Source organism: Lutra lutra, chromosome 12 (genome assembly GCF_902655055.1).
Source record: "Lutra lutra chromosome 12, mLutLut1.2, whole genome shotgun sequence".
NCBI classification, from domain to species: Eukaryota; Metazoa; Chordata; class Mammalia; order Carnivora; family Mustelidae; genus Lutra; species Lutra lutra.
Genome location: NC_062289.1, coordinates 65,419,634 through 65,563,262, shown reverse-complemented (window position 1 = coordinate 65,563,262; position 143,629 = coordinate 65,419,634). Strand labels below are relative to the sequence as shown.

General features: G+C 41.7%; 1 protein-coding gene and 1 non-coding gene across 2 annotated transcripts; one reads left to right on the top strand and one right to left on the bottom strand.

Annotated features, from left to right (window-relative positions):
* Positions 1-31,375: 31,375 nt before the first annotated feature.
* LOC125082776 (small nucleolar RNA SNORA5) lies at positions 31,376-31,522 on the bottom strand. The gene has a single exon (XR_007122093.1). It is a non-coding gene; the product is annotated as a small nucleolar RNA SNORA5 (small nucleolar RNA).
* A 1,780-nt stretch (positions 31,523-33,302) lies between these two features.
* MAPK1 (mitogen-activated protein kinase 1) lies at positions 33,303-141,750 on the top strand. Its single transcript, XM_047696367.1, has 9 exons — positions 33,303-33,639; positions 94,621-94,803; positions 96,673-96,862; positions 108,410-108,526; positions 115,378-115,492; positions 115,773-115,904; positions 128,744-128,853; positions 131,426-131,551; positions 137,820-141,750. The coding sequence occupies exons 1-8, from the start codon at positions 33,521-33,523 to the stop codon at positions 131,540-131,542; spliced, it is 1,083 nt and encodes a 360-aa protein (XP_047552323.1). The 5' UTR covers positions 33,303-33,520; the 3' UTR covers positions 131,543-131,551; positions 137,820-141,750.
* The last annotated feature ends 1,879 nt before the right edge of the window (positions 141,751-143,629 follow it).

Below are 143,629 nucleotides of genomic sequence, written 5' to 3'. Positions count from 1 at the left end.
CAGCCCATCCTGATGGCAGCTGCGGGCTGGGGATATCAGCCAGGCTGTCTGCCAGCAGGGAGACAAACCTGTACCCAGAGGCCAAGTCTGGCACAGAGAACTGTCTGCCCCCAAGAAGGGTGAGAGCAGGGTGGTCAGAACTGGGTCTTATGCCCTGGGGGAGAGGGGGTAGGGGGTGCACTCAGCCTGGAGAAGCAAGCCCAACAGTGAGCAGAGCCAGAAAGACTAAGCCAGCTGGGAGGGCTGATGACCACGTTGGCCCCAGAGTTCCCCTCAGAGGGTCCCAGAACACCTAGCTACCTCCTTCTGGTCATGTGTGGCGCTCCCATTCTGGTCAGACTGGCCTGGGGCAGAACAAGGTTCTGAACCAGTCAAGGACAGGGTCTCCGTGAGGTCCGCACACAAAGCCGCATTTCATCTGGGGTCTGCTTCTGGGGACCCGGGCCAGTGGAGCCCCAGACATCTGCGTGCCCAAGGCCAAGCCATGGCACAACCTCCTCAGAGCGGCCCTGGGATTTCTCTGACCCGGTAGAGGGGCCTGGGCAGGTGCCAGCTCTGGCCACAGCACAGGGGGCCTCAGCAGCCACGCTGCCCATTGCAGGCAGGCCCTCGGTCATTATGGCCGCGCCGTGGGAGACCACCGCCCCTTCCTCCTGGCCCTCCTCCTCCCTCTTTTTCTCCCCCTTCCTGAAATTATAGAAGTAATAGGATGACATAACAAAACTTGGAAAAAAAAGAGAAGAGGAAGAACAAAATTTGATTTTGGGTGGAGAACAGAATAACCAAGGTAAGCAAACAGCTCGAGAATCAATGTCCTCAATACAACACAGAATAATTACAGCCCCCCCCCACCAAACTCAACAGAATCTGGCCAACAGTATCAAAGCTCCATGTGTGCCTTTGAGGGCCTACCTCTCTGCATCATTTTTATAAACTTTTTTTTAAGATTTTATCTTTTTATTTATTTTTTTTAAGATTTTATTTATTTATTTGACAGAGATCACAAGTAGGCAGAGAGATAGGTAGAGAGAGAGGGGGAAGCAGGCTCCCCGCTGAGCAGAGAGCCCAATGTGGGGCTCGATCCCAGGACCCTGAGATCATGACCTGAGCCAAAGGCAGAGGCTTTAACCCACTGAGCCACCAGGCGCCCCAAGGTTTTATCTTTTTTTTTAAAGATTCATTTACTTACTAGAGAGAGAGAGAGAGAGAGAGAGAGAGAGAGAGCACATAAGCAGAGGGAGGAGCAAAGGGAGAGAATCTCAGGCAGACTTCCTGCGAGCATGGAGCCTCATTCAGGACCTGATCTTACAATCCTGAGACCCCTACCTGAGCTGGCCACCTAACCGACCAAGCCACCCAGGCACCCCAAGATTTTATTTTGAAGTAATCTCTACACCCAACGTGGGGCTCAAACTCACAACCTTGAGCTCAAGAGTCCCACGTGCTGCTGACAGAGGCAGCCGGGCACCCATCATGACACATTCTTTTTTCTTTTGTATGAAAATGGGACTCTGCTGTATGTGTTCTTCCCATTTTTGGCACTCAGCATTCTGTTCTCCCATTCGTCCGTACTGTGTGGGTCTCCGGCCTTTTGCAGAAACAGAGCTGCTCTGAACATCCTCGATGGGTCTCCCAGTACTCGCATGCGAGAGTTTCTCTAGGGCCCATACCCAGGAGTGAAATCACCGGGCAGGACTGGCTGCTGAACTTGCAGGGCTGGGCTCAAATCAAACGTGTACCCCTTGACAAATTATTAGGAATTTCGGTGCATCAGCAGCAGAACATTAAGCCATGTGTGGGCCCACGGGACCGCTCGGTTCCATCAGACTTTTTCATTCTTGTCAGTGGAACATGAAACAGCATCTCCGTGTGGTTTCAGATTGCGTTTCCTTGGTTACCTAAGAGGGCGGGCAACTTACACGTGTATTGACTGTTGGGTGACTCTCTTTTTAAGGAACAGGGGACAGGGTTGTTGCCTTATTCTGCTCTTGCCCCTAAATGACCGTGTGGGTTTAGGCAGGTCACTTCCCTCCTGGGGACTTATTTTTCTCATGTGAGCCTAGAGATAGGCTGCTTTGCAGTTCTGCCCTTAGATTCAAACCTCTTAGGGCAGCAACCATGTTCTCTTCATCCTTGTGTCTTCAGCTCAAGGCCTGGCCCCGGGATGGTGCTGCTGAATGTCACATCTACAGAATGAAGGCCGTAATTCACCAGGTCTGTCTCTAAGTGTCAGCAACAGCAAAGGCAGACTGGTGGGGTTGTTTCCCCTGGAAGCAGGTGGGGCGGCAGGCCGAGGGGCAGAAGGCAGAGATCTGGTTCAAAGGCCACCTCTGCCAAATTTCTGCAGCCAGGCGACATCACCTCTCTGAGCCCCTGCTTTCTCATTTGTAAACGGGGGTGGGGGGGGTGGGGGTGATGACAGCCCCCTCCGAGGGTTACAGCGAGGAATAATTTAGAGGTGGAGTGGTGGTTACTCTTTTCACCCTGCCTCTGGAATTCTAGGATGCATCCCCCAGACAAGACCTTGAGGGGTCGCTCTTCTCTCTGGGCATCAGATCTTTCCTCTGTCAGTGAGGGGAATGGGCCACCATTGATTCCCCACTGGTGGGCCACTAGTGGGCATAGGTTCCAAGTTGAAAAGTAAAGCCAGCCAAGCTAGAGCTGTATTTCAGTGTTGACCTTCTGAGACCTGTGTGTGATATGCTTAGGGGAAGGTCAAGATAAATTGCTGGAAACTTCGGGGGCCTGTCTCCTCCTTCTCCTCCCCCACTCACGGGTGCCCTAACACAGGTGCTGTTGGTGAAGTGCTTGGGATGGCTTCTTCCTTCCACTGAGCAGCTGAGCCATCCCTGGAAAGCAAAGTACACCCCCACCCACACTGAGCGACCGCTAGTGACGAGAAATTGGTCTCCAGCTACTCCTAGAGAATGTTCTGGAAAGTCTCCTGGACACTTCTGACTCAACATATCCCAAACGCATCACACTCCCCGCAAGCTCCACCTCATTTCAGGGATTGGCATCTGCAGCCTCCACCCGGTGCCCACAGGAGAACCCAGGGACCACCTCCATCTGCCTCCCCTGACCCTGTGGTACCTCTGAGTCCTCTCAGGGAAGGCCGTGTAATCTAGTCTCCACAAGGTGACACCTTGTGAGAGCAAGCGAGGGCCCCATTAGTGACTGAACTGGGACAAGAGGCAAACACTCCGATGTCTGAGTGCATAGCTGTATATCACAGGAGGCAAGGACAATGAGTAACATAACTACTGGGGCTGTTACTGTAGCCAGTGATGGAACACAGCCTAGATCTCCACCAGCTAGAGTTGCTCCTAGGGCGGACTCTTACTCAGCCTTTGAAATGCTGTTCCCGAATTGTAGAAGGCTTACATAAGAAAATAGGAAATTTAAATAATCAGAAAAATATAAAAATTAGGAGAAAAACTCAAAGAAAAATGATGTTAAATGACAAAAGCAAAAGCATATGAAAGCATGGGCTAATTATATATGTAAATGTACCAATATACAAAGAAATGTATGTATCCTGTACACATGTAGAAAAGGTTCAAAGGAGGGGCCCCTGGCTGGCTCAGTCAGTAGAACATGTCACTCTTGTCTTGGGGTTGTGAGTTGAATTCAAGCCCCGCGTAAGGTGTAGAGCTTACCTACCAAAGGAAGGGGCCCTGGGTGGCTCAGTCGGTTAAGCATCTGCCTTCTGCTCAGGCCTTGATCCCACGCCCGTGCTTCTCCCGCTTCCTATGCCTCCCGCTCGCCTTGTGCTCCCCTTCTCTCTCTCTCTTTGTCAAATGAATAAATAAAATTTTAAAAGGAAAGAAAGGAAGGAAGGCCTAAAAGAATGACCACAACTGGAATCACAATTATCTCTGGGTGGTAGGATGTCTATTTTGGTTTTGCATTACTATTTTTGTATTTTCCAAAAATTTGGGAAGTACATTTTACTCTTAAGATCAGAAGGGGGAGAAAAAAGCTTTAATGTTATTTCAGGACACCCAAACAATTTATTCCTTCCCAAGTGCTTGCTTGCTGAGTCCTCTCAGACTTCACAGTGCAGAATCTGGGGACAGAGGCCCCTTCTCCTGGGTGAACACCTTGATAAAAAGTAAAAAGGGGGCGCCTGGGTGGCTCAGTGGGTTAAAGCCTCTGCCTTCGGCTCAGGTCATGGTCCCAGGATCCTGGGATCGAGCTCCGCATCGGGCTCTCTGCTTAGCGGGAAGCCTGCCTCCTCCTCCTCTCTCTCTCTCTCTCTCTCTGCCTACTTGTGATCTCTGTCTGTCAAATAAATAAATAAAATCTTAAAAAAAAAAAAAAAAAAGGCCCTGGGGTGCCTGGGTGGCTCAGTTAGTTAAGTGTCTGCCCCCTGTTCAGGTCATCCCGGGGTCCTGCCATTGAGCACCAGCCGGGCTCCCTGCTCAGTGGGGAGTCTACTTCTCCCTCTGCCTGTTGCTCCTCCTGCTTGTGTGTTCTCCCTTTCTCTCTGTCAAATACATAAATAAAATAATTTTAAAAAAATGTACAAAGGCTCAGGCCAGACTTTGGGTGCCCCCCACCTTGCCCGGGCGGGGCCAGTGTGCTCGGGAGCATCCAGAAAGCTAATAGGGAAGGCCTCCCAGGGAGGGAGGTTCCAGCAGTAGGGCTGTGGAAGGAGCTCTAAGGTGGCCACAGGGCCCGCGGTCATCAACATTCAGTGGGCCCGCAGCCAAGGGTACCGTGGTGGTTAGACTGTGGTCTGGGCGGAGAGATGACCCCTGGGCCAGGAGAGCGGAAGGGAAGCTGAGTGAGCCCTTGAGGAGGTCGGGAGAGAGTTAGCACTTCTGAGCGTGCCCCGGGTGGGCGTGAGAGGCCCTACCGACCTCATTCATCGTAACTGCGGCCCTGAAGGTCTTTGTGATCTCTGGGGAGAGGCTAGGGGCAGCAGGAAGGCAGCCAACACAAGGTCATGGCCAATATGCTGCAGAACTCAGGCAGCCTTCCCCCAGAGAGTCGGAACAGAACTTCCCCACTTCTGGTCATCACCTGCTGTGGTAGGGACTGCCAGATAGCTGTGGGGGTGGTGATGGCGGTGGTGGTGGTGGTGGTGTGTGTGTGTGTGTGTGTGTGTGTGTGTGTGTCCGCGTGCACGTTTGCGCACCTGCGTGTGTTAGAGACAGATCCTGCGCTGCGCGGCTGTCCATGTGGCTGAGTCAGAATAGAATAAATGTGTTAGAATTCTGTGTGTGCTGGCACTTAGTCTCTAGCAGCTTTACCGAAAGCTCACGTCTCCCCAGCTGACCGGTTGATTTCTTTAGAAGGTTAATACAGAGTTAGGGGGTGAAGGACGCTGGGCGGGGGGGCTGTTCCCGCTGTGTGGCTGGAGCAAGGGTGAGGTATGTGCAGACGTCGGGGCGGACCAGGGGCCTCCAGGGCTGCACCCCAGGGTTTGTTCTCTATTCATCAGCGGTAACAAGCCCTTGATTGTCTCTCGGGGTGGGGGCGGGGCAGTAATTGCATTCACATTTTAGCGAGGCCTCGGTGGTGGGCGGAACTGCTGGAGGTGGTGTGTGTGAGCGCTTGGCAAACGGTTCCAGAGACCATGCTGTGCCGGCCCCATGGGCAACCGTCCTGCACATGCAAATAGGCTAATCTGAGTCTGATAAAGGGACTATTTACTCAAGTGTGGGAAAGGTGAAGGGAAACCACAAAGGACTGGCCAGTGGGGGGAGCGAGCGAGAGCAGGAGCTGTCTCCCCACCCCAAACCCCGCTCCAAACCCCGCCCCGAGCCTGGAGGGAAGCGAGGAGGCTCTGGGTGGAGAGCGCCCCCTGCAGGAGCTGTGAGGTCGTGGCCGGCCAGGTGCAGCCCGGCGGAGAAGCGAGGTAGTTAAAGCGCCCAGAACTCACTCTCCTTCCCCTTCCGAATCCTTGCCCGCCTCCCCTGAGCAAATCCGGGCTGAAAACCCGCCTGCCGATGCTGAACAGGGTTCCGAGGGGGACAGTGATTATGAAGGGCGTCCGGCACCAGTGAAAGTTACCCTTAAATACAGTCAGTAGGTCAAAGGATAAATTACTGTACATTCTTTTAATGGATTCCAATGTGTCTGTTTAAATGATTGTGGCAGATGTGTTATGCTCAGACCCAGAAAACAAGCAATGAAAATATATCAAACTATCTTATGAATATTTAAAATTATATAAATATCCATGAGTGTGCTCTTGGAAGCACGGGAAAGAAGTCTGGTTATCTCTTGGAGCTGGGGGGCAGGGCTTACACTTTCAGGCTTTGCTTTACTGCGTTGCATTATTTGAATTCTTAAAGATGAGCATGAAATGTTTTTGTAATTAAAAAAAAAAATCGTGGGGCGCCTGGGTGGCTCAGTCCTTGAGCGTCTGCCTTTGGCTTACATGATGGTGCCGGGGTCCTGAGATGGAGACCCGCATCGGGCTCCCTGCTGGGCGGGAAGCCTGCTTCTCCCTCTCCCACTCCCCCTGCTTGTGTTCCCTCTCTTGCTGTCTCTCTGCCAAAAAAAAAAAAAATTTTTTTTTTAATCGTGAAATGGAAAGAAAGATGCTCTCTCGGGAGCAAGAAGAAGTGAAGGGGCTGAAGAGGAGGGTGAGGCAGAGAGAACAGAGGGCTCCTAGCCACAGAGAGGCCAGGCGGGCGGGGGTCAGCATGGACTAAAGCAGGGGAAGTAGGAGGGCCAGTTTGCAAAGTGCTTGCAACCCTCCTCCACTCCCTCTCCTCCCTCCCTCTGCCTTCCTTTCCCTTGGAGATGGCAACGTGGCTGGAAGCCAAGGAGGCAGCTGGAATGGTTGGAAAATCAGTTACACACAGGGGACTGAGCAAATGTATTGAGGATAAAGGGAGCCAGGCTTTTCTCACTGTTGGAGGAGAATTACAAATGTGGAAGGGGGGCAGGCCTGAGGAATTGGAGCTGCCAGAGTGAACTGTATGTGTGTGTAGGCATTGTATGTATGTGTACATATACACATATAACATGTATTGTATAATTACATAACCGCATGTATTATATTATATATTATATTATACAAATATATTTGTATATGTGTATGTATGTATATGTATATGTATATGTGTGTTTGTAGAGGTGTGTGTGTATACATACACATATGTTTGTGTGTGTGCCCTTTTCCCCAGCACAGCCCACTGAGAGGGCCTAGAAGCCTTGCCATCCCATTAGCAACAAGTAAATCAGGCACCCAGACCCTCGTTTCTAAACATCATCCTTCACCAAAAGGAATTAGGTCTTCTTGAAGGAAAGGCTGATTCCATGGTCAGTGGGACACCTCAAAGATAAGAAACCATTTAAAGAATTATAGGGATGGAGCATTGGGTGGCTTAGCCTGTTAAGCACCCAATCCTTTTTTTTTTTTTTCTTTAAGATTTGATTTATTCATTTGTCAGAGAGAGAGAAAGAGAGAGAGAGCACAAGCAAGGGGAATGAGAGAGCTCCTGCTGAGCAGGGAGCTCGATGTGGGGCTCAATCCCAGGACCCTGGGATCACCTCCCAAGCCAAAGGCAGATACAGAAGGACCGAGTCACCCAGGCATCCCCCAACTCTCAGCTCAGGTCTTGATCTCAGGGTTGTGAGTTCAAACCCCACGCTGGACTCCATGCTAGGTATGGAGCCTACTTAAAAAAAATAAATAAATAAAAATAACAGAATAATAGTGACATGCTAAAAGGAAATAAAGGAGCTCCCACCGACCATGGTCAGGGACAATTAGAGCATCAAAATGAAAATGATAACCAACTACAACCCACTGAATAATCTAAGAATCCATGAGTCATACTGACTGAGGAGAAGGGAAAGCTCTTCCTAACAGTACAAAGCCAACCAATAAAAGTAGAGGGGGTGACGGAAATCAAGAAACCATCATAGTGGTAGATTGATTGAGGCTGGAGAATTCATGGATGCTCTAAGGCTGGTAAGTGAAGGTTTGACAAGGAGCAGAATACTACAAAATACAGAGTATATTTTTCAAAAACAAAATTGGTTTCAACAAAATCTCCCCACCCCACGTGCTCTTTCGGCACACCCTTATCAGGAGGTGAATAGTTTCCCTCTCTTTGACTCTGAGCAGAGCATAGAGAGTCACTGCTAATCCAAAGAACATGGCAGGAGTGACGCTGAATTCTAAGGCCAGACGAAGAGAACCCTGCAACTTCTGCCCTCATCTCCTGGAACATTCTTTCTGGTGTTCTTGTGAACTTTCAGAACTCCCTGCTTATGCTGTAAAAAGCCCAAGTCACAGGGAGAAACCACATGTTGGTGACAAGAATCCCCACTGAGCTGGTCTGTGAGCCACCCCAGCCCAGGTACCATCTTGGAAGTGGACCCTCCAGCCACCAGCCATTTAAGACACTTCCGGCAGTTTAAGTCATTTCTGCTGAGGCCCCAGATCATGGAGGAGCAGAGACAAGGCTGACCTACGGTGCCTTGTCTGAATTTCCGATCCACAGAATCCAGAAGCACAATAAAATGGTTTTTGTAAAGGCACTAAATTTGAAGGTGGTTTATTAGGCAAATAGAGACAACTGGAGAATTGGCAAAACCTCGGGTATCTACCCACCAAATACTTATCCAGCACAAAGGAGAAAATGCTAACTTTCTGGAGGAAAAGCGCAGCAGACAGCAATTTGACAATGGAACCAAGGTTCCTATGACCAACTGAAGTTCCCATGATGATCAAGTCATCTTGATATGCTGAGAATAACACAGTATCAATCACTTCAGCAGCACTCTGACACGTCCTGGGTCTAGTCTGGAGGAAACATTGAACAGACCTATATTGAGACACTGCCAATTTAGCCATGATATTTTTAGAGACCCACAAAAATATTTTAGGCTTTTTTTAAAAAGATTTTTTAAATTTAGTTATTTAATTGACAGAGAGAGACAGCGAGAGAGAGAGCACAAGCAGGGGGAGTGAAGGAGGGATAAGCAGGCTCTCTGCTGAGCAGGGAGCCTGATGTGGGGCTTGATCCCAGGACCCTGGGATCATGACCTGAGCTGAGGGCAGCTGCTTAACGACTGAGCCGCCCAGGCGCCCCAGAAATATTTGTCTTAATTTATTTTGAAATCAGAAGAAATGAATGTTAATGTAATAAATGTAGCCTAGATTATAGTCATTTTTGTACCAACGCGGTATAAAATGTATTTTATTTTTCTTCTAAAGAGGAAGGAGCCCACAAATGCAAAAATGCCTAGGACCTACCACAGTCATCATGCATCCCTGCTTTGAGAATATCCTACAAAATGAAATGTTCCAGGTGAGATGGAATCAGCACACTCCACCCTGTCTCTCCCACTGAATGTAGATATAAAACCCGCAGAGAAAAAGTAAATCATAATGGGCGCATTGGGGAAGAATGCCAGAATTCGAAGTGTTACTGGACCAGTAGTGAATTTCCTCCTTTTCCCAAACCTCAAGTATCCCCAAGTCTAGATTCAACACAGTCTGAAATCTGGAAATGCACGTAGCATGAATGGAGAGCTCCAGAAACTAGCAGAATGGGAAAGGGCACTCTAAACATGGAGAGAGATATGGGAAGATGGGAAGATACCATTTTTTCCTTTTTGTCTTTTTTTCTGGTCTTTCTTTTCTCACCCTAGGCAATTTTGAGTTGATGGTGGCAGCAGCAGGGGCCTTCGGGAGCCTAAATTCTGAGCAAGGAAAATCTCCACCTTTGATCAAAGGGGCTATGATTCCCAAGAGAGTGAGCTTTAATCTCTCTCTCTCTCTCTCTCTCTTTCTCTCCACCCCTTCCACCACTTGGCTCTAGATATGAGTCCAGTCATGGGAAAATGTGGCAAAATGGGGGAAATAGAGCCGTACCTTTCTGGCCAAGGGGACCACAAAAGGGAACCAACCCCGAGGAACTGGAAAGGACTGGGAAGATTGCAAAGTGGTTTATTTTCTGTGTGGGTCTGACTCTAAACAGCACACCATAGATTTTGAAAACTAAACTAGGACAGACACCACCTGGGTCCCAAACTGGCCACTGGATGGCACATCGGGAGGACGGAGCTGAATAACCCTGCGAAGGCTTTGTAGATGGAACTGATACCAAATCACAACCCACAGAAAACGGGAAAAAACTTGCAGCCTGAACTCCACCAAGTCAACTGCCTTTTTAAACAAGAATAACAACATTCTCACAGGATTTAGACAGAACACAGAGTCCCATGACATAATATTCAGTGTCCAGGATACAATCCAACGATTTTGTAACAGTGAACACGTATTACTCAGCCTAAAGAGAGCCAGGAAGATCTCAATTTGCCTGGCAAGAGGCAATCAATAGTTGTCAACGCTGACATAGCATAGATGTCAGAAATGTCTGACAAAGACGTTAAAGCGGCTCTCGTGTCTATCTGTATGCCAGTATGTGTTGGTGTCGTTTTAATTACTGTAGCTTCATAGTAAGTTTTAAAATCAGGATGCATGAGTTCTACGATTATTATTTTTTTTTCTTTTTCAAGACTGTTTTGAGTAGTTGGAGTCCTTGGAATCCCATGTGAATTTTAGGAGGGATTTATCTATTTCTGCAAAAGATATCATTGGAATTTTGGTAGGGATTGCATTGAGTCTGTATCTCATTTTGGGTAGCATTGCCATCTAAACAATATTGTCTTTCAATCCACAAACATGGGATGTCTTTATGTTTATTTGTGTCTTCTTTATTTTCAGCAATACTTCATAATTTTCAGCATACGAACGTTTGGTCTCCTTACTTAAGTTTTTCCTAGGTATTTCGTACTTTTTGATGCTATTATAGGTGGAATTGTTTCCTTAATTTTCTTTTTGAATCATTCATTGTTAGTGTATAAATATGCAATTATGTTTGTGTGTTGATTTTGTCTCCTGCGACTTTACTCAATTTGCTTATTGGTTTAACAGTATTTTGTATGATCTGAAGGGTCTTGTACTTACAAGATCATGCGATGTGCAAACAGAAATAATTTTATTTCTTCCTTTTCAATTTCGATGCCTTTTTCTTTTTCTTGCCTAATTCCTCTGACCAGGGCTTCCAATAGTATGTTGAGTAGAAGTGTTGAAAGCTCACATCTTTATATTGTTTTGATTTTAGAGAAAAAGCTTTTAATCTTTCACCACAAGTATGAAGTTAGCCGTGAATTATTGTGTGACTTTTATTATGTTGAGGTAGTTTCTTCTATTCCTGATTTGTTGAGTATTTTTTTAAAAGATTTATTTATTGGGGTGCCTGGGTGGCTCAGTCAGTTAAGCATCTGCCTTCAGCTTGGGTCATGATCCCAGGGTCCTGAGGTTGAACCCTGCATTGGGTTCCTTGTTCTACAGGGAGCCTGCTTCTCTCTCTTCCTCTGCCTCTTCCCCCTACTTGTACTCTCTTTTTCTCTCTCAAATAAATGTCTTTATTTATTATATTTAAATATGTATTTATTACATTATTATAAATAAATTACATTATTACAAATAAATTTATTTATTTGAGAAAGAAAGAGAGAGGAGACAGTGCACGGGAAGGGGAAGAGGGAGAACGAGAGAAGACTCTGCTAAGTGTGGAGCCTGGCACGGGGCTTGATCCCATGACCCCAAGATCATAACCTAAGTCTAAATCAAGAGTTGGATGCTTAACCAACTAAGCTATCCAAGTGTCCCCTTTGTTGAGTATTTTTATCATGAGGAGTATCAGATGATTATGTAGTTTTTCCTTTCAGTATATTAATGTGATATATTGATTGATTTTCTTGTGTTGAACCACCCTTTCATTTCAGGGATATTCTCCTTCAATCATGGTTAATAACGCTCTTGGATTTTATGTACTAATATTTTGCTGGTGATTTTTCCCTGTATATTCATAAGGGATTTTGGTCTGTGATTTTCTTTTTTGTGATACCTTTATTTGGCTTTGGTATCAGAGTAATACTGGCTTCATAGAATGAAATAGGAATGTACTCCCTCTTCAATATTTGGGAAGAGTTTGGGAAGGATTGGTGTTAACTCTTTTTTAAATGGTTGGTAGAGTCAGCCCTGTCAGGACCCCTCTCACTCTTGAGAATGTTTTCTGTATCTTCACCTGGTAAATTCTTATCACTTTACTCACCAAAAAAAAAAAAAAAAAAAAGTTTGGTAGAATTCATTGGCAAAGCCATCTGGTTCAGAGGTTTTGCTTATTGGTACATTTGGTTTTTTGTTTTGTTTTTTATTTTTCAAGTTTTCAAAAGATTTTACTTATTTATTTGTCAGAGAAAAAGAGAGAGAGAGAGAGAGAGTGTGTACAAGCAGGTGGAGGGAGGAGGCAGAGGGAGATGGAGAAGCAGACTTCCTGCTGAACAGGGAGCCTGATTCCCGCCTTGATCCCAGGACACTGGGATCATGACCCAAGCCTAAGGCAACCACTCAACCGACTGAGCCACCCAAGCATGCCTGTTTCTGTTTTTTAATTTTAAGTAGGCTTCTTGCCTAACATAGGGCTTGAACTCATGACCCTAAGATTAAGAGTCACATGCTTGGGGCGCCTGGGTGGCTCAGTGGGTTACAGCCTCTGCCTTCGGCTCAGGTCATGATCCCAGGGTCCTGGGATCGAGCCCCACATCGGGCTCTCTGCTCAGCAGGGAGCCTGCTTCCTCCTCTCTCTCTCTGCCTGCTTCTCTGCCTACTTGTGATCTCTGTCTGTCAAATAAATAAATAAATAAAATCTTAAAAAAAAAAAAAGAGTCACATGCTCTACCAGCTGAGCCAGTCAGCTGTCCCTATTTACTGGTAGGTTTTGATTTCTGATTCAATCTCTTTACTTGTCACAGGTTTGTTGATATCTGCTATTTCCTCTTGAGTAGATGTAGGTTATTTGTGCATTTCAAGGAATTTGTCCATTTCTTCCAGGTTACCTAATTTGTTAACATACAGTTATTCATAGTATTCTCTTAATATTCTTTTTCTTTCCTTAAAGTCTGTAGTAATTTCCCTAGTTTCATTTCTTTCTTTCCTTTCTTTTTTTTTTCTTTTTTTGAGAGAGAGAAAGAAAGAGAACACTGCTCTTTCCTTGCACATGAGCAGTGTGAGGGGCAGATGGGGAGGGGGAGGGAGAGACTCTCAACCAGACTCTAAGCTCAGCATGGAGCCCAGTGTGGGGCTCGATCTCACAATCCTGAGATCATGACCGGAACCAAAACCAGTAGCTGGATGTGTAACCAACTGAGCCACGCAGGCACCCCCCCTTCCCAGCTTTACCTGTGATTTTATTTGTGTCTACTGTCTTTTTTTTTCTCCTTTGTCAGTCTAGCTAAAGATTTGGCAATTTTATTGATTTTTCTCTTCAAAGAACAAGCATTTGGTTCCACTGATTTCTTTATTGTTATTCTACTCTCTATATCATTAATCCTCATTCTAATTGCTATTATTTATACTCTTCTCCTAGTTTGTTCTTCCTTTATAATTATTTTATTTTGTTTTATTTTATTTATTTGACAGAGAGACAATGAGAGCAGGAATACAAAGCAGGGGGAGTGGGAGAGGGAGAAGCAAGCTTCCTACCAAGCAGGGAGTTGGATGCAGGGCTCAACCCCAGGACCCTGGGATCATGACCTGAGCTGAAGGCAGATGCTTAATAACTGAGCCACCCAGACACCCCTCTTCCTCTGTAATTCTTAAAGGTAGCCAGTTGATCTGAGATCCTTCTTCTTTTTTAATGTAAGCACTTATAGCTATAAATTTCCCTCAGGGGGCTTCTGGGTGGAATGTGGAGCCTGATGCAGGGCTCCAACCCATGCATGACTCATGAGATCAGGACCTGAGTGAAACGAAGAGATGGCCACTCAACCAACTGGGCCAACCAAGTGTCCCTTAAAAATAAAATCTTAAAAAAAGAGAGAGAGAGAGAGAGTTTTTGGTTTTTCTTTTTGGGGGTTTTTTGGTGGCCAAACACACAATCTATGCAGGAGAATGTTCCATGAACACTTGAGAATAATATGTGTTCTGCTGTTGTGTGGCATTCTATTTATATCAGGTCTAATTGGTTTACAGTGCTGTTCAAGTTCTCTATTTCTTTATTGTTCTTCAGTCTGATTGTTCTATACATTTTTTTAAAAGATTTATTTATTTATTTATTTATTTATTTATTTGACAGACAGAGATCACAAGTAGGCAGAGAGGCAGGCAGAGAGGGGGGGTGAAGCAGGCTCCCTGCTGAGCAGAGAGCCCAATGGGGGGCTCGATCCCAGGACCCTGAGATCATGACCTGAGCCGAAGGCAGAGGCTTAACCCACTGAGTCACCCAGGTGCCCCAAAATTCTGTCAATTTTTGCTTCATATATTTTGTAACTCCTTAGTACATATATACTTTATTTTTTTTATTTTAAAGATTTTTATTTATTTATTTGACAGACAGAGATCACAAGTGGGCAGAGAGGCAAGCAGAAAGATGAGGAAGCAGGCTCCCTGCTGAGCAGAGAGCCCGATGTGGGACTCAATCCCAGGACCCCAAGATCATAACCTGAGCCAAAGGCAGAGGCTTAACTCACTGAGCCACCCAGGCACCCCCATATATATTTTTTTAAGGAAAGATTTTATTTATTTGGTGGGAGGGGAGGGAGAAGGAGAGAGAAACCCAAGCTGACTCCATGCTGAGTCAAGAGCTTGACACGGGGCTGGATCTCATGACCCTGAGATCAGACCTGAGTCGAAACCAAGAGTCAGATGCTCAACCCTGCACCACCCAGGCATCCCTAAGTGCATATATATTTATTATAAATGTTATATATTCTTGATTTGTTTAACCTCTTATGAATATATAATGTATTTCCTTGTCTCTCATAAACTTTTGATTGAAAGTTTGTTTTGTGTGGTAATAATACAGTCACCCCAGGACTTTTATTTACTACTTTCATGGAGTACCCTTTCCCATCCTTTTACTTTCAATCTCTTTGTCTCTTTATATCTAATGTGGATGTCTTGGAGACATCATAAAAACACATCTTTTTAAAAAAGATTTATTTGTTTATTTGAGAGAGAGAGCAGGAGGTGGGGCGGTAGGGAGAGAGAATCTCAAGCGGGCCCCCCAACTGAGCATGGAACCCAACACTGAGCTCGATTTCATAACCCTGAGATCATGATGTGAGCCAAAATCAGGAATCAGATGCTCAACCGCCACTCAGGTACCCCAACAAGTGCCATTTTTTTAATCTACTCTGCCACTCTCTTTTATAAGAATAGTTTAATACATTTACATTTAATGTGGTTACTAGAAAACAAAGACTTATTTTTTTGTTTATCAATTTTAGACAGTATTTCTTATTCTGACATTGAGGAATTAGCTTTCTTGTGCCACTTTAACCCTCATTTTTTCTCCCCTTATTCTCACATTATAGTTTTCTGTAGTTTATCACTGAAGCAACAGTTTGCATTTACATTATTGACCAAATAAACATTTTTCACTCAAGCTATAAACTACCTGCAGTTTATAATTGTTTCTCTTTTTTAAAATATTTCCTTTTCTGAGTACCTGGAGCTATTTTCTTCCAAACGTTCTAAACACATAGCAATAATCCTTCTAAATGTTTATTGCATAATTGATCAGTTCCCTCTTTTCCCTGCAGACCTCTATCCCACAGAACTCTGTCCTTGTGCTCCAGTTTGGACTGGTTCCTCACTAAGCCTGGCACACAAATGTCCTGGAATTTCCTTTTGCTAGTCAAGAAAGATTTATTTTTTGTCATTTAACTATTTGTTTTCTGTGTGTTATATATCTGGATTGATAGATATAGTCATATATATATGTACAATGCATATATAGATATATTATTTCTCAATTCCCCCATTACCATCACTTAAAAAAAATTTAGTTGATTTTTTTTAAGTGTGTCATTTAAATTCCCTTCTTTTTTCCTTTTCTATATATTTTAAGTTATTTTCTTAGTGATTATCCTGGGAATTATGATTAACATCTTAAACTTATCATAATTATAGAACTTACAATTATGATTAAATAACAATTAAAAGCAATTATAAGATAAGATTATAAGATAGCAATTATAAGATAGCCTGGGTGGCTCAGTCAGTTAAGTATCCAGCTCTTGATTTCAGCTGAGGTCATGATCTCAGGATCATGAGATTGAGTCTCACGTCAGGCTCTGTGCCAGGTGTGGGGCCTGCTTGAGATTCTCTCTCCCAGGCACCTGGGTGGCTCTGTTGAGCGGCTGCCTTTGGCTCAGGTCAGGATCCTGGAGTCCCAGGATTGAGTCCCACATTGGGCTTCCAGCTCCACGGGAAGTCTGCTTCTCCCTCTGACTTTCTTCCCTCTCATGTTCTCTCTCTCAAATAAATAAATAAAAATCTTAAAAAAAAAAAAAAGATTATCTCTCCCTCTACCACTCCCTTCCCTTTCCTCTCCTCCTCTCTAAAAAAATTAATAAAAAACAAATATATGATAAAATAATTTGAATTATACCAACTTATTTTCCTTTTTTTTTTTAAGATTTTATTTATTTATTTGACAGACAGAGATCACAAGTAGGCAGAGAGGCAGGCAGAGAGAGACGGGGAAGCAGGCTCCCAGCTGGGCAGAGAGCATGATGCAGGGCTCGATCCCAGGACCCTGAGATCATGACCTGAGCAGAAGGCAAAGGCTTAACCCACTGAGCCACCCAGGCGCCCCTTATTTTCCTTTTTTAAGGATTTTATTTATTGGGCACCTGGGTGGCTCAGTCGTTAAGTGTCTGTCTTCAGCTCAGGACATGATCCCACAACCTGGGATTGAACCCCACATTGGCTCCCTGTTCAGTGGGAAGTCTGCTTCTCCCTCTCCTCCTCCCCCTGTTTATGTTCCCTCTCTTGCTTTCTCTCTCTTTCAGATAAATAAGTAAAATCTTAAAAAAATATATTTTATTTATTTATTTGAGAGAGATACAGAGTGAGAGAGAGATCATAAGCAGGGGGAAGGGTAGAGGGAGAAGCAGAATCTGCACTGAGCAGGAAGCCTGATGTGGGACATGATCCCAGTGGGATCATGACCTGAGCTGAAGGTAGTGCTTAACCAGCTGAGCCACCCAGGCACCCCCCCCAACTTATTTTCAATAGTATATTAATTATATTACATTTTCAACTCTCCTCTTGTATATTTTTGCACAGATTACTCTTTATACATTGTAGGTCCCTTAACATAAATTAATAGTTATTGCTTTATGCATTTACCTTTTATTTTTTTAAAGATTTTATTCATTTAAAACAAATTTTAAGATTAAAAACCTGTTTGAGAGAAAGAGGGTTTAACAGACTGAGTTGCCCAGGTGCCCCTATGCATTTACCTTTACATATATAAGAAAAAGAGGTAAGTTATAAATCAAACCAAGAGCACAATAATATTAGCTTTCTACTTGCTTTTGAAATTACCTTTACTGGTGTTTTTTAATTTTTTCTGATATCTTCAAGTAACTATCTTTTTTTTTTTTTTTCATTTCAGCCTGAAGTACTCCCTTTACCATTTCTTTAAAAATATATATATATTTATTTATTTGAGAAAGCATGAGCAGGAGGGCCTGAGGGAGAGGGAGAGAAAATTTCAAGCAGACTCCACACTGAGGGAGGAACCCCACCCAGGGCTCAATCCCAGAACTGTGAGATCATGACCTCAGCCAAAACCAAGAGTCATATGCCTAACTGTCTAAATCACATAGGTGCCCATACTGTTTCTTATAAGGTAGGTCTACGCTAATGAATTCCCTCATCCGTTGTTTATCTGGAAATATCTCCATTTCTCCTTCATTCTTTAAAGGTAATTTTGCTGGATATAGAATTCTTAGCTGACAGTATTTTTCTTTCAAGGCTTTAAATTTGTCATCCCACTGCCTTCCTGCCTGCATGATTTCTGAAGAGAAATGAGCTATTAATCCTATTGAGAATCTTTTGTACATAATGCGTCACTTCTCTCTTGCTGCTCAAAAAAAAAATTTTTTTTTTCCATCTTTGAGTTTCCACTGCTTGAATATAATGTGTCTCAATGTGAAACTCTGAGTTTACTCTGCTTAGAATTCATGGAGTTTCTTGGATGTATATATTCATATCTTTCATCAGATTTGGGAAGTTTTCAGTAATTATTTCTCAAATATTTTTTCTTCCCCTTTCTCTCTTTCTTTTCCTTCTTGAATTCCTATAATGCATATGTTGGTATGCTTGATGGTATTCCACAAGTCTCTATGCCTGTTATTTTTCTTCATTTCTCTTTTCTTTTCTTTTTTCTTCATTCTTTTTTCTTACTGTTCCTCAGTCTAGATACTTTCAAATGTCCCATCCTCATGTTCAATGATTCTTTCTTCTGCCTCCTCAAATCTGTTCTTGAATCATTGTACTTTATAGTTTCAGAATTCCTATTTGGAAACTTTTTTTAGTAATTTATTTAGTTATTTGGCAGATAGAATCACAAGTAGGCAGAGAGGCAGTCAGAGAGAGAGAGAGAGAGAGAGAGAGAGAGAGAGAGAGAGAGGAGGAAGCAGGCTCCCTGCTGAGCAGAGAGCCTGATATGGCTCCATCCCAGGACCTGGGATCATGACCCGAGCCAAAGGCAGAGGCTTTAACCCACTGAGCCACCCAGGCGCCCCAATTTATTTATTTTTAAGATTTTATTTATTGGGGCACCTGGCTGGCTCAGTCATTAAGCGTCTGCCTTTGGCTCAAGTCATGACCCCAGAGTCTTGGGATCAAACCCCGCATCTGGCTCCCTGCTCAGCGAGAAGTCTGCTTCTCCCTCTCCCACTCGCACTGCTTGTGTTCCCTCTCTCACTGTGTCTCTCTCTGTCAAATAAATAAATGAAATCTTTAAAAATTAAAATAAAAAAAAGATTTTATTTATTTATTAGAGAGAAAGAGAGAATGAGCAGTGGGGAGGGACCAAAGGAGAGGGAGAAGCAGAGTCATCACTGAGCAGGGAGCTCAACATGGGGCTTGATCCCAGGACCCTGAGATCATAACCTGAGCCAAAGGCAGATGCTTAAATGACTGAGCCACCCAGGGGCCCATAATTTCTTTTCTTTTAAGTTTATTTATTTATTTTATTAATCTCTACACCCAATGTGGGGCTCAAACTCACAACCCCAAAATCAAGAGTTCCATGTCTTTCAACTGAGCCAGTCAGGGATCCCTTTTATAATTTCTATCTCTTTATTGTTATTGCCATTTTGTTCAGACATCATTTTCCTGATTTCTTTTTGTCCTTTTTCATGATTCCCTTCAGCTCATTGAGCATATTTGAGACAGGTGATTTAAAATCTTTGACTTATAATTCCAATGTCTGGACTTCCTTGGGAACAATTTCTGTCAAATTATTTTTTTCCTGTGAATAAGCTATTTACCTATTTCTTTGTATGTTTTGTAATTTTTTATACAGAACTGGACATTCTGAGTACTGTTTTGTGGTAATTCTGGAGATCTAATTCTCTCACTCTTTAGGGATTGTTGGTTTTGTTTGTTGATGGCTGGACTTTTCCAAGCTATTTTTGCAGTGTGAATTCCTTGTTGTGGTGTCCAGTGAAGTTTCTCTTTTTCATTGTTTCTAAGGTCTGCTAATGAGCTGATGAAATTTACTTAAATGTCTGGCTCCCAAGAGTGGAGAAATAAATAGGTCCTATCTCTGCAAATACTATGGAGTTGGGAAGCTGCTTCAGCCTCTGGGGTTTGAAACAATGGACAACCTCTTGCTGGCCTCTTAACAATCAAAAGCAGCAATTAGTAATCAGACCTCACAATCTTGATTTTTGGAAGACAAGGTTGTTGTTGATCACCTTGGGTCCAAAAGGCTGCGCCAAGAATGCAGGCTACAGTTCCTGCAGCTGCCTGCTGCAGGATGAGGGATAGGGATGGCATCTGCTACCATAGGAAAAAACTGAAATTAACTGAAATTTACCAGACTCCTTACCAACCCCTCCCCTTGCTACTGCAAGTGTTCTATTAGACTCCAGAGCTCGGAAATAGTTGCTTCAGGCAGTTTTACCACTTCAGTGGTTTCTGTAAATAGATGGAGTCCTGAAAATCCCTACTCTGCTCTCTTCTCTGATGTCATCCTTCCACAATTGATTTTTACAAAACTGCAAAGGCATTTTAATGGCAAAAGGACAGTCCTTTCAACAAATGGTATTGCAAAAACTGAACCTCCATTGCAAAAATTAAAATTAAAATTAAAATAAGAGAGAGCCTCAATCTAAGCCTCACACGTTATGCCAAAATCAACTCAAAATGGATCATAGCTTTAAGTGTAAAATGTAAACTTATAAAACTTACAGAATAAAACATAAAATATATTACTATATACCTATTAGAATAGCCAAAATAAAAAATATTGACAATACCATGTACTGGCAAGGATATAAAGTTACTAGCACTCTTTTATGTTACTGGTGGGAATGTAAAATGTAGTGGAAAACAATTTGGTGGTTTCTTATAAACCCAAATATACACTCACCATAAGACCCATCAATTCCACTCTTGGGTATTTTCTCTAAGGAAATGAAAACTTCCATTCAAAAACTGATACACAAATGTTTATAGCAGCTCTATTCATAATCACCCAAAACTAGACAAGAAAAATGTCCTTCAGCTGGTGAGCAAATAAATACACTGGTACATCTATACAGTGGGATGGAATACTAGCCAGCTACAAAAATGAACAAACTCTTGAGACACGTAACAACTTAGATGAATTTCAAAGTCATCATGCTGAATAAAGAAGATCATTGGAAAAGGTTGCATATTTTATGATTCCATTTATATGGCATTCTCTCTCTTTTTTAAAATTCTTTTTTGTTTGTTAATAGTTTTCATTTATTTATTTGAGAGGGAGAGGTAGCAAGAGAGAGAGCATGAGCAGGGGGGAGAGTGAGAAGCAGGTTCCCTGTTGAGCAGGGAGCCCTGACATGGGGCTCAATCCCAAGACCCTGGGATTGTGACCTGAGCCAAAGGTAGACACCTAACTGATCGAGCCATGCAGGTGCCCCCCCCTCTTTTTTTTTTTTTAACAGGAAAGAGAGAGAAAGTGTGTATGAGCAGTGGTGAAGAGGGGCAGAGGGAAAGGGAGGGAGAAAATCTTAGGCAGGCTCCACACCCAGCATGGAGCTCAATGCGGGACGTGATCTCACAACCTTGAGATCATGACCTGAGTTGAAATTAAGAGTCAGAAGCTTAACCATCTGAATCACCTGGGCACCCCATTTGGCATTCTCAAAAAGATGAAACAGTATGGATGCCCAGTGGCTCAGGCCTCTGCCTTCAGCTTGAGTCATGATTTCGGGGTCCTGAGATTGAGCCCCACATGGGGCTGCCTGCTCAGTAGGGACTCTGCTTCTCCCTCTCCCTCTGCTGCTCCTCCACTTGTGCTCTCTTGCTCGCTCACTCTCTCAAATAAATAAAATCTTTTAAAAAATATAAAGGGGTAGTTGAATGGTTCAGTCAGTTAAACCTCTGCCTTCAGCTTGGTCATGATCTTAGGGCCCTGGGATCAAGCCCTGCATCAGCCCCCCTGCTCGGTGGGAAATCTGTTTCTTCTTCCCTTCCCAGGTTGCTCTCTCTGTCTCTCTCTCAAATAAGTTAATAAAATCTTAAAAAAAAAAGATGAAACTGTAATGGAGGAAAATACATCAGTGGGTTGGAAGGGTAAAGGATGGGGAGTTTGACTATAGTGCAAGGGAATTTTGGGGGGGCTAACTGAAGTGTTCTATAGCTTTATGGGGGTCATAGATACATAAATCTATACATGTATTAAAATCCATAAAGCTGTAAAATTTTATTTTTATTTTTATTTTTTAAAGATTTTGTTTCTAAGTAATTTCTACACCCAACATGGGGCTTGAACCCACAACCCCAAGATTAGGCTCTACCAACTGAGCCAGTCAGGCACTCCAGAGCTGTACATTTTATTTATTTTTTTAAAAGATTTTATTTATTTATTTGAGAAAGAGAGAGCAGGAGTGGGGTGGGGTGGTATGCAGAGGGAGAGGGAGAAGCAGACTCCCCTCTGAGCAGAGAGCCCGATGCGGGTCTTGATCCCAGGAACCTGAGCGGAAGGCAGAGGCTAAACTGACTGAGCCACCCAGGCATCCCAGAGCTGTACATTTTAAAAGTTAATTTTACTGTGTGTCAACTTAAAAGATTAAAAAAATTAAAAAATAGTTTACTAAACATACAAACAAAGCAAAAACACATGGTCATGAATGACGGGGAAAGACCAAGAACTGTTATATCCTGAAAACTAAAAAGTCAAAACAACTAAGTGCAACTTATGATTCTGGATTGAGTCATAAACTGGAAAAATAAGAGGCATTGTGCAGCTGTCGGTGAAATTTGAAGAGAATCAGGATTGGATGCCAGTGTTGCCTTGGTGTTGAGTTCCTGATTTGGGTGAGAATACTGTGGTTACATAGGAACCTTCTTGTTTGGGAAATACACTCAGATGTATTTAGGGATGATGAAGGCAACAACTCTTTAACTTTCCCTCAAATCGTTCATGAAATAATTATAATAATTATGTATATTAATATATTATATATGTTATATATTTTTATACATTATATATAAATTATATATCTTTATATATTATATTGCATATATGTTATCTATTATATACTAATATATATTAATGTATGTTTATTAAGATATACTATATTATTATATGCATAAATTATATATATGTATATATGGAGAGAGGAGGAAAGAAAGGAGATATGGAAGTTCTTATACTATTCTTGTAACTATTAAGTTTTATGTTATTTCAAAATAAATTATAAAAATCAAATACTAGTGGTGCCTGGGTGGCTCAGTGGGTTAAAACCTCTGCCTTTGGCTCGGGTCATGATCTCAGGGTCCTGGGATCCAGTCCCACATCGGGCTCTCTGCTCAGTGGGGACCCTGCTTCCCTTCCTCTCTCTCTGCCTGCCTCTCTGCATACTTGTAATCTCTGTCTGTCAAATAAATAAATAAAATCTTTAAAAAAAAATCAAATACTGTTGAGATGAAGCTCCCATGCAGAAAAATTCCAAATAATTCTTGCAGCTACATGACCTGCAAGGAGAAGGAACATAACTCCCCATTCCTTAAGTGTGAGCTGTGCATCACGACTTCCTTCCAAAGTGTACTGTCTGGAAAGGGAGAAAAAAGAGCAACTTTACCCGGGAGAAATCTGACAAACACTAACTCAGCCAGGTGATCAAGGTCAACATCAATAGTGATGTCATGCTGGTAACATGTAGCCTTGATATTATGTAATGAAAATGGCACTTTAGCTCTTGTGGTCTTTCTCCCCAAAATGCACATATGAGAAAACCATTAGGCAAATCTCAGTTGAGGGAAAGTCTAAATAATACTCAAATAGTACTCAAAACTGTCAGGGTCATCAAAAGCGTGGAAAGTGGGGCACCTGGGTGGCTCAGTGGGTTAAGCCTCTTCTTCGGCTCTGGTCATGATCCCAGGGTCCTGAGATCGAGCCCCACATCAGGCTCTCTGCTCGCCAGGGAGCCTGCTTCCCCCTCATTCTCTGCCTGCCTCTCTGCCTACTTGCGATCTCTCTCTCTCTGTCAAATAAATAAGTAAAATCTTTAAATAAAAAAACATCGTGGAAAGTCAAGGGACTGTCACAACCACACAAAGAATAAATATAATGTGGGATTCTGGAACAGAAAAAAGGACCTCAGGTAAAACACTATGGACATTTTAATACACTATGGACTTTAATTAACAACAGTGTATCAATACTGGTTCATTAATTGTACCAAATGTACACACTAATAAAAGGTGTTAATGACAGGAGAAACTCAGTGTGGGATAATAGGAACTTTGTACTATCTTTGCAAGTTTTCTGTAAATCTACAAAATGATGTTTACTTAAAAAAAAAAAAAAAACAAGCACTATTTAGACAGTCCAGTGAGGAGGATTTGGGTATGAATTAGATGCTGGGGTTGGTAAGTAGTGAGGTTGAAGAAGGTGTTTACTTTTTGGCTTGGGGAACTGAGAAAGCAGAGGGGCCCTTGGGTGAGCTGGAAACAGAGTGGGCAGGTGGGAAGTTCAAGGAGAGATTTGTAATGAGGGCCTGTGTGCTTGAATGCGGAACTTATATGTGTGATTTGGACTAGATAGGGAGACTTGGGTGAAGATGATGGCTACTCTGGGATAAGTACATGCTGTAAGAGGAGTGGGATAACCCTTTTGGTGGCTTGTCCATTCCCTCTTTCTTTCTGAGTACCCTGATTTGATTGGAGTATCTACCCTTCTCCATGAAGCTTGGTGAGGGTCACCCTCTTCTAGTTTTCAAGGGTAAACCTCAATTGGCTTAAGGCACTCATGGTAGTCTCCTTATTCCTAAAGATTTATTTATTTATTTTAGAGCAAGGGAAGCAGAGAGAGAGAGAGAGTCCCAAGCAGACTCTCCGCAGAGCACAGAGCCACAGGTAGGGTGTGATCTCATGACCCTGAGATCACGATCTGAGCCAAAACAAGAGCTGGATGCTTAAGCCACTGCACCACCCAGGCACCCCATCCTTCTTCAGGATGATTAGAGCGGGTAGGCATATAACCCCTTCTGTCAATGAGGCATGAGCAGAACCCAGCCGGGTGGCTCTGTGGTTTCCTCTCTTCTAAGGAGACTCCCAAAGACACAAACCCTTTCCTGCCTTTGGATAGTCTAACACCATGGGCAGGCTGGACATGCTACAGCCATCTTCTTGTTTGCCCGAGGATGATGCCAACACTCAGAATTGGGTAGAGGCTAGAAAAGGGCAGAGAGGAGGAGTGAGAACCTTACCTGTGGGATTCCTGTTAGATGAGAAAGTCCTTACTGTTTATCACTATTTGGTTTGGCAGGGCGGGGTCCAGAGGGAGGCAATGGAGGCACCTGTGGGATGCAACATTGAAGGAGGAACCCTCTATCGGAGGCTGCAGCCGTATTTGCCTGATACCGGGAGTGATTGTCTCCTTAAATAGTGCATCTTTGGAGCCTCGAAAACCTCATCCTAATCCTGGCTCTGTGTGATTCAAAGTTTTCTGAACCTACAGCTGAAAGCTTCTATCTGGCAACCAGAGGACACCGAAATTTAAGGAATGGACAGATAAAGAGGAACCCACAAAAGGGGATGAGAAATAGCTGCTCTGTGTGGACCAGAGTGATGTTACATAATCATGGTGCCAGTGGCCAGCCCAGCCTTCAGCCTAATATTAAAGAAATTGCCCTCCAAGCTTGCAGTAGTAGCCATCTCATTTTCACGATTTTCTTTTCTTTCTAAGATTTTATTTATTTGTGTGACAGAGAGAGACACAGTGAGAGAGGGAACACAAGCAGGGGGAGTAGGAGAAAGAGAAGCAGGCTTCCGGCTGAGCAGAGAGCCAGATGCAGGGCTCGATCCCAGGACCCTGGGATCATGACCTGAGCCGAAGGCAGAGGCTTTAACCCACTGAGCCACTCAGGCGCCCTCGATGTTTTGGTTTTTAAAATCTTCATTCTGTGGTGAAACACTGTCTTCAGTGATTTAAAAAAAATTGAGGGGACCCCTGGGTGGCTCAGTTGGTTAAACGTCTGCCTTCAGCTCAGGTCATGATCTCAGGGTCCTGGAATCAAGTCCTGCATCGGGCTCCCTGCTCAGTGGAGAGTCTACTTCTCCCTCTCCCTCTGCCCTTCTGCTCTGCTTGTGCTCTCTCTCTCTCTCTCGCTCTATCTCAAATAAATAAAATCTTTTAAAAAAATAAAAATTTAAAAATTTAAAAAAAAGTTTAAAGATTTTATTTATTTATTTATTTATTTTAGAGAGAGGGGGAGCCCATGAATGGGGAAAGGGGCAGAGGGAGAAGCAGACTCCCTGCTGAGCAGGGAGCCCAATTTGGGACTTGATCCCAGGACCCTGAGATTATGACCTGAGTCTAAATCAGACGCTTAACTGACTGAACCATCCAGGTGGCCTAAACCTTTTTTATTATTTTTTGATTCAATTATAATTAACATACAGTGTTGTATTAGTTTCAGGTGTACAATATAATGAGTCAACAACTCTGTACATTTCTCAGTGCTCATCAACATAAGTGTACTGTTGGGCGCCTAGGTGGCTCAGTCGGTTAAGCGACTGCCTTTGGCTCAAGTCATGGTCCCAGCATCCTGGGATTGAGCCCCACATGGGGCTCCCTGCTCAGTGGGAAGTCTACTTCTCCCTCTCCCACTTCCCCTGTTTGTGTTCCCTCTCTCGCTGTGTCTCTCTTTGTCAAATAAATAAATAAAATCTTTTTTTTTTAAAGCCTTTTTTTTTCTGGTCTTTTTTTCTTTGTTCATTCATTTGTTTTGGTTCTTAAACTCCATATATAAATGAAATCATATGGTATTTTTCTTTCTCTGACTGACTTATTTCACTTTTAGCTTTACACTTTCTAGGTCCATCTATGTCGTTGTAAATGACAAGATTTCATTCTTTTTTATGGCTGAAGTAATATTCCATTGAATATATACCACATCTTTGTACATTCATCTATGGAAGACACTTGGGTTCCACTCTTGGCTATTGGAAATAATGCTGCAATAAACTTAGGAGTACATGTATCTTTTCAAATTAGTGTTTCCATTTTCTTTGGGTAAATCCTCAGTAGTGGAATTACTGGATCACAGGATAATCCTCTTTTTAATTTTTTTAAAAGATTTTATTTTTAAGTAATCTCTACACCCAACATGGGGTTTGAACCTACAGCCCCGAGATCAAAAGTCACATGCTCTACCAACTGAGCCAGTCCAGGCACCCCTCTTTTTATTTTTTTTTGCAAAAACTTTATACTTAGACTATTTTCCACAATAGGTGCACCAATTTGCATTCCCACCACAGTGCGAAAGATTCTTTTTCTCTGCATCCTTGCCAACACTTGTTGTTTCTTGTGTTTTTTATTTTAGTCATTCTGACAGGTGTAAGGTAATTATCTCATTGTAGGTTTGATTTGAATTCCCCAGATGATGAGTGACGTTGAGCATCTTTTCATGTATCTGTTGGCCATCTATATGTCTTCTTTGGAAAAATGTCTATTCAGGTCCTCTGACCATTTTTAAATAAGATTATTTATTTTTTTGGAGTTGAGTTGTATAAATTCTTTTTATATTTTGGATATTAACCCATTATTGAATATATCGTTTGTAAATATCTCCTCCCATTCAGTAGGTTGCCTTTTGGATGTTATTGATGGTTTCCTTTGCTGTGCAAAAGCTTTTTATTTTGGTGTTGTTCCAATAGTTTAATTTTGCTTTTCTTTCCCTTGCTCTTGATGTCATTTTTTATGATTCCTTGCTATTTCTTTTCCATTTACAATGTGACAAAAGTGTCTGGTACACTTCTTGGTAAAGGCTCTTGATTTTTGCTGCACGAATTATACCTTCCTTTTTATCTGTTATAATAATTTATAAAGTAGACATAGAACTTCTTACAGTGAAAAAATATATGGAAATTACACTATTTTTAAAATAACTTTTATCTTCAGTATATGTAAAACAAAGATTTAATAATTTGCCTTTTCTTTTTTCTTTTTTAAGATTTTATTTATTTATTTGACAGACAGAGACCATAGTAGGCAGAGAGGCAGGCAGAGAGAGAGGGGGAAGCAGACTCCCCAGCAGATAGCCCGATGCGGGGCTCGATCCCAAGACCCTGAGATCATAACCTGAACCGAAGGCAGAGGCTTAACCCACTGAGCCACCCAGACGCCCCTATAACTTGCTTTTTCTACCTTCTTTCTTCTTTTCTGGTTTTCATTGCATTAATCTGAGGTTAAAAATCCAATTTTTAGGGACGCCTGGGTGGCTCAGTTGGTTGGACGACTGCCTTCGGCTCAGGTCGTGATCCTGGAGTCCCGGGATCGAGTCCCGCATCGGGCTCCCAGCTCCATGGGGAGTCTGCTTCTCCCTCTGACCTTCTCCTCGCTCATGCTCTCTTTCACTGTCTCTCTCTCAAATAAATAAATAAAATCTTTTTTAAAAAAATCCAATTTTTACAAAATCCTCTTACTCAGTTTTTTCTTTTGCATTTTGTTTGTTACCATAGCAACAAAAATGATTTCAACTCATCAGCATCAAACAGTCTCTACTGAGCGTTGTTTTTATTCAGTTATCGCTCTATCTTTAGCTAGTTTCAAGGCTTATTGCCAGTTCTTTCCTCTCGTTTCATCATTCATGAGTTTCTGATTCATGTCTCAGTGGCTTATTATACAATTCTGAACAATTTTTGCAGAAAAGTGAGTTAATTGGGTAGTGTATTAGTCAGAAACTCTTGTGGTTTCAAGTGACAGAGACCTACTTTAAACTGACTACAGTAAAAAAAAAAAAAAAAGAATATATTGGCTTATGAACCTGTCAAGTCCAGATTGGGTTGACTATGGCCTCAAAATGTGTCATCAGGAAATTGTCTCCATTTCTGGGCTCTGCTTTCTCAATCTTGCCTTCATCCTCAGAGGGCATTTTTCACATTGTGTCATGTTTCACTCCAACTCATACTCACTGCCCTAGAACCCCAGCAGAAAGGGAGCACTTTTTTTCCAACTGTTTCTGTAAAAATCTGAGCCAAGTGTCATTGGCCTGGATTAGGTCACATGCCCATCCTTTGAACCAATGTCCGTGGCTCTTACTGGGGAGCCCTGGGTCACATCCTCACACTTGATTTGGGGATGAGGCCAACCCTCCAAACCTTCTAAACCTCCTATGAGTATAGGTGGGATGGTTCACCAAAGAAAAATTGGGTTGTTGCTTCCAGAAGGAAGAATTGATGCTGGGCAGGCAAACATAACAGACATCCATTTTTTTCTAATATTCTATAGTTCTATGAACTGTTACCACTCTAGAGAGACTACACAGAAGACATCCAAGTGGTCAGCTGCCCATCTAAGCAGGGTTTTGTTTTTTATGTTTTTTTTTTTTTTAAGATTTTATTTGTTTATTTGACAGAGAGAGAGCACAAGCAGGGGAAAGAGCAGAGAGAGAGGGAGAAGCAGGCTCCCCACTAAGCAGGAAGTCCGATGCAGTGTTCAATCCCAGGACCCTGAGATCATGACCTGAGCTGAAAACAGATACTTAACTGGCTGAACCACCCTTTTTGTGCTTAGATAGTGATTTCATACGGTCTCACAGTGTTCCAGAACCTACTTCTCAGCTTTGTGCTTCCACATGTTGGTTGCTGTCAGTGTAGCTAGATGGTTGGTCCCTCTGGGCCTGACTCATGCTAACCTAACTCAGCAGAGACTGGTGTCTATCTAATTCCCATCTTGGAATAAATAGTGATTGCCAAAGGACCTGAACAGGGTTGTCCTCTAGTTAGTAAACTTTCCCTATTGAAAACCACAGGTGAAGCCAAACTGTAATCATAAAGTTATTCAGTGCTCATGGAACCAGGCAAGAGAAGTTCTCTGGAGAAAATTAGTGGTTAGATGGATCGTAGCATGATAGTGTGGTGGCTTTAAAACGTCCACAAATATGCTGAAAGACTGAAGAGAGAACATGTTACAGGAAGAGATAGGTATGTGGTAAGAAAGAAAGACAAGAGAGAACTGTCCAATCTGGCCAAAACATGGAAGGTAGGGAGGGAAAATTAAGCAGAGTTGGGGTGGAGGGGTGGTCGGCAAAGGCCTCACTCTCAGTGCAATGGAAGCCTCTGATTTGCTTTAAGAAGGAAAGAGACATGGTCAAATTTGTTATGGAAAGATCGATCTGGGTACAAAGAGAGGCATTTGGAGATGGGAAACACTGAAAGCAGAAAGACTAAGGTTATGGTGGTACTCTAGGTGAGAGTTGATGCAGCAGACTTAGCAGAATGGCAGCAGGGATGACGTGGGAGTGCCTAAACAGTGCTTTTCGAAAAGTCTGTAACCATGTGTGATGCTTGGAGTTAACTAGACTTATGGTGATCATTTCACAATATTTACGCATATTGAATTATTACGTTATACATCTGAAACTAATGTGATCTTGTATGTCAATTATACCTCAAAAAAAAAATAGTGCTTTTTGAAGTTTATTATGCACACAGACTACCTGGGGATCTTGTTAAAGTGCAGATCCTGACTCAGTATTTCTGGGCTAGGGCCTGAGATGCCACATTCCCAACAAACTCCCACGTAATGCTGGTGCTATAGGTCCAGATACCATACTTTGAGTAGCCAGGATTTCAGAAATATTATTATTAATTTTATTATTAATTTTATTTTTAAAGATTTTATTCTGAGCCAGCCCCAGAATTTCAGAGATATTTAAGAAACAGAATTTACAGGAGTTTGTGACTGGTTGATTGGGCGGGGTAGGGGGGAGTTGGCAATGAGGGAAAATGAGTTGTTCAGGATCATACTCAAATTTCCAGTTTGAGTATCTGGGTGGTGATGCTATCCACAGATACAAGATGAGGAACAGGTTTGGGTGGGGTAGATAATAATAAAAGATAACATTTATTGAGTACTTGCTATGTTCCAGGTTGTTTACATATGTTGTCTTACTCTGTACAAAAAACTTATGAAGTAGGTACTATTGTGATCTTCATTTTAAGAGTGAGGAAACTGAGGTCCAGGTCATACAAGTAGTTAAGTGGAACAGCCAAGATCGAACCACTCTGGCACTGAGTACAGACGTCCTTCAGCTAACCATGGGCAGGTTGGATATGTGGAGTTGAAACACCTGTGGAGATGTCACATAAAGCTGTTCAGGTAAACAAGCTCGCCTGGAGTTCAGGCATGAGATTCTGCACAGTGGTTGAAGACCTGGGAGTAATTTAGGATTGGAGAGAATGAAACCATCCGAGGAAGGTTACAATCTACCACTTCAGAGTGGTGTTTTGTTTATTTATTTGACAGAGAGAGACACAGTAAGAGAAGGAAAACAAGCAGGGGGAGTGGGAGAGGGAGAAGCAGGCTTCCCGTGGAGCCGGAAGCCGGATGTGGGGCTCGATTCCAGGACCCCGAGATCATGATGTGAGCCAAAGGCAGACACTTAATGACTGAGCCACCCAGGCACTCCAAGTGCTGTCAGTCTTGTTCCATTTTCCTTTTGCATTTGATTATTGCAAAGGAAGAATCTGAAAAAAAAAAAAAATTAAAAAAAAAATTTTTATTTATTGGATAATGTTAGTGTTTGTTCTCTATCCCTGAAATTAAAGAAAATTTCCAGATTAGGTCTTGAAGTTGGTTTCTGCTCATTAATTTTTCTAGATCTCAGTGAATTTACTCATATTTCTACCTGCAGTCAGATCTTTTCAGTCCTAAGGAAAATTTTATTGTAATTTAAATTACTGCCTGTAATTGATTTACTCTGTCTTCTTTTGAAGAAGCCTATAGCTTGAGTCTTCATGACATTCTCCTACTCATTTTTTTCTCAAAGAATTCCAGCGCTTTGAGTATTTTTTTTTCCCCCCGGGGGGCCCTGTCTGCAGCCAGACTTATCCCCACGTCCCAGTGCGGAAGGTCTGGGGACCATGGGCTGCATGGCCTGCTGTAGCAGACTTTGAGTATTTCTTATGTTTGTCTTCTATATTGCTGATTTGCTCTTCTGTGTTGTCAAATCTGCTTTTTACTGCATTAACTATTGGATTTTACTATGGTTACTGTGGTTTAAATTTCATAGTACTCTCCATTTATCTTGGCCTGTTCTTTAAAAGATGCAATGTACTCTTTTTTTTAAAGATTTTGTTTATTTGACAGAGAGAGATCACAAGTAGGCAGAGAGGCAGGCAGAGAGAGAGGGGGAAGTAGGCTCCCTGCTGAGCAGAGAGCCCGGTGTGGGGCTGTATCCCAGGACTCTGGGATCATGACCTGAGCCCAAGGTAGAGGCTTTAACCCACTGAGCCACCCAGGCGCCCCAAGATGCAATGTACTCTTATAATCAAGAATAAAAATAAGGTGTATCTAAAACTGGGTTGTGCTTAGTGGACTAAATATACTTCAAAGGAGTAATTTTTGGCTCTAGCACTTTATTTCTCATCTTACATACCACTACCTTTTTCCTACCAGGTTTTTAAATAATTTGCCTGTTCACCTTTGAGATTGACTAACTGAATTTTGCTGACCTCTAGAAGTCCCGAGTTGAGGGCTTTCAAGATCACAGTGTTGGACAATTGAGATGCAGGATCTTACATCCTTAGTTCCCCTCCAAATATAGCCTGGGAAATGCTCAGAAGCAGTGGCTGTTTCATTTCTGTCTCATTGTCTTAGACATTCTTGGTATTCACGGGCTTTAGGATTGATCTTTATTTTTCAACCTCTGGTGTTTGTGAGTACTTCAGGGCCCCGGTGTGTTTGTCTCATTTTCTCTAGATCTTAATATTTTGGTTTTGGTGTTTACACCTTTGCATTCTTGTTTTGGCATGTCCTAAGATTCTACCCATCTGTACCAATCTGGGTCTCAGGCTCTGAATCTCTCTTCCTCCACTACCCTCTTACCCCTTACTCTGCTTTATATTTTTCACAATACTTATCACAACTTGAGCATGTATTATTTTTTTTTACCCCTCTTCCCTCTTTTCTTTCTTACTACTTATCTCCTCACTCTAGAATGTGGATGCCCAGGAACAACTTAGATACTCAGCAAACACTGATTGAACAAAGTGTCTGGTTAGTGGATCCTGAGTCTCTCGCTTTAGTTTCAACTTTTTTGTTTTACACTTTCTCAGTATGCAAATATCCTTCGCGGTCTCGGTCATGTCTGTCTTTCTGTTTCTGTCCTTGTTTCGAGGCCTCTAAGTTTGTGTGGGGGCCACCGAGTCGCGGAGGCTTGCCCCACGCCTGCGGCCGGCGTGTGGCTCGTCGGCGCTGTCCCACGTCGTTGCCTGACTCAATCAGTACCCGGCTCCAGGGTTTTCCCTGCCCCTACAGCCTCTCAGGCTCAGTGGTACACCTCTCGCTGCTGCCTATGCCTCGGTGTCTTTCTTTTTTTTTTTTTTTTTAAGATTTTATTTATTTATTTGACAGAAAGAGAGACAGAGCACAAGTAGAGCAGCAGGCAAAGAGAGAAGGAGAAGCAGGCTCCCCGCCAAGCAGAAAGCCCGATGCGGGGCTCGACCCTGAGATCATGACCCAAGCGGAAGGCAGAAGCTTAACCCACTGAGCCACCCAGGCGCCCCCCTCGGTGTCCTTTAGCGTCTAGAGAGCCTCCTCCCGCGCCAACTCCCCCACGAACGCACGTGACCAAGCAGGGCGGTGACTCTGTCTCCGCCGCAGTGCTCCGCCCCGACCTCGCCGCTTCCGCCGGCCCGCGCAGCCCCACCCCAGACAGTGGGGAGCCAATCCGCCTCCACGCTTATTGGCTCCTCCCCGGCGCCCTCCACGGCGCGCGCCCCTCCCTCCGCCCGCTGGCCCGCCCGTCAGTCAGTCAGGCAGGCAGTCGGTCCGAGTGGCGGTGTCCTCTCGTGCTCTTCTAAGCGGTTCCGCCCTTGCTCCTTCCCGGTCGGCGTCAGCAGCTGCACCCGCAGCGGCGCGGTCCCTCCGGGAGGCGCGGCGTGGGCCGAGCGGCGGCCGCAGAGCGTCGAGCCCTTCGCGGCGGAGGCGGCGGCGGCGGCCCGGCAGCCAACATGGCGGCGGCGGCGGCGGCGGGCGCGGGCCCGGAGATGGTCCGCGGGCAGGTGTTCGATGTGGGGCCGCGCTACACCAACCTCTCGTACATCGGCGAGGGCGCCTACGGCATGGTGTGGTGAGTGTCCGCGCCTTCCCGCAGGCCGGGCCACGCCCGCCCACCCGACCGCCCGGGGACACAGCGGACGCAGCCGCGGCCTCGTCCGCGCCCCGGCCTCCCGGGCCGCCTCGACCCCAACCCTTGGTTTCACCGCGGTGGGTGCGCTGGGGGCCTGGGGCGGAGTCCGGGGGCCGGTCGAGGTTGGGGTGTTGCTCGCGGGCGTTACGCGGACCGGCCTTCGCTTGCCGCAGGGAGGGGCATTAGGGGGCGGAGGCCAGTACCCGCGTACCCCCAGATACAGGCGTAGCGCAGTTTTTACAGCCAGGATCTCCGGGAAGGGAACGGAAGGGGTCCCCGTTCCCCCATCCTCCGGTTTGCTAGCATCGTGGCTTTCTTCTTGACATCCGATTGTAGAGTCGGGAATTCCTTCACAAGCTTGTCGGTGGTGGTGTTGGCCACGGTCTTAAAAGCGCTTCTCCTCGGCATGTGTGCAGAACGCAGAAAATAATAACCTTCCTCCCCTCGCCTGTATTCCGCGAACGGCTTTCATTAAATATCTTCAGTAGTGCTAACGGTGTTTTCCTGCGCAGGCTTTCTATAAAAAGCGTTAGTAGCATCACTGTTGGTTGTGAACTCTTTTAATCTTGAAGTTTTAAAATGGATTTTAATACCCATATATATCATTTGCGCTTCAGAAAGGATAAGCCCGCACCGCTCTCTTGATTTATTAAAGAGTCGATTGGAATTGGACCTAATTTCACTCTTTTTTTCTTTACCCGGAGTGAGCTCTCTTACCAGCGTCAGTGTATTCAGACGTTTTAGCCCAATAGTTGTGGACTTTCCCTGTTAATGTTTTAGTGATCAGTAATTATGCAGCCTTAATAGAGTTCTTGCAGAATTACACGCACCCTCCCTTATCTTGATCCATATTCCTCAGAAACGTTCGTGGTTCTGTTTATTAGAATTAACTGTATTGTTTTGTGCTGGTGAGGACTTAATAAGTGTAGACTCCCTTACACCTATTTTTCTTGTGTGTCTTGCGTTGAGTGAAGGAGGCAAACTAATATTTATTGAACACTTGGTGGTAGGTACCGTACTGGATATATTATCTCATTTTATTTGAACAGCCACCTCGAAGGAGGAAAGGTCTTGATATCCCTCTTTCAGGGGAGAATGTATTTCCAGGTGAAGCAAATTCTTCAGGTCATACAACTAAGAAGCCAGACTTGAGATTGTAGACCGAGATCCTGTCTCAAGTGCTGCAGCTCTGTTATGTCCCGCTGTCTTTAAATAGTGTTATTAATAGCTTTAGAGTTGGGCATATTTTACTGTTGTAAGCAAGTCTGTTTTAGAAATGTATTCAAATTTGAATGATTGTGATTGTAGAAATGCCATAAAGGGCATGTTTTAACAAGTATCTTAGACTAATTAAATTTTAAAAAGCTAATTGAATCTTGACTATTTTCATTCTCTTGAGGAGCAAAATGCTTCACATATGCAACTGTGAAAATTAATGTGAACTCGGAGGTTTAGGAGCCAAAAGAGGAATTAAATTAGGTCAGGTCTAAAAGATATAAGGCCCTAGAAAGTACTGCCCATAGCATCACTTCTCTGTCATACATCTGATTGCTATTGCACCTGCCGGTAAGTATGCCAGTACCGGTGTCATGAGGTTCAGAGTTGTCCATAACGGCGTTCAGCTCTTTTAAAAAATTTAACATCTTGGGGCGCCTGGGTGGCTCAGTGGGTTAAGCCGCTGCCTTTGGCTCAGGTCATGATCCCAGGTCCTGGGTTCCAGCCCCACATCGGGCTTTCTGCTCGGCGGGGAGCCTGCTTCCTCCTCTCTCTCTGCCTGCCTCTCTGCCTACTTGTGATTTCTCTCTGTCAAATAAATAAATAAATAAATCTTTAAAAAAAATAAAAATAAAAATTTAACATCTAAAATATAGACTGAAAAAAATCTTCAGATTTAGGATACTTTATTTATTTAATATTTTATTTATTTATTTAACAGAGAGAGAGAGAGTGAGAGAGATACCACAAGTAGGCAGTGGGGGGGAGGAAGCAGGCTCCCTGCTGAGCAGAGAGCCCTATGCAGAGCTCAGTCCCAGGACCCTGAGATCAAGACCTGAGCTGAAGGCAGAGGCTTAACCTACTGAGCCACCCAGGCACCCCTAGGATACTTTAATTGAAAGGTTTTTTTCTTTCTTTTCCCTCTGAAGAGATTCTTACTAGTCTGAAGATAATTTAGATAGGGTAACTATTTCTATCATTGCTGTAGACATTTGACCTTCCAAGTTTCAATCGCGGGAGACGCTGAGTACTTTCACAGTAATTTTCTTTTCCTAAGTTCCAAATACCAGTATAATTGGAAGTAGAATCCTTGGTCCAGATTATTGCTTTTAATCCTCATCGTAGTAAGAATGTAATCTATGTTGCACATTATTAGCATTTAATAAATGTTGATTAAGAATGCTGGGTTTTTGGAGGGCTTCTTAAATGAAATGTTAATGTTTAAATAGTGATATATTTTTAAATGTAATGCTTCCAGACAGATTTGAAGATTTTCAAGAATTGAGAATTTTGCCTTTTTTTGTGCAGAGCCCTTTCTTAATCATTATATGGAGGGTATAAAGATGAAGAGTGGAGTTTGAGTTGCATCTTTTAAGAGTGGTTATGATTTTGATGGATAATAGGCTCAAATGATAGATTGAGCTGTGGAATCTAATCCTGGAAAAGTAGGTAGAAAATTGTGGAGGACTGTAAAGGCAAAACTGAGTTTGCTTCTATATTTGTGCAATGAAGAAGTATCCATTATTTTTATTTTATTTTATTTTATTTTTAAAGTTTTTATTCATTTACCTGACAGATCACAAGTAGGCAGAGGCAGGCAGAGAGAGAGAGGAAGCAGGCTCCCCGCTGAGCAGAGAGCCCGACCCGGGGCCGGATCCCAGGACCCCAAGACCACGACCCGAGCTGAAGGCAGAGGCTTAACCCACCGAGCCACCCAGGCGCCCTGAAGTATCCATTATTTTGAAAACAGGCAGTCATATGGTTAATTCTGAGATTTTTGGAGGGTAGAGCAACATTGGTGGAATTGATGGAGAAAAAACTGTGATATTACAATTAAGCTGTTGTAACTGTCTAGAGGTGAAGTGATATAGTGGTATTGGAAGGCAACAGATGGAGGTGCTGAGAGACCTTATTAAGATAGAATCCATTGGGTGGGGGTTCCTAAGCAGCTCAGCTAGTTAAGTGTCCAACTCTTGATTTCAGCTCAGGTCTTCATCTCAGTGATGTGAGTTCATGCCCAGAATGGAGCCTACTTTAAAGAAAAGGAAAAAGAAAAAAAGAATTCATGGAGTGCCAGGATAGCTCAGTCAGTGGAGCATGTGACTCTATCTGAGGGTTGTTAAGTTTGAGCTCATGTTGGGTATAGAGATTACTTAAAAATCAAATCTTTAAAAAAAAAATCCATATGAGCTCTTTATCAGAAGAATGGTAGAAAGACTGAATTACGGCAAGTATGGGAAGAAGCAAAGGATGATGAGGTCTAGGAGGGCAAGAGTCTTAATGAGGTGGGATTTGGATTTAAGAGGGATTTCACAGACAAGGATTTTTGAGTTTGGATATGGGTATATTTGTTAATTCCAAGGCTTCTAGTTTGGGAGCCTGGGAGGATGGTGTTGCTGTTATCAGAGAAGAAATACTGTAGACAAAGAAGATTTATTAAGGAAAAATAATGAGTTGAGACTTACTAAGTTGTGATGACTGTAGGCCTTTAGGCTATATCCAGAAGGCATCTTGAAATTTAGAAGAGGGAATCTGGAGATGAAAATTTATGAAAGGGGTAGTCTTTTTTTTTTTTTTTAAGATTTTATTTATTTATTTGACAGGCAGAGATCACAAGTAGGCAGAGAGGCAGGAAGAGGGGGTGGGAAACAGGCTCCCCCTGAGCAGAGAGCCTGATGCGCGGGGCTCAATCCCAGGACCCTGAGATCATGACCAGAGCCAAAGGCAGAGCCTTAACCCACTGAGTCACCCAGGCGCCCCGAAAGTGGTACTCTTGGGTGGATGAGCACAGATTATTATCTGAGGTGATTGATGAGGTGAAATTGCAAGCAGGTGTGTATATTCATCTTTTTAGTAAACAATCCATACATTCAGTAGATTTTCAAAGGGGTCCATTGTCCCAGACAGGTTAAGAACTACTGAGGTAGAATGGAAGACCATAGAGGTAAACCATACAAAATTTTAAAAAGATTTATTTATTTATTTTAGAGGGAGGGGGAGAGAGTGAGTGTGAGCATGCGCAAAGGTGGGGGGCAGAGAGAGAGGAAGGGAGAGTCTTAAGCAGACTCCTTGATGAGTGTGAGTCTGACTCCCATTTCAATTTCACCACCCTGAGATCAGGACCTGAGCTGAAACCAAGAGTGGGATGCTTAATGGACTTTGCCATCCACATGCCCTCTTGACAAATACATGTATTTTTTTTTTTTAAGATTTTATTTATTTATTTGACAGAGAGAGATCACAAGTAGACAGAGAGGCAGGCAGACAGAGAGAGGGAAGCAGGCTTCTCGCTGAGCAGAGAGCCCGATGCGGGACTCGATCCCAGGACCCTGAGATCATGACCCGAGCCGAAGGCAGCGGCCTATCCCACTGAGCCACCCAGGCGCCCCGACAAATACATGTATTTTTAAGATTTTATTTATTTGAGAGAGCACAATCGGGAGGAACAGAGGGAGAAGCAGACTCTCCATTGAGCAGGGAGCCCAATGTGGGACCTGAACCCGGAACTCTGGGATCGTGACCTGAGCTGAAGGCGGATGCTTAACCAATTGAGCCACACAGGCACTCCCCCTTGAGAAATATTTTTAAGAGGTAGGCAAAGGAATGAGAGCCTGAGGACTGGTGAGACATGTTAGAATCAGGAAAAAAAAAATGTATGAGAGGAGAAACTGAAGTTGTGTATGCTTGATCATTTATTAACTAAGATAAGTAAATTTTTAGTAACTTGAGTTTGAAACACTTTCTGAATATGATTGGAGAGGTCATAGGGTTATCTCCATAGAGATACTAATTGAAGTAGAGATACTTTGAGAGTGGATAAGATTGGAGGAAAAATGTGAGAACTGAGCCAAAGGAATGCCTGACTTTAGGTGTCAACAGAGGGCAAGTTACAGAAGAGGATAGAGGAAGTGTGACTAAAGAGACCAGACAGTCAGGAGTGTAGATCATTAAAGAAGCCAAGAAGATTGTGGTCAGAAGGGATTAACATATATATAACATGTATAACATGTATTAAGGACAAACAATGCAATTTGAAGACAAATTATTGGATTTCTGATTTTCAGCTCTCCTAAAAAAGAAAAAAAAGATTGTTCCAAGCAAAATTTCAGTGTGATCACCTTCTGAATGGTGCAATATCCTGTCTTACTAAGAGTTTTTGATTGTGGCAGACTAGTAGAACTACCATTTAGTCAACACTTCGCTTTATATGCATCAGTTAATCCTCATAAGCACACTGCAAACATGGTTACTTTGTACAAAAGTGAGGAAACTTGAGACAGAGAGATTGACTTGTCCAAGGACACACAGCTAGTAAGTGATAATGCATCCCAGTCTGTCTGGTTCCTAAATGATACTCAACCAAAGATCAAAGCTGAGAAAGTATATTCTTTCAGTAATAGGAAATAGCTATTGTCTGCTTTTGCTTGTATCCCCTTTTAGCCATGTATTTTTTTTATTTTTTAAAGATTTTAAAAATTTATTTTAGAAACAACCTGAATGGGTGTGGGCGTGAGTGGGAGGGGCAGAGGGAGAGAGAATCCCAAGCAGACTCCATGCTGACCTGTAACCCAATGTGGGGCTCAATCTCAGGACCCCAAGATCATGATAGCCAAAATCAAGAATCAGATGCTCAACTGTCTATGCTACCCAAGCACCCCAGTTTTTAGTCATTTATTTATTTGTTAAAAGATTTTATCTATTTGAGAGAGAGGGAGCACAGTAAGGGGAGTGGGTGAGGGAGAAGTTGACTCCCTTCTGAGGAGGGAGCCTGCTACAGGGCTTCATCCCAGGGCCCTGGGATCATGACCTAAGCCAAAGGCAGATACTCACCAACTGAGCCACCCAGGCTCCCTCTTTACAGCCTTTTAAAAAACATGGGGCGTCTGGGTGGCTCAGTGGGTTAAGCCTCTGCCTTCGGCTCAGGTAGTGATCTCAGGGTCTTGGGATCAAGCCCTGCATCTGGCTCTCTGCTTAGCGGGGTGCCTCTTTTCCCCCTCCCACTCTCCCTGCTTCTCTACTTGTGATCTCTGTCAAGTAAATAAAATCTTTTAAAAAATAAAAATAAAAAATAAAAAACTTTCCATGCAAGCTCATTCACTCAGAAAATATTTACTGTGCACCTATTATGTGCCAGGATTCACATGGTCCCTGCCTTTTAGTATCCTTTAGTCCAAATGGTTGGATGGAATTGGGCAATAATAAAGAGAATATACCAGTCCATTCAGAAAGAATGTGTGTAGTGCTATGAGAAAAAGAAGGCCTGAGTGATGTGGGGCTGTCTTTGTATGGCTTTATAGACTTTTGACCTGGGTGTTGAAGTATGAATAGGAATTCGCCTTGAGATATGCATTCTAGGTAGAGGAAAATGTACATGCAAAGCAACATGCCAGGCCAGGGAAACCATAAGTTTTTTGGGATGGCAGGAGTGTAGTGTGTCTTTTTAGGAGAAAGCTGTTGACAGCTGTGATGGACAGGGCCAAATCCTGAAGGACATTGTTTACTGAGGAATTTAGACTTGATTTTGTAAGTGAGAGAGTTATTAAAGGATGGCCTTGTCTCTGCCAGTTCCTCATCAAATTTTGTGAATTATGTTCCCCTCTTTGTGTCTTTTATGCTTTCTACCTGCTGTGCTTACTTTCTCTTCCTTCTGCTTATCTTGGGCTACTCAGTGTGTGTGACTTATATCCCTTTTCCAGGGGCATTTTGAAATGTACGTAGGTTTTGTTTTTTGGTTGTTAGATTGATTGGGGAGTGTTATAGGCCTTCCACATGTATATGGTGGAGGCAGGCATGCTAAACCATCTGCAGTGCATGGTACAGTCCCTGTACTGGAGCATTGTCCTGTCAAGATAGTAGTAAACCCCTCCAGTCCATCCTTCCAAAACATTGGGCCCTGTATAACTCCCGTGTTCCTCTAAGGCTCATCTTCTTCATAAACTTACCCTTATTACTCTTGGCTGTAGCACTCCTCCTTTCCTGAGACTCTGTTGGGTATTTGTACCACCTGTTTGAAAGGCAAGACCAGCAGTAGTATATATCATCTGTAGAAGCTCAAGACTTACAAGTATATCTGGATTCAGATTCTTAGTTTTGCCTGTTAATTTTAAGATTTTATTTATTTGACAGAGAGAGATCACAAGGAGGCAGAGAGGCAGGCAGAGAGAGAGGGGGAAGCAGGCTCCCTGCTGAGCAGAGAGCCTGATGCAGAGCTCATCCTAGGACCCTGGGATCATGACCTGAGCCGAAGGCAGAGGCTTAACCCACTGAGCCACCCAGGCACCCCTGCCTGTTAACTTTTAACAATGAAGTGTCTTGTACGCATCTGGGAACTCAGTGATCTGAGCAGGCCATTTTACATGAGCAACTGAAAATTCAATGTTTCTGAACACTTACGAGTACAAGTAACTAAGTGAAATGAATTTTGGTATTAATAACAACCCTATTGATGTGTACAATTCTGGTAGTTAGCTATGACTGATAACCCATTTCCATGAATTGCAGGTTTTCACTTCTCAAGTATTATATGAAAAGTTTTATGAAAAGCATCCGCATTTTCTTAGAAACCATATATAATTTATTCTCTACCTATTTCACGTTAAGATACCTGCTAGTTAAAAAAGAACTGATTCCCCAACAAACATCCAGAGCTGTTTCACCTTGTATCCAGTCCACTCTACCCACCCACCTAACCCTGAGATGCTCTTTCTCCCCTTGGTTTCTCTTTCACTACTTGGGGCTCCCTCACATTGGAAAGCCAGCAGAATAGATATTCTCCAAGGTCCTTTTTGGATTCTCAGTCTTCAGACAGTCTCTGTGTTCTGAATCCATGGCCAGTAGGAGTTGGTTAATAGGGTGTGGGGTATACCATGGTCAATTAAGTGACATTGGTTGCATGCCTACCTTGTTTTAGGTACTATGATTCCAGGTTAATTTTCATTCTCATCTTTGAGGTAATTTGCTTATTTATTTATTTATTATCATTATTATTATTATTATTATTATTATTGCTTTATAGATAAGGAAACCAGGTCTCAGGTAATTTGTCCAAGGTTCACAACCAATAAATATATAGCAGAACTGAGATTTAGTTAGACCCCAAACCTGTGAGTGAGTGAGTGATATTTTTTTTTTTTTAAAGATTTTATTTATTTATTTGACAGACAGAGATCACAAGTAAGCAGAGAGGCAGGCAGAGAGAGAGAGGAGGAAGCAGGCTCCCCGCGGAGCAGAGAGCCCGATGTGGGGCTCGATCCCAGGACCCTGGGATCATGACCTGAGCTGAAGGCAGAGGCTTTAACCCACTGAGCCACCCAGGTGCCCCGAGTGAGTGATATTTATTGATTAAAAAAATATTTATTTATTTGGCTTTACTCTGTTACACCAAGCTACCTGGAAAAATGCTTCCTACAGCCTGGATTCTTGAATGCATTGGCACCAAAGTATAAAATGATAATTGTCATAGATGACTTGGGCCTGTAGGGAGGTAGAAGAGGGAAAAACTGGATACCTGGAAAGGATGAGAGAGGTAAGGTTAAACTTACCTTTAAAAAAAAAAAAAAAAAGATTTTATTTATTTGACAGAGAGAGACCACGAGAGACGGAACATAAGCACAGGGAGTGGGAGAGGGAGAAGCAGGCTTCCCGCAGAGCAGGGAGCCCCATGCGGGGCTCAATCCCACACCCTGGGATTATGACCTGAGCCGAAGGCAGAGGCTTAATGACTGAGGCACCCAGGCACCCCAGGTTAAACCTACTTTTTATCAGGAGGGTAGTGTTGATTTCTTCTCATCTTTTCTACTTCCTTCCACAATTTCTACATTTCCATTTACTTAATAGTGTGTATCTGACCTATGTGCCCAGTAGTAGGATCACAGTGGTGAACAGAAAGGGTGGTTTCACTCTGTGGTGTTGACTGAGTTTGATGAGCTGCACAGTGCTACTGGAGAGCTTAAAAGGAGAGCTAGGATGATTTTGAGTAGTCCTGGAATATATCCTGACAGAAGTGGTATTTAAGTTGGGATCTGAAGAATGACTTGGAGCTAACTAACTGAAAGGTGGTATAAGGTGCTGGAGTGTTTCATGTACTACCTTGTAGAAAATGATTGTGGAAATTGAGTTTGTGATTAAGATTCAGGGATCTTTCCCATGGTAATGCCGGGATGGGAAGTGCAGTTACAACTTCAGGATACAGTTGTAACCGGGAACTAGAAAATAGACCAAGTCCCCTACCTCCCTCTGTCTTGATATTTCCAAAATCTTCTTGCACTCTGCATCTCTGCATGGCTGGGAATTTTTTCTTTTTTCTTTTACCACATCCACATGCATTTGGCAGAAGAGAGCTTATCCTAGCTTCCTCAAGTCATGTGTCTTTAGTACATTGACTACCAGAGGCTGAGAGCACTCTGAATCCAATTCCTGGGAGAGAGAATTTGATCCAGCTTGGGATAGTGTCCATCTCTGGTCCAGTCAGCTGGTGGAGTCATTTGAAAAGGCTGAACTTCTCCAAGGGATGAGGGATGAGGTGGCAGTAGTCAGAAGATGTCTCCTATTGACTGCTGACTTGCCAGGTTCAAATTCTTGGTGCTGATTCCCCTGCTCTTCTCCAGGCTGGGATTTTTCCTTGCCTTTTGGAGCCTGTGGGGAAGGAAGAGAGGAGAGGAGAGGGAGAAGTAGTTGAGATGGAAGAGCTTTGGGTTGCTTTTAGGGTTCTTTTGTTTTTCTGTCTCTGGTATAATGGGGGTGGCAGCTAAACTGGGTAGTATCTTTCAGCTTTATTTGGTATTTGATACATATGTAGCATGTGTAAGTTATGTAACCTAACAGTAAACACTTAAAGAACCTACAACTCTGTGAGTAACTTTTTTTTTTTTTTAAAGATTTTATTTATTTATTTGAGAGAGCCCGCACAAGTTGGGGCAGGGGCAGAGGGAGAGGAAGAAGCAGTCTGCCCACTGAGCAGGGAGCCCAATGTTAGGGGTGGGAGGAAGCTCAATACCAGGACCCTGAGATCATGACTTGAGCTGAAGGCAGAGGCTTAACCCACTGAGCCACTAAGTGCCCCTCCCTCAGTGACTTCTTCTTCTTCTTCTTTTTTTAAATTTATTTATTTGATAGAGAGATTACAAGTAGGCAGAGAGGGGGAGCAGGCTCCCCATCGAGCAGAGAGCCCAATGAGGGGCCGATACCAGGACCCTGAGACCGTGATCCAAGCCAAACACAGAGGCCCAACCCCCTGAGCCACCCAGGTGCCCCTACCCTCAGTGACTTCTTGACCAGATTGTCTCGGCCACAGCCTTCACTTCAAGGTTTAACTTCTTTCTGGAAGCCTGTACAGTGGAGTGGATAAGGGTATGTTTTTTCACCATTTATATATCATATATATATATGCAGCTATGACAGATTATCCAGACTGAGCCTTATTTTCCTCATCTGTAGAAAGGGAGTAGTGGTGTACACCTCAGTGTTGTGAGGATTAAATGAGGAATGTAGGTGAAAGTGCTGAGTGCTCAGTATCTGGTTAATGCTCTAATCATTATTCCCTTGAAGTGAATGGGCCTGACAAGACCTGGGTCCTCTCTCACCTCAGTCTCTTGGAATATCCTTTTCTTTTAAAAAAAGAAAAATATTTATTTGAGAGTGAGTGAGTGCATGAGCGGGGAAGGAGTGGGAGGCAGTGGGGGGTGGTCGTGGTGGTATGAATCTCAAGTCGACTTCACACCAAGCTCATGGAGCCCAACTCTGGGCTGGATTTCATGACCCTGAGATCATGGCCTGAGCTGAAAGCAAGAGTTGGATGCTCAATCCACTGAGCTAGCCAGGCATCCCATGGACAAACCTATTTTTTAAGTGGGTTATTCTTTCAGTTGTTATTAAATGAAAATAAAGCATCTCTGAGCAGTTTTGTTTTTTTTTTTTTTTTAATATATTTTTAAAGATTTGATTTATTTATTTGACAGAGAGAGACACAGGGAGAGAGGGAACACAGCTGAGGAGTGGGAGAGGGAGAAGCAGGCTTCCCACTGAGCAGGGAGCCCGAGGTGGGGCTCGATCTCAGGACCCGAGGATCATGACCTGAGCTGAAGGCAGACGCTTAATGACTGAGCCACCCAGGCGCCCCCTCTGAGCAGTTTTTATACTAAGCAGATCATATTTGTTTCCTTTTTCCTCACATGTCCCCTAAAATAATTTTTGAGAATTTGAAGCCATATCAGAATAGTCCTCCCTTATGTAAGAATCTGTTGTTAAGAAATAAAACTGTGGTTAACAACTAAAAAGTTGTAGGATATCCTAACCAAGAAAATTAATAGTTTCTTTCTCAGCCAGTCGGTGTCCTCTACACAAACTCCAAACTCTTTTAGCTCTAATTTTGCAACTTTATTTCAATTACTAGCTTTAATGGGTTTGTTATCCCAAGGGTAGGTACTCCCAGAGCCTTTTACCCTGGGTGTTGAAGAGATGGCCAGGTATGAGTCTGATGCAGATTCTGAGAATTCCCTTTAAGGCTAACTTGAGGGGTCAAACAGATAGACAGAATATGAGGGTTGATGGGGCATCTGGGTGGCTCAGTTGGTTAAGCCACTGCCTTTGGCTCAGGTCATGATCCTGAAGTCACAGCAGGGAGTCTGCTTCTCCCTCAGACCTTCTCTCTCATGTTCTCTCTCTCTTTCTCTCATTCTCTCACATAAATAAATAAAATCTTAAAAAAAAATATGAGGGTTGTAGCTTCTACTAATTATCAAGGTCTCAGTTTTTGCAGTTTGGACCTTAATCTGGCTTAACAAACTCTTTTAAAATGCTGATATCCCACTTCCAGCATGTAGCCTTGTTCATCCTTTTAAATGAGACTGATTTTTAAAAAATTGACCAAACCGCAAGCGAAAGGAAGCTGTATCTAGCCTTCATTCTACCTTTTAAAATAGCTAATCAATACACTATAAAATTCATAAAATTTTAAGTATTCTGTAATCATTTTTGGTATACTTACAAAGTTGTGCAACCATCACCACAATCCAGCTTTAGAACATTTCCATCATTCCAAAAAGTTCCTCCTTGTCATTTGCAGTCAGTTCCCACCCCCACTCCCACCCCCAGGCAGCTCCTGATCTGCTTTCTGTTTTTCCTCTCCTTGAACTTTCATGAAAATGGAATCATGCAAGATACATTTTTTTGTATCTGGTGTTTTCTTCATTTTCATTCAGTGGTTTTGAGAGTCATCCGTGTCATTGCCAGGATCTGTAGTTTCTTGGATTTTTTTATTAAATAGCAATTACCTGATAGATATACCAGATTATGGACATGTGGAAGCTTTTGGGTTTTGTCTATTATGAATAATGCTGTTACACATTCATCTGTAAGTTTTCGTGTGGATATTTGATTATATTTCTCTTGGTTACTTGGGAGTTGCTGGGTTATAGAACAAGTGATAATGTGTGTGTGTGTTTGGGGGAGAGGATGGTAAAATGATTTTATTTTAAACCATAACAAGACTACAAATTAATTCATTGAACAAATATGAATACCCTATGTACGGGCCACTATTCTGGGTACTGAGAATGGTGTGGTAAACAGAACTTAGTCCCTGACCATGAGGAGTTTACTCTTCAGTGGAGAAGGTAGACCAGCATTTCACTTACTAGTATGTGCTGTGAAGAAAACTTCTATAAAATAGGTTAAGAGTATAGAGTGGAGGGGCACCTGGGTAGCTCAGTTGTTAAGCATCTGCCTTTAGCTCAGGTCATGATCCTAGGGTCCTGGGATCGAGCCCCACATGGCACTCCCGGCTCCATGGGAAGCCTGCTTCTCCCTCTGCCACTCCCCCTGCTTGTGTTTCCTCTCTCCCTGTGTCTGTCTCTGTCAAATAAATAAATAAAATCTTAAAATAAAAGAGTGTAGAGTGGAAAGAGGACGGCATTTTTTTTTTCTGTAAACATTTTCAATGCTACACACTTAAAATTTTTTTTTTACATTTAACAATTTTTTTAAACAGTCTGAAATGTTTAGAAATATTGTAAGGACAGTACAAAGAAGGTATTTGCCTGCACCACTTGAGAGTAAATTGCTGATACAGTGCCCTGTCTCACCGGAACACTTCAATGTGTATTTTTACCAAACAGGGAATGTCTCCTACATAACCATAATATAACCATCACTATCAGGAAATTAACACTGACACATTATTACTTCCTACTCTTTAGACAGTGTTCAGCAATCTCATTTCATTTAGTTGTCCTGTCTCTGGTCTCCTAGCTGGAGCAGTTCCTTAGACTTCCTTTGGCTCTAATACCTTGACTCTTCTGAAAATTGTTGTATTTTTACTTTTGAAGAAACTTTCAGACTATTTTCCGAAGTAGATAAACCATTTTACATTTCTATCAGCAGTGTGTGAGGCATTCTAGTTCTTCACAGCCTTATCAAAATTTGGTTTAGTCAGTCTTTTTTTTTTTTTTTAAGATTTTATTTATTTATTTGACAGAGAGATCACAAGTAGACGGAGAGGAAGGCAGAGAGAGAGAGAGAGAGAGAGAGGGGGAAGCAGGCTTCTTGCTGAGCAGAGAGCCCGATGTGGGACTCGATCCCAGGACCCCGAGATCATGACCTGAGCCGAAGGCAGCGGCTTAACCCACTGAGCCACCCAGGCGCCCTTAGTCAGTCTTTTTGATTATATCCTTATCGATTGAGTTTTATAAGTGGTATTGCATTATAATTTTACTTTGCATTTTCCTCATGACTAATGATGATTTTTTTCTGTGCATATTAACCAATTGTATATCTTAATTGATGAAGTGTCTGGTCCTAACTTCTGCCCGTTTAAAAAAAAATTCTTGTCTTTCATTTGGTTTTGATATAGATAGTTTTGCTCTCTCCATGTTTTCCTTTAATAAGCTAAAAATTTGAAGCATAATCCAAATCTAATCTTGAGGCAGCACCAGAAAAACCTTGATCTCTTGCTCAGATAAAATCTTTTAAAAAAAAAATTTTTTTTTTTTTTTTTTTTTAATTTTAAGTGATCTCTACATTCAGTGTGGGGCTCAAATTTATAACTCTGAGATCAAAAGTCACATGCTCCACTCCCTGAGCCAGTCAGGTGCCCGATTACAAGTAATTCTGAAAAAGAGAAAACTTAGTACAATCTTATTTATGGAAGAAAAAGTTTTTTAACTGTACAGCTGAAGAAAATAAAGCAAAACCAATGTATTTCCCAATTAATATCTAAATTTCCACTAAATACAGGTCAGGCTTGCAAAGTGGGGAGCAAAACCTACAGAATTTACTGTGGTCACGAGGTTTTATCTTGAGTTAGAGTTGAGGATACTGCTATTTATTGCTTCAAAAGAAATGTGAAAATGTTTAGTTTGGGGCTTAATTAAAATGTTCCTTCCCTTTTCAATCAGGCAATGCAGACTTATCTTCAAATAAAACTTTATTTCCTCCATTAAATCATCTTTGTTTCTGTTCCATAGTTGAAGATTTTTTTTTAAGACCAATGTAATCCTTTCCCATAAGTCAATTTTTGCAAGACCATATAGACATATAAAAATGCTTCATACGATGTTTCACATCAGCAAAAAACCAGTTGACAGCAACACTGGATTAATCTAGGACTGTTGCCAGGAACAATTGTTCACTTTTTGGGGATACCCATCCCCAAATTTGGGGATACCTGTCCCATATTTTGCTAATGTTTTCAAGCATCCTTTTAGGACAACTCATTCTTTACCATCCATGTGATGATAAAAATGATATTCTTTAGAAGTGTTGTAAATTCTTTCCTGAGTCCAGGAGGAGCTGGAAAGAAAGGACATTTGTGATTCTTTGTCCATTCTGATGTAACTGCTCAGAAGAGCCGTTTATTTCCTGTCACCAAGAAAGTGTAAGACAGAATGGTTATAAGAAGTTTATAGAAACTTCAAGAATGTTTCTGGTTACCCCAGCAGGCAGAATGTAGTTTCCAAGAACTGGTAAATGTCTGTGTAGCAATCTAGAATTTAATGCTAATCTGTACAAATGTAAATTGGATGATATTTTGGCTTCTCATGGTTTCTGACTTAAACAGGAAAGTCTCTCATGCTTCCCTACTAAGTAAGCTGCTGGCATTGGGCCGAGGTATATTTTATTTATGGAAGGAAGTATCCATCACTTCCTATTTTTGTTTTTTAACATAAATGGGTGAATTTTGTCAAATGTAAACTTTTCTGCCTCCGTGAAGATGATCATGTGATTTTTCTTCTCTTTAGCATTATATCCACGTTAATGGATTTCCTTAATATTGAACCTCCTTTATATTCTTATAATAAATCCTGCTTGGTTAGGCTGTATTCCTTCTTTCTTTCTTTCTTTCTTTCTTTCTTTCTTTCTTTCTTTCTTTCTTTCTTTCCTTCTTTCTTTCTTTCTTTCTTATTTATTTATTTGACAGAGAGAGAGAGAGAGATCATAAGTAGGCCGACAGGCAGGCAGAGAGAGAGGGGGAAACAGGCTCCCTGCCGAGCAGAGAGCCCGATGCGGGTGCTCGATGCGGGTGCTCGATCCCAGGACCCTGAGATCATGACCTGAGTCAAAGGCAGACGCTTAACAGACTGAGCCACCCAGGTGTGCCCATTACTTAGATTTCTTTCATCTTGAAAGCAGTGGTGATAGTAGCATCTGTGGAGTTGTTCTGATAAAAGGAAAGCACTAATCAAATGGGGGAGGGGCTATTTTAGTGTAGTTTTCCTTATTAGGTTTTCTTTTTTTTTTTAAAAGATTTTATTTATTTATTTGACAGAGATCACAAGTAGTGAGAGAGGCAGGCAGAGAGAGAGAGGAAGAGATGCAGGCTCCCCACTGAGCAGAGAGCCCGATGTGGGGCTCTATCCCAGGACCCTGAGACCATGACCTGAGCCGAAGGCAGAGGCTTAACCCACTGAGCGACCCAGGCGCCCCAAGGTTTTCTTTTTCAAGGTTTTTCTGTTTCTTTTTTCCTGAGTGTTGAATTTCCACATGCTTTTTTACTGTATCTACAGAAACTTTCATGTAGATTTTTTCTCCTCTCATCTGTTATAAATTTCAGATTGCATTAATAGGTTTTTTAAATGCTGAGCCAGTTTTTTGTTTCTGGGATTAAACCCAGGTTGGTCACAAGGTGTTATCTTTATTATATATTGCTGCATTTGGTTTGCTAAGAAATGATTAGAGTTTCCTCAATTGTGTTCATGAATGAAATTGGCCTGTTGTTTTTCCTTTCTCATGCTTTCATGTTCATGTCTAGCTTGAGTATCAAAATTAGATTATCCTGGGGCACCTGGGTGGCTCAGTAGGTTAAGTATCCCACTCTTGATTTCAGCTCCGGTCATGGTCTTGGAGTTGTGGGATTAGGCCACATCTGGCTTCCCCACTGAGTGAGAGTCTGCTGGAGATTCTTTCTGTTACCCGCACCCCATTCACATTCCCTCTCCAATCCTAAAAAAAAAAAAAAGAAAGAAAAGAAAAGGAAAAAGAAAAAAAGACCACCCTTACGAAATCAGGAAGTGTTTCTTCTTTTATCCCATTATTTTTACTTCTGTAAAATTGAAATGATTGATTCACATAAGTTTGGTAGAATTTGCCTATAAAGAAGTCTGGACTTGAGTGGTTTATTGTTTTGCTTTTATTTTGTTTCTGGTGGGAACATGTTAAAGTACTGATTCAGAGTTCTTAAAAAAATGGTTATATAACTTTACATTTTCTATTTCTTCTTGATAATTCATATTTTTCTAGGAATTTGTTTCTGTATTTATTGGAGTATTGTATTTTCTTACCTCTTAATTTTATTTTGAGGTATTCAAACATATATACTGTTTAAAGAATAATATTTAAGTACATGTAATCATGCAAATCATAAACTAGAACATCGTTAGTACCTTGGAAATGCCTCTTGAAATCCCCTTCTGGAGTCAACCACTAACCTCGATTTTGTGATAATTGTTCTTTTCAGCCTCCACCCCCTTTTTATTTTTTACTTTTATTGAAGTATAACATATTCAGAAAAGTGCACATAAGATTACAGCTTAATAAATTTTCTCAAACTAAACACACTCATGTAAATAACCAGTGTCCAGATCAACAGAACCTCAGCAACTCAGAAGCTTCCCTTGAACTCCCTTCCCATCATTCTCCATAGATACATAGGTGACTCTGTCGTGATATATAGTATAGATTTATTCTGTTTTGTACTTTACTTGGATAGAAGCATATAACATGTTTTTTTAAAATCTGGCTTCTTTTATTCAGCATCATGCTTTTGCAGTTGTGAATAATTCATTCTCATTGTAGTGTTAGTATTCTGTGGTGTGACTATACCACAGTTCTTCATCCTGTTAATATTCATTTGGATTCTTCCTCGTTTTGTTTTGTTTTGTTTTAAGATTTTATTTATTTATTTGACAGATCACAAGTAGGCAGAGAGGCAGACAGAGAGAGGAGGAAGCAGGCTCCTGGCTAAGCAGAAAGCCCGATGCGGGGCTCGATCCCAGGACCCTGGGATCATGACCTGAGCCGAAGGCAGAGGCTTTAACCCACTGAGCCACCCAGGCGCCCCTCTTCCTCGTTTTTGATCATTATTAGTAGGCTACCATAAACATGGTAGTGCAGTGTGGTTTGGTGAGCATGTATACACATTTCTGTTGGGCATATACCTAGGAGCAAAGTGGCTATACCCAGGGTATGCATAGATTCAGTGGGAGTCTGCTGTGGCTACTGCCATACAGTTTTCTAAAGATGTTAAGTCATATTCACACCCACTAGCAGTGTATTAGAGTTTAGACTGCTCTATATCCTCAAAAGCATTTGATATTTTCTAAAACTAAGGTTTTAAAAGCCATGCTGGTAGGTGTGAAATGGTATGCACTGTGAGGTCTGTTTGCCATTTCCTGACCTTTTTAGCTCTTCAGATTACTTTTTGGTTGTTAGCCTTTTGACCATCTTCTTGTGAAGTCTTCGGGTTTTTTGCAGATTTTTATATTGATATTTCTGGATTTTTGTTGTTTTTTGTTTCGTTTTGTTTTATTTTTGAAGATTCTATTATTTCAGAGAGTATGTGTGCACACAAGATGGGGAGGGAGAGAGAATCTCCAGCAGATTCCATGCTGAGTGCAGAGCTGAACATGGAGCTCCATCTCAGGACTCTGAGATCGTGACCAGAGCTGAAACCAAAAGTCGGACACCTAATTGACAGATTTGTGTCTTTAGTATGTAATAGGAGTTCTTAATAGTCCTGGACATGAGTCTTTTTAGATTTATGAATTACATATACCTTCTCCAAGAGTTGCCTTTTCATGTTCTTGATGGAGTCTTACTGATTCTGTTTCACAGATTCAATTTCTTTTTTTTCTTTTTTAAAGATTTTATTTATTTATTTGACAGACTGAGAGAGATCACAAGTAGGCAGAGAGGCAGGCAGAGAGAGAGAGGAGGAAGCAGCCTCTCCGCTGACCAGAGAGCCCAATGCGGGGCTCGATCCCAGGATCCTGGGATCACGACCCGAGCCGAAGGCAGAGGCCTTAACCCACTGAGCCACCCAGGCGCACCCCTCACAGATTCAATTTCTTTAGTGAACTTCATCATCTTGTCATATATTTTCTGCTGGCTAGGTTGGCAGTGTTAGAAGAGGGGCTATTTGTGGGAAGAAGGCTCCAACGAGGGAAAAAGGAACAGACTTTGACAGTTGTACCTTCATTATCTCTGGTGCAGTTTTGCAGGATGGTATGGGAACAGATGTCACTGTAAAACCATGCCAAACTGAGTATATGTAAGAGATTTTTTTTGCCAAGTACCATTAGCTTCTGAGTCAAGTAGAAGGTAAGGTCAGTCATCTGTTATGAGTGCATTGTATGAAGGGTCAGAGGCTTGGAAAGGGGGAAGAAAATTAGAGACAGCTGTTTTGTGTTTGAAAGTCAGCTAGACATGAATCAAGGGACCGGCTCTACTTCTTGAGAGACGACTTTGTTCCCTGATGCATCCCCAGCACCTAGTACTCACATTGCACATAGCAGGTGCTCAGCAAATATTCCTGGAATCAGCCAGATAGAACAGTGTCAGTGATGGTACATTGAGGCTGGCTAGCTCTGTGCTGTTCATAGTTTCCACCTTCTCACATTTCCATTCTTTTCCCTATATTATTTGAAAATTCCCTCAATTTGAATTCAGTGAAGAAATAAGTTCCTTACTAAATTATAAGCCTCTTTAAGAGCAGCAGGGAACATGTTTCATTTATCAATTTAGAAACTTCACTTAAAATCTTGGCTTTGGCGTTAATAGCTGGGTGACTTAGAGCATGTCATTTAACTTCTCAGAGTCTCATTTCACTTTTCAGTGAAGCAGGGATCATGTCTTTTGAGTGTTGAAATGACTACATCAATTAACTCACTATTTAATCCTGAGAGCAATTTTTCTTGCATCCCAATATGAGATTAGAGAGTAAAGCATTGAAATGAAAACTGGGAGGTACAGGTTGGACATCTGTATAAGTAGGTAACTTGTAAGGTTGGTTTGGGGGTTTTAAAATTATTTTTTAGTGGTAAAATGCACATGACATAAAATTTACCATTTTAGCCATTTTTGAATGCATAATTAGTAAAAGTATATTCATGTTAATGTACAAATCTATAGCACTTTTTCACCTTGCAAAACTGAAACTCTGCCCATTAAACAACTGCATTCTCTCCTTCTCTCACCCCTGGCAACCACCATTCTACTTTCTATTTCTATGAATTTTACCTCATAAGTGAGCATAATGTCAAGTTTCTTCCATGTTGTTGCAAATGGCAGGATTTCCTTCTTTGTTACCCATTTATCCACTCAGGCACAATTGAATTGCTTCCACCTTTTGGCTGTTGTGAATAATGCTACTTTTAACATAGATGTACAGATATCTCTGTAAGACCCTGCTTTCACTTCCTTTGGCTATGTAGTCAGAAATGGACTTGCCAGATGGTATCATAGTTCTAGGTTTACTTTTTTGAGGAACCATCATACTGTTTTTCAAAGCAGTTGCACCATTTTACAGTGCCACACAAAGGTTCTCATTTCTCCACATTTTCACCATCACTTATTTTCTGTGTTTTTTGGTTTTGTTCTGTTTTGTTTTCTTTTTTGTTTTGATAGTAGCCATTCTAATAGGTGGGAGGTGGAGAGCTTGTTTTTTTGTTGTTTTTTTTTTTTTTAAGATTTTATTTATTTATTTGACAGAGAGAAATCACAAGTAGGCAGAGAGGCAGACAGAGAGAGAGGAGGAAGCAGGCTCCCCGCTGAGCAGAGAGCCCGATGTGGGGCTCGAACCCAGGACCTGGGATCATGACCTGAGCTGAAGGCAGCGGCTTAACCCACTGAGCCACCCAGGTGCCCTGGAGAGCTTGTTTTGATGGGTCTTGTGCCATGTATGTTTGATGTGCTTCCAGTCAGCAGTGGCTATTTGGCAGTTAAAATGGGAGTGACTCTCTTAATAAATGGTGTTAAGCACTTGCTGGGATAAAAATATGAGTCAGGCACAACCCTTATCTCGGAGAAGCCTTCAGCAAATAAAGTAGGCCGCTTACAATTTAGATGTCTGCTTGTGTATATGTGTATGTGTTTTCCCTAGTGTGCCCTTTTTTCCTAGATAATTATAAAAGTACTTCTCAAAGTAAGGGTCAAATAGTATCACCATGGTTAGTGAATTAATGATGTTAAACATTGAAAGTTAAGCAATATTTTATTTTTATTCCTTAGGTTTTCAATTAAATTTTGAAAAACCTTATGATAATAAATTTTCCAATTCAGATTATACTTCGTAAGTATTCTGAAACTCATAATCTTAGAATTTCCATTTTCCTCAGCCTCGTGATGGAGTCTTCAGGGCTTACAGCCTTCCTGAGGATGGAAAGATGGGCTTGCCCTCAAGTTCTTTATGATCACTTAATGGGGCAGAGGGAGAGGGTAGTACCCAGAGGATAGTAGTATGTATTGAGAGGGTAGGGGAAAGCCAAGCTTGCCTTATCTTTGGGGGTGGAGCGTGAGGATACAGGTAGAGATGGAGAGGTACTACTTTCTTCCCTAGGAATCTCAGTTTTCTGCATAGAAAGCATTCATCTCCTTGTTGCTGTAGTGAGTATGAACTTGATTTTTGTGTGTGTGTGTGTGTGTGTGGCTTAATGTATAGGATGAGACTGTCAAATTCCTTTGTGATAGTCAGGTTTTTTATGAGAATCCTGTAGCTGAAGAAAAACATTAATTATGGGTTCAGTTATTATTCCTAATAACAGTAATAAATGATATTTTATCTGCTCGGAGATTTTTTTTGATGATGTTTTATTGAAATATACAGTTAGCCAAGTGCTATACGTATCTTAATTGTTCCACCCAATAAGTTTTTGCAAACTAAATACACCTAGGTAATCAGTACTCAGATCTAGAAACAACGTAATTGGCATTATAGAAGCCTGCCTATGTTCCCCTGCACCCCTTACCCACCAGAGTAACTATTTTCCTGACTTCTAACATGCAGATTAGTTGTCTGGTTTTGTATTTTGCGTAAATTGGCCCTACAGTTTGTTTCCTTTTGTGTCTTTTTTTTTTTTTTAATTCGGCATTGTGAGAACCATCCATATTGTGTATGTCTGTATTTCAAAGTTATTTTACTTTAAAAAGGCATACTACTGATAGTGTAGGAAAAAACTTTCCTCATTTTTCTGTCGTTGATCCTGTGGCTTTGCAGTGCTGTTAATATTCCATATCTGGAGGGAAGAAGTTCTTGAGTACTCTTCATATTCTTTCATTTCTTTTCCAGACCACATGGTGTCTATAAAGTTTTCCGTTATCTTGTTTTCCTCATTCCATTGCTCTGTTGCTAATCTAATGCTATGTGATAAATGCCGTACAACTTAGTGACTTAAAACAACAATAAAAATTTGTTATCTCATACTTTCTGTGGATCAGGAATTGAGGAGTGGGCCTAGCTGGACAGTTCTGGCTCAAGGACTCATGATGTTGCAGCCAAGATCTCAGTTGGGGCTACAGACATCTGAAGAGTTGTCTGAGGCTAGGGGATCTGCTTCTCACTCACAGGGCTGGCAGTTGTTAGTGGTAGGTGGGTTGGAGGCTTCTCCAACTAGGCTGTTTGAGTATAGTCACCACATTGTGGTTGGCCAGGTTCTCCCAGAGAGAAAGAATACCTTTATGACCTAGCCTGGAAAGACATACCATCACTTTGACCCCCCAACCCCTACCCCTTCTTTTGTTGTTAGAAGCAAGTTACTGAGTTTGGCCTATATTCCTTTGGAGGTTAGGACAGTCATCTGCTGTAAGACTCATGTAATTGAATTGTAACTAATACAGCAGCTATTTTTGCCTTTTTAAACCTCTCTTAAATAGAATAGAGATTTCAAAGATTGTTGGAATTATAACGTCTACTACCTTGAGTGGACACCATATTGTTTGTTGTAGCAAAGCCATGTTAAAAAGTAAGCCTATATTGGGCGCCTGGGTGGCTCAGTGGGTTAAGCCGCTGCCTTCGGCTCAGGTCATGATCTCAGGGTCCTGGGATCAAGTCCCGCATCGGGTTCTCTGCTCGGCAGAGATCCTGCTTCCCTCTCTCTCTCTCTCTGCCTGCCTCTCCATCTACTTCTGATCTCTCTCTGTCAAATAAATAAATAAAATCTTTAAAAAAAAAAAAAAGTAAGCCTATATTAAAAAGTAAGCCTGGGTGGCTCAGTTTTTAAGCGTCTGCCTTTAGTCAGGTCATGATCCCAGAGTTCTGGGATTGAGCCCCATGTCAGGCTTCCTGCTCAGTGGGGAGCCTGCCTCTCCCTTTCCTGCTCCACATGCTCGTGTTCCTTCTTATGCTGTCTCTCTGTCAGATGAATAAATAAAATCTTAAAAAAAAAAAAAAGTAAGCCTATTGTAGGGATGCCTGGGAAGCTCAGTCTGTTAAGCTCCGAGTCTTGATCTCAGGGTTGTGAGTTCCAGCCCCACGTTGGGCATGAAGGCTACTTAAAAAACAACAACAATAACAACAACAAAACACCAAAAAAACAAAAGAAAACACACATACAAATAGAAAAAAGAATGTTTCTACAGTGCAGTGGTGGGTAATGTTTTATTTACATTTTATATTTGTAAATCAACACTATGAAGTAAGTAAATATAAGCAGGAAGGTAATGTTAAGTGTTTCTGTCTTCTGTAACCATTTGAGTGCTACGTTTATTCTCCATAAATTTCACTTGTTCTTAAAAATGTGCTAATAATTCTTAGCATTTTGAATCTTTAATAAGTGGGTCTGTACATCTAAATTTTTAAAAATATATATGCATGCTGGCTAGATCTACAAGGCTCAGCAGAGCCATGAAGTGACACAACTCAAGTAACTATCAGAAGTATCAGAAGTACAGTCTTGATGGGCTTAGTTGAAATACTGACGATCTTCAGAGAGCTGCCTGGTAGCCCGCTGTGCTCTTCCTCTGACAGACCTGCCTTGCCCTTTGCGCAAATGCATTCTTGGGATGCCTAGGTGGCTCAGTGGGTTAAGCATTTGCCTTTGGCTCAGATCAGGATCCCAGACTCCTAGGATCCAGTCCTGCATCTGGCTTCTTGCTCAGTGGGGAGCCTACTTCTCCCTCTGCCTGTTGCTCCCCCTGCTTGTGTGCTCACTCCCTCTCTCTGTCACAAATAAATAAAATCTTTGAAGTGCATTCTCTTTGCCCTTTTCTATCTCATCATCTCTGAATATGGTCTGAATCCCTCACACTTGGAACTACTGAGTTCTTGTTTCAGCAAAGCCATGAGGGGAGGGGCTCTTAATTGCTGGAATTGGTTCTATAGGTTGAAAGTCCACCTACAGACCAGAAGCCTCCTACAGGTCCACTGTCCTAATTCACAGTTTAAAGTCTCAGGCCTTTTTGGATTCTTTTGTAACTCCTTCAGGGTAAAACCTTGAATTATCATGAGGCTATGTATAGCCTTTATTTTTCCCATTCAGTAGGAATACTAGTATTCAAATACTAGTGTTGGATTGCTGGATATGGCACCAGACCTTGCCAGGGGTGTTGTATGCTACATCTGTATGCATTCTGTTGCCTTTGTAAAACCTGTAAGGTACTGAATTCTGAAACACCTCTGATTCCAAGGGCTTTAGCTAAGAACTGATGAATGTGCTCTTCTGAACTTTGTACAATTTGTAACGTCCAAATAAACAATATGATTTGAGAATTGTGTCAGCTTATTATAGAAAATCTGGAAATACAGAAAGGCACATATACCCCCAGAAATTACACCCGTAGTGCTAGTAACTAAGGATATCTGCTGTCAACATTTTGGCACATTTTTCCTAATAAAATTGGGATTACTTACAGTTGACTTTTTTTTTTTTTTAAAGATTTCATTTATTTATTTGACAGAGATTACAAGCAGGCAGAGAGGCAGGCCGAGAGAGAGGAAGGGAAGCAGGCTCCCCGCAGAGCAGAGAGCCCAATGCGAGTCTCGATCCCAGGACTCTGGGATCATGATCTGAGCTGAAGGCAGAGGCTTTAACCCACTGAGCCACCCAGGCGCCCCTACAGTTGGCTTTTGAATAGCATGGGGTTCAGGGTACCAGCCTCTCACAGATTCAAATCTGCATATAATTTTTGACTCCTTCCCAAACTTCTCAACCAGATACCTTGCCAATAACATAAGCAGGTAACACATATTTTTTTTTTTTTAAAGATTTTATTTATTTATTTGACAGACAGATCACAAGTAGGCAGAGAGGCAGGCAGAGACTGAGAAAGGAGGAAGCAGGCTCCCCGCTGAGCAGAGAGCCCGATATGGGGCTCGATCCCAGGACCCTGGGATCATGACCTGAGCCGAAGGCAGAGGCTTTAACCCACTGAGCCACCCAGGCGCCCCGGTAACACATATTTTGTATGTTATATATGCTGAATTTTTACAGTAAGCTGGAGAAAAAATGTACTGTACTGTACTACATACCAAAAAAAAAAAAAAAAAGCCACATGTGAATGGACTCATGCGATTCAGACCCATGTTGTTAAAGGTCAGTTGTATATAGTTTGGTGTTCTGATTCTTTGATCCAACATGATGTATTTTCCAAGCCCCTGAACATTTCTTTGAAAACAGTCAAAATTTTAAAACCATATCATTCATGTATTACAAAGCAATGTATTTAAATACTAAAATAAAAAAGGCTTAATTTAAAAAAAATAGTTTTAGATATATAGAAAAATTATATAAATATATAAATATTATAAATATAAATATATAGAAATATATTATATATAAATATAAAATATAATATATAAATATATATAAATATTATAAATATATAAATATATAGATAAGGTAGTACAGAATTTTCCCATAAAATCCATAACACCCAGTTCTCCCTTTTATTAACATTTCACATTTGTTGTCACAATTAAAGAATCAGTATTGATACACTAGCTAAAGTCCCTGCTTGATTCATTTTCCCTGAGTTTTTTACCTAAGATTCTTTTTGTTTCGGGATCCCATCAGGGCATACCACATTATATTTAGTTGTCATGTCTTCATAGGCTTCTGTGGGTTGTAACAGTTTCTGTTTGTTTTTGATGACCATGATTGTTGGGGGGAGTACTGGTCAGATATTTTGGGATTTATCCAACGTTTTTGTTGCAATTAGATTGGGGTTTTGGGAGGAAGACCACAAAAATAAAGTGCCGTGTTACTATGTTATATTGGCTGTCAACATGACAACACTGTTGACACTGACCTTGTTCCACTGAGGTATTGTTTGTCAGGTGTCCCTATCATAAAATTATTTTTCCTTTTTCATAATGTACTCCTTGGGAGCAAGTTGTTTCGTCTACCCCTTAAGGAGTGGGAAGTGTGAGAGTGTTTACATAAATTATTTAGGATTCTGCTTAGGAAGTTTGTCTGTTCCCATGTATATCAGTATAACTCATGGCTATTAATTTTACATTTTGGGTTATAATCTAATGCTGCTTTATTTTTTTCTCAAATTGTTGGCAGTTTTGGCCATTGGGAGCTCTTTCACTTGGTTCCTATGTCCCTTTGACTTACTCCTTCCTTCCTTCCTTCCTTCCTTCCTTCCTTCCTTCCTTCCTTCTTTCCTTCCTTCTTCTTCCTTCCTTTTCCTCCTTCCCTCCCTCTCTTTCTTCCCTTTTTCCTTTCCTCCCATTCCAAGATGCTCCAGGCTCACCTAGTATATTTCCTGCCTCAGGGACTTAACTTCAAAAAATAAAACAAACCGCACTTTTTGAAATAAAATCTGTGGGGTGCCTTGATGGTTCAGTCAGATGAGCATCTGACTTTTGATTTTGGCTCAGGTCATGTTCTTGAGGTCCTGACATTAAGCGTCAAGTCCTGTCCTGTTGTACTTCTCCCCACTCAGCGCAGAGTCTGCTTGGGATTTTTTTCCCCTCTACCCTGTCCCTGTGCGTGCCCGTGCACTCTCAAATAAATAAATCTTTAAAAAAAGAAAGAAAGAAAGAAAGAAATGTAATTTGCATACTGTTATAATACAACATTTAAAATGTATGGTTTGGGGAGCATCTGGGTGGCGCAGTGATCTCAGGGTCGTGAGACTGAGCCTGATTGAGGCCCCCCCCCATTGGGCTCTGTGTTCAGCTTGGAGTCTGCTTAAGAATCTCTCCCTGCCCCCTGCTCGCTCACACTCTCTCTAAAAATAATTAAGTCTTTAAAAATAAAGTGTATAATTTGATTTTTTTAGTATATTCACAGATACGTGCAATCATCATGAGAATCAATTTTAGAATGTCTTCATCATCTCAGAAAGAAACTCTGTACCCTTTAGTTGTCACCTCTCTACTGTTTCCCCCTTGTCCTAGCCCTAGGCAACTCATTCTGTGCTTTCTGTCTCTATAGATTTGCATATTCTACACATTTCATGTAAATAGCCTTATATAATATGTGTTTTTTTGGTGACTGGCTTCTTTAATTTCTCATGTTTTTAAGGCTCATCCATGTTGTATTTATCAGTACTTCATTACATTTCAGGTTGGATATAATATTGCCATGAACATTTGTGTGTAAGTTTTTGTAGACCTATTTTTCATTAGCTAGGTTCATATGGTAGCTTGATGTTTAACCATTTGAAGAATTGCCAGACCGTTTTCCAAAGTGGCTGCACCATTTTGCATTCCCACCACCAGTGTGTAGGAGTTGTATAGGGTTCCAGTTTCTTTTTCACTAACACTTGGTATTTTCCTTTTTTTTTTCTTTTTTCATAGCTGTCCTGTTGGGTGTGAAGTGGTATCCCATTGTGGTTTTGTTTTGCATTTGTCTAATGACTAATGATGTTAAACATCTTTTCATGTGTTTATTGGCCATTCATATTTTGGGGGGAGTGAAGAATGTCTCTTTATTTAGATTCTTTGCCCATTTTAATTTTATTAAGTTATTTGTATATTTTTAAAAAATACTTTATTTATTTGATAGGGAGAGAGAGCGCACACAATTAGGCAGAGCGGCAGGCAGAGGGAGAGGGAGAAGCAGGCTCCCAGCCATGCAGAGGGGCCCGATGACGGGCTTGATCCCAGGACCTTGGGATCATGACCTGTGCTGAAAGCAGATGCTTAACTGACTAAGCCACCCAGGCACCCCTCCTTTGCCCATTTTTAAATTGGAATATTTGTCTTTTTATTATTGAGTTGTAAGAGTTACTTATATATTCTTTATAGATTCTTTATTATACAAATATTCTCTCCCATTCTATGAATTGCCTTTTTACATTTATTTATTTATTTGTTTGTTTATTTATTTATTTATTTTCAGGTAAAGTCTACCCCCAACATGGAGCTCAGACTTAACAATCCCAAGATCAAGAGTCACATGCTCTGTTTACTGAGCCAGCCAGGCCTTCCTACCTTTTAACTTTGATAGTGTCCTTTGAAGCACAAAGGCTTTAATTTTTTTTTTTTAAGTTTTTAAAAACACAAGTAGGCAGAGTGGTGGGGGAAGAGCCATCTCTCTGGTGAGCAGAGAGCTGGATATATATGGGCCTTGATCCCAGGACCCTGAGATCATGACCTGAGCCGAAGGCAGAGGCTTAACCCACTGAGCCACCTAGGCGCCCCAAGGCTTTAATTTGACCCAATCAGATTTTTCTGTTTTTTTTTTTTTCTTTTGTTGCTTGTGCTTTTGGTGTCATTTAAGAATTTATTGCCAAGTCTAGGGTCATGAAGATTTACTCCTGCAATGGTCTGAATTTTTGTGTCCCTCTTTTAACCCCCAATCCAAATTTATTTGGTGAAGTCCCAATGCCAGCTGTAATGGTATTTGGAGTTGGGGCCTTTGAGAGGTGGTTAGTTCATGAGGGTGGAGCCCTGAATTCTCATGAGTAGGATTAGTGCTCTTACAAAGCAGACCCCGCAGAGCTCCCTAGTTCCTTCCACCATGTGAGAATACAATGAAGATTCTACAAACCAGGAAGAGGTCCCTCATCCTAATCTCAAACTTTGAGCTTCCAGAACTTTCTGTTTGTAGGCTACCTAGTCTGTGATACTTTGTTTTAGCAGCCCAACTAGACCAAGGCAGGCAACCCCTGCTTTATTTTAAGAGTTTTGTAACTTTAGCTTTTAGACTTAGATCTTTAATTTATTTTGATATTTTTGTTTTCTGGTTTTTTTTTCCCTCATGATTTATTTTTATTTTTTATTATTTTTAAATTTTTTTTAAAAGATTTTATTTGTCAGAGAGCGAGAGAGCAAGCACAAGCAGGGAGAGTGGCAGACAGAAGGAGAGGGAGAAGGAGGCTCCCTGCTGAGCAAGGAGCCCCATATGGGACTCAGTCCCAAGTCATGACGTGAGCCGAAGACATATGCTTAACTGACTGAGCCACCTATATATCCCTGGGATTTTCTGTATACAAGATTGTGTCATCTACAAATGGAGATAATTGTATTTTTTTTCCTGCTGTGGTTCCTTTTTCTTTTTTCTTGCCTAATTGCCTTGACTAGAACCTCGAGTATAATGTTGAAGAGAGGTGGTGAGGCCAGACTTAGACATCCTTGTCCCTTCCTTTTTTCCTTTTCCTTCCATCCATCTGTCCTCCTTTTCACTTAAGTAATCTCTATACCCTCAGATCAAGAATTGTATGCTTTTCCAACTCAGCCGGCCAGGCACCCCTGACATTCTTGTTCAGGAACAAGACCTTAGAAACCTAAGTGACTAGGGATTTGTACATATTTCTTTTTTATTTAAGACAATTATTTTTAAATTATATTCTTTTTCTGAAGTTGTGTTAGCCAGTTTTATGGTGAAAAAAATTTTAATTTACAAAACAAATCTTTTGCTGTAAAACTTTTTTTTTCTTTTTTAAAGATTTTGTTTATTCATTTGACAGAGAGAGAGACAGCAAGAGAGGGAACACAACCAGGGGAGTGGAAGAAGCAGGCTTCCCAAAGAGCAGGGAGCCCGATGCCCAGGCTTGATCCCAGGACCCCGGATCACCACCTGAGCTGAAGGCAGACGCTTAATGACTGAGCCACCTAGGTGCCCCTGCTGTAAAACTCTTATTGAAAATACCAGTTTTGGGGGGCACCTGGGTGGCTCAGTCATTAAGCGTCTGCCTTTGGCTCAGGTCATGATTCCAGGGTCCTGGGATCGAGCCTGGGCATCGGGCTCCCTGCTCAGTGGATAGTCTGCTTCTGCCTCTCCCTTGCCTACTTGTTCTCTCTATCTTTCTGTCAAATAAATAAATAAAATCTTAAAAAAAAGAAAGAAAGAAAGAAAGAAAATATCAGTTTTTGTTATTCTATCCAGTGCTTTTTCATTGGTTAATTTAGTCTTGAACTTTCCTTCACTCTGTCCAAGAATCTGAAAGATGGAGAAAGAGAACTTTTTGTTCTTGCTATACCCAGATTCTTTCAGGAATGGTCTCCTTCCTCTGCTTTCTGATACTTTGGGTTTGCTACTTGTCCACACTGCAGTCAGACTTCACACCCAGCACTTCACTCAGAACTGATGCTGTGTACATTAAGAAATGTGCAGTATTTTTCAGTTTTGATCCTTCTAGATTTGGTGGCTTTTTCCCAAAGGTCACCTTCATCACCACATCACCTTGTCAAGATTTTTATTTTTCTGGAGATGTGATGTTATAAATCATTTCCTTTTTATTTTTTATTTTTAAAGATTTATTTACTTATTTGACAGAGAGGAGGAAAGGGAACATAAGCATGGGGAGTGGGAGAAGGAGAAGCAGGCTTTCCGCCAAGCAGGGAGCCTGATGTGGGGCTCGATCTCAGGACTCTGGGATCATGACCTGAGCCAAAGGCAAACACTTAATGACTGAGCCACGCAGGTGCCCTTCCTTTTTATTTTTTAAAAGATTTTGTTTATTTGACAGAGAGCGAGAGAGCACAAGTAGGTAGAGCAGCAGGCAGAGGAAGAGAGCGAAGCAGGCTCCCTGCTGAGCAGAGAGCCTGATGTGGGATTCAATCCCAGGACCCTGGGATCCTGGCCTGAACGGAAGACAGGCGCTTAACCAAATGAGCCAGCCACCCAGGCGCCCCTGACAATGGAATTTAAAAAAAAAAAAAAAAAAAAAAGACCATGCTTTTGTGGGGTGGGAAGAAGTATCTAATGTCAGAACATTTTCATCACCCCAAAAAGAAACCCTGTAACCATTAGTGGTCACTCCTTTTCTCCCCTAACAGCAACCCCTGTTTTCTTAATAGTACATAGCCTGCCCTGCTGCTGTGGAGCTCTTTGAGTTTACTATGTAACCTTTTGCACTCTTGCTTCTTTATCTTTTCTACATGCATTATACTTTTTGTTACTTGTCAGGATTTACTTTTCAGAGTCATTAGTTACTATTTGTCAGTGACTCCATAAAATCTACTTGGAGAATAATCATTACACTTTTAATTTTCTTTAGTTGGGCAGAGGTATGTTGTCTTTTCATTCTCTTTTTACATTCTCAGATCTGTATTTTTTTCTTCCTGTTTAAACTTTGTTATTTTCAATACCCTTTTTTTAGCTTCTTTCTTTTAGGGTTAACCCTGATTAGTGGGCACACTGTGTTCTTTCATTCTTGCCAATGATGTCCTTCGTTTTTTTTGTGGGTTTTGTTCAAATTAGAAAAATATTTGATTATATTCTTCGTGATTCTAAATAGTTAATCTTTGCTTTGTCTGTGGGCCTCTATTATTGCACGTTAATTCTTTTTTTAGTGATTTCCAGCTCTGATTTCATTTGCTTTGTCTTCTATTTAGTTGCCTGGTTTCTGTCATTATTTTATAAATTGTCATCTTATAATTTATATTCTACTTGGCTCATTCCTTTTTTCCCCCCTTAATCCCATTCTGCCATTTGCTGCCTTCAGAGGTGTTTTAAATTCTTTTGTAATATGTCATGGTTCTGCAGTATATATTGTGATCTGTTTTTATTTAGCAGTCCCCCTTATGTTTAACGCTTTAAATGTTGTTCGAGAACCCCATTCTCTCTTTATTCTTCTCCATTCTTGTAGACTTGCCTTGGCCAAGCCTGTTGCTTTTCTCCTAGGCCTTTATGGTCTGTACTTTGTTACCACTCCCAGCGCCTGTGTTGCCCTTTAAAATATGCTTGCTGTGTTCCTTCATTTGAGTCTTGTCTTTGTTCTTTGTTTGTAACATGTTTGTTTATTTTGTTGGGTTTTGAAGGAGGCATTCTGTACCATTTCTCACTTAGCGCTTCCCAAAGTTCTGTTGTATAAGGCTTTCTGAGCACATTCTTGAGGAATAGAAAGAACATAGAATTCAGGTTAAAAACCAAGTATTGATCCTCACCCTCTCATTGGGTATCTTTGACTCAGTCACTTAGACTCATCATATGATAGGACTTTAACTCTTTTAAAGTTTTGTATTGTCGTGTTCTTAAAAATGTGTATTTTAATGTGTAATGGAAATAAAAGGAGAATTAAAATATGCAGAGTTTACAATGGTCAACAGAAAATTGATATTATTAGTGATTTAATTTTTTAATTAACATATAATGTATTATTTGGTTCAGGAGTACAGGTCTCTGAATCACCAGTCTTACACAATTAATGGTTATTTTTAAATGGTAATAAAGTAATAACAGATTGTTGGGGCTGGGACTCATAAAAATTGTCTTCTAGGTGGCAGTGGTATTGTCTGCATATGTACTGAATTTATGAAGTGAGTTCACAGATACTTACTCTTCCAGATAACCCTATACAGTATGTGAGAGATAAGTAGTGGTTATATTTTGCAAGGGAAGATACTGAGGTTCAGCACGGTTAAGAGACTTGGCCAATGTTACAAGCGTGGAGTTGTGAAAGTTTAAGATCTAGAATTCAGATTTCAGGACTTCCAACACCAGCCTTTGTAACTTGACCCAAAATAAAACCTGAGTAGTTTTAAGGTTATTTCTTCAAATACATGCAGCTCTGTCATGTCAGTATGTTTTCTGGAGTGTGTAAAGGCAGGAATTTCATCTATTGTCCTAGATCAGTTATTTTGCATATGCTGTGGGTCAGTATTGGGCGTTATCTGTGGGCCGCCTCTCTCTCTGGCAGTATTTCCCTGCCTTGATCTTTGATTGTGTTTGGGCACAGATACATTTATGGCTCAAAGGTGAAAGTGAGGAGATAATATGGAGAGAAGAGAAACTGATTTCAAAAATAAGATTTCCACAGTAACTTGAGCAATGAAGAATTTGAGTAATTTCACAAAATTCATAATTCTGCTGACCAGTATCCTACAGAATTCTTGTAGGTCTCTGAAGTCCTCAGGGGACCCTGTGTGTACACTCTTGGATTATTGAAACAAAAAACTGAGGCCAGGACCTGAGGGATGGAGGACTAGATTGAGGAATTAGGAAGTCATCAGGAATCAAGGCAGCGCTCTTGTCATTACCTCTGGAGCAGCAGGCCCTTTCTCTGTGGTTCTGTCTGCTTCATACTCCTCTCTGCAGAATGAAATGTGAGCATGAGTGACTCATCCCAGCATTCTCCACCCTCCAAACATATATTTTCGCAGAAGAGAAGCTAGTTGATCCAACTCAGCCTTTGGATGGTTTCTCCGTATGCCGGGTGTTACTTCGTCACCATGGCAACGGGGCAAATCTACACAGGTGAGGGGAATGTGAGCTGGCTGGATACCCTAAAGGGGGTCTCACAGAAGGTCACTTTGGACAAAGAATTCCAGGCTTCACTTCGCAGATTTCTGTTCAATCAGTAGGTGTGAAATAGAAACGGGATGTCCACATTTCTAAAAGTTCCCTGGGTGACTCTGATGCCTACTTAGGTTTGGAAATCACTTTACTCCAATACATGTAAATAAATCAGTATGTATTTGCATAAGGAAATAATGGAAGGATAAACAGAAAACTCAAAAAGAAGTTTATGGCTTAGGGGTAGATAAAGACAGGGATGGGAACAAACAATTAGAAAACAAAACCGAGGGCACTTGGGTGGCTCAGGAGGTTAAATCTCTGACTCCTGATTTCAACTCAGGTCATGATCTCAGGGTCATGAGATTGAGCTGTGAGTTGGGCTCTACACTCAGTGGGGAGTCTGCTGGAGATTCTCTCTCCCCTCCACCCATACCCCTGCTTGTGCACTGTTTCTCTCTTTCTCTTTTTCTTTTTCTCTCTCTAATAAAAAAAAAAAATCTTAAAAAAAAAATCCAAAAACCCCTTGTTTAAGAAAAAAAATTGAAGATACTGAGGACCAGAAGGTGACCAGTTTTCCCATCTGTGAAGTAATGCCAGTTTTTGGTACTTATTACTTGAATTTCATTTTTCCTCATGAGCATAATCCCATAGAAGTTAATTCTGGTAGGTTGGAGAAGATAAGGATAGTGTAATGAGCACTGGGTGTTATATTACGTGATGAATCACTAAATTCTACTTCTGAAACCAATACGTTAACTATATGTTAACTAACTTGAATTTAAATTTAAAAAATGGATCTCTTATGGGCATATGGAGGAAGGAGGAGCTAAAGAATATGAAATTATGAGTTTATGTGACTCAGTAAGAATTTTGTTCCTGATAATGGCAATAACAGTCTCTAAATTTCAAAGTCTAGATGGCTTTATATATTTTGTGTTTACTGTGCTTCTCTGCCATTATCATGGAGAACTAACATATATGCAATATATAACATTTAAATGCTGTTGCTATTGAATAGTTCATGATATGTCAATGTTATGATGTACTGATGCTTACAGATAAGACCTGAAGATGATTAAAGGAACTGTCAGTGATCCAGAAATACCTAAGTTGTTTTTGCGTGAGTGTACATGAAATTATAGTTTGTGGTTAATCCCTGATGTGCTCAAAGAACTGAGATATTTACTCTTGGAGAAGAGATTTCATGTATATATCAATTTTTTTTAAAGGATTTTATTTATTTGATGCAGAGAGATAGAGAGCACAAGCAAGGGGAGCTCTTCAAGAGAGGGAGAAGGAGGCTTCCACTGAGCGGGGAGTCCAGTGGGGGATCCAGTCCCAGGACCCTGGGATCAGGACCTGAGCCAAAGGCAGACGCCCAACCGACTGAGCCACCCAGGCGCCCCATATATGTCAGAGATGTTACAGTCATCTTCATCTATCTCATGACCAGAACCAGTGACTGCTTGTATCTATACAACACCAGCTATTTCAATATAAAGTGAAAATCTAAAAAAATAAAAGAGAGAGAAAGGGATAGTCAAAGAACCTGTGTTCTCTTGCCTTTTCTGTTCAGTAGGGAGATCTCTCTCACAGTAACCTAAAACCCAGGCGAAGTGGACTCAGAAGAAGGTTGGAGCAATAATTCTAAACCTTAGTTACACATTACAATGATTCAGGGTCCTTAAAAAAAAAATCCCAGTGTGCAGAACTGTATCCTAGACCAAGTCAGTCAATTTCTGAGTGTGAGACCAGACATTAAAGAAGAAAGTTCCATGTGTAATTCCAGTGTGCAGCCAAGGTTGAGAACCACTGGGCCAGTGCAACAGGAAACTTGCCATCATCATGGCTCTGCCCATTTCCACTTTTATTTCTTTTCTCTTTGTAATATATGAATCAAAAACATTTATGGAGCATTTATTTTGTGCCAGGAATTATTCAGTCCTTTATTTAATTTATTCTTCCATATTATGTCTCACTGTTAGCTCTTTTTCTCACCAGTTAGTAACTTTGTTCCTTTCAAGTCTAGTTTCCTGTTATTTTCACATTCTTCCTTCTTCTTCTGCTTGTTCTTTTTAAAATCTTTGTTACACAAACACACACACACACACACACGATTTTAACATAAGTATGTAATTTTTTAGACTTTATTTTGATGTAATAGATGTCTGTTGCTAATAATAGAAAAAGTGGCAAAAATAGTCCTCAGAGTTTCCATGCACTCACCTTTTTCTAATGTAACATCTTCTATATCTATAGTACAAAACCAGGAAAATAAAACTGGTACAGTGCTGTTAGTAACTAGACAGAAATCTTACTCAGATTTTCCCATATTCCCAGTAATGTCATTTTTTTCCTTCTAGGATCCCATGTTGTATTTAATTGTTGTCTTTCCTTAAGTCTCCTCCATGCCATTTAGTCTGTCCCTGTCTTTCACGACCATGACACTTTTTTTTTTTAAGATTTTATTTATTTATCTGACAAACAGAGATCACAAGTAGGCAGAGAGGTAGGCAGAGAGAGAGAGAGAGAGAGAGAGGAGGAAGCAGGCTCCCCGCTGAGCAGAGAGCCCGATGCGGGGCTCGATCCTAGGACCCTGAGATCATGACCGGAGCCAAAGGCAGAGGCTTTAACCCACTGAGCCACCCAGGCGCCTCATGACCATGACACTTTTAAAGAGTACTAGATTGTTATTTTGTAGACTGCCCCTCAGTTTATTTTTGATGTTTTCTCATGAGGGGAATGAGATTATACAGTTTTGACAAGAATGGGATAAAAGTGATGTTTTTTCCTTCTCAATGTATCAAGTTTGGGAGTTCATGATGTTGATATGTGTTATTACTGGAGATGTTAACTTTAAGAGTTTGGTTAATATGGTGTCCAGCTATTTCTCCCTTCATAATCAGTACATGTTTTTTTATCAGATTTTCACTCACCAAGTGAAGTATTCACCGATGGATCTTGTCCAAAGAAATTATTATTTTTTTTTTTATTTAAGATTTTTTAAAAGTAATCTCTTCCCCCAGCATAGGGCTTGAACTCAGTGACCCTGAGATCAAGAGTTACACGCTCTACCAGCTGAACCAGCCAGCCACCCCCTAAAAAATTATTGTGCTATTTGCCTAATGATGATCTCTCTGCCTCCTTCATTCCTTCTAAATGTATTAATTGGAATGCTTCTGTAGAAGGAGCTGTCTCTTCTGTTTATTTGTTCAGTTATTTCAGTATGAACTCATGGATGTTTGTTTTATCCTGTGGGTTATAATCCTGTACTGTCATTATTTTGTTTTTGAAATTGTTGCAGCTTTGACCTTTGCTCCTTCAGATTAATTTCTAGCTTCTTTCAACCATCCCCTCCCTTTTTTGGGTTCCTCTTAGGTACAAAGTTTGATCATTGCTACTGGGGGTGGTGTCATTTTTAGGTCTTCTCAGCAAACAGCTAGGAAAACAGATGTGTATATATACCAGACCACATTTACACACACAGCTGTATTTCTGTATCTGTCTGTGTATATGTTAAAAACTATGAGTTCATACTGATATCTCTTCATTCTAATCCAACACTGTGTGTTTTATCTTAGCCTTCCCTCTTACTTGTCAGTCTTTTCCCAACTGGCTCATTATTTTCCATTTCTTTAGTTTTTAAAAAAAGAAAAAAGATTTTATTTATTTATTTGATAGAGAGCACAAGCAGACGGAGGGAGAAGCAGGCTCCCCATTGAGTAAGGAGCCTGATGCACGGGACTGGATCCCCAGACCCTAGGATCATGACCTGAGCCGAAGGCAGACACTTTAATAGACCAACCAGTTCCATTCTCTCTATATAAAGTAATTTCAGAATTGCTAACCCATATCCTGTGAGAAATGAATTTACAAACTAGATTATAGCATTTGCACTTCCTTCTGACTTTTGCTTTAGAGTATCCAGTCAAAATACTGTTTTCTTTTTTTAAAGATTTCATTTATTTATTTGAGAGAGAGCACAAGTAGGGGAAGAGGGAGAAGCAGACTCCCTCCTGAGCAGGGAGCCCAACGTGGGCTCAATCCCAGGACTCTGATGTCATGACCCTGAGCCACAGGCAGACATTTAACTGGCTGAGCCACCCAGGTACCCCCAAAATGCTGTTTGGATTCCAAAGTTACTTGGGCTAGTTGGTTTCTTCCTCATGATCTTCAATGTGATTATATTATTCATTTGTAAAATAGTTAGACTCCCTTGTTACTGGTTGTGTTCCATTTGGGGTTCTTCCTGCATCCTGGTTTTAACTGTTTGCTTGATTTTTTTTTTTTTTTTGAGTTTATGATACATTGCTGTGATTCTGAGAGAGCTATACACAAAGGTATGCTCAAGAGAGGGAAGTATCTTACTCCTTCCTCGTCTGTATCACCCTGCTCCCATTCTCTGCTTTGTCTCTTTCCCACTCACCCCCCTATAAGTAGCCTGTCTCTGGTTTCTGGTTTATCCTTATATTTCTTATACAGATAAGCAGATATATGTATATTTCCTTATAATCCATCTCCTTTTATGTGAAGAATAACATAAATTGCTTTTGTACTTTTTTAAAAACTTTGTATCTTGGAAACCATTTATCATCGGTTCTTAGAAATCTTATTTTTACAGCTGCATAGTATTCCATGGTACAGATGTACCATAATTTATTCAGCCTCCCTCCAGTATATATGGGTATTTAGGTTATTTCCAGTATTTTGAGATTACAAGTAATGCTTCCACAAATAACCTTGAACATATATATTTGCGTACTGTTGGAAGTTATCTCCAGGGTAGACTCCTAGGAGTGGGATTTCTGAATCAAAAGATAGGTGTAGATACATAATTTTGTGGGTATTGTCATATTCCTCTCCAGAAGTTTATACAGTTGCATTCCCATCAGCAGTATGTGAGAGTTAATTGCATACATTTTGTGACTTGACATGCATGTGAGAGATTATCAAATTTTGCCCAGGGTATCACCTTCCTTGTCTGCTGCTTCTATCATGATGGGTTTTGGGGAAAAAACAAAAAACAAAAACAGTTAACTGCAGAAACTTTTTTTTTTTTTAAGATTTTATTTATTTATTCTATAGACAGATCACAAATAGGTAGAGAGGCAGGCAGAGAGAGAGGAGGAAGCAGGCTCCCCACTGAGCAGAGAGCCCGATGCTCCATCCCAGGACCCTGGGATCATGACCCAAGCCGAAGGCAGAGGCGTTAACCCACTGAGCCACCCAGGCGCCCCCTGCAGAAACTTTTTTTTTTTTTTTTTTTTTTTTTTTTTTGCAGAAACTTTTTTAATGGAAAAAAGTAAATTAGTTTCCCAGAGCTGACTGGAGATTTTCTTACTGGCATTTAAGTTAAAATTGTATGTTATATTTTTCTACTTTACCTACTGTAGTATCTGTTATATAACACCTCACCACCTGCTTAGTTGTGCAGGCAGCTCTTTTCAGTTTAGATAATAATACTGTATACTTCAAGCTTAAACATTTTCCCCATCTTAGTTGGTTTTTTTCCCCCATCTTAGTCATTTTCCACATGTCTGAGGCAGGTGTTTGATATTTCTGACAGTGACAGTTCATAAGAGACTTGCATTTCTCAACTCTGAAAATTAATAAAGGGAAACCTTGCTAAAGTGGAGTTGATAGGCTAGAGCCAGACCCTACCACTGGATGTCAGTTACAGGAAGAATTGTCAATTACAGATCCCAACAGAAGATTATAGACAGTAAAGAATGTTTAGAGGCCCCAGCAGGGAAGATACCTCCCATCTCCTATAAAAAATTGACTACCTCTGCAATTCAGCCATTGAGAAACCATCCTCACCCTGAACTTTTGCTTTTCTCCAGTGGACTTTTGTTCAAAACAACGCCTTCCAACTTCCTGCTCCTTAATAAAGTTTCTTTCCTTTGTCTGACTTGCCTGTGGTCTTACTATAATTTGTATTCCCAAATTATAATTCTCTGCTATTCCTGAATAAACCCATTTTTGATGGTAAATTCACTCACCATTTTATTTTATTTTATTTTATTTAAAGATTTTATTTATTTATTTGGCAGAGATCACAAGTAGGCAGAGAAGCAGGCAGAGAGAGAGGAGGAAGCAGGCTCCCCGCCAAGCAGAGAGCCCGATGCGGGGCTCGATCCCAGGACCCCAGGATCATGACCTGAGCTGAAGGCAGAGGCTTTAACCCACTGAGCCACCCAGGCGCCCCACTCACCATTTTATTTTTAAGGGTAACAATTCCTTTCTGTTTTAATGATGGGGACAGTCTTCTGAGCTTCTTTTTCTTTGACTTGACTCATCAGGGTACAGCTTACAAAGGTATACAAGGGTTGCCCTCATGAAGTAGCTCATCCTCTTATAGACCGTAGCTCTGTTGTGCCTTCTTTCTCCTGTGCCCCTTGGCTTGAGATCTCTGTGGTTTTCCCACTATATTAGTCTGGTCTGGCATTGGTCTGGATTCTGTCTGCTGACCTCTCTGACCAGATTCTCAACTTCTTATGATCTTTCCATTCTCATTTTATAAGAACCCACCTGTTTATTTGCCTGATCTTGCACAGGGTTTTCAACATGATTTTTTTTGCTTGTCTCCATTCAGGCCCCCTTCTCACTCCCCTTTTGTCTGGGTTTACCTTTCTGTCTTCTGCCTTCAAGTCTCTTCTCCCACCCCCACACATTATTTTCAAAATATATTTGTTATTTTGGGGAGAAGGATTTTGGCTCATCCCAAAGAAACCTAAATAGCCATACCCATCAGAACAGGTAGGCCACTTTGGGAAGTGACATTTCCCAAACATTTTCTGTATCATAATCATGATCATTATTTTTCTTGTCTTCATTGTCTGCCTTTTTTTCAGTTGACCTTTCAAAATCTGGCTCAGTTGTGGGCTTAATTTTGGTTCATCACCACCAAGAGGACATGGCTAGTGGAGGACTATTGGTCCTTATTTGGTGTAGCGGCTGAGAACATGGAAGGTCAGCTCACCTGGCTTTGAGTCCCAGTTCTGTTACTGTTGGTTAAGTAATTACAGATAACTTACTTGACTTTTCCCATCTGCCTCAGTTTCATCATCCGTAAAATAGGGGTTACTTCATAGGGTTGTGGTAAAGACAATACGTAAGGAATTTTTTGAAGCTCTTAGCACTGGGCCAAGTGCTCGGGACTATGGTCATTATGAGTAATGAGGTCCTTTTTCATTTTCTTAGTCTCCTTCTTCAAGTCCAGAGGCACATGGAGCTGCCTGTGCTACCATTGAATGCTCATCATTGGAAGAGACTTAATGCTCTTGGTTTTTGTTGATGACTTCTAGCTGTTATCATAGCTCAGTACTAGCCAGCTTGACGTGAATGATTACAAAATTCTTGGCCATGAGGGTGGGAGAGAATAACTGAGGAAGGAAATATAAGGCAATAATCAAAGAGTCGTTGGCCCATCTACTTCATCAAGGTTTCTCTTTGTCATGACAAGTTCAGAGCACAGTGGAATTACAAAGAACACTTTTTTTTTTTTTTTTTAAGTTCATCAGAGGGCTTGAACTCAGAATCCTGAGACAGACAAAACCTGAGTCAAGATCAAGAGCTTGACCCTTACTGACTGAGCCACCCAGGCACCCTGAAGATCACTTCTGAATAGCACTGCTTTGGATTAGAGTATCTGTTGCAAAGAATACTAACTGTGATTTTGTGTTACCCTAACATGTTTCACCTTCAACAACATTTCTTGGTTTGGATTTTTAGGATGATGATAGTCATGGTACCAAATCCTGTTATGGTATAGTATAGTACCATATATACGAATAATAGTATAGACTGATTTTTCCTATTCATGAGGGAGAGAGGTTAGTTTTTTGTACTCTTTCAGTAATTTGTATACTTTTTTAATTTAAGATTTATTTATTAGAGATAGAATTCTCATACTCCCTGCCAAGCGTAGAGTCCAACATGGGGCCCAATCCCAAGACCCTGAGATCATGACCTGAGCTGAAACAAGAGTCGGACACTTAATCAACTGAGCCACCCAGGCGCCCCAATAATTTGTATACTTCAGTCCGCCAAAAATTTGAGGAATCTTTATAGAATATAATTCACTACAAATCTCCCATCTTTTTATGTACATCTATGCATACATGTGTATATACATCTACATTATTAGGTGTGGGGGTTTTTTCCCTCCTATTCTCTTGTATGCATATTAATTTTTTTCCACTTGCTATGTTTAGAAGAAGCCTGAACACAGAATAATAGAATCTTCTCTCTTTTTTAACTTGGCCAGCACTGTCAGAGCAGACATGTAGGCATAGCCAAGTTAGGACTAAAACTCAGACCTCCTGATTTGAAGTCTGGTGTTTGTTTCTAATGTTATTTCTTTTTTAGGATTCATTTAATAAACATAATGAATAATATAATAAAGTAATAAGAATGACTCTACCTTTTTCTTTTTCTTTTTTCTTTTCCTTCCTTCTTTCCTTTCTTTCTTTCTTTTTTTTGGAAAGCCTGTTATCCTTTGAGGTTTTGCATCTGCTGTTTCTACAGTCTTTGCAACCCTTGGCTTTTCCTCATTTTTGATCCAAACAAATGGTTGTTCAGAGATACATATTAGGTAATTTAGTGATGTCTCAGGAAGGGATAGAGCCAGAATTGATCATCTTTGACTCTTGGCTTCTGTTTTATTATTGAAGAGATTAAAATATACATATGTAAACAGCCAAACTTTTTTAAGCTCTGGGCTATCCAGAGCACCTTTTCTTGAGAGGTGGCATGTGTGTTAATAACATCAGATCTTAAGCTGTGATACTATATAAAAGCACTGATTTTTTTTTTTTTAAGGGGTAAAGGGGGAGGGAGTGGGGAAGACAGAGAGAATCTTTTTTTTTTTTTAAGATCTTTAATTTAATTTTATTTATTTATTTGATAGAGATCACAAGTAGGCAGAGAGGCAGGCAGAAAGAGAGGGGAAAGCAGGATCCTGAGATCATGACCTGAGCCGAAGGCAGAGGCTTAACCCACTGAGCCACCCAGGCACCCTAGAAAAAGAGAATCTTAAGCAGGCTCCACACCCAGTATGGAGCCTGACTCGGGGCTTGATTTCACAACCCTGAGATTACGACCTGGGCTGAAGTCAAGAGTCAGACACTTAACTGACTGAGCTACCCCACAGCATCCCTGGAGCCTTAAAATGATGATGGTTTTATAGCTGAAATGACTTTAGACTAGCTGGGTTTTGCTCACCTAATGGTTTGCACCCTCTTAAAAAAATCTTTATACTGGCTATCTTGGTTAGTAAATTAGGAGAGAATCAAGCTGAGGTAAGGAATACATTTTCTTTTAAAGCAGTCATTTGTATTATCTATCTTCTTATTTTTGGAACATTAATTTGGATCAGTCTAACTACTTAGCATCTGAAGACAAATTAATTTTTATCTGTGAAACGAAATGAAATACTGTAGTTTTGTTCAGATAATTAAAGTTCACCAAAATAGGTAGCTTGGAGAACAGCTTAATAGCTTTCCTAAAAATAATCCATTCACAGCTGATAGGTAGCATTTTAGTTGCTTAACAACGTGTACAGTATGTGGTGCTTGTGCGTGGTAAGATACTTACTTTAGACAGACTTTATTATCCACAAATATTATTGAGCTTTAGCTAAGAAATGACTATAGTGGACTGGGGAGGATGAGAAAACCTGAACATACCAGACATTTTGTATTTATATTAAAGCCTCAGAAATGACTATGGAAGGCTGGGCATTTATTCTGATCTTGCCATTGCTCAAAACCTGTTTGTAACATTTCCCTTGAAATTGCCTTCAATATGAGCATATGAACTGTGAAGGAAAACCAACCCTGTAATTTTGTAGCCCAGCTCAATTTTTTAAATCATCTTTGAGGTATAATTTATATATAGTAAAATACACCTTCTCTACATGTCCGATTCAGTGAATCTTGGCAAATGGATATACTTGTGTAGCCACCACAGCAAAGATTAAGAACGTTACATAATCCTAGAAAGCACCCCCTGAGCCCCTTTGCAGTCAGTCTTCACCTCAGGCAACCACAGATCAGCTTTCTATCACTATGGCTCAGCTTCATCTTTAGAAGTTCATGTAAATGGAATTTAAAAGTCAGTACTCTTGGGGCGCCTGGGTGGCTCAGTTGGTTAAGCATCTGGCTTTTTATTCCAGTTCAGGTCATGATCTAGGGTTGTGAGATCAAACCCAGTGGGCTCTGCACTGGGTATGGAGCCTACTTGGGATTCTCTCTCCCTCTTCCTCTGCTCCCCACCCTCTCTTTGTCTCCTTCTCAAAAAAAAGGGAAAAAAAAAAAGTCTGTGCTCTTTTTGTGCCTGGCTTCTTTCACTTTACATGGTGTTTTTCAGATTCATCTTTGGTGATGCATTAGTCCTGTACTTGTTTCCTTTTTGTTGCTGAGTACACTTCCATCACGGGATGATGGTGCAGTTTGTTTACCCCTTTCTTGTTTAAGGGGTAATCGTTGATGAATGCTGTGTTGTTCCAAGTTTGTGGCTACTGTGCGTGAAGCTCCTACAAACATTTGTATACAGTCTGTGTGGACATATATTTGCATTTCTCTTGAGTAAAGGCTTAGCAGTGGAATTGCTATGTTGTGTGGTCAGTGTACCTTTAACTTTTCGGAAATTGCCAAGCTTTTCCATGGTGGTTGTACAGTTGCACCTGCAGTATGTGAGAGTTCTAGCTTTTATACATCCTTATCAGCACTTGGTATGACCAGTCTTTTTTATTTTAGCCATTCTAATGGGTATGTGGTTTTAATTTGCATTTCCCCCTATGATTCATCAGTCATCTTTGCATGTGTTTATTGTCACACAAAAAAATGTTTTATTTTATTTTTAATACTGGGCTGTTTGTCCTCTTGTTTTGAAGTTTTGAGCTTTATATATTCTGAATACAAGTCCTGTGTGTTGCAAAATTTCTTCTCCCATTTGCCCAGCTTCTTTTGGACCCCATTGTTATTATCTGACTTGCTCACCCTTCTCATTGGCCTTATCATACTTGGCAGTTTTTCAGTCTTGTTAACTTCCTTCTGTCTCCTTGCCATTGTTCTTATACATTGGGGGGGGGGGGCTTTACCACTCCCCTCAGAAGGTGTGGTGGTTTTTCTTTTCTCTTTAAAATTATTTTCCTGACTTGGGAATGCTGGTCATTCATAGTGCTTTTTGGCCTGGGATGCTAAATGTCCTGTAATAGGTGGCATGGTTTCACACTGTAACTGACCTGCTTGAAGTGTCACTGATGTTTTTGCTTAGTCCAGGCTGCTGTCCTGTCTCACTGATACCACTGGAGTGCTTCAAATGTTGGGGTTTTGTTTTTTTGTTTTTGTTTTTGTTTTTTTGGTTGTTGTTTTTTACTTTTTACCTTTTTACAATTCATTCTGCATATTACAGCTGGAGAGATCATTTAAAAATATAAATTGGGCACTTTTAGTTCCCAGATTAAAGTGGAAGAATACTTAAATCGTCACTTAGCAGAACCTTAGCAGAACTGCCAGATCCACTGCCTATTTCTTCAGCTTCTTCCTGAACCATACTGTCTCTGCTTGGTAGGCTTTAGCCACAGTGGCCTTCTTTTGAGTCCACAAATACTGCAGCCTAACTCCTCTCTTCTTGTAGAATACTTGCTTTCTCTGCCCTTCTTCAGCTTACCTAATTCCCACTCTTCCTTCAGGTCTGGTTGTTTGTTTGTTTGTTTGTTTTAAAAGATTTTATTTATTTATTTATTTATTTATTTAATTTATTTGACAGAGATCACAAGTAGGCAGAGAGGCAGGCAGAGAGAAGGAGAGGGAAGCAGGCTCCCCGCCGAGCAGAGAGGCTGATGCGGGATGCGGGGCTCGATCCCAGGACCCTGAGATCATGACCTGAGCAGAAGGCAGAAGCTTTAACCCACTGAGCCACTCAGGCGCCCCTTCTGGTCTGTTTTAAATGCTACTTCCTTAGGAAAAAACCTTTTCTAAACCATTTAAACCAAGTTGTCCAGTTATCCATAATGGCATTAATTATACCAATTGCATTTTTCCTTGGTATCCATCCAAATTTATATACTTAGTCCCATAATACAGTATTATATATAAACATATATTAATACATTCTCTTTATATTTCCCCCATATTGTATAAGGTTAATGATACCAGGGAGCTTTCTGTTTTCACTGCTGTTTCCATAGCAGTCAATGCTGTGTGGATGGTTAGTAGATCTTTGATGAATAAATAAAATTGATTTTAACATTTGAGTGTTAAACAAATGAATGCTTTTTTGTTTTTGTTTTTTTAAAAGATTTTATTTATTTATTTGACAGACAGAGATCACAAGTAGGCAGAGAAGCAGGCAGAGAGAGAGGAAGAAGCAGGCTCCCTGCTGAGCAGAGAGCCCGATGCGGGGCTTGATCCCAGGACCCTGGGATCATGACCTGAGCCGAAAGCAGAGGCTTTAACCCACTGAGCCACCCAGGCGCCCCCAAATGAATGTTTTTAAGGTTATCTGGTGTGCCTCCTTCAAGATCCTAAACTATCCTTTCTCTTTTTCTTTTTAAGATTTTATTTATTTATTTGAGAGAGAGCATGGGGGGGAGGGGCTGAGGGAAAGGGAGAAGCAGACTCCCCATTGAGCAGGGAGCACAGTGCAATGTGGGGCTCAATCCCAGGACCCTGAGATCATGATCTGAGCCGAAGATGGAGGCTAACCGACTGAGCCACCCAGCTGTCCCTGTCCTATTTTTCTCTTAAATATAAATTGCTATAATAGTTTTCTGTCTCTGTCATTTCTGGTGAATCTGTAAATTGCCATGGAAACAAGACTTCTTAATCTTTATCTTTTAGGGAGTCAGTGGAACAAACTAAGTAAGAATTTATTTTAATTCCAGTATAGTTAACACGTGGTATTATATTAGTTTCAGGTATACAGTATAGTGATTCAGCAGTTCTATCCATTACTCATTGCTCATCATGATAAGTGTACTCTTAATCCTGATGTATGTGCTTCTTTATTAATGCCTTAAATAACAAGATCAAGCAGCAGGTCTCATAACTGTAATTTTGGAGTAGGTCTTCCTGTTTCTAGTTTTAGTCTTCTTCATCGCTTTTACTTTTTTTTTTTTTTAAGATTTTATTTATTTATTTGACATAGAGAGATCACAAGTAGGCAGAGTAGCAGGCAGAGATAGAGGGGGAAGCATGCTTCCCGCTGAACAGGGAGCCCGATGCAGGGCTTGATCCCAGGACCCTGAGACCATGACCTGAGCCAAAGGCAGAGGCTTAACCCACTGAGCCACCCAGGTGCCCCATTACTTACTTTTTTAAAAAGAATTTATATATTTGTTAGAGAATGTGCAGCAAGCTCCCCTCCAAGCTGGGAGCCCCCTGCAGGACTTGATCCAAGGACCCTGGGATCATGACCTGAGCTGAAGGCAGACGCTCAGCTGACTGAGCCATACAATCCCCTACATCACTTTTGTATCATATTTCTGATAGTGTCACTCTTGGGTCCTGAGGATTCTATTAGAAGAAGAAAGCATAGATTTCTCAGCTTTCTCAGTCTGACATCACCTTTTGCTCTTTCTCTGGATGGGTCTTAAACTCCAGCCATATGGAAGGACTCAGCACTTGTACTCAGCTTTCCATACTTTGGCTCCTAGAGCTCCTTCTTCCTACAAGCCCTTGTCATAGACTGCCTATTTTAAAATTCTGCCTGCTTTTTTAAAAATACCACCTTCTGAAAGAGATCCACAGATAGTAATACAGAGCAGTGCCTGACATATAATAAGCACTCAATAAATCGTAGCAATTATTTAAAAAGAATTGTTCATAAAACTTTTCATTATCACCACCACTTAGTTCCTAATAAGTAAACTATAAAGATTTTGAGTGATATACATAAAGGGAACAAGGCAGAACAATACATCAGTAAGTGTAAGCAAGCATAATATAAAGTTAGTGCATAAATGATTAATACTTAGAATATTGTTTTGATCTTGGTTTGAATGGCTATCATTTTCCATCAGAGCACAATGAGAAAATGATTTAGTAGATATTTCTTATCCTTTATACTTGGTCACCCAAAAATCCACCTGGAATTCTGATAGACATGGTAGTTTAGAGTACTGTCAATCATCTAAAAAAAAAATTACTTTTTTAAGTAGGCTCCATGTCCAGCATGGAGCTTGATGTAGGGCTTGATATACAACCCTGAGATCAAAGACCTGAGCTGAAATCAAGAATTGGATGCACAGCCGACCTAGCCAGCCAGGCATTCCCAGTCTTTTTTTAATAAAACAAAGCCATCAAGTTCCTAAGAATTCTTTTTCCTGCATTTTTAACGTGCTTTAATTGCTGATCAGTACTTACCTGCTTCATATATAACATACACCAAAAACAGAAACTTTGACGTGGGGCAAGCAGAAGTTGAAAGTACTATAGCAACCGTGTTAACTGTTGTTGCTTTTTATACCATAGTAAATATGACCTAGAAAGGAGGAGATGTGATCAGAAACAGACAGTATGAAAAGTTCCCAGTATAAACCAGCCGTGTAGAGCAGTTCAGAGCCTAGATGGCTTGTGTAAGAATGCAGTTAGTGGTAGAAGTGTAGCTGTAGGGATCAAGTTGATTTACTGCTTGCTGAGCTTATACGGGCACTACTAGGACTGGAAAGTGGCAATAGTGTGGAGCGCCCTACTTTCAGGCCCAGATGTATCTAGGAAAAAGCAGGTACATTCAGGATAGCAAGGGAAGGGGATATTAATGTTAAAAGAAACAAAGAGGGGCACCTGGGTGGCTCAGTGGGTTAAAACCTCTGCCTTCAGCTCAGGTCATGGTCTCAGTCAGGGTCCTGGGATCAAGCCCTGCATCGGGCTCTCTGCACAGGGGGGAGCCTGCTTCCCCCTCTCTCTGCCTGCCTCTCTGCCTACTTGTGATCTCTCTCTGTTAAATAAATAAAAATCTTTATTAAAAAAGAAAGAAATACTATCAGTGAAAGGAACTATACCACAAAGGTGAAGCTATCCAAATGAATAGTCTTAAGAATAAAATTTAGTTCCTAAATTCTAAGAACCAAATAATTAGAAATTTGAAAATATTTTAAAAATTTGTTTACTTTTATGTGAGAGAGCGAGAAGGGCAGAGGGAGAGGGAGCATCTCAAGCAGACTCCTCCCTGAGCTTGGAGCCCAGTAATGATGTGGAGCTCGATCCTGCAACCCCTAGATCACGACCTCAGCTTATCAAGAGTCAGATTCTTGACTGACTGAGCCACCCAGGCACCTTTAGAAATCTTGAGATTTTGAAATAGTGCCTTTTTAAAGTACAAAAGGTACAGTTTTCATATGGCAATTTAGAGAAGGCTGTATTTTTTTTCCTCCACTTGTTTTGACCCCTCCAAAAAAGACACTTCATGTCAGACCTAGTTGGCAAATAGAAGATTTGAAATGGTTCTTCTGTTTCTCAGAGTCCAGAATATATAAAAGTATTCCTGTGTTTCAAAGTGGGAGTGTTAATAATTGCTTCCTTTTATAGTCTAAGGTATATATTTTAAGTATGTAACTATAACCACTCTGGGCTTTTACTTAAACATCAGAATACATTTTTCACTCTCTTTCATGACAGTGTCTTTCCTCTTTTAGCTAGTGCCTGTTGCTTAATTTTAAAACCAGTGTTGCGAGAGAACTATGTTTTTTTTTTTTTCAGTACTTTTATAGAGATAAGTTACTTACTTTCTCTCAGATTTTGTACTTGTGAAGGTGTTAAATTCCAATTAAATGTATGAGAAGCCACCTGATCTTGTCCCACAGCTCAGTGATGCTGTTTTTCCCCCATGCCCAGTCTTTTTTCTCTTGATATTACATTTTGACTAGTTTCTATTGCTGTGTCTGCTGAGTCACCAGTTGTTTTTTTTTTTTTCCTTTCTTTTGGGTGTAATCTATTCCTAACTCCAACCATTGTATTTTTTTTCATCTCTAGAAGTTCAATTTGAGTAATATCTTCCATTTCTCTTTGTGATGCTCTACTTTCTTTTTCTTGTCATATTTATAATTGTTTTAACATTCTTGTCTATTCTATCATCTTTAATTTTGGGTCTTTTTTTATTTATTGGCTTTCTCCTATTATGGATTGTATTTTCCTGGTTTTTTGAATATTGGTAGGTTTTGATTAGATGTAAGACATTATGGATTTTACATTACTGAGTGCTAGATTTTTTTTTGGTATTACTTAAATATTTTGGGGCTTTTCTCTGGGATGCAATTAAGGTACAGTTCAGTTCTTTCAAAGCCTACTTATAAACATTTTTGTTTATAATGTTTATGGCTTCTTTCCCAGCCTTGGAATTTCATCATGCCTGTGCTTCTGATCCTGAGGACTCGAAGGGAACCTGTTTGCTGATCTCCTCAGCCTTCTGAAGTTCTCTCCTGTCCTGTACTCTGCCCAGCAAATTCTTACTTGACTTTCCAAATTTGAATTCCTCCCGAGACTCAGCGAGGCTTTGTTTGGGTTTCTCTTCTCCACATTGCAGCCTGGAAACTCCAAGCAGTAAGCCAGGGTGGTCAAAGGACTGACCTCCCTGCCCTGTACTGGCCATTGTTAGATATCCAAAAACATGTTTCACATACATACTGTCTGGATTTTTTTCATTGTTTAAGATCGGAGAGTAAATCAGCCTGTGTTCCTTTGTCATAGCTAGAAGCAAAATCCTGTGAAGGTGTTTAGAACTTTAGGAAGTCCTTTAAACCTCAGGTTATTGCCTTATTTTAAGCTGTCTCTTGTTTTATATAACCTACACTTTATTGGTTATTTTTTTCTCCCTCTGCCCTTTGCCACTTCCCCTACTCTTGCCCATGCTCTCTCTCTCAAATAAATAAAATCTTTAAAAAAAAAAAGATGCGCTTCAAATGGAAAATTCTTGGGCTTCTTGGAGTTCGGTGTCAGCAGCTCCAGGACAGCAGGCCTCCAGCATGGCCCTCATCTCTTCCCGGCCCCAGACCTAAGCCTTTGCCATGTGCTTGAGCTGATGTGTGTCTCATAAGCGGGATACCCAGCTTGACATGACAGTGCAGGTGCAGTGCACACCCTGCAAACAGCTACCCTTTGGCCACTCTGTGATACAGAAACTGGAGGAACATTCTCCTCTCAGCAGAGCTGCTGTGTAAGAGGCTTGCACAGCCTCGGACACAGACTCAGGCAGTAGGGAATTCTGGGGCTCCTGATGAGCATGTTCTCCAGACCCTGTAAATACCTCCTTGTGGAGAGGGGCCCAGCTAGGTGAGGCCAGTGGTCCCCATAGATGTTCTGCTTGTTTACCTATCCACGTGTTACCTCTTGCGTTTCTTGGTGCCCTTGCTCCTCTTTCAGAAGCCTGCTCATCCTTCAGGATATGGTTTCTATAGGTCTTATTGTCTTTTAATCCTCTCCTAATACCCTTGTTTGGACTTAATCCAAATCCAGCTTTGCCTTTTGTTTCAGAAGTGCTTTACTATGTTAAAGGCAGTGTATGTTGTCTGTTCCTGTTGCACGTTTCTTAGCTTCTTCAGGGCAGGGTTGTTACTTGTTTTTGTCACCAACCCTAACATGAAGTCTCACAAATGGGAAGTACTCGACAAGTGCGGCTTGAGTCCACCACAGCTCTGGCGTCACTCTCGTGTTGTTGTGGTAACCCTATCAAAACAGGAAATGAAGTTAGTTTAGCATGACTTGTTCATAATTGACTCATGCTGGTTCCCTTTTCTTCCCTAAGTGATCACAAAACATCTGTTAAATAACCTACTCCAGAATTTTGTGGGCTTCTACTTCCACATTTACTGATCAGATATGTTTCTGGAATCTGTTCCCATCCACTCTGTCCTAGAAATTGACCACATATCCAGGGAGCCTTGGTTCCTTTTTTTTAGGAACTTCTCTCTTGAGAAACAATTGATAAACAATATACTGCACGTATTTAAAGTGTACAGTTTATATTTTGACGTATTATACACCCATGAATCTATCAACACAACCAAGATAAGGAATGTATTCATCACCTCCAAAGTTACTGGGTCTCCATTTGTGTAGTCTTTCTATCCTACCAGCCTCCCTCCTCACCAGCCCCAAGCAGCCCAAAAGTCTGCTTTCTGTCCCCAAAGATTAGTTTGCATTTTATATGAATGGAAGTACTTTTCTGGTAGTCTGGCTTTACTCAGAATAATTATTTTGAGATTCCTCTGTGGTGTTTATATCAAGTTCATTCCCTTTTATTGCTGAATAGCAGGAATTTGTTTTTAAATATTGAGTATGCTAACCTCCAGCCTTAGACCTATGCCTTTCCCACAATTTATGGATCTCAGGATTTATCTGGAAATTGAGGCTACATTTATGTGAGATGACTGGCTATCAGTAGCTTGAATTCCTCAAGAGCAGAGTACTATTGGGGTACCTGGGTGGTTCAGTCATTGTCTGTCTGCCTTCGGCTCAGATCATGATCCCAGGGTCCTGGGATTGAGCCCCTCTCTGCTCGGCAGAAAGCCTGCTTCCTCTCCCACTCCCCCTGCTTGTGTTCCTTCCATCTCTCTCTCTGTCAAATAAATAAATAAAATCTTAAAACAGGGGCGCCTGGGTGGCTCAGTGGGTTAAGTCTCTGCCTTCGGCTCTCAGGTCATGGTCTCAGGGTCCTGGGATTGAGCCCTGCATCGGGCTTTCTGCTCAGCAGGGAGCCTGCTTCGTCCTCTCTCTCTCTCTGCCTGCCTCTCTGCCTACTTGTGATCTCTGTCTGTCAAATAAATAAATAAAATCTTTTAAAAAAAATCTTAAAACAACAACAGAGTACTATTTAGAATCTTTATATCTTGTTAAGGTAGTCCTCAATACATGGAAATACTAACCCAGGACTGAGTAGAAGTTGCCCCTTTTTTGCAGGGGGGTGTGTGAAAGAAATAATATACCCAATTCCAGTTTTTAAAAAAATTTTATTTATTAGGGGTGCATGGGTGGCTCAGTGGGTTAAGCCTCTGCCTTCAGCTCGGGTCACGATCTCGGGGTCCTGGGATCAAGTCCCGCATTGGGCTCTCTGCTCAGTGGGGAGCCTGCTTCCTCCTCTCTCTCGCTCGCTCACTCTCTCTCTCTCTGCCTGCCTGCTTCTCTGCCTACTTGTGATCTCTCTCTGTCAAATAAATAAATAAATTCTTAAAATTTTTTTTTAAAAATTTATTAAAGATAGAGCACACTATTCTCTCAGGTGGGAACAAAGTTAAGTAAAGATATTTTGCACCTCTTTCAAATAATTTTTCAAGTATTTTTGTATTGGTCAGGAATTTCAAAATAATTGTGCTTCCTCCTTTCAAGGGTATTCCAGTATTCCACTGGTATCTCTCCTGTACCTTTTTTTCACCTAATTAAAAAGTTGTGGGGCTTTTTTGTTTTATTTTTTTGAAGAGGTTCACATGGCTCTTCAATTAAGAGGTATACAGTAAAGGGTTTTGCACTCCTTTCTGCCCCACTCCAGCCTGGCTGTCTGTGCCTGCACCACTGATCCTTTATTTTCTTGTGTATCCTTCCAGACTTCTTTATGCAAACAAACACAGGCAAATGTTAATATATTAATATATATCTTTTATTTTTTTATTTTATTTTTTTTTAAGATTTTTATTTATTTATTTGACAGAGAGAAATCACAAGTAGGCAGAGAGGCAGGCAGAGAGAGAGGAGGAAGCAGGTTCCCTGCTGAACAGAAAGCCCGATGCGGGGCCTGAACCCAGGACCTGGGATCATGACCTGAGCCGAAGGCAGTGGCTTAACCCACTGAGCCACCCAGGCGCCCCATATATCTTTTATTATTTACTAGAAAAAGATAGCATGTTATTCACTGCTAGACCTTGCTTTTTTTCCACTTAACGATCTCGAAGATCTTTCTGTCATTCTTTTTCTCAGCTGCAGAGTTTTTCACTGTATGGATAATGACTCCCCTGTTGTTAGATGCTTTTTTAAATTAAATGTTTTATTTTGAGATGATTGTAGAATCACATGGCAGTTGTAAGAAATAATACAGAGAGGGTCACTTGGGTGGCTCAGTTGGTTATGCGACTGCCTTCAGCTTGGGTCATGATCCTGGAGTCCCAGGATTGAGTCCCGCATCAGGCTCCCTGCTGAGCAGGGAGTCTGCCTTTCCCTCTGATCCTACCCCCAATTCTCTCTCTCTCAAATAAATTAAATCTTAGGGGGAAAAAAAAAAAGGAAATGATACAGAGAAATCCCAGTTTCCCTCGCTGGTAACATCTTGTGTTACAATCATACATTACAGTATACATTACAACACAATATCATAGCTGGGAGATTGGCATTGATACACTCTAGAACTCATTCATATGTCACTAATTTTATGTGCACTCATTTCTGTGTATTTTCTTTGCAATTTTATCATATATGTAGGTTCATAAACCACGATTTTTTTTCTTTTTTTTGACAGATTGAGAGAGAGCACATGTAGGTAGAGTGGCATGCAGAAGGAGAGTGAGTAGAAGGCTCTCCACCAAGCAGGAAGCCCAACACAGGGCTCAATCCCAGAACCCCGGGATCATGACCTGAGCCGAAGGGACACACTTAGCTGACTGAGGCACCCAGGCGCCCCTAAACCACTATCACTCTTTTTTTTTTTTTTTTAAGATTTTATTTATTTATTTGACAGACAGAGATCACAAGTAGGCAGAGAGGCAGGCAGAGAGAGAGAGGGAAGCAGGCTCCCTGCTGAGCAGAGAGCCCGATGCGGGGCTCGATCCCAGGACCCTGGAATCATGACCAGAGCCGAAGGCAGAGGCTTTAACCCACTGAGCCACCCAGTCGCCCCACTCTTTTTTTGACATCTTGAAATGTTTAATTTTTTCCTTGTTACCATGTCTATTTTTTCCCCTTAAATTTGTTTCTACTTTTTTAATTTTAGTTTTTTAAAGATTTTATGTATTTATTTGACAGAGACACAGCAAGAGAGGGAACACAAGCAGGGGGAGTGGGAGCGAAGAAGCAGGCTTCTTGAGGAGCAGGGAGCCAGATGTGGGGCTTTATCCCAGGACCCTGGGATCATGACTTGAGCCAAAGGCAGCTGCTTAACGACTCAACCACCCAGGCACCCCTGATTTTTTTATTTTTAAGTAGGCTCCATGCCCAGCATGAAGCCCAGTGTAGGGCTTAAACTCACAACCCTGAGATCAAGACCTGAGCTGATATCAAGAGTTGGACATTTGACTAACTGAGCCACTCTGGTACCCCTTAAAAATTTTTTAATTGAAGTATAATTGACAGTATTCTATTCTATTCTATTCTATTCTATTCTATTCTTTCTTTCTTTCTTTCTTTCTTTCTTTTCTTCTTCTTTTCTTCTTCTTTTTTTCTTTAAGATTTTATTTATTTGAGGGACGACTGGGTGGCTCAGGGGGTTGAAGCCTCTGCCTTCGGCTTGGGTCATGATCCCGGGGTCCTGGGATCAAGCCCCGCATTGGGCTCCATGCTTGGTGGAGAGCCTGCTTCCCTTCCTCTCTTTGCCTGCCTCTCTGCCTACTTGTGATCTCTGTCAAATAAATAAATAAAAATCTTTTTAAAAATTAATTTAAAAAGAAAAGATTGTATTTATTTGAGAGAGAGCACGTGGATGAGTGAAAGCAGGGGCAAGGGGAGAGGGGGAACGCCAGGACGACCTGAGCCAAAGTCAGACGCCTAACTGACCGAGCCACCCAGGTGCCCAACAGTACTCTATTTCATGTGTACACTGTAGTGATGCAACATTTATATACATCGCTAACTGATTACCACAATAGGTCTGGTTACCGTGTGTTAACCATGCAAAATTAATACAGTATTATTAACTGTATTCCCCATGTTATACATCACATCACTATGACATTTATTTTAAAACTGGAAGTTTGTATCTCTTGATTCCCTTCACCCATTTCACCCTGTCCCCAACCCCTTCCCTTCTGACAACTACTACTCAGTATCTATGAGTCTAGGTTTTATTTTATTTTGTTGTTTAGATTCCACTTAAAGGTGAAATGTATGTATACACATATGTACATATATATTCATAACACACACATATATCCCACATCATCTTTATCCATTCTTCAGCGGACACTTAGGTTGTTTCCCTATCTTCACTATTGTAAATAATGTTGCACTGAAGAATGGTTGCACATATTTTTCTGAATTAGCGTTTTCATTTTCTTTAGGTAGATACCTAGAATGAAATTGCTGGATTGTATGATAGTTCTATTTTTAATTTTTTGAGGACCCTTCATACTGTTTTCCATAGTGGTTGTACCCCCACCCCTTTTTAAAAGATTTTATTTATCTGTCAGAGAGAGAGAGAGAGAGAGAGCACAAGCAGGGGTGGGGAGTGACAGGCAGAGGGAGAAGAAGCCTCCCCTCTGAGCAAGGACTCCTATGCGGGACTCGATCCCAGGAGCCTGGGATCATGACCTGAGCTGTATTTATTGTTAAAGATTATTTGCCTTACAGAGATAAGTTAGGAAGATTCTCCCTTTTTGTTTTTTAAAGATTTTATTTATTTGAGAGAGACAGCACAAGCAGGGGGAAGGGGAGAGAGAGAAGCAGACTCCTTGCTGAGCAGGGAGCCCAATGTGGGGCTTGATCCCAGAACCCGGAGATCATGACCTGAACCGAAGGCAGATGCTTAACTGATGAAGCCACCTGGGCACCCTAAGATCTTCCTTTTCTTAACATTGAACAACTTACTTAAATTTTTGTTTTTGAAAAGAGCAAGTTTATCAGTTCAAAGAAAAAATATGAATATCTAAAATAACTCATCCAAAGACTGTATAATCACATATGGATTGAGGTCCTAAACTGCGCCCATTATAAGTTGTTTACAGAGGCACATTTCAAGTAAAAGTTGTAGCATGGTATTAGTTGTGGGGGGAGATGGAGGTGAGCAAAGATTAAATTCTTAGAGGAAAGAAAAAAAAGAGTTGGTAATGCCAGAGTGATTTTAAAACAAAAGCTAACACCAAAAAGTCTATGATAAAATATAGCAAAATAAAATATAGAAAACAGGGATGCCTGGGTGGCTCAGTTGGTTGGACGACTGCCTTCGGCTCAGGTCATGATCCCGGAGTCCCGGGATCGAGTCCCTCATCGGGCTCCCAGCTCCATGGGGAATCTGCTTCTCCCTCTGACCTTCTCCTCGCTCATGCTCTCTCTCACTGTCTCTCTCTCAAATAAATAAATAAAATCTTAAAAAAATATATATATAGAAAACAAAACTGAGAAATCCAAGGAAAAATGAGTAAATATAGAGTTGTTATGGAAGAATATGGAAAAGAGTTTTAATTTCCAAAAAGAGTATTTGTGACCAGTTCTATGGCAGATTATATAAAACAAAAAGGAGCTGGAAAACAGATAGGAAATGACCCAACTCCATGGACAGAGTCGTGTCTTCTTTTCAAGTGGGAACCAATAAGGAGGATCTCAGGCCTTCTCCCTTAAAAGGGGTCAGTTGGTTATTTTATCAATTAGTGTTGATACAGTTGGAGGGGCACGTTAACCATAAGCCCCTCCCCCCAACAGTCTTGTGCTCAGAAGCAAATTTATGGCCATGTTTAACTACCCTGCTTCAGTAAAATATGAAATTTATAATGTTGAGTTTAAACCAATATTTTAACCTGTAAATTCTCTTTTGGTGAACTCATGCTCTATGATTTTAATTACCCAAAAAGAGTTTTAATTTCTAAAAATATTCATTATCATTATCGAATTGGGTTGTTTGAATGACATATCCCTTTGCCTGCCAAACTAAAAATCAGTGGTTTAGGCCCTCATGCAACAAACCAAAGATTTGAGTAGTGATTCTTTTATTTAAGGAAATATATTTTATTTCAAAGTATCAAGGGCACCTAAGTGCAACATATTAACAGTAGTGTGGGAGAATTGAGGTTGAGTAAAAGTAAAGTGTCTCCTACAGCATTGTTCTGTGATAGAGTCAAATACATCAGTAATTCTCAGAATAAGCAGAATGACAAATACCATACAGAAGCACAACTTTGAGAAAAAAAACTTTCAGTTTTACTGTTTTGTATTTCTAGCACTTGAGGAAACAAGCAGTGTTTTATTGCCTGTCAGTGTTATTGCAGGGCTTCAGTCAGTGGTCCAGGTATTGATACTTATTAAAATGGAAAGCTCTTATAGAAAAGATTAAATAGAATACTGATCATAAAGAGAGTGGTAACATTCAAGATTAAAATGCATCACAATGGGGCCTCTGGGTGGCTCAGTTGGTTGAGCATCCAGCTTTTGGTTTCGGTTCAGGTCATGATCCTCAGGGTCCTAGGATTAAGCCCCGCACCAGGTTCCACGCTCACTGGGGAGTCTACTTCAAGATTCCCTTCCTCTGCCTCTCCCCCCAACTCACTCACTCTAAAATACATAAAACCATCACAAAATTGAAGGCATAATTATTATTGCTTCTGCCTGGAATTCTTTTAAGTCAGACCTTGAGGTCAGTTTGGAAAGAACTGGGCCCTGTGTGACAGCTATGAAACCTTTTTTTTTTTTTTTTTTTTGTAAAGTTTATTTTTTTAGTAATCTCTACACCCAATGTGGGACTCAAACTCATGACCCTGAGATAGTCACATGCTCTGCTGAGCCAGCCAGATGCCCTTAGAACTCTTTTTTTGAAGAATACATTACAGGTTTTGTTGTAAGATTACCCAAATATTGGGATGCCTGGGTGGCTCAGTTGGTTAGGCTGCTGCCTTCGGCTCAGGTCATGATCCCAGGGTCCTGGGACCGAGTCCCGCATTGGGCTCCTTGCTCAGCGGGGAGCCTGCTTCTCTCTCTGCCTCTGCCTGCCACTTTCCCCGCTTGTGCTCTCTCTCTGACAAATAAATAAAACAAAGTCTTTGGGGAAAAAAAAAAAGAGAGAATACCCAAATATTTTGGTTAAGTGCTTTGAAGAAAAAAAAATAAGAGCCACTCTGAAAAGCAGTATGGAGGTTCCTCAAAAAGTTAAAAATAGAATTACCATGTGATCCAGTAATTCCACTACTATTTACCTAAAGAATATGAAAATACTAATTCGAAGACACATGTACTCCTATGTTTATTGCAGTATTATTTATAATAGCCAACCTATGGAAGCAACCCAGTTGTCCCTCAGTAGTAGGTAAGTAGATGACAATGTATGTATATACAATGGAATATTAGTCGAGTAGCCATTAAAAAAGAGTAAAATCTTGTCATTTGCAGCGACATGGATGGATCTAGAGGGTATTATGCTAAGTGAAATAAGAGAAGACTTGGGGTGCCTGGGTGGCTCAGTGGGTTAAAGCCTCTGCCTTCAGCTCAGGTCATGATCCCAGGATCCTGGGATCGAGCCCCACATCAGGCTCTCTGGAGCCTGCTTCCCTCTCTCTCTGCCTGCCTCTCTGCCTGCTTGTGATCTCTCTCTGTCAAATAAATAAAATATTTAAAAAAAAAAAGAGAGAAGACAAATTCTGTATGATTCAATTCCTATGTGGAATTTAAGGTACAAAAGAAATGAACAAAGAAAAAAGGCAAAAAAATAGACTCTTCCTTCTTACTCCCTCCCCACCCCAACCCTGCCACTCTTAAATATAGAAAACAAATGTTATCAGAGGGGAGGTGGCTGGGGGGGGATGGATGAAATAGGTGAAGGGGCACTTATGATGATCACTGAGTACCACGTAGAATTATTGAAGCATAATCAGGTGTTGTACACCTGAAACTAACATAAACTGTTCATTACTTATACTGGAATTAAAAAAAAATTTTTTTTCCAAAAAGGAAGGCCTAGGATGAGGCACAGAAACTAGCTTTTTAAAAAAAATTTTTAATATTTATTTGAGAGAAAGATAGAGTGGGCGGAGTGGGGGAGAGAGAGACTCTCAGGTGGACTCCCCACTGAGCACACCAGTGGCTGCAAGGGCTCAATCTCACAACTCCGAGATCACGACCTGAGCCAAAATGAAGAGTCAGATGCTTTACCAACTGAGCAACCCAGGTGCCCCGAGATTAGCACTTTTTTTTTTTTTTTAAGATTTTATTTATTTATCAGAGAGAGAGAGGAAGAGAGAGCGAGCACAGGCATACAGAGTGGCAGGCAGAGGCAGAGGGAGAAGCAGGCTCCCTGCCGAGCAAGGAGCCCGATGTGGGACTCGATCCCAGGACTCTGGGATCATGACCTGAGCCGAAGGCAGCTGCTTAACCAACTGAGCCACCCAGGCGTCCCGAGATTAGCACTTTTAACAAGAATGTCAGGTGATCCTGACGCAAGGGTCTGGAGACCACAGTTTGAGTAGCACTTTACTTAAGTGATGGGACTCATCCACTGGTGGCAGCCTGTCAGTGCAGCATGTACCCAGATAGAGTGAGATGGAAGGACGGCTTCCTGAGAAGAGGACATAAACCTAAGGTACTTTGGAAAAAGAAGGCCTAGGGATATTAGTCCTTTGGGTAAATGAATTATTCTCTCTCTATCTAAGGGAATCTTACCTGGGCAGTATACATAAAAACATTGCTGTCCTCTACTTTTTAAAGATATTGTGAAGACAAAATGTAATTATGTATATGAAAAGAACTTTGAAGGGCAAGTTTTTTGTGTTACAGTAGGTTTCAAAACCATGTACTATCTTACCAGTACTATCTTAAAATGTGTTTTTTTTTTTCCTTATAGCTTTTGTGTTTTATGGTTAAAACCCACCTTAATACACATAGAACCACCATTTTTCTTCAAGAATAATTTGCTTATCATTTATATGAAGGTCAGTCCTGGCACTGTATGAGCCTACATAAATTTGTTACTTAAAACAGTTAGGGGCACCTGGGTGGCTCAGTGGGTTAAAGCCTCTGCCTTTGGCTCAGGTCATGATCCCAGGGTCCTGGGATCGAGTGAGCGCCACATCAGGCTCTCTGCTCAGCAGGGAGCCTGCTTCCTTCCTCTCTCTCTGCCTGCCTCTCTGCCTCCTTGTGATCTCTGTCAAATAAATAAGAAAAATCTTAAAAAAAAAAACAAAACAGTTAAAAAAGGAAGAAAGAGTCATGTCATTTTGCAAATAAGACAAAGTAGATGCAAGCAATGAAGGCGTCCTCTTGGGTCCATTTTTGTTGGGGCTGAAGATGTAGTTGATGGTCATTTGAATGTTGCTGCTGAATCAGGGGAATCTGATACAATAGGAAGTTGTTTTGGAGACAAATGATTACTCTCACCAAAATGCAGTTGCTGTTAAAAACTGGGAAAATGTTTTGTGTATGCGTGTATGGCATAAAACCATGTTTGGGGGCTTATGACAGTGGGCATCTACACGTTTATTGGGGCTGGGCTCTGTGTTAAGTTTGAGATTGAATATGTGTTGCATTGTGCCAGCTACATCCTTCCTAGCTTGTGGCTTTTTTGTGGATAATATACATGCTGCCTTCACGTGTATGAAACAAGTATTTACCCAGAGTGCTAAACATTTAAGACTTTACCAATTTTTATTCTTTCTGCCAAGATGTTCCTAAACTATTTTAAATGCCATCTTTCCCCTCCCCCTCTTTTTTCTTTCTTTCTTTCTTTCTTTCTTTTTTTTTTTTTTTAGCTCTGCTTATGATAATGTCAACAAAGTTCGAGTAGCTATCAAGAAAATCAGTCCTTTTGAGCACCAGACCTACTGCCAGAGAACCCTGAGGGAGATAAAAATCTTACTGCGCTTCAGACATGAGAACATCATTGGAATCAATGACATTATTCGAGCACCAACCATCGAGCAAATGAAAGATGTGTATCCTTTTCAGACAGCTGCCTCCACTGATTGGTCACCTTGTTGAGGAAATGTAACTTGAAATACCTGGATTTATCAGAGTAAAGGAAAAGTATGTAAACCACATTAAAGGGAAAATTGTAATCTGCTTGCTATTTACTAGACTTGTATAATTTTTTTCTTTGATTCATTTTTATGAGTTGTCAGTAACTGTTTTTAGTGTCTTTTAGAAATCCAGTATTTTTACTGTCCATTCCAGTAAAGATTTTGGTTAAGTATAGTTATGGAAAATCTTAACACCATTTCCAGTCATGTTTTTTCCATTCTAGATACGGTTTGTTGTGGTAAAAAGATCGGGAATGAATAGTAGAGTAAGAAGGAGGGTGCACTGGATATCACCTGGTCAAATCCAGACTGTCCTGATCTTAGACAATGTCATTCACCTTTAGGTCTGTTTTCTCATCGTTATTAAGGTACTAGTCTAGCCTTCATGATCTTTAAAGTTGACTCAGCTCTGAAATTAGGTTATTAACTATCAGCAGCATTTAATCTGGTCCAGAGAATGCTCCCTGGTTAAAGACTGCATTTGAAAGATAGAAGCATTAAGTATCTGAAGAGGGTCTGCCAGAGAAAAGTTACTATTCGGGCTAGCACAGCATTCCTATCAGTTTTCCCAGTTTGCCTTTTGCCCAGCTAGGGATAGGCAGCTCACTGTCTCTAGGCAGCCCTTCCCCCCCGCCTTTTTTTTTTCTTTTTTTAGAGATTTTATTTATTTATTTGGCAGAGACACAGCGAGAGAGGGAACACAGCAGAGGGAGTGGGAGAGGGAGAAGCAGGCCTCTCGTGGAGCAGGGATCCGGATGCGGGGCTTGATCCCAGGACCCTGTGATCACGACCTGAGCTGAAGGCAGATGCTTAATGACTGAGCCACCCATGCACCCCAGCCCTTTCCATTTTTAAACAGCTCTGTTATCAAGTTGTAGCGTTATTTTCAGTGAAATGCCTCCTGCTATCACCTGTTGTCCTCCTTTACCTTTTACTAGGAAAATTAAGTCTGTTTCAAGATGACAAGTTTTCAAATTCTGTTTCCTCTGAATCCCATACTGTGTCTCATCTAACATGAATCTGTAGAGGACATAAAATAATATTTACACAGAAATGAATAAGAGATACGCAGAAACACTGCTAATGAAATAATAATCGGGTGAAGTTAAAGCTAAAGAGTTCTAGAATCTAATTTCTGTAAGAAAGAAATCATCCACAGATAAAATTCTAGGTGGCTTAGATATGTGGGTAGGCAAGAAAGCAAGAGGAGTAAAGCCAGCATGAGCCCCTTAGCATGACTTCCCAATACCCTCATTTATTTAGGATCTTAACCTTAATTGAAGCATCAAGCACATAGAAGGCTGAATTTAGTAGCAGTGTGTTCTAGGTCTGTGTTTCCGAAGGTTTTATGATTGATTCTTCAGGAGAAGGAGGGGCGACAAGAAGGGAGGTAAAAGAACAGTGACATTAAAAGTTGTTGCTGGGCCAAAGAGAAGAGGGGAGTGTATGATGCCTGCTGGCCACCCTTGGAGAGGGTTTGTTGACGATGGACTAGGATGAAAGATTATCCAGTATTTGCGTAACAGTCTGTCTCATCTCAGTCTAGGCCTGTTATGGATCATATCAGGCAGATATTAATGGCTATTTTTTCCACAGGACTTAAGAAGGTTAACTATTTCGGATTCCTTCCATAGAGGTAAATCAGGTTTTCATCAGTTTCTCATTTTCCTTGCAGGCCTCATGATATAATAATGGATTGTTTGGGGAGAAGGTTCATTTTGATTTCAGTGTGCTTTGCTAAGTGTAACCAGATATTTGCTCTGTTACCTTAACCTGTCTAAATAGATATATAGTACAGGACCTCATGGAAACAGATCTCTACAAGCTCTTGAAGACGCAACACCTCAGCAACGACCATATCTGCTATTTTCTTTACCAGATCCTCAGAGGGTTAAAATATATCCATTCAGCTAATGTACTGCATCGTGACCTCAAACCTTCTAACCTGCTGCTCAACACCACCTGCGATCTCAAGGTCAGCCAGGTTGTTTACTCTTAGGGTGATACATGTTGGGGGGGGGGGAATAAAAACGTCCTTCACTGGGACATATTTATATTGTTATCCATATTTAAAATCACACCAGAAATACATGAAAACATTTTTATGCCCCCCCCCCCCACAAGTAAAAAGCGCTAGGTCTCTTCTCCATCCAGTTCTACCATCCAGAGGTAACCGCTATAACATATTGGTATATTTTCTTCTAGAGTTCTTGCTGTTTTCTTACACACATGTGTACATTTATGCTTACATATATGAAAGGAGGATCATGTGCATTATGTATAAGTTAAAAAATCATTTCATTGGTAACCTTTTTCTTCAATAAATTTTATACAAAGAATACTCCGAAAACAGCAGAAAACTTAGCCTTTATGACTTTAGTAATTAAGATGTTCCCAATAAATAGGGAAACCCTAGATCCTTAGAGTCCTCAGAGTTCTCATAAAAATGGGCAGCATTTGGGACACCTGGGTGATCTCAGGGTCCTGGGATCAAGTCCCACATCAGGCTCCTTGTTCACTAGGGAGGCTGCTTCTCCCTCTGCCTGCTGCTCGCCCTGCTTGTGCTCTCTCTCTGACAAATAAATAAAATATTTTTTAAAAATGGGCAGCATTTGCAAACATATATTTCTGTTTTAACAGTAGCAGAGCTAAACAAGGAGGGAAATCTAAGGCTGTATTAGATATGGAAGGATGTGGATTCAGTCTGATAAGACCTAAATAAATGGAAAGATATCTGTGTCTGGATTGCAAGACTTAACACTGTTTAGGAGGCAGAGCTCCCCCAAATTGATCTACACAGTGTGATCCCTGACAAAGCTCTAGGTGGCTTTTTTGCAGATATGGACAGGCTGGTCCTGAAATGCATATAGAAATAAAAGAGACCCAAAATAGCCAAAATCGTATGAAAGAACAAAATTGAAGGACTTACCACACTTGTTGATTTCAAAACTTAACAAAACTATAGTAATCAATTAATCAGTTAATAAATAAACCTGTATTTTACAATATCTGATTTTTGGTGAGAGTACCAAAGTCATTCTTTTCTTTCTTTTTTTTTTTTTTTAAGATTTTATTTATTTTTTGTTAGAGAGAGAGCATGAGCACAGGCAGACAGAGAGGTAGGCAGAGGCAGAGGGAGAAGCAGGCTCCCCGCCGAGCAAGGAGCCCAATGCGGGACTCGATCCCAGGACGCCAGGATCATGACCCGAGCCGAAGACAGCCGCTTAACCAACTGAGCCACCCAGGCGTCCCCAAAGTCATTCTTTTCAACAAATGATTGAAGTGCTGGGACAACTGAATATATGCTCATACCATGTATAAAAATTAACACAAAACAGATCAAAGACCTAAAATTTTTTTTTTAAGATTTTAATTTGAGGGGCTCCTGGGTGGTTCAGTCAGTTAAGCGTATACCTTTGGCTTAGGTCATGACCCCGGATCCTGGGATTGAGCCTGGCATCCTCAGGCTCCCTGCTCAATGGGGGGCCTACTTCTCCCTCTCCGTCTCCCTCTCTCTCTGCCACTCCTCTTGCTTGTGCTGTCTTGTGCTCGCACTCTCTCTCTGTCAAATATATAAATAAAAACATAATTTTTTTTAATTTGAGAGAGCGAGCATGCACTTGCATGTGCGTGCATGAGCCAGGGGAGGGGCAGGGGGGAAGGAGAGATGAGTAGACTCTCTGCTGAGTGTGGAGCCAGTTGCCAGCCAATCCCAGGACCCTGAGCCGAACTGACTGAGCCACCCAGGTGCCCTTAAAGACCTAAATTTAGGAGCTAAACGGAAATGGAAAACATTGGAGTGAGTCTTTGCAATCTGGCATTAGGCAGTCCTATTATACATTACATCAAAAGGACAAGCAACAAAAGGGAAAAAAGCTGGGATTTTTTTTTTTAAGATTTTATTTATTTGACAGATCACAGGTAGGCAGAGAGGCAGGCAGAGCGAGAGGGGGAAGCAGGGTCCCCACTGAGTAGAGAGCCCGATGCAGGGCTCGATCCCAGGACCCTGAGATCATGGTGAAGCCAATGGCAGAGGCTTAAACCACTGAGCCATCCAGGCACCCCAAAAATTGGATTTCAAGTAGATGAGGAACCTGTGTTACAGAGTAAACCATCAAGTGAGAAGACAACCCACAAAATGAGAGAAAATATTTATAAATCATATATCTGATAAGAGACTTATATCTTGAATATATGAAAAGCTCTTATAACTCAACAATAAAAAATAAATAGCCCAGTTTAATATTTGGCAAAGAATCTGAATGGACATTTTTCTAAAGAAGTTAGGCAAATGGCCAGTAAGTACATGAAAAGATGCTTGTTATCATAAGTCATAGGGAAATGCAAGTCAAAACCACAATGAGATACCAGTTTATACATACTAGGTTGGCGATAATCAAAAAGTCAGGTGATAAGTGTTGGTAAGGATTTCACTCAATGAAAATATGTCCACACAAAAACTAGTGTACAAATAATCTCAAGTAGCATAATAGTCCAAAAGTGGAAATAGTTTGAATATCTATTTGATGGTGAATAATTAAAACGTGGTAGATCCATAGAGTGGAATAAAAAGAAATGGAATACTGATACATGCTATAATGTGGATGAACCTTAGAAAATTATTATGTAAGTAAAGGAAGCCAGTCTTGGTTCTATTTACATGAAATGTCTAGAATAGATAAATCTGTAGCAGAGGAAGTAGATAAAATCCTAGGCAGGTGGGATTGGGGAGGATTGGGGAGATTGCTGATGGATACAAGATTTCTTCCTGTGGTTACAAAAATATTCTAAAATTAGATGGTGGTAACAGTTGTGTGCCCTATGAATATAATACCAAAACCATTGAATTATATACCTTAAGTGGATGAATTATGTGGTATGAAAGTAAGAAGTTAAGGGATTAGTGCATAAACACTGAGGCCTGCTTTGTGTGGCTGCAGCTTTGGATGAGAATTAGGAAGTCATTGATGCTAAGCTGGAGCTGTTGATTGAAGGTAGATCTTGGAGAACCTTCTGGAACTATCTGAAAAAAAGGCGGTGGGTTCTGTTCCAGGTGGTCGATTAGCTTATTCACTATCATTGAGTGTTTGAAACAGGGTGACCAACATTCTGTGAGATGTAGTAGAGGGTAGCTTCCTACATTAGATATAGTTGGGTTGGACTCTGTCACCTCTTGGGATCTGACAGAGTTAGATTCTTGTCTTACATGGGGTGTAACCAGATCCTTTCCCATCGTTCTGCAGCTAAAAGCCAAGTGGGCACAAAAGGAATGAAGCTGCTCATAGGAATAGCCACACTTTGTTGGCTCTTAGTGATTTTCTTGAAAAATTACAGTATTTTTGTCTCCTAGTTCTTCCTTTTTTCTTTCTATTTCTTACCACAATTCTGTTATGACAGATTGCTTCTGTTTGTTTTTGAAGAGATGTTCTCAATCAGTATTTTCAGTATATAATATTTTTGGGAAAAGTTGACTCCTAACTTTTGTTTGAAAATGCTCATCCTGGGGCACCTGGGTGGCTCAGTGGGTTAAGCCTCTGCCTTCGGCTCAGGTCATGATCCCAGGGTCCTGGGATCGAGCCCCGCATAGGGCTCTCTGCTCAGCGGGGAGCCTGCTTCCCTCTCTCTCTGCCTGCCTCTCTGCCTACTTGTGATCTCTGTCTGTCAAATAAATAAATAAATAAATCTTTAAAAAAAAAAAAAAAAAAAAAAAGGAAAATGCTCATCCTTAAGAAGGAAACAAACAGAACCAGACTACTTTCTTGTCTGCACTGTTTGTGGGCTTGTCTTTACCTAGGGCCATTTTACTCATGCTCACCAAAACTTATACCCACATTGATAGATCTGTTGTTGGCCGTCCGCACAATCCATGTATTGTTTTCAAAAGCCTGTGTTATACTGGAAACAAGGTGTTCAGAAACAAGGTGGGATTATATTGATATTTACAATGGTGCAATTCACCCACATTTTGAAATGTACATATGGGGTGTGCTTAATTCACATGGGCATAAATATTCAGGAGGTATGGCTTGTCATCTCTGATTTGTCATGGTGAGCATGTCCCAAAGGTAGGTCAAGGTACGGTGACAGTTTAGGTGCGTATATAAGAGTTGAGAGCACCAATGGGGAAAAGGGTCTTGTTTGCTTGAGCTCTGAAATCACTATGTCTATCACATCCTCAGTACCCTGGGGTGACCATGATACCTGTACTACAGGTCATTGCCTAGAAAGTTTGTAACCAGTGATCTTACCTCTTGTCATTTAGGGTTTTTTGAATTTTCAAATAGTCATGTCATTTTCTTCCTTTTTTCATTGGCTTCTGTTACTAAAGTATTTCTTACTCTTGAGCCCTCAGGATGTCAGCTGTTACTAATGTCTTCAGACTGTTAACTTTTCAAGGTCAACAATAGTAAGATTTCTTTCTCACTTCCATAAACTTGCTTTGCACTTGTTATCTGAAGCCCTGAGACAAATAGATGTTGTCCTCTTAGAACCTTCTGGGAGCCTCTCTTACAGACTCCCATTTTATTTCTCAGGGCCACAGAAACACAAGGGTTATAGATCTATTTGGAGATTTTGTTGGCATATTTCTAGTGGAACTATCAGGAGAATTAGGTCTCTAGCAGTCTGTGTCCTTAATGTTTGCTAGACAGAGCCCACAGAAATCCCAATTTGAGTCCCAGGTTGCTAGTATGATAGCCTTTTTAGTTCTGGTTATGCCTAGGAAGGAGGATTCTGGAAGACAGGAAATGAAACCTATCTTTGGGGTTTCCTTTGTTTAATGAAAATCTGAGTTTGCAGAGCCTATAAAGTAGCCAGCTAGAAGTGCTAGAGCTCATTTTGTGTTTCTTGTACCATATGCAATTTGTCCATACCTTCCTTTGTATGGAATTATGATGAATATTTTTTTTTAATTTTGTAACCTTTGTAGTTTTTAGTCAATACTCTATAAATTTGGCTAGCCTGCAGTGTTATAGTGGGGTTTTTTGGTCTTTTTTTAAAATCATATGAGCTTTTTATTGATGACTGTGAATAGAGTTGTGAAGTCTTCTAGAGGTCTAAACCCCACATCTCCCTCTATATTTTAAATTGTAACCAATAACTTTTGAGAACTGGTCTATGTCCTGTGCTAGGCTGGGGGGATATAAATAGTAAAACGAGGTCACCCTTATACCAATTTACTATTCTGAACATCGGTCACTAAACGAAAGGGATGAAACGTTTTTCCTGTCTTTCTAGTATGGTTTGTGCATCAGGGTAAACAGCTCCAGTTGATGAAGAATTGGCTCTTTAAAAAGAATGCCAGCAAGTTAATGCAGAACAAATAGTAAACTAGAAAAATCATCATTTTGCAACTTCCAGTGAAATAATTGGTTTGTACAGTATCATCCATGGATCCTCTGCTCACTTTGCTCAGACTCTCAGACCCTAGGTGGGCTGCTGCTGCCTCCCCATATGAATTCCTTCTTCATCTCACACATCTACCATGCCCTGATCTGGAGCTCTCTCTTATTTCCGCTTGGGTTCCTCATACCCCCGTGGGCCACTGTGGTTCTTCCATAGAGATCCTTATGTCACATGGCCAACCCCTTAAGGGCTTTTGGACTGGATTTCCGTGGGGAGAGGATGAGGAAGAACAACTGCACATTTAGTTTTAATCCTAAGAAGATAGTTCTATTGCAGCATTCAGCATGATAGGTTATGTTGTCCTTCCTAGTAAAGGAATACTAGGAATTCCAGCTTTTAATTTTTCCTTCTTCCTCAATATTGCCACTTTGAATGGTGTAATTTTTAAAAAAGATTATTTATTTATTTATTTATTTGACAGAGAGTGAAATCACAAGTAGGCAGAAGTAGGCAGAGAGGCAGGCAGATAGAGAGGGAGAAGCAGGCTCCCTGCCGAGCAGAGAGCCCAATGTGGGGCTCGATCCCAGGACCCCAGGACCATGACCCGAGCTGAAGGCAGCGGCCTAACCTTCTGAGCCACCCAGGTGCCCCTGAATGGTGTAATTTTACTAACATTAATTGTTTAACATAAGATATTAACCCTGGTAATTATGTACCTTGATTTTTATTTTTTAAAAGATTATCAGTAATTCAGATATTATGAAAAATGGTCACCACTGGAGTCTGTGCCAGTTAATCCACTCCAGTTGTTGTGCTTCCTATAAACATGTGAAGTAAGTCATTTATTGACCAAACATCAAGTGTCCATCATGTATGTGACATTTAGGAATAAAAAGTCAGTCAAGTGTTGTCTTTTTCTAGGGACTTGATAATCTTTTAGCTGGGGAGATGAGCATATGCACAGCTGTCATGGATTGTGGGATGTACTTTAATATGTGTCTAACAGAGTATTAGAGGAGTTTGGAAAAGTGAGCCGTGAGTTCTTGGGTGGGGTGTTGTTGATTTCTGGGGAACTTCTCAGAAGGGGTAACATTCAAGCTGGATTTAGGGTAAGGGAATGGAATGGATAGGGCACTCAGTGGAGAGGTCATTGCACAGTTAGATCATAAACGAAGATGTAGTATTGAGTCAGTAGGAGCAGATGTGGGCAGAGAAGGTGGTAGGAGAGAGGAGATTAGGAAGATAGTTTGGTGGCAGCATGTGAATAGTCTTGAAGGTTACGCTTAAATAATTAGGGTTTTGGGGCACCTGGGTGCCTCTGTCGGTTAAGCATGTGCCTCCAGCTCAGGTCATGATCTCAGGTTCCTGGGATCAAGCCCCGCTCAGCGGGGAGCCTGCTTCTCCCTCTACCCCGCTCCTCCTCATGTGCTCTCTCTCTCTCTCAAATAAATAAAATCTTTTTTTTTTTAAATTGCATTTTGTTCAGTAGGTGAAGGGGATTGGTTAAAGATTTTGAGCCAGAAAGGTGACTTATATTTTAGACGCAGCATTTGGACAGGAATCTAGAGGATGAATTAGCTTGCAGGCAGGTAACCAAGCTAGTTTTCCTAATCCCAGCAAACCAAACTGAATCTCAGCTAAGGTCATGACAGTTGAGATGTGGAAGCAGTCAATTCAAGAGCCGTTTTAGGAGGCTTCAGGTCTAGTTGCCACCTATGCCCCTCATGCTTGCCCAGCTAGATTCTTTAGGGCATGCTCTGGCTTTCCCTGGGTCTTTCCATAGTGAGCATCTTTTCAGTGGTTTAATATCACTTCAGTGGGGCCTCCTCAGAGTGCCTGTCCCACCAAAAGTAGTGTGTCCACTACCGCTATATTAGCTGTTTCTTCCTCTATAACAAATCACCTGAAAAGTAGTGGTCTGAAACAACAGTAATCATGTATTAGCTCATCGTTTCTGTGGATCAGGAATTAGTCAAAGGGTAGCAGTGACGGTTGGTTTCTGCTCCCACATGTGTATATCAGCTAGAAGATGTGAAGTTAGGGACTGGAATCTTCTCATGTACCTGGCAATTGATACTGGCTGTCACCTGGAACAGCCACATACAGCCCAGGTGTCCTGGGTTCCCTCCTGAGGGTTCCAGGTATCCCAGTAAAGAAAGAGCCCAGTGGAAGTCATGTTGCATTTTATGATAGCCTCCGAAGTCACATAGTATCACTTCTGCCATTTTCTCTTGGTTCAGGCTGTTAAAAAGTTTTGCACAGATTCAAGAGGAGGGAAGATAGATCCTGCCCTCTTGATAAAAGTTCAGAGAACTTATAAGAGCGTGGGGGATGGGGTTATAATGATGTATCCCTTTTTAGAAAATATATTTGCCATGAAAGTTATTCCACTCGTCCCCTGTCTTTGTAGATTACTAGGAATGTAATCAACCCCTCTAAAACACAGCTTCCATTTCTTTGTCCACAGTCCAGGAGGAGCATGGAAACATCAGCTTCAGTACATGGCCTCCCTCATATGTGAATTTCTTATATTCTGGCTTTTTAAATCTATCTGGGACTTTTTTTTTTTTTTTTTTTTTTTTTAAATTCAGCTAGCCAATGAAGAGCTGTGTATCAAGTCTGGACCCATCCAGTCTATCAGGCATGGGGGCAGTGAAGGATCTGTAACCATGGTTTGGGGTTTGTGCTGGTTTTGCACTGCTGACAAGATGCAGTATTCGTACAGTTGAAGATGTGGCTTTAGGTGTCCATTTATACAACAGAGGGCAGACTGAATGGTCAGCTTTGGTTGAATTCGAATCAGATGAAGTGTTAGCTCTAAAAAGAAAAACTAGGTCACAGATACATTGAAGAATTCAAGCCACAGAATTAAAAAGGATTGGTGGTAGGGCAGTGTGGCAGGTGATGGCTCGGAATGGCTTAGAGGACTCACCTCCAGATTGTAGGAAGAAATCATCAACTGTTGCTTCTCTGAGTTGGAAATAATGCCAAAGAGGACCATGTTGCTAGTGAGCCTCCTGGGCATGACTACTAGGAAGCCTTCCTGCAGTTGGTGTCACTGGAATTGGTAGAAAAGGCTTGAAAGAAACAAACGGGGTGCCAGGTACATTGAAAGCCTCAAGATCAGCCAGGCCAAAGTTAGTATTTACTGTGAGCCCACATAAAAGCTTATGGCCATACATCAACCAGGTTCTCTTACAGGCCCATTACTATTAGGAGTGTAATGGCATCCATTGGCAAGCCAGCTTTGAAAGGTGAGAGTGGTGCTTATGGTGGTTGTTAATGTAGACTGAAGTTACGAGAGTATAGTGGCCAGAGTTAGTGTTAGAGCTACGGAGCAGGACCAGGATTTCCTCATCAGTCCACTCAATACACATAGAAAATTGCCTCTGGTAGAGGAACTTGGCAAAGCAGATGTGACATTTGCTTCTTTTATTTTTTATTTATTTATTTTTTAAAAGATTTTTATTTATTTATTTATTTATTTGACAGAGATCACAAGTAGACAGAGAGGCAGGCAGAGAGAGAGAGAGAGGGAAGCAGGCTCCCTGCTGAGCAGAGAGCCCGACGCGGGACTCAATCCCAGGACCCTGAGATCATGACGTGAGCCGAAGGCAGCGGCTCAACCCATTGAGCCACCCAGGCGCCCCACCATTTGCTTCTTTTAAAGATGCAGTAGATTGATGGTGATTGTCAGCCACAGATACGTAACCCTTCCTCAATGGTGTAGTCGAAGTCTCCTGCAGGACCTGTGGGATCAGAGGCACTGTATGGCAATGCCGGGGTCCAAGGCTAGAGGAAGACATTTGTGAGGTGAATGGGAGCTTCCCGAAGTTGAGTTGAGACACCCAACTCTGGGATATTTAAGCAAAGATTGATATCCATTTAAGTCCTATGAATATTTCTTAAGCATGTCCTTTCCTCGTCTCCATTTTTATGGCCTGAGCTCAGGCTTGTATTTCTTAACTGAATTAAAGTAGTAATGCTCCAAAACAGTCTGTTTTCCAGGCTGTCTTGCCTTACACTCTGGCCTGTATTTATTAACATGTCTCCCGCTTTCTCAGGTTAGTTCTCCAGATGCCGAGGAATTAAAACATCCTCCAGTTGTGTGAGTTGAAGTGTAGTTGACCCTTGAAAAACAGAGGGATATGGGACACCAACACCCTGCCACCCCCACACACACACAATAAAAAATCCGCATTAAAAAAAAATCTGCGTATAAGTTTGACTCCCTCCAAGTTTAATAACCTTCTATTGATCAGGAGCTTTAACCAACAACATCAAGTCAATTAACGTATTTCATATGTCATATGTATTATACACTATATTCCTGCAATAATACCTAACTTAATTTTTTGGTATTTCTAGGCTACACAGTTCATCTGCGAGTTTTTTTCAGATTGTTGCAGATCTCCAAAAAGTTTTCCAATATATTTTATTGAAAAAAAAATCCATGTGTGAGCAGATTTGCATAGTTTAAACCCATGTTCTTCAAGAGTCAACTGTATATTATAGTTAAATTTCATATGTTTTGGAGTCTGGAGTAGCACCAAAGTATTTGGGGCGCCTGAGTGGCTCAGTCGGTTGGGTGTCTGCCTTCAGCTCGGGTTATGATCCCCTGTTTCTCTGATTAAGCCCTGCATTGGGCTCCCTGCTCAGCGGAGAGCCTGCTTCTCCCTCTGCCTCTGCTGTTCCCCCCCCCCCCCCAAGTTGTCTGCGCTCTCCTCTCTCTCTCTCTCTCTCTCTCTCTCTCTCTGTCAAATAAAATCTTTAAAAAATTCGTCTTCAGGGACACCTGGGTGGCTCAGTTGGTTAAGCAGCTGCCTTCGGCTCAGGTCATGATCCCAGGGTCCTGGGATCGAGTCCCGCATCGGGCTCCTTGCTCGTCAGGGAGCCTGCTTCCCCCTCTGCCTCTGCCTGCCATTCTGTCCGCCTGTGCTCGCTCTCTCTCCCTCTCTCTCTCTGACAAATAAATAAAATCTTAAAAAAAAAAAAAAAATTCGTCTTCAGCCTTCTTGTAAGGCTTTGGGAGTGGGTTTGACTACATGGAAGAGGAGGAAAGTGGGAAGAATTTTTGGAGGTTGGGGTACCTGGGAGGCTCAGTTGTTAAGTGTCTGCCTTTGGCTCAGGTCATGATCCCAGGGTTCTGGGATCGAGCCCTGCATCAGGCTCCCTGCTTGGCGGCAGGAAACCTGCTTCTCCCTCTCCTGCTCTGCCTGCTTGTGTTCCCTCTCTCACTGTGTCTCTCTCTGTCAAATAAATAAAATCTTTAAAAAAAAAAAAAGAAAAGAACCTTTGGAGATACCTACATTTGTGGAACAGGTAGAAGAATGGCAGGAAGTAAAGTCTGAGAAGCAAGGCAAGTGTAGGTCAAGGAGCCAATCTAGCAGTGTTATCCTTAGGGACCCCCAGGAGTAGGCCCGAGAAAGGACCCTGGGCAGTTTCTGGTGACTTTATTTTTACCCAGAACAATTTTTTTCAAGTGACCTAAGCAAGATTTCTGTGGGATAAGCAGATAATGAAAGATGAGGATGCCTCTTAGCAGAGTCCTGCAGCCTGTTCTTCATCTCCAACATGTTGAATGGTCATCACTGCCTTCCAGGTTGTTGTGAGGATTGTATAAGAATGAGTATATAGGGGCGCCTGGGTGGCTTAGTCGTTAAGCGTCTGCCTTCGGCTTGGGTCATCATCCCAGGGTCCTGGGATCGAGCCCCGCATTAGGCTCCCAGGCTCAGCGGGAAGCCTGCTTCTCCCTTTCCCACTCCCCTACTTGTGTTCCCTCTCTTGCTATGTCTTTCTCTGTCAAATGAATAAATAAGATCTTAAAAAAAAAAAAAAAAAAAGAGGGGCGCCTGGGTGGGTCAGTGGGTTAAGGCTCTGCCTTCGGCTCAGGTCATGATCTCAGGGTCCTGGAATCGAGCCCCGCATCAGGCTCTCTGATCAGCAGCCTGCTCCCCCCCCCCGCCCCCACCTCTCTGCTTGTGATCTCTGTCAAATAAATAAATAAAATCTTAAAAAAAAAATGAGTGTATAGAATTAACAGAGCAGCTTCTGCCACATAGTAATGGTAGCATCGGCTTATCATCATCATTATTGCTATTATCTTTTTTATTTTTATGATGTTTTGATACTAATTTCATTAGCGTCTCTAAGGTGTCCCATTTTTTTTCTCTCTTAGATCTGTGACTTTGGCTTGGCCCGTGTTGCAGATCCAGACCATGATCACACAGGGTTCCTGACGGAGTATGTAGCCACACGTTGGTACAGGGCTCCGGAAATCATGTTGAATTCCAAGGTAAGGATCAGAGGTTTTCATAAAAAGAATACCAAGAAGCAGAAGATCTTTGGATATGTGTTGCAGTAAGCCTCCCTCTCAGTAAGCCTCTGTCTACCTAGCTTGAGGCTTGACCTGTCTGGCCAGAATCAATCTGCTGCCTTAATCTCCAGTTCAGCATTAACCTTCTGGGCCATGGGTTTTGGCCTCTGTCTCTCTGCTGGAGTAGTGCTGGTGATGTGTTGTAGAGTTGGGGGGCGTGCCCATCTCATCACTGTTAACAATAAACGGTTTGTGTCCCAGCCCTTGGTCCACTTTTCTAAAGTCCTGCCTGTGGCAGCTCCTAACACTTGCTGCTGCCACAGATGAGTGCAGGCCGGGTTTGTGACTGGCCGTCTGGTCGCGCGTATTCTTTTGAAGGTGGACCAGGGCTGTTCTACAAAAGTCCGATTTATCTGGTAATGAAGAAGGTCTCTTCAGCAAAATTACAACCATAGTTGGAAAAAAATGTAGGTATGGAAAGAATAGGAACTACTATAGATTCTTTCAAAATTGTATAGTAGTCCTGCTTCCAGATAGATGTACCTCTGCATCTCAGAGTGGCTGTGTGGAGTGCATACAGGTAGAAGGCAAACATTTCTAACAATATCTGTGTCCTCGTTGTAAGAATGATTGAATAAATTTATAAAAGCAAGAAAAAGTGAAGTATGACATCTTTTTTAGGGTTATGAGCCAGGTGGCAATCATTGAGGGCTGCCGTGGAGATTGAGATTCAGTATTTTTAATACATCATTTGCAAATAGTGTATGAATGAGTGTCAGATTTAAGAAAGTAAGTGGACCCAACATACTTCTATATCTAATATCTCAAAATTAGGAGATTTTGAACTTAATTCTGTCTTGGTTTGCAGACTACCCCCAGTACTAGGTAGGCAAAGAGAAAATGAAGAGGCATACCACTCCAGATCGGCAGTGGCAGTCTTAATATGTAAGGGAACTTATTACAGGGCTTGTCTTGGCAGCCACTAGATGAGTAAATCTCGGCACTCATCTCCCAAACCTTAAAAGTTTAAATAGAGCCCTTAACTGGGCTCAGTCATGTATACAGCCCAGATAGTCTCAAAAACACATATTCTTTCAAGGCTACATCCTTGAAAATGGCCTGCTATGGGAACAGTGGGCAGAGCACATATTCCAAGGCTAGAGGAAGGGGTGAGGAACTTATTACCAGGGTCCAGCCCAAGGATTAGCTGGGAGTCATGTTATCGTGATGGTCTTCAACACCATCTACTGTTAATGTAATGTTAAGATTCCTGAAGAAAAGCAATGAGAGTAGACATGGGGCCTTGTGTCTCAGATCTAGGAACCAGAAGTTGACCCAGCAAGCTTTAAGAGAATTAGTGAGCCCATGGGCTTCACTTTCTTCCTCCATCCTTCATATAGTAGAAGGGCTTGAGATGAACAATAAGTTGTTTTGTGAGCAAATGGAATTTGTTTAAAGCAGTTAGTTATTCTTGATATACATTTGTTCAGTTTGGTTATAAAAGTAAAATTCCATTAAAAGAAATTCCATTATAAAGAAAGCTGTAGTGTAACAGATGTTTCGAAGAAGAAAATGCCATGCTGTTTCTCATAATTCTGTATTACACATAATCCCAAATAGCAGGTTCTTTCTTTGGATTGGCCATGTGACAGCCATTCCAAACCAGAAGCATTTGCGTGTGTGTGTGTGTGTGCGTCCGTGGTGCCTGCTGGTTGTAAAACAGAGCTGATGGTGTGATTTTTATCCTGGTGCCTTTGTGGCCCTACAGTCTCCATCCCAACTTGAGATGACTCCACTGTCTGCACCCTGTGCAGGGGGGGAATAACCAAAAAAGGATGGCCTGCCTCTATTCTCCAAGGTGCCCAGCACTTCTTACTTATAGAATTAACTAAAATAAAACTGAGTGTGAATTCTTTTTATTTACAGCACCTCTAGCCTGAGAATGTTCTCTATTCATTTTTTTCTTTTTATTAATTTAGAACAATTTCAAACCCATAGAAGAATTGAGAGCACAGTGAACACCTGTACATCCCTTCCCTTGGTTTATGAACTTTTAATATCTTATTACTCCTTCCCTGGCTGTCTCTGCCTGCCTCTCTGCCATCTTCTCTCTTCCATCTGGTCAAACCTTCTGATACTTCACCAACATAAACTAAGACTTTACTCCTAGACCTTTTGGGCCATACTAATACTCATTAAAGGCAGAGCAGTGTTCTTTCCCAATAGCCATAGTATCCTTAGCACACTGAGACAATAGCATTAATTTAGTGACATCCCAGTTATCCTGCCCAAAAGTTCTTTACAGCTGTTTCTGTTTTATTTTCAGTCTATGATCTCACTCTAAAATGGTCCTCCCGCCCTTCCTGTCTTCTTCGTGTCATTGAATACTTTGCAGAGTACAGATTGGTTCCTTATGATTAGGTTTAGGTCACACTTTTCTGGCAGGAACCCCGTGGATTCTTGGAACTCACGTATATGGAGCTCCTGTTTCCCAGCAGTCTTACCCTGGTGATTTACCACATGATGACCCCTTGCCTCTGTCATTATATTGGGGGTTGCAAAATGGTGATTTTCCAAATGTGTTATTCCTTCTACATTAATTCACTGCCATTCTTCTATGAAGAGCTTTCTGTTTTTTCTCTTTCTCTTCCTATCTCCCACCTTTTTTTTTTTCTTTTAAAGATTTAGTCATTTTAGAGAGTGTGCACAAGCAGGGGGACAGGCAGAGGGAGAGGGACGGAGGAAGCCAACTCCCTGCCGAGGGGGAAGCCCAATGCAGGGCTTGATCTCAAGACTGAGATCACAACCTGAGCCAAAACCAAGAATCGGAGGCTTAACTGACTGCGCCACCCAGGCACCCCTCCTACCTTTGTTTTTAAAACATTATTGTGGACTCATGAAATACATCCTGTCCATTATCATCTTTTTATTTCTATACTCATATTGTCCCCATTTTGGCTAGAGTGCTGTGTATTTGTAACATTTTATTTTCATAGAATTTTCAGCTTGCAAGAAAAGTATAAGGCAGTGGTTCTCAAACATTTGAACCCCAAGATTCCTTCACTCTCTTAAAAGGTGTCAAACTAGGGGTTCCTGAGTGGCTCAGTTGATTAAGTGTCTGACTCTTGGTTTTGGCTCAGGTTAGGATCCTGAGGGTCATGGAATCGAGCACTGTATTGGACTCCACACTCAGTGTGGCATCTGCTTAGGACTCTCTCCCTCTCCTTTTGCCCCTCCTTCCCGCTCGCTCACACGCTCTCTCTAAGATAAATCTTTGGGGTGCCAGGTGGCTCAGTCGATAAGTGTCTGCCTTCGGCTCGGGTCATGATCCCAGGGTCCTGGGATTGAGCCTGGCATCGGGCTCCCTGCTCAGTGGGAAGCCTGCTTCTCCCTCTCCCACTCCCCCTGCTTGTGTTCCCTCTCTCACTGTGTCTTTCTCTGTCAAATAAATAAATAAAATTTTTTAAAAAGATAAATATTAAAAAAAAAAAGAAAGTATTAAAGACCTGAAGCAAGATTTGTTTATGTGCATTATATCCATCAGTATTTACTATATGGAAATTAATACTGAAAAAAACTTTTTTTAAGATTTTATTTATTTATTTGAAAGACAGAGATCACAAGTAGGCAGAGAGGCAGGCAGAGAGAGAGGAAGGGAAACAGGCTCCCTGCCAAGCAGAGAGCCTGATGTGGGGCTCGATCCCAGGACCCGGGGATCCTGACCCGAGCCGAAGGCAGAGGCTTTAACCCACTGAGCCACCCAGGCACTCCAATACTGAAATTTTTAAGAAGTATTAATGTCTAAATAACAATAATAAAGCTACTGCTTGTTAACGTAAGTATTTTTCATTAAAAAGTATGTTTATTTTCCATCACAGAAACATTTTAGTTAGAAAAGTGACGTTGTTTTCATTTTTCACATTTCATGTTGCCTAATAGACTGTTGCTGAACTCTTCCCTAGTTCTGTACTCAGTCTGTCCAGTAGGTTGTTTGGGTTTAAGTCTGTGAAGAAGAGTCTTCACATAGACACATAATTGGGAAAGGGAGTATGTTAGTAGTCTTTTTAGCTACTTGTGACTATTCCTTGTTGATATTGTAGTGAAACTCAACAAAATGAAAAGTTAGTCGTGGAATCTGAAACCATGCCACTGAACTTTTTGTACAGTCTTATTAAAACCTATTGGTCTAGGGGCACCTGGGTGGCTCAGTGGGTTGAGCCTCTGCCTTTGGCTCGGGTCGTGATCTTGGGGTCCTAGGATCGGGCCCCGCATCAGGTTCTCTGCTCAGCGGGGGGGCCTGCGTCCCCCGTCTCTCTCTGCCAGCCTCTCTGCCTGCTTGTGATCTCTCTCTCTCTCTCTGTCAAATAAATAAATAAATAAAATCTTTAAAAAAGAAAAAAAAGGACCTATTTGTCTACCTTACATTCACTGATACATGGTTTTGTAATATATAGTCTTTGGAAAATACTGGTTCACTGACTTAAGCAGATGTTCCAGATATTGTCATATTTCATGTACAGTGTTGTCACATGCTGTGTAGCCTCTGGAAAAATCTCTTGTGCATTTGTGAGAGAATGAATGGAAAGGAAAACACCTTAGTAGTACAGAAATAGTGTCACCTCTCAGATCCTAAGAGGGAAGCCACCGGGGCTCTGGACCACCTGGGAGAACTGCTGGCTAGAACTTCTGTATACCCTTCACCTGAGATTCAGACTCACCAGTTCTTTATCCTTTGTCCTGTTTGTTGTATCATTCTGTATACATGTGTAGATTTTTTTTTCCCTCTGAATCTTCTGAGAGTGAATTATAGATGGGCCCCTTTATCCCTAAGCATTTCAGCGTATATTTCCTTAGAATAGTGTTTTGTAGAATCCACCTCGGGTTTTTTGTTTTGTTTTGTTTTGTTTTAAGATTTTATTTATTTATTTGAGAGAGAGAGAGATCACAAGTAGGCAGAGAGGCAGGCAGAGAGAGAGAGGGAAGCAGGCTCCCCACCCAGCCCAGAGCCCGATGTGGGGCTCGATCCCAGGACCCTGAGATTATGAGGTGAGCCAAAGGCAGAGGCTTAACCCACTGAGCCACCCAGGCGCTCATGCAACTCAGTTTTGTGTCATGTATTCTGGGCATGAGTACCACAGAAACTATATTTTGTTCTCAGTGTGTTGTATCAGGAGGCATGGTTTATGTCCGTATTGGTGAAGTTCATGTTGATATTTTGGTTCAGTGATATCCTCTGGTTCTCTACTATATAGTGGTGATAATTATAGTTAAATATGGTAATTATTGGGACGCCTGGGTGGCTCAGTGGGTTAAGCCGCTGCCTTCGGCTCAGGTCATGATCCCAGGGTCCTGGGATCGAGTCCCGCATCGGGCTCCTTGCTCGGCAGGGAATCTGCTTCTGCCTCTGCCTGCCTCTCTGCCTGCTTGTGTGTACTCGCTTGTGCTCTCTCTCTCTCTCTCTCTGGAAAATAAATAAAATCTTTAAAAAAATATGGTAATTATTATTAGATTAATAGATTAGATTATTGTTAAATTAGAAATTAGATTATTGTTAAATTAGAAATTTGTGGGGAAATACTTCAAGATTATATAAGTTATCTTCTTCATCATACTTTGAACCACTAACTGTTGAATAATTTTGTAGCTCTGTCATTCCCTGTTTGTTTCAGTTCTCTCTACTTAATAATTCATGGTTATCTTATTCATTGGCTTCAGTTCCATACCTACCATTCTGTATTTGATGTTCAAGTTTTCCTGGGTTTTCTAATGGGAGCCTCTGTGACATGTCCCCACTAATTTTGAGCACTTCCTTACTTTTTGGCACTGGACGCTCCAGGCTTATAGTATGTTCCCTGTCCCAGACTTAGAGCAGCCATTTCTCCAGGGAGTCCTGGTTCCTTCTAGTTACTTTGTGTGTGTGTTTTAAATGTTCCTCTTTATTTGGTTTTGGCTCAAAGCAAAAGCTATTTTGGGTTACAAGAATTTGGGGAATAATCTTGAAATTCATCCCAAGTTTATCATAGTTGCAGATCTGATCATTCTGTTTGATTTTCAAAAATTTTTTTTCCCACTGTGTTTCTCTAAACTTTAATATTTGGCTGAATTTTTTTTTCTCTGTTCATTTATCACTATACCTTGCATTTTCCATAAAATTTAACTTACACTCCTTGGAGAGCTATGTTTTTTTACACTGTTGTATGATTTAGACAGATAATTATTACAAGTCTTTTCACAGAATTCCTTTAAAAGAAAAATTATACCTGAAAATTGAATAGAAAAAGACGACAAATACAAATTAGTAAAATATGTTGGAGCCAGCGCACACCACACACCCCACAGCCCCACTAGAGATCAAGAATTTTCAGCCTAACTTTTTTGAAAATGATTTGTAAAATGGACAAAGATACTCTGGAAGTGCCTCTGAGTGCCTTGAGTTGGTCTCCAGATTTTTCAAAATAAATAAATTGGCCACAGATGTCCTAAAGCAAGGGATATTAATGTTTTTTCCTTTTGCCAGCTTTAGCTTATAAAGGTTGCTTTCTTTCAAATCATTTGAGAAAAGGAATGACGTATACTTTGGAAATTCTCTTTTATTAGTAAGTTAATCAACTTTGAAGAGAGAAATAAAATCAAGTAATCTTGGTTGTCCAACAACTTAGAAGAAAGCCAAATTATTATTTGTATCTGCACACTCCCTTCTCTTATTTCTGAATTATAGAGCCAAAGGAGAAGGTAAAATTCCTGTCACCCATGTACCTGTTCTGTAGGAGGATGTCACTGTGTCCTGTAACATTACATATCATTCAGTCTTTTCTCCCTTCCCACTACAGGGCTATACCAAGTCCATTGATATTTGGTCTGTAGGCTGCATTCTGGCAGAGATGCTGTCCAACAGGCCCATCTTCCCTGGGAAGCATTATCTCGACCAGCTGAACCACATTCTGGGTAAGGTTACCAAACATTTTAGGAGCTAGATTTACTCAGTTCACCTGCCACAGTTTACGTAAGAGTCACTTCGTGAAACTAGAATAGTTCTGACAACCTTGAACCTATGAGTCTGTAATCTTGCTTGATTCCAAATATTAAGGATCCTTGTGAAAACTGTTAAGAAAGGTAAGCATGGGGAGATGGTAAGAAAACAGTTATCAGGGTCCATTGTGTCCACAGCCAGAAGGTCAGTCGGCCTGAGTCTGGATAATTAACAGCTCATTATTTTATCTGATAGGTATTCTTGGATCCCCATCACAGGAAGACCTGAACTGTATAATAAATTTAAAAGCTAGAAACTACTTGCTTTCTCTTCCACACAAAAATAAGGTGCCATGGAACAGGCTGTTCCCAAATGCTGATTCCAAAGGTAAATATTATTTTATTGATTATTTTTCTTAGACTTAATTTTTTGCTTGTTTTATTAGTTAAATCATTAGGTCACTGGCCTGAAAAGTTAAGTCTGTGGCAATTGGGTAATACCTTATTTAGTACTTACTCTGTTGCTTTTTTACCTTTTATTTGCAAGCAGGGGCAGTAGGGTACAGGAATTTGTGAATGATTATATAGTTTTCCACCTTTGCTTTTATTTTAAATTTATTTTTATTTTATTCTTTTTTTTTTTTTTTTAAGACTTATTTATTTGAGTGAGAGAAAGAGAGAGTGCAGGAGTTGGGGGAGGAGCACAAGGAGAGGGGCAAGCAGACTCCACACTGAGCATGGAGCCTGACGTGGGGCTTGATCTCACAACTCTGAGATCATGACCTGAGCCAAAATCTAGAGTCATACACTTAATCAACTGAGCCACCCAGGCATCCCTTATTTTATTCTTTTTTATAGTATGCTCTACACCCAACATGGGGCGCAAACTTAAAATCTTGAGGTCAGGGGTCACATGCTCTACCCATTGAGCCAGGCAGGTGCTCCTCTTTGCTCCTTTTCAAAAAAGTTTTTTTTTTTTTTAATTGTAGGTAACATACAATAAAAAATTCATTTCAGGTACACAGCATAGTGATTCTATAATTATATACATTATGAAATGCTCACCATGATAAGCGCATTACAGTATTATTGACTATATTCCCTATGCTCTGTTTTTTGTCCCTGTGACTTATTTACTTTTAGGATTGGAAGTTTATGCCCTTTAATCCTCTTCACCCATTTTTGCCACTCCTCAACCCTTTTCCTCTTTGCTACTTTTTTTTTTAAAGAGTTACCAGCATTCATTCTTTCTTTTCTTTTCTTTTCTTTCTTTCTTTCTTTCTTTCTTTCTTTCTTTCCCTCCCTTTCTCCTTCCTTCTTTCCTTTCTTGAGAGAGCACACATGTGTGCAAGCATGTAGGGCACGGAGGGGCAGAGGGAGAGAGAGACTTTTAAGCAGGTTACGGGATTCGATCTCATGACCCTGAGATCATGACCTGAGCCAAAATCAAGAGTCGGAAGCTTAACCAATTGAGGCACCCAGGCACCCTGAAAGTTATCAGTATTATTGCTTATATCAATTTCTTCAACAAATAATGCAGGAACAATTAAACATCTATACCGCCCCCAAATAAAAACCTAAAAATGGAACATAGGCCTAAATATAAGGCCCAAAACTATTAAGCTTTGAGAAGAAAACAGAACACAATCTTCATGACTCTAGGTTAGACCTAGATTTCTTAGATAAAATACCAAGAGCCCTTATCCATAAAAGAAAGAGGCGATGGATTTCATTTTACCCTTTTACATTTTAAGTTACCTTTGTTTAATAATTATGTTATCCTTTATGCCCATTTAGCATGTGTCTGTTAAATATATTAGGTGGTTGGGTTTTTTGTTTGTTTTTTAATAGGCGGCTGTTTTTAAAAACTTTATACTATTACAAAATTGTGGTAGGCAAAGTAATGACCCCCTCCTCAAAGATGTCCACATCCTAATACCGAGGATCTGTGAATATGTTAGGTGACATGGCAAAGAGGAATTAAGGTTACAGAGAGAATTAAGGTTGCTTATCACCTGATTTTAAGAAGAAGGAGATTGTGGATTATCTCAGTGGGCCCACTGTAATCACAAGGGCCCTTCAAAGTGGAAGAAGAAATCAGAATTGGAAACCAGAGAGAGAGAGAGCAACTTGCCAGCACCTTGGTGCTTGTTCTTCCACAGCTTTATCTTCATACATATCTATATTTTTACCTAAAATTTCCTTTCTATAAATAATTGTTTTATAAGCTAACATTTTTGGTCAAAATTCAGAAGTTTTAGGAATATTCAACTAAAAACTTAAAAATCTTTTATAATTCCCTAAGGGTCACTGTTAATAGAATTGTGTTTGAGTGTCCTTCCATGTTAGTACATAGATCTGGCTTTTTTTAAATGATTTTAAAACATTTCATCCAGGGGCAGCTGGATGGCTCAGTCCGTAGCTCATGCAACTCTTAACCTCAGGGCTATGAGTTCAATCCCCATGTTAGGTGTGGAGCCTACTTAAAAACAGCAACATTTCATCCATCTTGGAAATTCAGCTTTTTCTAACTTTTGCTACTGTGTGTGTTTCTGTATGTCTTTACTTTAGTAACTGTCAGCTTAGATGTTGAGTTTGTTTTATGTACTAACCTGAGTCAAGGTTCAGAGACACTCTGTTGTCTAAAATAGAATTTGTTTTGGGATGGCTCACTCGTTAAGCATCTGCCTTTGGCTCAGGTCATGTTCCCAGGGTCCTGGGATCGAGCCCCACGTCGGGCTCCCTGTTCAGAGGGAAGCCTACTTCTCCCTCTCCCACTTCCCCTACTTGTGTTCCCTCTCTCGCTGTCTCTCTCTCTGTCAAATAAATAAAATCTTAAATAAAATAAAATAAAACTGAATTTATTTTGGATATTAGAGGAAATGTCTTTTAAAATCTTTGATATAAAGGTAGTGTGTTATCATGGGCGACAGTTTGGAAGTATAGAAAGAATAGGTAAAAGAAACACCCTTAATTACCAGAATCCCAAAGTAACCTTTAATATTTGCTATTCCAGGGTGTGTGCAGCTTTTACCTTTTAGTTATACTTTTGTAATTACATAATGCATTATAATTATAAGATTTTTAAAAATTACACTTTCATGTGCATTGCATGTGTTACTAATTAGATTGGTTTGTATTCTGTATTGTCCCAAGCGTGTTACCTAAATCTTATTTCCTAAGTTGCGTTTTTAAGAGGTGGATACATAACAAAACTGCATAATTAAGACTTTGTAATAGGGGCACCTTGGTGGCTCAGTGGGTTGGGCCTCTGCCTTTGGCTCAGGTCATGGTCCCGGGGTCCTGGGAGCGAGCCCTGTGTCGGGCTCTCTGCTCAGCGGGGAGCCTGCTTCCTTCCCCCTCTCTCTCTGCCTGCCTGTCTGCCTACTTGTGATCTCTGTCTGTCAAATAAATAAATAAAATCTTAAAAAAAAAAAAAGACTTTGTAATAAATAGATTTCCAGGCTTCCCTCCTGTTTGTTTACTTACTTTTTTATTGTTAGTTGTGATTTGTATCAGATTATTTGAGATTTTTATTTAGCTTACTGTCCTTAGGTTAAAGCTCTGAACTCTGAGATTTGTTCATTCAGATAACAATAAACGTTACTAAAATTCAGAAAGTTAATTTTGAAATATAGTCCTTGGGTGAAAATAGTGAAGCAGGGAGGGACTATAACTAGAATAAAGAAGGGGGAAAAATGGGAGTTGGGAGTGCCAGAGTGAGCTGTGTAGCATCATGTGTTAGAAACGAGCTTTCCAACCAGAGCTCCTAGTTTCTCTTCATAGCCCAGCTACTTCCTAGCTGTGTGAACTTTTTTTTTTTAAGATTTTATTTAGTTATTTGACAGATCACAAGTAGGCAGAGAGGCAGGCAGGAAGAGAGAGGAGGAAGCAGGCTCTCGGCAGAGAAGAGAGCCCGATGCAGGGCTCGATCCCAGGACCCTGGGATCCATGACCTGAGCCAAAGGCAGAGGCTTTAACCCACTGAGCCACCCAGGCGCCCCTAGCTATGTGAACTTTAAACAAACTACTTAACCTCTTTGGGCCTCAAGTTTTCCCATTTACTTATTTATTTATTTAAAAAAAATTTTTTTAAGATTTATTTCTTTATTTGAGAGAGATCGTGCCTGTGTGCCGGGGGGGAGGGGTAGAGGGAGAGAATCTCAAGCTGAGAATCTTTGCCCTGAGCTCAGAGTCTGATACAGGGTTCAATCCCAAGACCCCAAGATCCATGATCTGAGCTGAAATCAAGAGTCAGAGGCTTAACCAACTGAGCCACCCAGGTGCCCCTCCTGTTTATAAAATAGAGTTAGTAGTAGGACTTGCATCACAGGGTTATATAAAAGTCCAGACCACTGGAATTTGTAGGTCTGGATTCTGAGATCTCGACTGAATTTTTTTTTTTTTTTAAAGATTTTATTTATTTATCTGACAGAGAGAAATCACAAGTAGGCAGAGAGGCAGGCAGAGAGAGAGGAGGAAGCAGGCTCCCCGCCGAGCAGAAAGCCCGATGCGGGGCTCGAACCCAGGACCTGGGATCATGACCTGAGCTGAAGGCAGCGGCTTAACCCACTGAGCCACCCAGGCGCCCCTCGACTGAATTTTTTTCATTAATATATCTTGGAGATCGTTCGGTATCCCTAGTTATAAAGAGTGGTACATAGTAGTCCCTTGTAGTGATGACTCATAGCGTCTTTAACCAGTCTCATATTGGACATTGAAGTTCACTTTAGTTATCTGTTGCTGTGTAACAAACTACTCCACAGTCTGGCACCTTATAATAAGACCACCATGTATTTGTTCCTAAGTCCATTGGCCTGGGCACAGCTAAGTGGGTCTGCTCATCTTGCTCCAAGTTGCATGGTCTGAGGTGGCCCGACCATATCTTACAGTTGCTTCTCCTTTATGTCATTTCCTGTTATCTTACAGTAGACCCAGCTGGGCTGCTTCTGATGGCAGAAATATTCCAAAAGAGAAAGAACAGAAACTGCAAAGTCTTAAAATAGCAGACACTTCTGCAGCAATCTGTTGGTCAAAGCAAACTACAAGGTCAGCCCAAATTCAGGTGGTGGAGAAATAAATCCACCCATTGATGGGAGGAGCTGCAAAGAATTTTTGGCCATATTTAATCTGCCACCAGATTGTTTCTAGTTTTTTACTATAACATACATAAATTCATTTATTTAATAAATAGATCTGAGTGTTCTGTGCCATTGGGGTTCCAAGGCCCTGGACTTAGAACAGCAATAAAACTGATTACCTGCCTGCAGGGAGCTAATAGTCTGAATCTGTACAAAAATGACATAAATAGACGAACGCAAGACTTCAGGGACTCACAACACTAAAACTCTGAAGCGGAAACACTGGCACTTTTAAGTCCGGTTAATGATAGTTTTTAAAAAAGGAAATGTAAATAAATATCTCAAATATGAGGGAAAAGGTACTCATTTTTATTATATGAGGTGTGAACATTGAAAGATCAGTAATTCCCCCCTTTTTTTTTTTTTTTAACCGCTCGTAACAGTAGAAGAAAGCATCAAAAGTTTGATGACCGGGGCACCTGGGTGGCTCAGTGGGTTAAAGCCTCTGCCTTCAGCTCAGGTCATGATCTCAGGGTCCTGGAATCGAGCCCCACGTCAGGCTCTCTACTCAGCAGGGAGCCTGCTTCCTCCTCTCTTTCTCTGTCTGCCTCTCTGCATACTTGTGATCTCTATCTGTCAAATAAATTAAAAAAAAAAAAAGAAGAAAGAATGAAATGTCTAAAAAAAAAAAAAAAGTTTGATGACCCACCATGTGGTCAAGGCTGTGGGAAAAACAGATGTTTTCAGAGACAGCTAATAGCATATAAATTGGTTGAGTCTCTCTGGAGGGCAGTTTGGGAGTTCTGTCACATCTTTTGTTCCAGCAGTCTTTGGGACCAAACAAATGGAGAAGTGGCATTTTAATTTGTTTTTCTTTAATTAGACTGAGATGGGACACCTAGCTGCCTCAGACAGTAGAGCATGCAACTCTTGATCTTAGGGTTGTGAGTTCAAGCCCCATGTTTGTGTAGAGCTTAGTTTTTAAAAAAAAGCCTGAGATTGAATATTTTTCACATATTTGTTAGAAATTTCTGATTGCTGAATCCTTTGAACAGTAGTATTGTAGATTTTTCTTCAAAGGAGTATAGCTTAGGATTCTCTCCAAAATTACTCCAGTGAAGGGGAAGAAATTATTATTCAACAGATGGTACTGGGCTAGTTGAATAACTGTTTGGGAGAAAATGAATTTAAATCATTACTCATACTTCAAAGTGAATTCCAAAAAAATTGATGATCTAATACGTTTTAAAAAATCATGCCATTAAAAGCCAACAATACTTAGCATATTCAGTATTTTAGAGAAAGACTATCTTCTGAGGCTATAAAAACACACAAACCAAGAAAACAAACATAAGAGAAAAATAGTAGATTTGATCACATAAGGTTTAAGACTTAAAATAGATTAGATAGGTCAGGTGTGAGCAATAGGTATAAAATGTTCCAAATTGAAAAGCATTTGATGGATCCTTATCCTAAAACTATTAATGTTAAGGCAGCTTAGCACCGTGGTTTAGGTTGTGTGCTCTAGAATTGGCCCCTGAATTCAAATGGACCCCACCACCTCAAATCTTTGACTTTGGACAAGTAATTTAACTTCTCTGTTTCACAATTTCCTCATCTCAAAATTGGAACAAATTGTATTTCCCACCTCATAGGGTAAATTTGGGAGAGTTACATGAATTATTAGTTTATTGATGTTGGACTCATCATTAATATTAGTCATGCCTGAAGAACAGAGAGAAATCTAAGACCTCAATGGATAAATAAATGAGCAAAGGATAAGAACACTATTTACATGAAGAAAGAGGTGAGGAAAGTAGGAAGAACATTTTATTTTATTTTAAAGATTTTATTTACTTACTTGACAGAAAGACAGTGAGAGAGAGAGAGAATACAATCAGGGTAGTGGGAGAAGGAGAAGCAAGCTTCCCACTGAGCAGGGAGCCCAGTTCTGGGTTCGATCCCCAGACCCTGGGGTCATGACCTGAGCCGAAGGCACACACTTAATGACAGAGCCATCCAGGCGCCCTATGAAGAACGTTTTAGAGAGTGGCAGTTGAGACTTTGATTTGGGCATATTAAATTTAAGGACACCTAAAGGCTAAATGTTAATTGAATTGTTGAGGAAACTACGCTGCCTCTGCTTAAAGGAATATCATAAAGTCACTAGAAGTGATTCTTAAAGTTTTTATAGCATGGGAAAATATTAATGAACAATATTTACTGAGGAAATAATACAGCATTTTTTATATAAGGGATGATCTCAGCTATGTAAAAGAACATGCAGAGAAAAATTCTATAAAATATTTCAGATTAACAGTAGTTACATTGAGCGATGGGGTTGTGGGTGCTGGGGCTGAGAGATGGGATCGTGGATGACTCATTTACAGACTAGAGGGTCAGCTCTTTGAGGCTTTCTTGGTTCCACCTCACAAGAACCTACTGCCAACGGCTTAAGCCTAAAGGAGGACCGTACTGGCTCTCATAACTTGACAAGTCCCGTGATGTTTGGATTCCAGGGGATAGCCACTTTGACAAGAACCTGGACCTCTTGCCTTCTTCTCTGATGTCTTTATTGTTAGCTCGTTTCTTGTGGTGATAAGATGGCGACCCAGCAGCTCCTGGTCACACTGACCTGTTTCCTGATAGTTTCAGCCCCGCTGTGGGACTCACGGCTTCTTTGTACTCATCCCTGACCACTCTTTGTGGCCAAGGGAATCAAGATGAAATTTGGCTAGGCTATTGTCACAATTCTCATGGCACAGCCAGGAAGTGTGGGTGAGCCTGAGGTCTTCCCATGGCAAGTACAGCTCCACAGAAAATGAGGGGCAGTGGGCACTTACAGGAAAGCCAACAGTTCTTTTCTTCTTGCTTCTGTTTATTTTTTGAGATTAAGAAAGTGCAGTTCATATAAGAAGTCTGTCTCCTGTTCTCAGATAACCTGTTTGAAGAGCTTCCAGACTCTTGCTGCACCTGTAAATACATATGTTAGTTGTGAATAGGGTCATAAGCTATATACTTCTACTGCCTGCAGAGAGTTGTATTTATCAGTCTGCTTTGGAATCATACAGGAGGTTGAGAGGGTAAGAAGAATGACGTCTCAGAGCTTGAGAACACGAACCTTCAGTGGCCAATGGAATAGAAGTAGGAACTCTTGAAAACTAGAAAGAATGATGGACAAAGAAAATAACTAGTGCATATTTCACAGAAGCAGTAGATGGCATCATGAGAAAGTGGACATGCTCAGCAGTCTCCATGGAACAGAGGCTTCCAGTTAAAGGATCATTGGTGACTGGATAAAAGTATTTGAGGGGCACGTGCATGGCTCAGTTGGTTGAGCATGTGACTCTTGGTTTCAGCTTAGGTCATGATCTCAGGATCGTGAGACCAACCGCCAGGCTCCGTGCTCAGCTGGGAGTCTGCTTGAGATTCTCTCTCCCTCTCCATCCCTCCCCCGGCTCATGCATGCTTGTGCTCATGTGCTCCCTCTCTCTCAAATAAGTCTTTAAAAAAAAAAAAAAAAAAGACTAGTTGAAACATTCAGTGTGAATGGGAAGTTTGAAATGGAAAGTGCAGACAGAAACAACTGGTCCAGATGAGGGGGAGCTGGGCTACACATTGGGAGATTTGACTTCGATTAGGGAGAGAGTCTCCTCTTTCTGCAGTAAGGACATGTGCGAATCTGGTGGAAGGACATCCAGAAGGGTTGCTCCTGGGGACCTCTGTTTTCTCAGCACCTTCAGTAATACCTGCACAGAGTAATGAGGTTCATGGGGCAGGAAGGGTATGATTCAAGCTGTGTGAGTTGGGAAGAATCTTAGACTAGAAAAGCACCTGAGCAGAGATGCCCCAGAACATTGGGAGGCCTTGTTAAGATTAAAAATCTTGAGTTTGGGGGCGCCTGGGTGGCTCAGTGGGTTAAAGCCTCTGCCTTCGGCTCATGTCGTGATCCCAGGGTCCTGGGATTGAGCCCTGCTTCGGGCTTTCTGCTTAGCAGGGAGCCTACTTCCCTTCCTCTCTCTCTGCCTGCCTCTCTGCCTACTTGTGATCTCTGTCTGTCAAATAAATAAATAAAATCTTTAAAAAAAAAATCTTGAGTTCGTATGATACATAGTTCTCAGTAGTGTGTTCCTTAGACCTCTGAGGTCCTCCAAGTCCTTTCAGGGTGTCCATAGGGCCAAAACTATTTTCACAGTAACACTAAGGTGTTCTCACACTTTCTCTGTGCTGCCAGCTGCACTCTTGGTGCAGAAGCAGTGGTGAGCAAGACTGCCAGCACCTCGACCCAGGACAAGGCAGTGGCAGTGCCATGCCTTAATAGCCAAAAACCAGTGCCAACTGCACCTAAGAATGTCCCTGACAGAGCAGTAAAAAGTACTTGCTTTATTAAATCTCGTCCTTCTCACATGTTCTGTGCACATTGTGTGTGACAAAATGAGAACATAGACACACAGAGCATGTCTGCCACATGCCAAATGCAGTGGTTTTTCCTCAGAGAAAAGTGCTTGTACAGTTTGAACTGTGACTAAATTAACTGCTTCTTAAGATCAATCATCAGTAGGTTTTAAGAGCAGGATTCTAAGACTGGGAAGTTTGAGAAGCAGTTGCAGTGGCACAGTTTGAACTGCTAGGTCTTTTTCTCTGGCCCTACTCAGAAATTCAGGCTGAGGATGGGAGTGACAGGTTGCAGCCTTGATCTTGGATGAGAGTTTTGCTGGATAGGTGAGATGGACCCGCAGTGATGCTGTGGAGAGCCAGTCATATCACTCACCCCAGGGTCTGGGCTGGGATGGGAAAGAAAAAAGGCTGAAGGACCAGATGGGCAGGGCAGGGTCATGTTGCTTTGTACCCACTGAAGTTAAAGAGAAGGTATGGGGTTCTAGGAGGCTACCAAGGAGAGTCAGGGATCGTGGTCAGATGTAACCCCAGCCTTAAAGGGACTTCCAACCTTTTAGGAGAAATAAAACCTGTATCCAAGGAAGCATATGCACAGGCAGAATGATTCATGCCATCTGAGTGGTGCCAGTGGATTGCTGTGTGGCGTGGGAGGAGGGAGGCCGGGCACTCTGACTGTGGGATCAGCACCTGCCAGCTGCTTCCCGTTTCTCTCCTTTTCCCCTTCTGTAGCTGTGAATAATGCAGAAATAGCACTAGCAATAAAAGGAAGCTGGAGATCCAGTTATTTTTCAAGTAGCAGAAAAAAGCTATCTTCCTTTGCGATTTTTGCCTGTAGGTTTAAGGGCCTAGAATTTAACTTTGAGAGAACGAAAAGGTCTATTTTAGAGCTGCTTAAGCTGCCAAATACCAGCTGCCTTGAAGTGCTTCCCTATTAGTATCAACAAGGTTTGGAGGGGGAAAGTATGCCCCAATGGCTTAGAAATAATGCTGTTAGGATCTGACTTGTGGTCAGACCTTCCTGGATTTTTCCTGACAGATGGTGTCTAATTGGGCAAAAGGCCAAATGACTTCTAATCTCTCAAGAAAGTTTTTAGGGAGAGGTTCCTGGGTGGCTCAGTTGATTAAGCGTTTGACTCTTGGTTTTGGCTCAGGTCATGATCTCAGGGTCATGAGATTGAGTCCCACATCAGGCTCTGCGCTCAGCATGGAGTCCGCTTGGGATTCTGCCCTTCCCCGCCTCTGCCCCTGGACACACACACACTCTCAAATTTATAAATAAATCTTTAAAAATTCTTGGGGAATGTCTCTGAGTTTTTTATGGTGGCAGGGAGCAGTCAGTGGTTGGGAACAGTAGATGGGATAGGTTTATTATCCGGGTTATAGATAGTAGGACTGTAATGTGCAACAAGTGGTATGTCATGTGTTCACATATCTGCCAGGGGTTCTGTGGGGCTTGGCATTAAGGCCAGAGGTACCTGAGTTATTGACTATTGTGCTGTACTGTCCTGACTCTTGAGAGAGCAGCCTCTGAAACCTAGCCTGTTCATGGGCCCTGAGACCTCGCATCATGGCAGTGGGGATGTAGATCTTTCCGGTCCAGACAGTGCTTCGTTCAACACCCTAGATTCCTAAGAGCCTCCTCTGCTCTGAAAAGTTCTCTAGCCCACAAAGTAAAATGTCATTGTTCCCTAATTTCCTATGGTAGACTCATGTGTATTGAAAAGATGATAGGCAAAAACAGAAAACATACTATTTGTAGAAATGCACGCTGTTGGGCGCCTGGGTGGCTCAGTTGGTTAAACAGCTGCCTTCAGCTCAGGTAATGATCTCAGGGTCCTGGAATCAAGTCCCACATCAGGCTCCAGGTAGCCCACTTCTCCCTCTTCTACTCTTCCTGCTTGTGCTCTCTCTCTCTGTCAAATAAAAAAATAAAATCTTTTATTTAAAAAAATATGCACTACTTTAAAAATTTTTTACAGTTTTGTAGACATGAGCAAAATTATGTGTTGTGTGGAATTTATCATGACAATCCACAATGTGGCTTACCACATTTATCTCCCAGTTGTCTTAAGGATTGAGTGGGTGACGTGCAACAAGGGAAGTCACAGGTAGGAGCCAGAGCTGAGTGCACACGCAGGCACGCACACACGCGTGCACATGCACACACATCCTCTCATGCCTGTTCTTTCAGTCACCTCAGGCAGTAAGGTTCTGCCTCCCGGTGCTCTCCTGAGGTTGACCTCCTGGTACACAGTGGTTAGGCACTTCAGATTCAGATTGTGTACTGGCCTGCTGCTCTCCAGGATTGAACACAGTTTTTAGTGAGTAAATGATTAAAATGATTTTCCTTTTCCGTTCTCCTCAGGACTTAGTGATATGTGCTGATTTGCAGATGGATGAGATCGGTGACCTAATAAGTTATCACTGTAAAAAACAAGGTTTCGTTGAGGAAATGGCAGTGTTTTCATCTTTGGTTTTGTTTTATTTTATTGATAACTACATTCTCTTAAAAAAAAAAAAAAAAGAAGAAGAAGAAAGAAAGAAAGCATTCTTTATTTCACCTAGTAGTTTTTCAGACTTGGAATAGATTATCAGACTTGTTCCTTGGAGTTCTTCGATTTTTCAGGGGTGCCTCAGAGTTGTAAGCTAGGACTTAAGAGAGCTAGGTAGCTCCTTACCTACTCCCTTTCGAGAGCCTTCAATTTGAGGAAAGGACCTGCTACCTAAATTGGAAACCCTGTTCTGAGCATCATTAAATAAAAGCACACATTTTTTTAAAGAGCAGTAATGTCTTTTCTAGCATGTATTCTTTCTCACCGAAACCTGCTCCTGATACTAAATATAGGAACTGTTTGGTCATATTTCCCTTAACCCATGTGCAGCCACTGTCAGCCATGACCTTTGGCTTTCTTCATGGCTTGAAGTAGTGCATGGACACTAGCTATGGAGGCCACCAGGGTAAGCCATTCATTAGCTGTCCCTCCCTCTTGGTCCTTTTGATCCCACACTTGCTTCTATTCCTGTACTCTCTACAGGGAAGAAATGTTCAGCTGCTGACTACAGACTAGATCAAGAGAATACTTTGGGGGTGCCTGACAGGTTCAGTCAGAAGTGCATGTGACTCTTAATCTAGGAGTCATGGTTTTGAGCCCCATGTTGGGTGTAGAAATTAGAGATTACTTCAGTAAATAAACTTTAAAAGAGAGAGAATACTTCGTTTTGGGTCTTAGAGAAAGATGTCAAGCTGCAGAGTAGGCCAAGGGGCCCGTGCTTCACACATAGATCTCACCCAGGACCTGGAAACCACACAGGAGGACAAGTGACCATTGTCTTCCATGACCTTGGAGGCCTGCCATATGTGTTGAAAGATAAATTGGCTATTGCAGAGAGGACTTTTGAGTTGACTTAAGAGAAATATATATATAACACTTTTCCTTCAGATGCCTGCAAAGCAGAATAGTGGTTTAGGAAAAGTTCAGTTTTGTAGGCAGAATTGGGTTTGAACTATGGTCTTCCACTTTCGGCATTTGGCTGATTACGTCACCTTTCTGAGTCTAGGTTTGTGATTGTCAAATGGTCATAATCTCCAGAAGCCCAGATAATAGGCACTCAGTGTGTTGGCTGTTCTCCCCATGGCGATGCTTAGTTCCATTTTTTTGTCGGTCAAGTTTACTTAAGGAGGGAATGGAAAGTAATTCAGTAAATGTTCCTTTGGCTTCTCACTACTGCAAAACATTTCTTTTTGTAGCTCTGGATTTACTGGACAAAATGTTGACATTCAACCCTCACAAGAGGATTGAAGTAGAACAGGCTCTGGCCCATCCGTATCTGGAGCAGTATTATGACCCAAGCGATGAGGTAAGACCAATACTCCTGGCTGCTTCTTCAGAGATATCTATCAGCCAGCAGCAGGCCCAACCAGGAAGGGCCCAGATATCATACTTAGATTGATCCCAAGAGGTATATGGTGCCACCCCTGGTCCTCTCAGTAGCTCACATCATCTGCCTTGAGGAACAGTACTGTCAGCACAGCTCGAAACCTCTCCCCACCCCACCCACCAAGCCCCTTCTATCTTAGAAAGCTTCCTCCAGGCCACCTGCAGCAGGGATGGGGCTGCAGGAATGGAAAATAAAGGGGAGCACAGATAAGGGGTCTAAGACTAGAGACCATTGTCATGGTTTGTGGCAGGAAGAGGTACCTAAATCAGAGTGCCTTCCTGAGGGTGGAAAGGAGGCCAACTGCCTGCTTGGGGAGGGTCATTGCAAAGTGAAGGAGGGGTGCGCAGCTTGGATAGTTCCCACTGTGACTTAATGACTTCATGTCTGGTGTGCCTCCTTGGGGATGGGGATACAAGAGCCTCTTGTGGTGAGAAATGAGTCCAAAGATGGATGTGGCAGGCCTCTGGAACATGCTGGACAACCAGGTAAAGATACTGTGTGTCATGTTCTCTCCAGGAAAGTCCTAGTTTCCTGGCCTCTTTGACTCTTCTGAGGCTTTATTCTCTGGACAATAATAAAGAAAAATGCAATATATACCCAAGTTTGGGTCTTTCTCGTTGAGGCTCACATGTAGAAACCAAGCCTTCACGCTCTTGTTTTAAAAGCGGGGAGAACCAAGCGGAGTGTGTTAAAGGGGAAAATGGAAGAGGGAAGGAGAAGGTATAAAAGCTAAAAACTGATAAAGAGAAAGAACAAATCAAAAAGAGTGTTTCCTAACCAGTTCCCTTCCATCTCTGTCCCCATCCCCTCAGAAATACTGGGGGCAGCTTGCGAAGATACCTCTAATATTGTAAATGGGAAAGGAGGGGAGAGTGTAAGGTTTGGAGCTCTGACTAGCCCTGTGAGCCTCCCATGTCCTAATCACAAGCCTGGGTGGTACCCCAAACTCAGGGAGTTGGGAAGACCAGAAAAATGGCATATGTAGGACACCAATGTGACCCCACACATGGAGCTGTCCTTCAGAGAGAGAAGTAGGTACTTGTTTTTCTCTCATGTACATGAATTCTCTACCCCCTTTCAAGAAACCAGTGCTTAGTGCAGAGTTTGGTGTCCCATGTTTCCTTACCCTAAAGGCCTGATTATGAGGATTACAAAGATAAAATTTAGGAGTGCCTGGTAACTACTAGGCATCCACTGATCGACAGCGGGAATCCTCATCAGATTAGTTCTAGAACATTATGTTAGTTTGGGGGTACTTAAAAATCAAAATATAAATAATATCAATTGACTGATTTCCTTTTGTGTATGTATGTGTATATATATATATATATATATATATATATATATATATATATGGGAATTCCTTAACAGACATTTTAAATATGTACTTTTTTTTTTTTAAGATTTTTTTTTTTTAAAGATTTTATTTATTTATTTGACAGACAGAGATCACAAGTAGGCAGAGAGGCAGGCAGAGAGAGAGAAAGGAGGAAGCAGGCTCCCCGCTGAGCAGAGATCCCGATATGGGGCTCGATCCCAGGACCCTGGGATCATGACCTGAGCCGAAGGCAGAGGCTTTAACCCACTGAGCCACCCAGGCGCCCCTTTTTTTAAGATTTTTTTTTTATTTGTTTGAGAGAGCAGAGAGAGCGAGCAAGTACACAAGTTGGGGGAAAGGGGCAGAGGGAGAAGGAGAAGCAGACTCTCCACTAAGCCAGGGAGCCTGATGTAGGGCTCGATCCCAGGACCCTGAGATCATGACCTGAGCCGAATGCAGACTCTTAACTGACTGAGCCACCCAGGCACCCCTTTTTAAATACATACTTTAATAGCCTTCTGATTAGTTATAGAGTGTGCTGAAAAATAAAAATGAAAACTCGCAGAAAACTATGACACAGATCACTTTGTAGTCTTGTTACACAGGTATTAAGATTTTGGAGTATTTTCTTCTCGGTCTTGTATTTCTGTATCTAAATTTAAAAAAAAAAAAACAGGCTTCATGTTGTTTAACACAAACGTGCACATTTCTCCCTGATATTAATCTTCCTTACAGCTTCATTTTTTAATGGCTCCATAATATTTTTTCACATGAAAATACTGTAATGTATTTAAGTACATTGATTTGAGTAGCCTGGCTTTTGATTATATAAACTTATCATTACCACCCACACAACAGTGAATTTCTGTTACTTCAACACTTAGTGCCTTAAAAATTTGAAATTGATTTTGGGATTAGTGATAAATTCAGAAGAATGTTCAAAATGGATATAGTTGGTCCCCATCCATTTATTACATGTTCATACAAAGTGCACCTTTTGGAGAGCGTAGGTGGGATATGGGTGCGTAAATGCTTTATCAGAGCTCTTGGTTGCTTTGATTTAAGTGCTGCTGTATACATTTCAGAGTCTAAGCCACAGACATTATGAATCAGTACATGATTATCTCTGCCATAACCACTCTTGTCTGCTCCGCGTCCTGTGCTCTCCTACAGCCCATCGCTGAGGCGCCATTCAAGTTTGACATGGAGCTGGACGACCTGCCTAAGGAAAAGCTCAAAGAGCTCATCTTCGAAGAGACAGCTAGATTCCAGCCGGGATACAGATCTTAAATTTGTCAGGTACCTAGAGCTTTAGCCACACGATAAACCCTGGTGAGAGAGAGAGAATATGAATTAAATGTTATTAAAAAGAAAGATTTCCTTGAGTTCCATGTGGAAGCTTCCTGTGCTTAAGTCAGAAAGTCTGGTGAACAATGCAGTGGTATCAGTAAGATTTTCAAAAAATTGTGTTCAAAAAAAAAAGGAAATGATCTTGATTTTAGAGAACATCTATAAAGAGGGGAAAGAATAGTGTGGAAACTCAAGGGAGTGGAGGAGTGAGAATAGTGTTCAAGTCTGTAGAAATGAGCAGCGAAGTCAAGAATTACAACCAGGCCTGAAGCATTTGCTGGAGAAATGCTTTGGACAGAGCAGCCCAGGAGAGGCTGGAGGTGTTTCTCCGCAGACAGCAGGGTCATGCACAGCCTGCTGGCTTGTGGCTACAGGGCTGCTGTGCCTGCAGCAAAACGGGAGGCTCCGTGAAGGTGGCGAGAGAAGAGTGGCTTCTGTGGCGGTATGCGTCTGATAGAACTGTGTCTCTGCTCCATTCTTTCTGCCCTGTCCATTCTGTTTTCATACGTTGGGATCTAGAGACGGTGGTTCAGGCTGAGGGTTGGCAGTTGCAAGGCTCAAAAGCAGAAGCTGTTTGGGGTGTTTCACACAGACACTGTGTAACTGGTCAGAGGGCTTTAGAATGGCTGGACAGGAAAGGGTGGGGTTACCTGCAGTAACTCTGGGAAGCTGTTCCCCAGGGGCCTCCAGCTAAAGGAGCAAAAGTAAAATGGTGTTAGCCAGGGTCCTTGATCATCACACAGCTAGGGTGCTGGCACCTGCTGTAACTGCAGCTGTTAGAGCATCACTATTGCTGAGAATGGGGTCAGAAGCCTGTACTGCCACTGATGGGGGCACTCTCTGGAGCCTGAAGCTGCCGTTAACTATCCAGTGCCTATGAAACCAGGAGCCTCCCTCCTCCTCAAAAGTCGTGTGTCACTAAGAAGCGGAAAAAAGGAAACCTAGCTTTTCCTGCATTGCCGGCCTTTGGCAGAATCTCATCAGAAGCCAGTCACCAGTGAAGTCCAGCAGTACAGTTGACAATCTCCCAGCCCTGTCATTAAGGACAGAGGACGAAGGAAGGGTAGAGAGAATCTGAGGACTGACATAGCCGGCTCAGCCTTAGGGGGCTGTGAAAACCAGGCAGAGTAAGGCTGGGAACCAGTAGAGAGTACACTCTTCTAGTGTGGAGGAGAGAAAATGGGGTTTTCAGAAGTCTGGTATCTAAGCATGGAGGGTTGGAGGAGAAGACTGGGTGGGAGAAGAGCTCAAAATGAATCTGTGAACTTCCAGACCAGAGGGCTAGAGGCTTGGACGAGGGCTGTGGAGGCAAGAAGTGGTGTTCGGCAGAGTGGAGGAAATGCAGTCTGAAAGACTCCAGATTTACTGACCCTAGCACCTGACACTGGACATGTCCTAAAAGACAAACTCAAAGTGAAGTGTGGAAGAAGCACCGGCTTGTGGGACATTAGGAACAAGCTGATAAATAAGCCCTTGGGGATGGGGAAGAGGCTGAGGAGGACAGAGTCTAGCAAGGCTTGGATTCATTTATCCTTTCATACCCCATGATGTTAGAGTCTATTAAAGTATTTATGTATAATGTTCTGCAGGGTCACTCACTGACAAAAAGTCAGACCCCAGGACCCAACCGCTTTGACTACTTGAGTCTCCTTGGGTTCTCCATCCTGGTCCCTTTGCTTGGTGCTCACAGTGGAAGGGGTCCTGACTCTCTCCCAGAGCTTGCTTCCCTGTGTCTGCACAAGGTCAGATCAGCTGCGTCAGGGTTTTGGAGATAAAGTTTTATCTGGCCCTTTACAAGTACAGGTTTTCTGACCCCTGGCCTAGAATACTATTGAGCCGAGCTACTTCGGTTGCTTTTCTTTCTTCACAATCCTTTTAACAGCTCATTTTCCTGAAGTCCGTTGGTGGCCTCTGTTTTTCCCCATCTTTTCCTTGGTGAGCTTACACATACTGCATACTTCCTCTGGGACAGGCACGTGTTAGACTCGCTGGGGAGCAGAGCAAACCTAAACCTGGCCCCAAAGGAGCACACGGTTTAGTAGGGGACAAAGACAAACAGAACTGCCATGCATATTTTTAGTGTGAGAGAGAATGCCAGGAAGGAGGGAGGCGCTTGGCAGTGTGGGGCTGGGGAGTCAGATCTGCATGGGAAGCTGAAGCCCAGGCTTACCAAGGAGCCCGCCTCTCCCTCACAGGCATCTTCGGGTTCCTGAAGCATCAGGAAGGTGATTCTAGGGCACTAAGGATGTTGGGTGACCAAGAGAGCAAGGTACCCTTGGAACTACTGGCGCAGCTGCTGGGGGGGGGGGGGGGGCAGTGCAACTGCCACAGGTGAACGAGACAAAGGCAAATGTGCTCCTAGGGCTTCAGGGCACAACTGCTGGCCTGATGTCTCCTGACGGAGGCCATGGCGGCTGCGAGTGTCCACCCCACTTCTGAGAGTCCAGGACTAGGGCTTGTTACCAGGGAAGGGGTGGCAAAGGCAGTCACTCTGTGTTTAGTTCACTTTCACCACGGGAGCAAAAGGCACAGTACATGATTATAGCCTGAACTTTTTTCCCCCAACTTTTTGTTACTGAATCATAATTGACATATTAGCTTCAGGTGTACAGCATAATGATTTGATTTTTTTTTTTTTTAAGATTTTCATTCATTTATTTGACAGAGATCACAAGTAGGCAGAGAAGCAGGCACAGAGAGAGAGAAGGGCAAGCAGGCTCCCTGCTGAGCAGAGAGCCCGATGCGGGGCTCGATTCCAGACCCCTGAGATCATGACCTGAGCCAAAGGCAGAGGCTTAACCCACTGAGCCATCCAGGCACCCCTGATTTGATTTTTATACATCACAAAATGATCATCTCTGTAGATCTAGTTACCCAGTGTTTCTTAAATTACAATTTTTAACTATTTTTAAAAGTTTGAGTTTTACAATAGAAACCCGTTTTCTCCCATATTTGTTCATCTGTTCCTCCATCTACCTGTCAGTCTATCTTACTTCTTTCTTAATGCATTTCCAAGGAGGTCCCAACGTCTAGATTGGCTTATAATTTAGTCATTAGAATATAAAAGTAAATCCAGAGGAAGGTGGAGCTGGGGGCACTCATTAAATTCTGGGCCAGGTTCTTTCACAAACATTTTATTTTGATGCTCACAGCAACACTGACTGAAGTCAGTATACAGCCCATGTTTATGATTGAGGAAACTGAAGATTGCACATATTTAAGCATTTTGCTGAAGATTATACACTGTTGGCAAAGTTAGGCAGCTCTGGGTCTTTGGACCCGGAAATCCCATTTTCTTCTAAGTTCAGTATGCTGCCTTGGAGTAGTAGTTCTGTGCCCTGGAAAAGGTTGAGGAGCTCATTCACAATACTATACCACAATGTTACTGAGTTCCCAGCCTGCAGCAGTGAGATTAGATGCTACAAACTGGAGCGTCCGGGAGGTACAGGTGCTGGAACATACAGGGACTTTAAAGAAAGGTGATGTTGACTGCCCAGCCACATAGGAAAGAGCTAGAAAACGTGCCCACACAGGACCTCAGAGCACAGCCATGGGGACCCCTTTGCAGGAGGGGATAGCAAAGCCTACTCCAGGAAAAGCCCCACGTGTCCCCTCCTTGACTCATCACTTTACTGGTGCCCTGAGTGATCTGAAATGATTAGGGGGTGTTCATTATATTTCATTTAAGTGGGTCAGTTTTAGATAATGTGTCCACTGAAAAGTTAAAAATATGCCCGTGGTTAACTTTGTGACAAGAGGCTGGTGAAGGTAGGTGCCTGACTTCCTTCCTCTTTTGCCTTTTGGTGAATTTTCTCAAACCGATTAATTTCTCCCAGCCAGTAGATTTGGCTGCAGTTCAGAAGAGCGTATCTCTAGAGGGAGGTCATTTCCCATCTCCAAGTCCATCTCCTTGTCAGAGAGTTGGGTTTTAACAATCATTCTTCCTGCCCTGACTCCTGAGTGGTAGATGAACTCCCATTTTGCCTGAAAGTGCATTGTGAAATACCAAAGTGACATTCTGCTAGATCATACTTGCAGACATTTCACAACAGTAAGGGTCTCTCCAAAGGGAAGATCTATTTTGTTTGCATTTTGACACACTTAAGTTACCCTCCAGCCATCTCAAGCAGGTTTCCTCATCAAGAACACTATGTGATTGGAGTAGTAGTGTTTCACTTCTCCACAGCGTGATACAAAACCAATAGAAACCTCAGGATGAACTTAATTTATTACATATGGATGCCTTAGGCAGTGGTTCTCAGAAGTGTGGTCCATCTGTGCCCTACCCCCCAACAGTCTGTGTTTTTACAAGCTCTGCAGAGGATTCTGATGCTCACCCTTGAAAACTATTAGCCTATAAAGGGTTAGAGTAGATTTGATTTGTAATATAATCTCTTCATGTAAAATAGAGATATTACCATAATGAAGGGGGGAAGGTGTGCTTCTTGTACTTTGATGGTGTGACACTTCTAGTAGACCTCTTGCAGGTGGCCCACATGCAGACATCTGGAGAGCCAGGTGGGTCCTGTCAAGTATAATGAGTGAAGACTGTCTGCAGGATGCCACCTGCTGTCTCTCAGGGAGCTGTCCTTCAGGACTGGTGGGGCCACAGCTATCAGATCACCCCAGACCTACGTGATCAGAACTATCTGCTGCTCCTGAGAACCATGCCATGGCTCCCTGCCTCACCAGAATCCAAGCCCACCAACCTCACACTTCCAACCAGTACTTCATTTTGCTTGTCCTGCTTTGTTGCAGTTGTAGGGAACTTGACTTAAAACAACATGCTTGGCACTGTGTGGTTGATTCTGTCCTAACTGGACATCCAGAGAGGGAAAGAGACCTGGTAAGAAGAGGAGGTAGCAGGAGTGCCTGGCTGGCTCAGTCAGTGGAGTGTGTGACTCTTGATCTCAGGGTGCAAGTTTGAGTCCCACATTGGGTGTAGAGATTTAAAAAAAAAAAAAAGTCACAGATGAATGTTTTGCCTGTGTGTGTGTGTGTGTGTGTGTGTGTGTGTGTGTGTGTGTGTGTGTTTTAGAAGGGCGAGGAGAGAGGGAGAAGGAAAGAGTCTTAAGCAGGCTCCATGCCTCGCGTGGAGCCTGATGTGGGGCTTGATCTCATAACCCTGAGATCCTGAGCCAAAATCAGGAGTTGGACACTTAACCAGCTGAGCCATGCAGGCTCCCCAAATGTGTGGGGTTTTTTCCCTCGAGATTTTATTTACTTGCAAGAGAGCGTGAGCAAGAGAGTACAAGCAGAGGGAGGGGCTGAGGGACAGGGAGAAGCAGACTCCGCGCTGAGCAGGGAGCCTGACATGGGGCTCAGTCCCAGGATCCCAAGATCACGACCTGAGCCTAAGTCAGATGCTTAACTAACTAGCCACCCAGGTACCTCCCAAATGTGTGTTCCTTCTTCTTTTTTTTTTTTTTTTTTTTTTTTTTAAGATTTTTATTTATTTATTTGACAGAGAGACAGCAAGAGAGGGAACATAAGCAGGGAAAATGGGAGAGGGAGAAGCAGGGTTCCTGCTGAGCAGGGAGCCCAATGTGCGGCTTGATCCCAGGAAACTGGTACAATGACCTGAGCCACCCAAGGACCCCCCCCAAATATGTGTTCTTTTTTTTTTTTTTTTTTTTTTTAAGATTTTATTTATTTGACAGAGAGAGATCAGAAGTAGGCAGAGAGGCAGGCAGAGAGAGAGGAGGAAGCAGGCTCCCTGAGGAGCAGAGAGCCTGATGCGGGGCTCGATCCCAGGACCCTGGGATCATGACCTGAGCTGAAGGCAGAGGCTTTAACCCACTGAGCCACCCATGCGCCCCCAAATATGTGTTCTTTACAAAGACCTTCAGATCCTGGTTTTGACCATTGGAGTGGTGGGTACTGTAGTTAGTAAAAGGCACCTGAGGAACACTGAAGTCTGCTGAGCTGCAAGTGTGCATGCGTGCATGTGTTCCCTATTTCACAGAAGCCTTCTCTGAGGTGCCCAAGGAGAGGCGCCTGCAGACTGGAGGCCGAGCCCACTCCTTCAGAGCTGCCCTGTGATGCGCGTGCCCTCGTAGTGGTTCCAGGCGAAATGACCTTCCCCCTCTGCTTCCCATTTTTCCAGTTTTCATAATATTGGTACATTCTTTTCACTTCTCCATTTTCCTGATATTGCTGCTAATGTTTTAATGTGGGTCATTCTTAACTCATAGCTTGTTTGTTTGTTTTTCAATAGGACAAGGGCTCAGAGGACTGGACGTGCTCAGACATCGGTGTTGTTCTTCCCAGTTCTTGACCCCAGTCCTGTCTCCAGCCCGTCTCGGCTTACCCACCTTGACTCCTTTGAGCCGTTCTGAGGGGCGGTTTCTGGTAGTTGTGGCTTTTATGCTTTCAAAGAATTCCTTCAGTCCAGAGAACTGTTCCTGGCATCCTTGTGTGTGTCACCCACTGGTGACCTGTGGCAGTATGTACTTTCAGTGCACCTACTGCTTACCGTTGCTTTAGTCACTAATCGCTTTCTGGTTTGAAAGATGCAGTGGTTCCTCCCTCTCCTGAATCCTTCCTATGTGCCGCCCTGCTGACCCATGCAGTCACACCAGAGATAGTTCTTTCCAAATTGGCTCTCGTCACTGGCATCTCACTTTATGATAGGGAAGGCTACTACCTAGGGCACTTTAAGTCAGTGACAGCCCTTTATTTGCACTTCACCTTTTCACCATCAGCGTTCCCCCGGAGCAGGAACGTGTGGAAACACCTGGGATGTCTTTGCAGCCTGCAGCAGGTGCTCCCATCTCGGGAACCTTTGGGGGCACTTGCCCGTGTCTTTCCTCATGTTAGTCACTAGCATATTTAAGGTTTGTGCTGTTTGCCCAGCTTTTAGAAAACTCATTTTTCTAAATGAAAGAAGTACTGCACCCAGCAACTTCACTCTCTAGATTTACTGTGGTTTCTCACACCATTCATATAGGTAAAACACTCGCTCAGATGTGTTATCTGCAGTACTGTTTGCAAGGCTTACACAGAAAGATTGAAAGTGGCAGCTGCACTCGGGATTTAGTGAGAGATGGACACCGGTCGTAGCACAGCACTAAGGAAAGTGTGTGGAGAAGCAGCCCACAGGCCAGCCTGATGTCACGAGGCAGAGCTGCACACGCAGGGGTACGCATGCCCCCAAGCTCCTTCACACGGCGTGCCACGTTCAGTGTAGCCACGTCCAATGCCTCAGGATTTAGCAGAGAGGAGCCCTGCGTCTTTAAATGAGAAAGTGTACAATTCTTTTTCCTCCTCCAGCATGTCAGCATCTCAAGTTCATTTTTCAACCTATGATATAACAATTTGTAATAAAGCCTTCATGAGCTCATGACATGAAGCACTGTTCTGTCGTCAAGTACTCTGAAATGTTTCTGATACTGCTGAGCTAAGACCATGAGAAAAAGCTAGCACTAAGTCATGTTTGGAGCTCTAGCCCATATTATCCTGATCTCTTTAAGTATTTGTTCCTGCCACTGCATACTGTGGCGTTGACTTGGTGTTCTGTCCCAGTGCGGTGCCTCCTCTTTACTCCCCCACTGCTCTCTGTGGTGAGAAATTTGCCTTGTTCAATAATTACTGTACCCTCGCATGACTGTTACAGCTTTCTGTGCAGAGATGACTGTCCAAGTGCCACATGCCTATGATTGAAACGAAAAATTTATTGTTACCTCTGAGTTTGTGTTCCACGGAAATGCTATCCAGCAGATCACTTAGGAAAACGAATTCTATTTTTAGCTTTTCATTTCTCAGCTGTCCTTTTTTTCTCATTTGATTTTTGACAGCAATGGAGAATGGGTTATATAAAGACTGCCTGCTATATGAACAGAAATGCACTTGTAATTCATGAAAATAAATGTACATCTTCGATCTTCATATTCATGTTAAGATTCAGTGTCGATTTCCTCTGGATCAGCGTGTCCAAGTGGACAGTCAGCTCCACTCTGTGCTTGGAGCAGAAATGCTTGGGGGCCTCCTCTTTCCACCCAGGGAACTGCCTCAACACTGGTTTACATAAAATGATTCAGAAGGCATTTCTGTAGGGTTCTGGTTTCCCTTTGCATAGCAGAGAATCGACTCTCTGACATGTTCCTTTACTCAAAACATAGGTCTAAAATAATATGTCAAACTATGATGAAGATGCCCAAACGTCTCAGGTTGGATTCTCTGGTTTTTTTCTAAAGAGGGCCTGCCTGTGTGCCCCAGAAATGCTGCTGGGCACTGGCTGGGTGCTGGGAAGGACTGCCCAGTGTCACTTGGCCCACACCAACCGGCCAGGGTGCTGATGTTCACACCTCACAGGTTAACAAAGGACGGCTGACGCAGCCTCAGAGATCAGAACCACATCTAGATTCTTGCCCTAAAGTACATGATTTTCATCTCCGTGCACAGAGCTGCCATGTAAAGGTCTGCACGGCATTGATAGGATAGAGGTTTGACTGTTAACTTGATATATTGGTGAGTCAGTTTTCATTTTCAAAGAAGCATTGACAGTTTTCTTACTCTTATTTCTTTGTCCTTTTTAAATGGAATGTTAGTATTATGAGGTTAATCTGCAGTCCTCTAAATAGAAAGCCATAGCCTTGGTTACTAATACTTGGGGACTGCAGGCTGTCCCATCCCCCTCGCTGGTACTGTGGAGTCACATTGGCATGAAACCACTAACTGCATTCTAGAATCACTGTAGTCGTAAGTTGTGTGCTTCTTATTAATCATGCCAGACTTGGTTTAACAGGTCAGAGAATTGTCATAATCAAGGTACCTGTGAAAAGTACTAGCTATTACGTGTGATAGGCTTGTCATTTGGAATCTTCTTACATCTCTAAAAATGTACCACTTAGATCATCCAGATTCCTTATTGGTGATACTGAATGCCTCCATTTTTAGTATAACCAGATAAGCTTTCAGACTAATGGCTTTTTTGGTGTCTAAAAAGTAAGCAAAAAATTTCTATTGAAACATTCCAGTCTTTTCATTTAGTGTGAAACAAAATACCTAATGAAGCCAGTGGAATGGATTTGAGAGAACTCATGACGACTCTGTGCTGACTCAAGTCTTCAAAGCTGATGGAGACACGCAGACCATTTTGATGCATGGGTAGAAGAATACCATTGTGTTTGTGTGCAGTACACAGTGCGTGGTGTGTTCACAGTCTGTCCTGCTGTTGCAGGCATAGGTGATGGGTGTGCAGGGTCCTGCTGGCTTTTGGAGCCACACGTGGCTTATCATTGGTTGTGTCTAAGTAAAGAGTCACACATGTATGCTGCCCACACCGCATGCCACATAACGTTCAAACCATTTAGAGGAGACTGTTTGACCTTTATTTGCTTATATGTTAATACGGTTTTTAAATTGGTAACTTTTATATAGTATGGTAACAGTATGTTAATACACACATATGCACACATGCTTTGGGTCCTTCCATAATACTTTTATATTTGTAAATCAATGTTTTGGAGCAATCCCAAGTTTAAGGGAAATATTTTTGTAAATGTAGTGGTTTTGAAAATCTGAGCAATCCTTTTGCTTATTCATTTTTAAAGCATTTGTGCTTTAAAATTGTCATGCTGGTGTTTGAAATATGATACTCGTATAGTGCAGATGAGAAGCATGTAACAGTAGATCTGTGGTCTCTCTCACTGTAAGCCAGTTCGGCATCATGGATCGGAAACGACTCGGAATCCAGAGGGAATTCTCTAGGGTTGCACCAGATTTACCTAAAGCTTGTTGCCTTTTTTGTGCTGTTCATCCATGTAGAGCACTCGAGAAAGTTCTGAAACTGCTTTGTATCTGCTTTGTACTGTTGGTGCCTTCTTGGTATTGTACCCCAAAACTCTGCATAGATTATTTAGTATAATGGTAAGTTAAAAACAAATGTTAAAGGAAGATTTTATTAAGAATCTGAATGTTTATTCATTATATTGTTACAGTTTAACATTTATTTGTGGTATTTGTGATTTGGTTAATCTGTATAAAAATTGTAAGTAGAAAGGTTTATATTTCATCTTAATTCTTTTGATGTTGTAAACGTACTTTTTAAAAGATGGATTATTTGAATGTTTATGGCACCTGACTTGTAAAAAAAAAAACTACAAAAAAAATTAGAATCATTAAATTGTGTCCCTGTGTTACCAAAATAACATAGTACTGCGCATGTATAGCTTAATTGGAATTTCATATGTGAACATAGGAAGTCGTCTAGTCCTTTATTACAGTGCTTCCCAAATGAGTGTGTTTGTAATTTGAGTTTGCTTATAGTAATCAGTGACAGAACCATAAGCTGGTACTCTGAAGGCCAGTGGGATTTTAGTGCTCCATCAGGTTTTCCAGATTGTTCTTCAGATGCTTGGCTGTAGAAGGGGGAAGAAGGCAGTGCTGGGAGTTCAGACACGGTGCCCATGTGCGTCTCTTCTCATCTTCCTAAGCTTCAGCGCCACAGCTGCCAAGGCAGGTGTCCTTGGTGGCCTCTGTTTTCAGACCAAGATATCATGAATGTATTAGGGACTCTTGGACATTTGGTCCTTCTCAATATTGGGCATCGTGCAATGACTTACAGAACAGAAATACTGGAAAATGTTTTGGTTTGGTGGTATAGAAAGAGCACAAGCTTTGGGCCCATAAATGTGGGTTCAAAACCCACCGTCTGCTGATAACTGCAGCTGGCTTTGGGCCCGTCATTGTGCTGTTCTGTGCTTCAGCCTGTTGTACACTCAGACCTTCAACTGGAAAGTAGAACTTGGCATGTCATAAAGATCATACAAATACATTTTAAGTTTCTAGCTCAGTACCTCAAAAGAAAGTAAATAGTAGATCTTTTGAAATGCTTTATATATTTATTTGTTTTTATTTATTTGTTGTAAGGTAGCACTAAAACATCTGTTAACTACCTGCTTTCTATTCATCTGAGTGGGGAGGACCGTCTGAACATTTTTCAGGGAAATGAACTGATCTCGCCTAAATTGATGGGTATTTGAAACGTTCATGGAATTATTGCATTAACTTTCCCTTTGAGAGATCAACACTGTTGTCCCAAATGCTGTGGAAACCAATTGTAATGATCATCTTCCTTCAGCAGAAGGAATTAATAATCTTTTTTTTCCACATTAATTATGATGAGCTCCTTTTCTTGGCAGTGGTGCAGCCATTCCAGTTGGCAGTATAGACTCAGATCTTGGTTGGTTCTCTGTATTTAATCAGAACCAGAATGTTCAGAGCTGACCAGTGACCACACTGCTCTTCTCTGGGGAGAGCAGAAGCCAAGCCCAGGTCATGGGGTAACAGCAGGTAGAGGCAGGTGCAGACCTCCTTGAAGCCCCAAGTGTGGAGGAAGGACAGAGATTGGGGGTGTCCACAGGGGAGCAGTGAAGGGAAGGTTTTCGTCAATGATGGGCTTAACCACATTTGAATCTGAGGAGACCGACCCAGAGAGGGGACAGTGTTACTGGGCCTCACAGGGCCGAGGGCCAGGGAAACGGGGGATGTCAAGGTGGACGTGGCACAAGGGGCTCCCTCTCTCTGAGTCTGGCACCAAGGAAAGCTGAAGACAAAGGTCCTTTGAAGAAAAGGTAGAGAGGAGGATATGGAATGAGGTTGTGCCCCATGACAGGTGTTTTTTAGGCGAAGTGGGAAACAGGGTCTCTTGAGAATAAGAAAGAGCCAGTAATGAAAGCAGAAATGAGAGGAATGCGTGTCCCTGGATGCCTGGCTGAGGTGATGCCCATAAGTCTGTTGTGTAGTGCCAGGGCAAGACAGGCCCAAGGAGGCTGGGGGGAGTGTGGGAGGGAATGGAGCGCGAGTCACTTCACCTCTTGGGTGTAGAGATGCTTTTCCTTTTTAATTTCTTGGTCAGAAGAGCAGGGAAGCCGCTGTCCCGTATTTAGTAAGACCAAGAGGTAACAAAGCCTCTTGTCAGCTGTGGAAATGGTGGGAGGACTGGGAGGGCACATCTGTGGTGGGAGAAGGGGGGAGGGGATGTGCAGTGACCTGGAGCACATGGGATGCCAGGGCCAAGGCTTC

Excerpts from the sequence above, each read along its gene's own strand:
- MAPK1 (XM_047696367.1), top strand. The coding sequence starts at position 33,521 with ATGGCGGCGGCGGCGGCGGCGGGCGCGGGCCCGGAGATGGTCCGCGGG. Across the intron at positions 94,804-96,672 it reads ATCGAGCAAATGAAAGATGT|ATATATAGTACAGGACCTCA; the intron begins GTATCCTTTTCA and ends CTGTCTAAATAG. Across the intron at positions 108,527-115,377 it reads AAATCATGTTGAATTCCAAG|GGCTATACCAAGTCCATTGA; the intron begins GTAAGGATCAGA and ends TTCCCACTACAG.